The 144,179-nt window shown below is 42.5% G+C and overlaps 2 protein-coding genes across 7 annotated transcripts in view; one reads left to right on the top strand and one right to left on the bottom strand.

Annotated features, from left to right (window-relative positions):
• The first annotated feature begins 19,591 nt into the window (after window positions 1-19,591).
• Window positions 19,592-91,392, top strand: TMEM150C (transmembrane protein 150C). Of its 3 annotated transcripts, XM_035004669.1 has the most exons (9): window positions 19,941-19,988; window positions 68,729-69,125; window positions 75,912-76,001; window positions 76,826-76,879; window positions 76,999-77,031; window positions 77,677-77,744; window positions 84,296-84,423; window positions 87,895-88,072; window positions 90,331-91,392. In XM_035004669.1, exons 2-9 carry the CDS (start codon window positions 69,064-69,066, stop codon window positions 90,537-90,539), a joined length of 822 nt encoding a protein of 273 aa, XP_034860560.1. In that variant the 5' UTR covers window positions 19,941-19,988; window positions 68,729-69,063; the 3' UTR covers window positions 90,540-91,392. The 3 variants fall into 3 exon arrangements, with proteins under 3 accessions (XP_034860563.1, XP_034860562.1, XP_034860560.1); XM_035004672.1 differs by lacking the exons at window positions 19,941-19,988; window positions 68,729-69,125 and adding an exon at window positions 19,592-19,733; XM_035004671.1 differs by lacking the exon at window positions 68,729-69,125 and having other exon boundaries at window positions 19,926-19,988.
• A 13,539-nt stretch (window positions 91,393-104,931) lies between these two features.
• ENOPH1 (enolase-phosphatase 1) overlaps window positions 104,932-144,179 on the bottom strand; it is a 40,261-nt gene continuing 1,013 nt past the window's right edge. For 2 of the 4 annotated variants that reach the window (XM_035004677.1, XM_035004678.1), the window contains exons 2-6: window positions 118,119-118,220; window positions 116,328-116,530; window positions 113,620-113,752; window positions 111,713-111,836; window positions 105,727-106,037 (exon numbers count right to left, since the gene is read on the bottom strand). In XM_035004677.1, coding sequence (XP_034860568.1) covers window positions 105,898-106,037; window positions 111,713-111,836; window positions 113,620-113,752; window positions 116,328-116,530; window positions 118,119-118,220 — 702 coding nt within the window. In that variant the 3' untranslated portion in view covers window positions 105,727-105,897. Of the gene's footprint in view, window positions 106,038-111,712; window positions 111,837-113,619; window positions 113,753-116,327; window positions 116,531-116,850; window positions 116,900-118,118; window positions 118,221-131,096; window positions 131,165-144,179 lie in introns of all 4 variants that reach the window. The other 2 variants (XM_035004676.1, XM_035004679.1) reach the window with 2 other exon arrangements.

Consider the following 144,179-nt stretch of genomic DNA (forward strand, 5'->3'; position numbering starts at 1 on the left):
CATTCCATGGACAGTGAAGTTTAGAAGGTATTTATTTATTTATTTGAGAGAGAGAGCGAGAGAGCGAATGCAAGTGGGGGAGGGGCAGAGGGAGAGGGAGAGAATCTCAAGCAGACTCCACCCTGAACACAGAGCCTGATGCAGGGCTCAATCCCAAGACCCCAATATGATGACCCAAGTAGAAATCAAAAGTCAGACCCTTAACCAACTGAGCCACCCAGGTGCCCTAAAAGGTTCTTAACAAATACAATGAGCTAAGGCAATTATGTGATAGACTGAGATTCAATTTACAACCCTCCTATTATCCAATCAAGCTTATTGATTCTACCTCCTAATTATACTTGAAATCCATACCTTACTCTAGTCTAACCCTTCACTATTACCCCCAAACTAAACTCAAAAGCACCTTCCTGATCATGGTGTCCTAGTCAGGGTTAGGTCCTGCCGTTAGGTCTGACAAAGGGGATATGTCAGCCAACTTGTCTGCTTTCATAATGCCCCCTTGCCAACAAGTCTGTCCCCAGTGCCCCTTCTGAGTAAGCAGACAATGAGCTTCATGACTCTGTCCCCAACGACATATGGACCTGACTCAAGACTCACCTAACATATTCTCTTTCTTGGGAATTTGGAATTAGGACCCAGTGACTCGAATTAAATGTTAAGTGTTGGATCTGAAGGTCATGTAGAGTCTGGGGCTTGGTACCATCTGAGGGAAGCCACAGTGAACCATGTGAAAACAGAGCAATGGGATTAGTCTACTGGGAGAGGGAGAGGAATAGATGTGCCAAGGAAAGTGGAGATGAGAGATCCCATTACCCTAGAAAAGATGAGAGATACAGAGACAGAGAGGGAGAGAGAGAGATGAGAGACTATTAGCTACTCTGGTTCTTAAGGTTTTTTGGAGTTTTTTTTAAGATTTTAATTTTAAGCAATCTTTACACCCAACGTGAGGCTAGAACTCCCAACCCTGAGATCAAAAGTCGCACGCTCCACTGACTGAGCCAGCCAGGTGCCCCTACTTCCTAAGGTAGGAATAAGGAACTGCGATTCTTGCATCTTGAGGGGCCAGGATGCACTTCCTCCTTGTGTTCTATGATACTTCCCTGCATCTTTATAATGAGCTCTTCTGGATCGCAGCCACTTTGAAGTCATTCCTATTCTTTGCCCCAAACATGCCCTAATTAACCATCCCACAGCACCTATCCCATGCTCTATCTTGGTATTTACCATATTATAGTGTAGTTCTTTATTTGCCATTTCCCCTCCCTGTTGGGCTTTGAACTCCCTTGAGGACAAGAACGTTCCCCTGTTCATCTTCTGTATCCCCAGGCCTTAGGAGAGTCACGGGAGCATAGCAGATACTCAGTGAATGCTTAAAGAGTACTTTTAGGGACACCTGAGTGGCTCAGTGGGTTAAGCGTCTGCCTTCAGCTCAGGTCATGATCCTAGGGTCCTGGGATCAAGCCCCACATTGGGCTCCTGCTCAGCGGGGATCCTGTTTCTCCCTCTCCCTCTGCCCCCTGCTTGTGCTCTCTCTCTCTCTGACAAATAAATAAATAAAATCTTTTAAAAAATAAAGAGTACTTTTAGAGTTAGGGGTCAACCCTTTTACAACTTGTGTTGACTCTACCTTATTGTAACCATTTTTCTACTGGGTTTTGACAGCATAGACGTTATACACAAGCAATTGCTTCTGAGCTTTCTGGGAGTCTCAGAGTGTGTCCTAGGAGCTGGAAAATATCAGACTCCTGGCCAGTGGAGACCTTGAAAGGCCATCATTCTATGAAAATCTGAGATAGTTCCATAGTGGAGGATTTGCCACTCTCTTTTTTTAAAAAAATATTGTTTAACTTCACACGCACACACAATATTGTAGCAATACTAATGGAAAGCTAAACATTTTTTTTTATTTATCCATAAGGTCATCACTGTAATAAAATAACCTGTTTTCATATGTCCAAATCCCCTTCTAGTGCTTGTTTGTATGCATCTATATAACTTTCACAGGGTTATAGTGATCGTTTAGATGAATTTTTTTTCTTTTTCACTTAACAATTCACCATAACCCCAAGATCGTGACCTGAGCCAAAGGCAGATGCTTAACCGACTGAGCCACCCAGGCACCCCCTGCCATCTTCTTCCTTCCTTCCTTCCTTCCTTCCTTCCTTCCTTCCTTCCTTCCTTCCTTCCTTCCTTTCTTTCTTTCCTTCTTTCTTTCTTTCTTTCTTTCTTTCTTTCTTTCTTTCTTTCTTTCTTTCTTTCTTTCTTTCTTTCTTCCTTCTTTCTTTTTTAAAGACTTTTATTTATTTATTTGGCAGAGAGAGAGACAGTGAGAGAGGAAATACAAGCAGGGGCAGTGGGAGAGGGAAAAGCAGGCTTCCTGCTGAGCAGGGAGCCCCACGCTGGGCTCAATCCCAGGACCCTGGGATCATGACCCCAGCCGAAGGCAGACGCATAACGACTGAGCCACACAGGCGCCCTGCCATATTTCTTTCTAAAGAAGGTGCCCCTAGCAGTGCATGAGCATGCTTTGCAGTCTCTCCAGCCCCATGTCATTACTAAAAACATTCCAAGGAAAATACTTGCAGCTCTCCTAATCATAATAATGATCATTTATTGAATTCGTTTCATGTTCCAATGGTTCATGGATCTAATACAATTCCCGTGACAACAATATGGGCTGGTTGTTATTGTTCCATTTTACAGAATAGGAAATAGAATTTCCAAGATGTGAAGTAACTTGCCAGCCTCACACAACTGGAAAGTCATGGAGCCAGACTACGAATTCCTCCAGTTTAGATATGGAAACACATCTCCTGTGGATAACGCAATGCCGTGGCTAGGAGAATCCTTTCCAAACTGAAAGCCTCTTCTCACCAGGGATGCAACACAGTTAGGCTCTGTTCCCTATAAATGCGATGCCTGCTCTCCAGCAAGGGGCTTACAGGAAAGTCTGGTGTTAGGACCCAGTTTTAAGTCTTTTCAAAGTATCTTTTCTTTCCTCTTCAACCCACACCATTGGACTCTCTTCCCAACACTCATCCCCGCCTTTATGGGTTAAAGCAGTGTTGGTTCATCAGATGGTATTTGACTCATCATTTGGAAGCCTGTTCTCATACAGCTCTGTTACTAGAGTCCTCGTGTGGGCACTGTGGCAGAGGAGAGCCCATTCCTTAGCTTCTTATTACAGGTCAGTGTGATCTTTATAGAAGTAATACCTGTCCCTGCTTCTTTGACATCTCTATTTCCGGTTACTGCCATAATTGCATACACAAATATTTAAGTATCTATGACTTTACCTATGTACAAACACATCAACATTCTTATAAATACTTCCTAGGTAAGGAATTATTCACAATGAAACTGCATCTAAATAGGAGAAAGAAGTTGTCTTTGGTTGGGCTCCCAAGAAGGTATCCTTGAGACAGGGGTTCATGAGCAAGTGATATATTAAGCAAATATTCCCAGGGGGAAGCCAGTGAGGGACAGGGGGAAGCAAGATAGGGAAGCAAGAGGCGCTGAGCGAGGGTGCAATTTCAGGTGCCGGTTCTGCTTCTGCCTGATCCCCAGGGGGACTTGGGAATGTTCGTTACACCTCAGAGTTTGTCTCCATCAGAGCAAGGGACTTCGATGTTGGTACCCCTGAGCAGTGAATCACTGGCTTTGCACCATTTTGTGGGGATGTAAGCTCTGCGCACTTTTGGCTCTCTGGGCTGGGGCAAAGCTGACCCAGTAGCCCTTGGGAGTCCTCTGAAGAAGGTTACAGGTACTAGATGCTAGAAGAGTAGCAGGCAGAAGTGGCATGGAACCCAAAAAAGCCATCCCACTCAGAAGAAGTCCTACTGTCCAGTGGGTAAGAGGCAGTCTCTGGAATTATATCTGAATTTGCATTCCAATTGCACTATGCTAGATATATAGCCTGTCCTCACTAAGCCTTGGTTTTCTCCTTTGTAAAATGGGAATAATATCTTCTGGGGGAGGTGTAAAGGTTTAAGATATTTTATTTGAAGTATTATTTTGCTGACCACCATAGGCAGGTGCTTGATATGGTAGCTATTAGTTTCTGATTTGATATAAAGATAACTTTTAAAATGTAGTCAGCTCAGCTGGGTCATATACATGAAAAAATCTTTTCTCATATCATGAAATGTGCGTAAGTTATGTAGAAAAATCATATATTTTTCCTGTCACTTCACCTGTGTAGTGAGAGAGCCATCAGTCTGGAAATCAGAAATAAGCTTCTTTTAGGCATGCAAGCGGGAAGAACTTTATTCTTGCCCACTAATGCTTTCTATTTTTCACTTTTTACCATGAAAGTCTTTGAACATAAACAGAAAGAGAGAAGAGAGCGTAATGAACCCCTGGAGAGTAATGAACCCAGTTTCAACAATTATCAACTCATGACAAATCTTGTTTCATCTACACCCCACCATTTCCCTCCCTCCCATATCATTTGAAGTAAATACTCGACTTTGTATCATTTCACCCATGAATATTTCAACATGTATCTCTAAAAGCCAAGGACTCTTTTTTAACTTTAATCTTTGAATTTACATACAGTAAAACTTCCCCTTTGTGGTGTGGATAGTTCCATAAATTTTAACACATGGATAGATTCATGTAACCATCATTACAGTCAGGATACAGAATAGTCCCATCACCCCTAGAGGACTCTTTTAAAAAATATATCTGCAACCACAATAACATTATCACACCTTTAAAAAAATTGACAATAACAGAGGCACCCGGCTGGCTCAGTCAGTAGAGCATGTGACTCTTGATCTTGACAAAAGAATCATGTTTGTTTGGACCTATTGTCAGTTCAAGTCCCACACTGGGTGTAGAGCTTCTTAAAAAAAATTGACAATAACATATACACTTTTAAGTATAAATATGATCCTATTTCTCTATAATCATTAGATAACACACTCTAATTCATAATGTCCCTTTTGCAAAAGAAATGTTCATGTCTAAGCACTCATATGTGCCATACATAGAACATGTTCTAAGCATCCTTCACCCTTGTTTCTGACAAGAGGTCCAAACAAACATGACCCCTTTGCAACAACTCATTCATTTTCTTTTGTATACAACCTTCTTGCCCAATACAGATCTCTTTCTTTGATAGATATTTCATAACATCCTCAGTTCTCCCATTTAGTGGAATTATCTACCTTAACATGACTGTTTAGATGTATCGAAGAATGGGATTGTCTTAATCGGTTTTTTGTTGAATGAAACAGAGGTTTTTTTTTTTTTTTATGAAATAACTCAAACACTGCCTTTATTTCTTAAGAAAATAGTTTAGAATCTGAGATCCAGAAGGGAACTTAAAAGCCATTCACTTCAATTTTCCCATTTCATGATTGAGAAAAATCAACTCCGAGAAGTTTAAAAGCTTATCGAAGGTACAGAGCTGGTTAGGAAAAGAGCTAGCTCCAGAATGTGGTCTCCTGGTCTTGAGGGCTCTTTCCTTGATACCGTATTATTGGCCATCCTGTTTCCTTCATTTTGTTGTCACCTGAGTGTGGGTTCCATTACCAGTTGCATAACCATGTACTATGAATAGCAATTAGGAATACTTTTAGTGGGGCGCCTGGGTGGCTCAGTTGGTTAAGCATCTGCCTTTGGCTCAGGTCATGATCCCAGGGTGATGGGATCGAGCCCTACATTGGGCTCTCTGCTCAGCAGGAGCCTGCTTTTCCCTCTCCCTGCCGCTCCCCCTGCTTGTACTCTCTGTCAAATAAATTTTTTTTAAAAAAGGAATACTTTTAACTAAAAAAAAAAAAACTTGTTTATGAAATGTCCAGAAAAGGCAAACCTATAGAGACAGAAAGCAAATTAGTGGTTACTTAGAGTCGTACGAATGGGGACCAGCTGCAAAGCAGCACAAGTTGGAAATGTTCTAAAACTGGATTGTAGTGGCAATTGCACAACTCTGTAAATTTACTAAAAATGTATGCTTAACACGGGAGCATTTTATGGTGCCTAAATTAAATTGTACCACCATAAAGCTCTTTTTAAAAAAAAGTTACATACAGATATTTAATTACCTCTTATAATAAGAAGTCGGAAAGAAGGTGATTCCCAACTTGGTTCAGCCACTCCACAATGTCATCAGGCTTGTGTTTTTAGTTTACCATCCTGAGTGTGTTGGCATTTTGTGCTCATGTTCATCCTTTCATGATCCCAGTACAGCCTTTGCAACTCCACATACACAGCAAGAAGAAAAATGGCATCAGTGAGTTCTTAGTTCCTGCGGATCTCCTTTGAAGAGGAAGGTCCTCAATGGACTTCTGGTTTCTCATTGGCCAGAACCAGGGCACATGCCCCCTTTATGGAAAAAAAGACTGAAGATGTGAGTAAATAGCAACAGAGCATGGAGTTATCAAGATTGGCCTAGTGCTGGGGTGGGCCACATGGCCTTTCTGAACCAGAGAGGTTTTGTTGGCAAGAAAAAGGTGGGGAAGGTTGAGATAGATATCGGGTGAGCGGCCAAGAGCATCTCCCACACCAGGAGACTCAAAATGTGCTAAATGCGTTATTATTTGTTCAGAGTTTTTATAGCATAATGGTTAAGAGCACAGACTCTGGAGAGAGATTGCTGGGATTCAGTTCCAGCCCCACCCAGCTCACTGTGTGAACTTAGGTGAGTTCATTATCCACTTTGTGCCTGTTTACTTCCCTGTAAACTGGGGATGATGATGACACCCACTTCACACTGTTCTCATGTAAGAACTACATGAGATAACCCATGTAAAGTGCCTAGAACAATGCCTGGCATGTAGTAAGCACTAATGAGTGATTTTCTTATGTATGTGTGTGGTTATATAAAAATGTGTTATCTTGGCTTGTCTCATATTCCACAAATATCTATTGAATAATTAATATGTGCCAGGCAGTGAGCTAGACACTTGGGTAAAACTATGAACAAGATAGACTGTTTCACGACCTTGCTTAGATTCGGATGGGAAAAACCAACAGTAAGTAAGTTAATTAAAAAAAGTTAATAAATAAGTTAATAAATAAATAAGCATTACAGATTGTGGTAAGTGTTGTGAAGGAAAGAAACCAGGTGATGAGATAGAGCACAGAAGGAGCAACTGTCTTAAATGGAGCAAATGAGGAAGAATTCCATTCGATAAGGGGGGAGATTGCATTAATTAATATTTTCCTTCAAGTATTAAGCAAACACGTATATGTACAACAGAAAGATAGGTAGATAGAATGAGAAATTGGTTCCATTGCTCTAGTCTGTAAACTTTTGAGAATGGGGAGGGGGCAGGAGTCTCCCTAAACTCCCGTGAGGACAGTTTGGATGTAGCTCCATGGGACAGCAATGGTTGGTTGGGAAAAAGGCCAGAGTGGCCCAACCCCTTGCAGCTAAACCAAGGCCAAGCCAGACCTACTCTTTTGCTAACAAGGACAGTTGACAGTTGTTTGGCAACCTGTGATGCTTCCTCCCCTTTTGGTGTTAGAAGCTTTAATTACTCAACCAAGGCTGCTCTTGATGTGATTTTGTAATCAGGTTTCATCTGTGTAAATCTATTAATGGGGAAGGACAGGGGTTCCCACAGGGCCTTACCTCAGCTCCATACTGCATGTGTGACCCTACATCTGAAGTCATAGTCTGTGAGAACTAGATCATCTAAGGTCCAAGCCCTTAATTTACAGCCAAGACTCAGGGAATTAGGCTAGCCCAAGGTGACACGACCAGCTGATGGCATAAGAACCGACTTGGACTGTTCCCTGATTTGTATGTTCCCTGACAGGAGGTTGCTGGGTGGAGTTTAACTGAAGTGACTCGACTTGACTCCCTCAGGGGCTTCCTTCTTACACAGCACTTGGGGGTCTGTCATGCCTATTTATAATGAAGATGGCCTCTTGCAAAGTTGTGCTTTTGAATCCTGAACTTAAACTTGGTCTCCCTAACTCACAATTAGGAGGAGAGCTAACTGAGCCAGGGCAACACTGAAGACGCTGTAAAGCAAGGAGAGTTCTGTTACTTTCAAATACTATATCTGGAGTGACAGAAACTGTTAACAAAGGGCAGCCAAGGAGAGGTCGGGCCACCACCCCTGGGGGCCGGGGAGGCGGGGGAGGATCTGGCCAGCCTGCCTCTTGGAGGCTCAGAGGTCTGTGGGTTTGAAAGTGCTGCCTGAGGGGGGACCCGGCAACTGGCACTGGGGAGAGATAGGATCTGCGGAGGCCAGGGCCTGAGATCACCAGGCGGTAGTGTTGGATGCCTAGCTTTCAATTAATGGATTTGAAGGAGCAAAAGGTGAGAAAGATAATTAAGTGTGTCTATGCAGTGCCGAGCCGCGTATAAAGATTGGACAGACTCACGCAGTGGGAGCTGTGGTCTGAGACTCAGGGCCTGGTTCTCAGGGACCTGTTCAGAAATAAACAGTCCGAGATTTGTTATTAACTTTGTGGAGACAGGCCCCAGGAGAGTTTGGGATTCCAGGGTGGATCAGACGCTGTGCTAATAGGCCCTGCTCACCTTCTTTCACAGATCACTGTGGTTCAGATGAAGGTGGAGGCAGCCTTTAAGGAAAAAAAGGTCAGGAAGAGATGTGGGAGAAGGTAATAAATAGCTTGGAGATAAGATAGGGCTTTGTTAGCAACGGGGCAGTCCCAGCTTATTAAGGGGGGGGGGAAAGATGGGTTATTTTAAAAAATAATAACTTAGCTCAACTCATCTTTTTTGAGGCCAGTATTGTCTTGATACCAAAACCAAAGACATCACAAGGAAAGAGTTGTAAATGACGGTACTTTGCTAAAAGTTCTTACTCATTTCATATGTTTATTTTCCTGCAGGATAGTTCTGTTCCTTCAAACGCACTAATTTATCTTTGCATATATGCAACTATAAGGATCTAGAATCCATGTTTGTGTTAATGTGGCCTTAAACCCCATTTTCTTTAACAAATACTGATTCATCATTACCATCTACAAGGCATCGTACAGCTGACCATGAGAACATTCATCACATCACGTTGAAACCCTCTCATTATGAGTCGACTCCCCCACCACACAGTAGGTCCTTTAAGGCAGCATTTGTGTCTCACTCATGCTTGTGTCCCCAGCATTTTGCACAGGCCATTTGCATAGAAATAGGCATCCGATACATGTTTGGGGAATTGTATGTCAAAATCTGTACACAACTTTAATATAAGGCTGAACATGCAAGAATCTAGTAGAAGCATGGGGATGGGGAGATGAATTTGAGGTGGACTTAGGTGGTAGGTTGTGGGGAGGGACAATGTAATGGGAAATAAGGCTGGGGAGTGGAATAGAGTCAGACAGTAACAAGCCCCAAAAGGCCATGCTAAATGACTATAACCTAGTTTTGCATCCAGTGGAGAAATGGAAGGGTCTGGGGACAATGAAAGATCATTTTCATGTTAGTTTTTAGAAGAAAAAGTTTTGAAAAGCCCACATGTGTATCATTTAAGGGGCTTTCTAGTGCAAGTAACAGTAAATCTGATTCCAATGAACTTAAGAAAGGGAATTTGGTGGGTGTGTTGTCATCATCCTCAGACTGGCTTCTCTCCTGGTTGCAAGATTGCTGCCACCTGGGCTATTTGCTATTTCTCTCAACCTTTAAAGAAAAATCCAAAGTTTCATTCCGATTAGACCAATTTAGGTCTCACCCCCATGAACAAATTCTTTTTTTTTAAAGATTATATTTATTTATTTGACAGAGAGAACACAAGCAGGGCGATTGGCAGGCAGAGGGAGAGGGAGAAGCAGACTCCCCACTGAGCAAGGAACCTGATGTGGAGCTTGATCCCAGGACCCTGGGATCATGACCTGAGCTGAAGGCAGCCACTTAACCAACTGAGCCTCCCAGGCGCGCCCCCATGAACAAATTCTTGAGCCAGAGCCAGAGAAATAAGCTTAGGCCAATGGAGGCCACCCCCATAGCCAAGTGTGGATCAGTCCACCCAAACTGCATGGTGACTGGGGTGCCTGGGTGGCTCAGTCGTTAAGCGTCTGCCTTCGGCTCAGGTCATGATCCCAGGGTCCTGGGATCAAGCCCTGCATTGGGATCCCTGCTCCCCGGAAGCCTGCTTCTCCCTCTCCCACTACTGCTGCTTGTGTTCCCTCTCTCGCTGTGTCTCTCTCTGTCAAATAAAGAAATAAAATCTTTAAAAATAAATAAATTAATTAATTAATTAAAACTATTTTTATGTCAAAAACACCAAAACCAAAGTCAAAAAAGTGATAAACAGAAAAAAAATGTTAGATATATAACAGAAAAAGGATTATTACCTCTAATATATCAAGACTTCTTAAAAATTATGTAATAGACTGGGGTGCCAGGGTGGCTCAGTCGGTTGAGCTCCTGACTCTTGGTTTCAGCTCAGGTCATGATCTCATGGATCTTGTGTAAGGCTCTGCACTCAGCCCAGAATGTGTTTGTCCCTCTCCCTCCCCTGCTGCTTCTCCCCCGACACTCTCCCTCTCTCTTTCTCTCTCTCTCTCAAATAAATAAATCTTTAAAAAAAAATTATGTGACGAAAAATAGAAGTGAGGAAAATGAAAAGAAAGCATCAAATTGGCAACTTTAAAATATTTAAAAACAGGGGCTCCTAGGTGGAGCAGTCAAGCGTCCAACTCTTGGTTTTGGCTCAGGTCGAGATCTCGGAGTCCTGGGATGGAGCCCTGTGTCAGGCTCCATGCTCAGAGTGGAGTCTCCTTGGTGTTCTCTCTCACTCTCCCAATACCCCTCCCGCTCATACTCTCTCTCTCTAAAATGAAAGATTAAATCTTTAAAAAAATATTTAAGGGGCACCTGTATGGCTCAGTCAGTTAAGCGTCTGCCTTCAGCTCACGGCTCAGGTCATGATCCCAGGGCCCTGGGATGGAGCCCCATGTTGGGCTCTCTGCTCAGCGGTGAGCTTGCTTCTCTTTCTCCCTCTGCTGCTCCCCCTGTTTGTGTGCTCTCTCTCTGTCAAATAAATAAATAAAATCTTTAAAAAAGTATTTAAAAACAGTGATAACATTCAGTATTGGTGGAGTGTAGAGAAGCTGATATTCTCATACATTGATGGCAATGGTCTAAATTGTTACAATCTTTTTGGCAAGATACCTGGAAATAGTTACAAAAACTAAGATATATATACATTTTGAATCAGAAATCTCACATTTAGGGTTTTCTTTCAGAAATAAAAGCATATATATCCATATATATGGATATTATCCAAAAACATAAGCATATATATCCAACACATTATTTGGGTTTTTTTTTAATTTATTTAAGTAATCTCTATATCCAATGTGGGGCTCAAATTCACAACCCTGAGATCAAGAGTCACATGCTCTTCAGACTGAGTCAGCCAGGCACCCAACACATTGTTAATAGTGGCAAAAAAATGGAAAGAAACTAAATATTTATAAATAGGGCTTTGTATGTGTTAAATAAATTGTGATACATCCAAATTATGAAATACTAATATTTCATAAACTATTAAAAAATAACTCAGTGTTTGAGGCCAGTATTACCTTGATACCAAAACCAGACATCACAACAGAAGACATCATAAGAAAAGATAACTACAAACCAATATCTGTTATGAATATATACCAAAATCTTTGACAACATTCTAGCAAACTGAATCCAGCATGCATGACCAAGTGGGATCTAGCAAACTGAATCCATGCATCATGACCAAGTGGGATTTCTGTCAACAATGCAAGATTTAATACCCAAGAACTCAATTAATACAATACTTCATATTAATAGAACAAGGGACAAAAATTACATGATTATCTGAATAGAGAAGATTGAACTAAATCCAGTACCCCTTCATGACAAAAGCATTCAACAAACTAGGAATAGAAGGCAACATTCTCAACCTGATAGCAGCTATCTACAAAACCCACAGCCAACATCATGTTCAATGGTAAAAGACTGAATGCTTTCCCCCTAAGATCAGAGCACAATGAGGATGTCTGCTCTTGCCACTTCTATTCAGTTTCCACTGTAGGTCCAATCAGGGCAATTAGACATTAGGGTGGCTATAATTTTAAAACCAATTTCTTTTTTTTTTTTAAGATTTTATTTATGTATTTGATACAGAGAGAGAGAGAGCACAAGCAGGGAGAGCAGTAGAGGGAGAGGGAGAAGCAGGCTCCCCACTGAGCAGGGAGCCCGATGTGAGGCTCGATCCCAGGACACTGGGATCATGACCTGAGCCAAAGGCAGACGCTTAACGACTGAGCCACCCAGGCACCCCTTAAAACCAATTTCTAAAATAACACAATAACAATCATTGGAGGAGATGTGAAGAAATGGGGACCCTCTCAAATCACTGGTAGTAATGTAAAATGGTACAGTCACTTTGAAAAACAGACTGGCAGTTCCTCAAAAGGTTAAATATAGTCACCATGACCCAAAATTTCACTCCTAAGTGTATCCCCAAGAGAAATTTAAAAATATATCTACATTTTAAAAACTTATACACGAATGTTCATAGCAGCATTATTCATTCATAACAGTCAAAAGGTAGAAACAATCCAAAATGTCTATCCACAGATGAATGGATAAATAAAATATGGTATATCCATTCAATGGAATATTATTTGGCTAAAAGTGGGAACTAAGTACTGATAGATGTTACTTGGATGAACTTTGAAAGCATGCTAAGTGAAAGAATTCAGACACCAAACACCACATTTTATATAATTCCATTCATATGAAATATCCAGAATGGACAAATCCATGGAAACAGAAAGTAGATTAGTAGTGCTAAGGGGCTGGGAGAGGTGTGGGGGAAAGTAGGGAATGACTGATAATGGGTATGAGGTTTCTCTTTGAAGTGATGAAATGTTCTACAGTTGATTATGGTAATGGTTGTATAACCCTGTGAATATACTAAAAATCATTGAATTGTACACTTTAAATGAATGAATCATATGGTATTGTGAATGACATCTCAATAAAGTTGTGATTTTTTTTTAAAGCGAGTTAGCTTTATATCTATAGACTTGGAGAGATGACCATGGTACACTTTTAAGTGAGAAGAGAGTTCTGAAGTAATATATACTATGATTCCATTTTTCTGTTAAAAATATGAACATATGTTTGTATGAGCATGAAAAAATTGCCAAAGGATATATACTGGGCTGTTAACATTGGGAAGTAGGAAGGAAGGGTGTGAAGACAATGGGAGACTATTAATTTTTATTTTACACAAAAGTGGATTGTTTTCATTTTTTTAAATGGGCATATAGGACCATGTATCCAAAAAAAGTGAAATAAAGGAAGAAAATAAAAATTATTTTAAAGATCTTGCGGAACAGCAAGAAAGGGAATTGGAGGAGGGGAGAGAGTGGAGGCAGAAAGAAGAAATAAGGCAATCGGGCTTGCTGGAGGTGATGAGGGCTTGCCCAAAAGCAATACAAATTAAAAGGAGACAGATTCCTAAGACTTTGTGTAAGTAGAGCAAGAAATAGGACTTTGTTACCAGGTGAAGATGAGATCACTCAAAGAGAAAAGGAGTTATTGCTAATTCAAGATTCCAGGCGGTCTAAAAATAAGGAGATGGTCCTAGAATTTGGCTTTGAGTTGGAGGTGTTGGCTGGCTCATCAGACGGAGACCCATGATAGATGAGTGCTTTGGGGAGTCATCTGGAAAAAGATAATATTATACAGAGGGAGAGACCAAAGTATTAGAAAAGAGAAGACCAAGGGCACGGTATTGAAGACCACATTACCATCCTGGAATTCCTGTGAAGGAATATGTGAGGAAGTAGTCAGAGGAAAAAGGGGGGGGGCAATCCAGGGGATTGCAATGACATGCCAGGAAGGGAAGGAGTGGCCAGATTCAAAGAGGATAGGGTGGTGAAGCAGGAGACCACAAAGCAGTCAGTGGAACTGGGTGCCTGGAAAGTCATTCCTCGTGCATCCATAAGGGAACATTTTCAACAGAGTGGGTGTGGAATCCAGATTTTGGGGGGCTGAGAATTAATCAAAGACCAGACTAAAGAGGAAGTAGCAAGAGAACACTATGCTTTTGAGAAACTTCTTATCGAGGGGAAGGGAAGTAATGAAATAGGAATTTGACTGAGAAAGCAGTTTGTATGGAAGGTGTTTTTAGGATGGAGGAAATATGCCCGTGTTTATAGGCATTTGAGAGGGAAGGTTTAGACACGTTTAAGAGAGTCTTGGGAGAGGACAGAAATAAGAATAACAACTGGTATACCGAGTTAAGCTTGGAAATAGAACAAGGACTTTCATATTCTAAGAGCGGGGAGAGAGTGAGAGAGAATTATTAAAAATAAAAAGGTGGTGGGGTTTTTTGTTTGTTTGTTTTTGGTTTGGTGATTTTTTGTTTTTGTTTTTGTGTTTTTGTTTTTATTTTGTTTTGTTTTGTTTTGTTTTGGTGAAGAGAAATTGAGCCCCCATGCAGGGGTGATAATTAAAGTAGTTAACAAACAGTGCAGAGTGTTGCGCTGAAGCAGGAACGAGTAGGCCCCCAACTCTCTTCCATGTTAACCCTAGTTGCTGGTTCTGGCAAGGTCTGGGGTAGAGGCTGGGGCAGCTGAGAGGCAGGCAGCAGAGTGGGGCAACAAAACTATAGGGCTTGAAGCAATATCTCTTGGCTAGAACTTTAGAAGACTGAATGAGAATGATCTAAATTCCGGGGTACCTAGGTGGCTCAGTCGGTTGGGCATCTGACTCCTGATTTGGCCTCAGGTCATGATCTCAGGGTCGTGGGATGGAGCCCCAAGTCAGGCTCCGTGCTCAGTGGGGAGTCTGCTTGAGATTCTCTCCCTCTCCCCTTCCCTGTGCTTGCGCTCACTCGCGCTCTCTCTCTCTTTCTAAAATGAATAAATAAATCGTTAAAAAAAAAGAATGATGTAAATTCCTCAAAAACAGTCATTTGTAACAAAAGAATATCATGCTATAAAATGACTAATCTTTAGCTCTCTGATGCAGAATTTTTTTATCAGATAAATAATGGATGGCTTCCATAAACTTAATGCATGTTGGCAAAAGGTCTAAAAGAGAAGGGATTGATTGAAATAAAAACTGGTCACACTTTCTGGCTTATGCTCTCGCAGCAAACAACAGTCTCTTAGTTCAAATAGGGGAAATGGGGTCACAGTGAATTTCAAAATACAGAATCTGGTGTTTGTTCAAGGTTTCCCCTCTGAACACCAGTCATAGACCTCTTTGCAACTCTGCTCTCCCACTGGAGGAAGAGAACGAGACAATGACACCTAGCACTGAAGAGAATACAGACAAGTGCTTGGGGATTCCCACATCCCAGTTGCCAAGTACATAATATGGAAACCGTCACCAAGGTGATCATATCAACCTCAGTCACATGTCAGCCTCCACAGGAAGGCACCCCTGTGTGTGTTTGTTGACACGTTGGAAATCCTTCTCCTTTACCACTCCAGAGCACTGCAGAGCTGCTGGTCTGGTGAAGCAGACTCTGAAAAATTAATATGTCCTTGATCTAGGACATGCTCTATGTGGTTGTAGCCTTTCAAAACGTAGCATTTTCTGACTGAGAGATACCTTTTATCTAATCCTAGCCATTTAGAGATGAGGAAAATGTGGCAGCCCGCTCTTTAGTAGAAGGTTAAACCAACATTTAGATCCACTTGGAAGTTTTACTCCAGGATCTTCACTTCTTTCTGGTTGGTAAGCTTCAGTTATAATGTATATGCACGTGAAGGGATTTCTGGACACATATCACTTATTTGTGATTCAAATAGAAGCCAAAATGAGACATTCTCAGACATTTTGAGGTATAAGGTGTAGGGTGGAAGGCATTATTTCTGAATGTATCGCTGCTATGTTGACGGAGCAGGACTCATGGTATAGACAGAAAACAAAACAAAAACAAAACCCAAAACAAACAAAAGAAAACAGCCTTATTCTCCTCCATCGTGCCTGTGTGAACCTGCTCTGTGGGGCTACTTTGTTTCCTGCCCCTCAGAGGAATTAATGTGCGGGCCTTATGACTCTTGGGGTCACTCTCAAATAACCAAAAGGGTCTCTGGTTACTTTTAGTCAAAAATACAGTCTTAGATCAGTAATGAATGTGTCATTATAAAAAAAACTCCATACTTCCGTGGCAAAGGGGAGTAATAGTTGGCTTCTTCTGTGTTTCTCCCAGCCTGCAGCTTCTCCCCTCCTTCTCACTCATGAGGCTGCCCAATCTTCTAGGGTTGACGCGGGGAAGAGAGAGAGCCAAGGAGGCAGAAAGAAAGGCTTTGGGGGGCTCTAGCGGGCACAGCTTCTCTGGCCCTAGCAGATGTTTCCAACTGACACTTTCTCTCATGGGCAGTTTTATAGGTTTGCCAAAGCCACCCCTCACCCCTACCACCCTGCTGAGGAATCTGTCACCACCCATTTCCTTGGCATGAGCAAGGTCATTTTGCCTCTGACTGGTAGCCTCAGAGTCTTCCTCTGGGCCCCGAGCCATGTGGAAGCAAACCTCCGGCTTCTTTCTGCCAAGGTGTCTGCCTTTCCAGGCAAGCCTCTTCGGTAGGATCAAAGTCAAGCCCACACTGTCTGTCTCACTCTCTTTAGACTTGTCTTCCGTGGGAGTAAATTACTTCCCCTACCGTGGTCTCTACCCCGTGTTCAGGCCACTTTTGCCAACTCTGGCCCTTTAGATTTCTCAAGCATGAGGCAGACACAAGCCCATGGCATTCCCCAAACGGCAGGGGACGCATCCCGAGCTCTCGACTGGACCTAAGCTGAGAGAAAATCCCCCTCCAACCTGCCCCTGGGGGTGCCTAGGAGGGACGTCTTAGAACACCTTCAGTTCCTCTACAGAAACCCTTCTCTGATCCAAGCGGCCTCACCAGCCTCCACCTCAACCTTTGCACATCTTCCAGGTAAGTGAGATGTTAAGGGGACACCCCTGTGCGAGTCCCACATCACGGTCCTGTGCCTTGCTTGGAAGGTGAGAGGGGCTGATGACTAGTATCTGGGTCCTCTGTCAAAATGGAAATAAAATAATAGCTCCCATTTTAACAACCTGTTACCAAATATATTCTCTTTCTCTTTCCAATTGCCCCTATAAAGGTTCCTAAATAGGTAGATGTTGGAAAAGTTCAAATGCCATTTCAACACACTTTGCATAATTGTGCTGTTTATCAGAGATTACTTGAATTATCGGTGGTTGGAGAAGGGTTGGCAATAACTTTGTGATACAGAGATTTTTATTACAACGAGATATACTGCAACTCAATCCACAGCAAGGATCCCAGAATCCTGGGAGTGCTCTTTATAAGTTGTGCTTCCCGTCTGTTTTTCCAACTGAACAAGGGAAGTGATCTGAATCATAAACAACAACAAATTGGCTGCCGAAGAGAAAGGAAACGAGCAAAATATAGACTTTCTTTATAATCCTACGTGTTTTGTTATGGTTTCCATTAGATAACAAGGTCTCTTATATCAGAAGAACCATGGCCCCTACTCATATAGATGGACACCTGTGCTCTTCACTGGACATTGGTCAGCAGATTTGGTAGAGCAGCACGGTGTCCAAATCATGGTGCCTCATCGTGGTCCTGGAGAGTGATTATGTCTCTGAGTATTGATCTCCATCCTGCCCCACGACATCTATGGTTGGGATCTATTGCCAGGCCTTAAACCCTGTTCTTTCTGTACTTAGCCCTTTCCTCAAAGCCTGAAGTGTTTTTGGAACACTGTCAACAAATCATTTAAGACTACAGGACGACTCTATGTACATTTTTTAAAAAGACAACCAGTTCTAGGAAAGTATTTCGATCTTACACCCATACATGATTTAAAATATTGAAGGTTGTATTGAGTACACAGTGAACACATTTTAATGGGTGCGATTCCAAGAGCAATAAAAGAAAGATAAAAGAAAGATAAACTTATGTGTTTGGGGGTTTTTTTGAAGATTTTATTTATTTGACAGAGAGATAGAGCACAAGCAGGCAGAGTGGCAGGCAGAGGGAGAGGGAGAAGCAGGCTCTCTGCTGAGCACGGGGCCTGACGTGGGGCTCGATCCCAGGACCCCGGGATCATGACCTAAGCCAAAGGCAGACGCTCAACCGACTGAGCCACTCAGGCGCTCCGATAAACTTGTTTTGTTTGTTATCGGTTCTCTTGAAGCTTCACTAGAACTCTCATAACATTAACAGATCTAATGGATCTGCTTACAGCAACCAGCTCTCCTTCATGGCCACTATTTTAACATAATATTTTAGCTGTCAATATCACTGTCAGGAATACAATTTATTTCACACTTCAGGTTTATTTGGATGGACATTTTGGAGATGAAGGTGGCAGTGATTTAATGCTGCTGACAAATGGCGCTGAGCCTGCTATCCTTACAAATTCAAGTTGGTTTCTTAAGCAAAAGTGGGCCTGACTCTAAGTGAAAATGAAAATGTTCACATAAATTAAACATAGTACAGGGGTTCTCAATCTTTCCATGGAGAAAAGGACAAGTAAGGACATTCTATAAATTCAGGACCCTTTTTCCAAGAAAGGCAGTGACTTAGTCATGGGCAGGTCAGAATCCCACCTCTCCTCTTCCACCCCCCCCACCCCAGGTTCTGACTCGGGGATCTGAGGGGGAACCAAGCATTTGTCTTTTTCTTAAAGCCTTCACTGGTGATTCTGGTGTGCAGCAGTGTCGAGGGGATCACAAACTGGATGGATCCAGAACTTTTAAAAGAATGGACTGGAAGAAAGTCTAGCTAGAGGGTTCCTTCAGGTATTGCAGAGAGAAATGTATGGCATAGAGGGGGGTGGAGTGAGGAGGTCCTCACATCGGAGCTGGGGTTCATTCACGGATGGGACTCAAGCAAGTCTTAACCTTGAGGGACTCACAGATCACTTTGAGAGTGTGATGAAAGATAAAGTTACTCTCCTCAGAATCTCTGAAGAGATTCTAGATTAGAATTAAGTTTTTGTTATTTTAACTAGATAGATGACACTCGCATTCCTTCAGGTAAGGTCCCTGGTCTCAAGAAGCTCACCGTCTAGTAGCCAAGCGAAAACAGTGACAATAAATCAATATACACATAGGTAAGCAAGGGTTGCAAGAGTTGTGGGGAAGGGAGCGTTCTGGAATGTTTCAACGGATGAAAAGAGATGCGCGTGGTACGCAGGCCCCCCCAAAGGAACTGCGGTCGTCCTAAGGCGGGTTGATAAAGGAGGTGCTACTGTGGGAGCCCCACAAGGCTGCCTTTGGAGTAGAAGGCCACAGGGCGCGTGCGGTAAAAATGGCATCGCTCCAGGCTGCTGCCCCAGGTCACTGACGTGGTGCCACTGGTAGGCTGAGGTCGGGCGGGGGGGTAGAGTTATTAAAATGCGATGAGTACAGTTTTATCACAGACTCCGAGGAGACACGGGGAAGAGAGCAGGCTGGCGCTGGGAGGGCGGCCTTGGAGTCCGCTGCGCCCCGCCAGGGTCAGAAGTTGGCCCGGTGTTTGTTCTTCCCGAGCACAGAAAACCGCGGGAGAGCGCTGAGCGGCGGAGAACTACATTCGGCCAGTGGGCATGAAAATGACTTTGAGCTGCTCTGTGCAAAAACCCTAGGTGTGTGGACAGAAGGCAGCCAGCCAGAAGGTTACAACAGGTCAAGAATCAATAACCACCAGGCGGAGGATCCCAGATTCTGTCCTTCCTTTTGTTGGGCGAGGAGCGCCGGGCACACGCGTCCACAAAGGCTTTGGAAAGAAGCGGTTCGGCAGACCCCACGCGGCTCCAGTCCCGGGTAACTACTAGGGGCCCCGAGGGGTGCCGGCAGCTGGAGGCTCGGGGGGTGCCGGGGGGCTCGGCTCTCAGGGCCTCACGGCGGGGACCCCAGAATAAGTCGGGGGCGGGCCGCGGCGCGGCGGGCGGGGGCGGGCGGGCGAGCAGATCCCACCCCTTCCTGAAGGAAGCGCCCTCCTCGCCGCCGCTGCCGCCGCTGCCGCCGCCGCAGGTCACGGCCCCGCGAGGCGACCGCGGCCCCGCCGCACCGGAGCAGGTAGGCGCGGCGTCCGCGGCGCCCCCTCCTTCGCCCGGGCCGCCGGGCAGCCAGGGGGCGTCGGGCCCGGCTCCGCGCCCAGCCCGGAGGCGGAGACCGGAGGCGGCGGGCGCTGCGGCGGGACTCGGGGCGGCGGGGTCCTCCCGGCTGTATGCGTGGGGGGGGGACACGCTCCGCTCTGCCCCAGCCCCGGAGCGCCCCGGGCGCGGGTCCACCCGCCCGAGCCCCCGCGGGCGAGGCGCGGGGGTCCGACAGCGCCCCGGGGTCCCCGCCGGCTCTCCCCCGCGCGTGAGCGCCGAGCCGCCGCGCCTCGGTCCCCGCCGCCGCCGCCGCAGTGCTGTCCGCCGAGCCCCTGCGCCGCCCGCCGGCTGCGGCTCGGTCCGGTCCTTTGACAGGTGTCCCCACCCGCCGCCCCATCCGGATACCCCGGCCTTCTGTTGTCGGGAAGCGACCCCAAATTTGGCCTCCCGGACTCTCTGCCACTCGCTGTTCACTTTACCGTTAGCCAAGTCAGGCTGGCTCGGGAAAGGAGGGATCCGGGAAGGAGGCACTAACTTGCCTGGCCCTGTGCACCGCCCTCCACTCTAAATGCACAGTCTTGCTTTCCTCTCCTGGGGGCACGCTGAGAAAGACGTGGGGTTTTCTGTTTCTCCGCGGAGGCAGCGGTGTGGGGGGGCGAGGGGGGGCGGTTACCGAGGCCGTTTGGTCATCCATTGCAATGAAAGAGTGATTAGCTTTGGATTATGGAGAAAGACCTCGTTTAGTGGTTTTCTCCTCCTTTAATGGATCAAATAGAGAATGAGTGTTTTTCCCATTTGAAATTCATGTTCCCTTTCTCTCTACTCATCCCTCTTGTCCGTTCACCCCTACCTCCAGAGCACTTTATTATATCCCGAACACTTCGCTGATTTTGTCAGGTTTATTCCGGCCAGAATGTCTTTCACAGCTGAGCCAGGATTTTGACTGCAAATGTGAGAACATAGCCAGTTGGGGTGGAAGCCTTTCCTTCAGTGAACCCATTCTGACTTACTACATGCGAGGTCTTGTTTGGGAACCAGAAATACTAATGATATGTTAAAAAAAAAAAAAAAAAAAGGTACTGGATCCATTACAGTAACGAAGCCAAACGGTAATAATAGTTTCTGCTTCTTCATTTCTCTGCTTGAATCAAAGGCAAGTTTTTTTATAATGCAGGGCTGTAACACCATCCTGGGCTGCAGTTCGTCAAAAAGATAGGCGAATGTGAATATATAAACTCCGTGGTAGCAGTTAATAAGTTGACCTACTTAAAGTTTTCGAGAAAAAATTGTTAGGCTCATATATGTGACATTTGCAGATGAAAGAATTTTAGTCTCAGCTCTCATGCATTAAATCCCAAACTTCTTTTTCTATGTGTCCTAGAGACACCATGTTTCTAAGATTAGCTATAGCTGTCATCTCTTAAATAGAAATGTGAGTTTAATCTTCAAAGCATAGCATAGGAATTTTAATGGTGTGTCCTTCATTTATACATTATTTGGTAAATGTTTTGTGAGCTCCCCAAGTTGGAAGCTCAAAAACTGGACGTGGTAAATAAAAGGATAAAGAAATTTTGCTGACAATGATAACTACTTGGTAGATGTTACGACATTGAACAAACACATTAAAGGATTTGGAAAGTGCATGTTTATTAAATCTGCCATTAGCAGAAGGCAATCTGTTTGGATTATTTAAATTGCTGTTAAAGTGCCTTTATGGCAATTGCTTAATTCACATATTTCTCATCAAATGCCTTTTACAGATTGCTTTGTGGAGGAAATAGTTTGCTCTATGGAATAATTTTTTGTATGAACACAGTAATGCCTAATGTTTAGGCTTTGTTCTAGAACTACCACCATCATGCGTACAATGACCTTGCAGGGGTTTCTGTGCTTACTTTACCTGCTGTGTGATCATCAACAGGGACAGCACTTTGCTTTACACTCTTGTCTGTGCCCCTGCTTTGTTTCCCCTGTGACCTAAGCACACCTCTGCAGTACAATGGCTAGATTAGCAGGGCAGCCTGCAGTCATGAAAGAGGAAAAGCTAGCTGGCCCCTGCAATTTTAGCCATTTGCTTTCACTATAATCTGGCCACTAGGGATCATTTCAGTAACCAATTAAGCAAGACAGACACTGACGGGATAATGTATTACCTCTCAGTTTTCCCCTCCACCAGAAGAATATGTAGCACTCAGAATCCACACTACAGTGCTAATTAGGTTCTGTGAGGCTCAAATAAGATTTGTGCTAAAGTTCTCAAAAATGTGATACAAACACCCAAGTGTTACTGAATCTGGGTCTACACTCATGACAAGGCTAGGAACACAGTCCGGTGGGTAATAAATGTTTTCCTTATCCTAAGGTTAGCAACAGAAATGCATCCCTACTTATTTTAACTGCAGACTTTTCTTCCTGGATCTGATGGTGCCTTGTGTCCTGATGGTTTTTCATAGATTGTTCTAAGTACTTTCAAACTAGCTTATAAGTTAGTAGAACTTTAACAAGTTGTTGTTATCACCAAATATCATTTCCTGGCAGGGTTGGATTTTGAAAGATAGCTTGTGGCAATGGAAGGTCTTAATGCAAAGAGATTTTAGACAAACCAGTTGGAATGATAGTTTGAGATAATAATGCAATCTTTGGGCACTGGCCTTCAAATATCAACCTCACTGCAGTTTAAGTCAAGCCAGCGCTGTTGAGTTGGGTTTGGAACTCTTTTACCAAGTAAGAAATTAGCATTTTTCTTTTAGCATCTGTAAATGGCCTTTCTCTATATTAGTGCTGTCCAATAAAACTTTCTGTAGTTCCATAATTTGTCCAACGTGCTAGCCACAAGCCAAATGTGGCTTTTGAGCACTTGAAATGTGCCTGCTACAATGGAGAGATTCAATTTTAATTTTAATTAATTTAAATAGCCACATGGGACTAGTGGCTATCATGCTGGACAGTGCAGCTCTAAATTGTCTTTACCTGTTTCCTGGAGAGATAACATTTGATGGCAATTCTTTTTTTATTTTAGGATTTTATTTATTTATTTATTTATTTATTTATTTATTTATTTATTTATTTAGAGAGCTGGGGTGGGCAGTGGGGGAAGGAGAGAGAGAATACCAAGCAGACTCTGCACTAAGCATAGAGCCCGACTTGGGGCTCGATATCACAACCCTGAGATCATGACCTGAGCTGAAATCAAGAGTTGGACACTTAAGTGACTGAGCCACCCAGGTGCCCCTGATGGCAATTAGTCTTTAGAAGAAAGTGGAAATAGGCATTGATAGAACCAGGAATTAAGATTTCACTCTGTCATCCTGTTGTTACAAAAAAACACTAGCATTTACTCTAAAGCTGAAGTTCCATTCCACTCTAAAAATAAAGTTTCCCTTTTTAATTTATATATATTTGCTAGCCACGAAAATAAACATTGCCGAGAGTTGTTTAGATGCTTGGCCCCATGAGTCTGTGTTCTTGAGCTTCCTTGAATTTGGCTCTCTTGCACATTATAGAATCATTTATTCTTTTTTTTTTTAAAGATTTTTATTTATTTATTTATTTATTTATTTATTTATTTATTTATTTATTTGAGAGAGAGAATGAGATAGAGACAGAGAGAGCATGAGATGGGGGAGCAGAGGGGGGGAGGGAGAAGCAGACTTCCTGCTCAGCAGGGAGCCTGATGCGGGACTCCAGGATCATGACCTGAGCTGAAGGCAGTCGCTTAACCAACTGAGCCACTCAGGCGCCCCTAGAATCATTTATTCTTAAAGTCAGCTTCTGCACTTTAAAATTTTTCAGGGGGAGGGATATTTGAAGAGAGGTAGAAGGTGGGGGTGATGCACAATCATTCCCCCTTCCAATCCTCATTCCTCTCTAACAGTCACAGAAACCCTGTGAAAAATCCGACAAATGAGTACCCCTGCCTCAAGGAGTGGCTGAAGCCACTTGGGGATGCTTGCATAAATTTAAGAAATGTTCCATATAATCCTTTTTTTTTTTTTTTGAGATTTACACAATAACATGGTAAAGCCTCTAAGAGGAGATACATATACTTGTTTAACTTTTTTATTATGTTTCCAAAAATTTTTCATACAACCCTTACAGTATTTTTCAAACCATGTATCCTGAGTCATGGAATTGATTTAAAAGGTTAGGGTCAGTGTTTTTTTTGTTTGTTTGTTTGTTTGTTTGTTTGTTTAATGAAATGGAATATATAGTAGAATAGGAATTCTCCCTATGCATCCCTCTTAGTGGGGGCTGGTAGTGATTGATGAAATTTTTGGTTCTCCCATGTATGGCAAATACAAGGCTACAGGGAGGTTGGTGATTAAAAGCACTACATTAACAGGACCCTTGGGTTCACATCCTGACTCTGCACTGCCCAGTCCATAGATAGTGAGGACTTTATAATCAGGGTCATTATTTGTAGTATTATTATATAAGTGTATATATGTCTCTTAGATCATGATATAAAATACTGCCTCTGAAACTAGGCTTGGGACCCACTTTGGGGAAACACTGATCTAAGACCTGTGTAATCACTAATAATAACCCGCAAATCATTGAGTACTTCCCAAGGGCTCCCCACTGAGTGCTTTACATGGATTATTTTGTTTCTCCCGACAGTCCTGTGAGCCCTGCCACAATCCCACAGTACCTCCGTCCCAGGAAGTCAGAGGGGCAGGATCTGAGCTCCAGGCAGTCTGGTGCCAGATCCCACGAGTTCAGCCACCTCACCTTCCACATTGCAGTGTGACAGTGATACACAGAGGGACCCCTGCAGACCTGTGAGGCTCATGGTAGAGCCTTGCACAAGTGTAGAAACGAGCAGACCACAGCTGTTTTCTGTGTAAGATGAGTCCTGATGGGTTGAGAGAGGAGTCACTGCATTATATTTAGGCTAGGAGAGACCTCGCAGCTGCCAGCCTCTGGCCTCTGAAAGTGAAGCCCTGGGTCAGGAAGCCTGGGGACCAAAGAAACCCAAATGACCCTGAGACTGACTACAAATTGTACAGGCTTCCTTCCCTCCTAACCACTCGCTAACTTCTGCACACTGCTTTGTAGCAAATCATCACAAATGGTCTAAATAGATAAGGTCCATCCCATAAATCTCCCACTTTTTACTACATTCTAAATTGTCTTTCACAATCACTCTTTGCCTGTAAGTGCTTCATGATATGTATGTATTTTAATATGTAATTGACATATAACATTGTATTAGTTCCAGATGTACAACATAATGATTAGATATTTGCATATATTGCAAAAGGACTAAATCAGTCCAGTTAACATCCCTCACCACATATAGTTCCAAATTTTTTTCTTATGATGAGAACTATTGAGATCCACTCTCCTAGCAACCTTCAAATACACAATACAGTATTATTAACTATAGTCACCATGCTACATTATATCCCCAAGACTTTTTTATAACTGGAATTTTGTACCTTTTGATTTAATTTTTAATATAATAAATGGAAAACAATGTTTTTAAAGAATTTTATGTACAGGGGCGCCTGGATGGCTTAGTTGGTTAAACGTCTGGCTTCAGCTCAGGTCATGATCCCAGGACCCTGGGATCAAGTCCTGCATCAGGCTCCCTGCTCAGCGGGAAGCCTGCTTCTCCTTCTTCCTCTGTCTGAGGCTCCCCCTGCTTGTGCTCTCTCTCTCTGTCAAATAAATAAATAAAATCCTTAAAAAAAAAAAAAGAATTTTATGTACAAGGAGGGTCTTAAAATTGAGGCTGGAAATCTTTTTTTTTTTCCTCCCCTAGTGCAATCTAGAAAGTAAAACCAAATTCATTTTGGAAGTAGATTTCAGTTTTCCCTAAAGGTCAAACTAAATAAAAGTGATCACATGTCCATAGACTTCATCAGGTAGAATAGAAGAGGCAACAGCTTGTCATCATGGTTACTTTTCTTCTTTAAAAACTACAGTACGTCCTTGAGACATTCAGATTTCGTTCAAGGCTGCAGAGGCGTCCACCTCTGGAGACAGTGGTACAGACTTTACCTGAGGAGTACAAAGGAGTCCAGTGAAGTGTCTTTGGAAAAGTGTTGAAAGTCGTCTAATACTTTTAGGCAAGTGTAGACAAAGCTTAAGAAGCAATTGTGATTAACTATGGCAGTAGAGGAAATTAGCCTGTAGTTTAAATGGTGTTATTGAACTCTGCAGTAATCATAATGAATTATAATAGTTTTCAACTGAATGTAAACATAAATGTCTCCAAAAATAGCATAGCCTTCCTGGTCATCAAACATTTCATTTATTAACAAAGTAGACTTCTTCCTGTTTTTTTTTTACACTTATAATGACTTAGCTGCCAAATAAATATTTTAAATGGTAATAATTGGAAGTTTTAAAGCAGAATTAAAACTGTATATAGCCGAGGGGCACCTGGATGGCTCAGTTGGTAGAGCATGTAATGTTTCATCTGGGGGTTGTGAGTTCAAGCCCCATGTTGGGGGTAGAGATTACCTTAAAAAAAAAAAAAAAAAAGGGCTTCTGGGTGGCTCAGTTGGTTAAGTGTCCGGCTCTTGATCTCAGCTCAGGTCTTGATCTCAGGGTCATGAGTTCAAGCCCTGTGTTGGGCTCCACACTGGGTATGGAGCCCCCTTTAAAAACAAAAAACAGAGGCACCTGGGTGGCTCAGTCGTTAAGCGTCTGCCTTTGGCTCAGGTCATGATCTCGGGGTCTTGGGACGGAGACCCACGTTAGGCTTCCTGCTCAGTGGGGAGTCTGCTTCTCCCTCTCTTTCTGCTCCTCCCCCACCCCCACTCATGCTCTCTCTCTCAAATAAATAAATACAGTCTTTAAAAACAAAAAACAAAAGCAAAAGACAAACAAAAACAAAAAAAAAGAAAAAAACTGTACATAGCCAAAATGGACATTATAGTATTTAAACTGGTCTGATTAATAAAACAGTCTTTCAGATTATCTTTCATTCTATTGATTCATGAGTGAAAGGTGTTAAAATTAAGAAATATTGATACCATTATGAAGCATTTACAGAAATATTATTTTTTACTGCACTTGGAATGTTTGTAAATTAGAATTAGAATTCTGTAATGTAATTGTCCTGGAATTTCTAGTGGAAATATATCTCCTGGAATTCCTAAATTCTACTTTTCACTAAAACTTGAAATGTATTTACATAGAAACACTAGTAACTAAAATATACCTACATGCAGTGGCAGGCATATTAACTTACGGGTGACAGTTTTTCTTTCTTATAGTATTATGTTCCCACATGCCCTAGACTTACGTCATTTTGAAAAATTTTCCAGTCTTGTCAGTGACAGCACAGTGTTCACAAGAACAATATTTGTCACCCTGTAATTTTAACAGCTAATAGAATTGTTCCTGAATAAGCTGATTCTTTTTTCTGTGACATTTGATTGGTGTTTTTCCATTTTAATTTGAGCTTATATGTGACATAAAAATTGACGTATATGAAAAGGGGTGGATTGCCATTTGTATACCCAAATTTTGATTTTCTATGTATGCATGTAAAAATAAAGACAAAGTTTTTCCATTGACTGATTTGGGGAAAGGATACCGTTGTGATCAAATAGTGGCACATGGTGAGCTTTTAAGATCAGGCCACTGAAGGGTGCCTGGGTGGCTCAGTTGGTTAAGCGACTGCCTTCGGCTCAGGTCATGGTCCTGGAGTCCCAGGATCGAGTCCCACATTGGGCTCCCTGCTCGGCGGGGAGTCTGCTTCTCCCTCTGATCCTCTTCCCTCTCGTGCTCTCTGTCTCTCATTCTCTCTCTCTCAAATAAATAAATAAAATCTTAAAAAAAAAAAAAGATCAGGCCATTGAACAAAGTGAGTGTTTACTTACAGGGCCATAAATTTGGCAGTTCAGCAATGGTGTTCTTTATTAGCTATTGGACAATATTTGTGCCATCCTTAGCATGGTCCCTCGCCCAGAGTAACTTTTTTTTCTTCACTGTTACTTCCTCCTTATTCATAACACAGGTTTTAACTCATTTCATCACATGGGAAATGAAAGAGGATTGTTCTGGATGATAACTGCTGAGCGTTTCTAAGAGCTAGAAAAAGCCTTAGGAAGTTAGATAATTTATTTCTTAGAGTCTTTGCATGACCACAGTCATCACAGAAAGATGATGTGTAGACTCCATTCTACTTTTAGCCTATGAATATTTTACACCAGTTGACATATTGTCTATCCAGGCTGACTTCACAGGACTCTGATGTTGAACCTAGGCTCATTTCAGGTTCAAGTATCGCCTGGATTGCTTGCTTGTGGCACATTTACCTTGTCTTTCCAGTTAAATCATTGTTTCTTTGCCTGTAGAAATTATATTATGTAAATTTTTTGTATCACACGGGATTGTCTGGGGAGGGAGGTTGGCAAACTATTTTGTAAATAAAGTTTTATTGGAACACAGCCCTGTCCATTGGTTGCATATTCCCTGTGACTGCTTCTGCATTACCACCATAGGGTCAAGTAGTTCCAACAGCCCATCTGGCCCATGATGCTGAAAATCTCCACTCTCTGGTTCTGTATAGGATAAGTTTATCAATCCCCATTCATGTGATACTCTTCTTACGGCATCCTTGAAGAAAATGTGGGGGGAAATGGCCTATTACAAATTATATATAGTGAATTGTTCCCTGTAGGAGCAGATTTCACATCTGAATGACTAAATGAGTGACTATTATCTTCCCTCTTCCTATGGCACTATCCATTGGCTGTGAAAGAAGGTGTCCTCAGCATATGCTTAGGTGTCTTACAGACCTGGCTCACTAGCTGTGTAACCTTGAGTAAGTTACTTAATCCTTTTCCAGCTGTTATAGGTACTGTGGTACTTATTGGTGGGAGGCAATTCTCCGTGCGTCCCATGCATTTTGACCGGTCTTTACAGAGAGGCACTGGCTGCACTTTTGTCCTGGGCTGTCTTTTCAAGCATGTTTGTGTAGTAAACAGTCTTGGATGATAGAGGTAGTGTTGTCCTCAGAAGCAAGGGGCAGGCACGCTTCCATCTAGTATAACAGATGTGAGTTGCCCCAGGTCGGAGTCCCTCTCCAGGGACTGTGTGTGCAGGTGTCACATGGCCCTCTTTGTGACACCTGCAGGCATTGGAGCTGGAGGACTCTTACAGAAAATGCAAAAACTCTGGCTACTGCTACTGCCGAGAGTAAAAAAGTCCTTTTCCCTGTCCCAGGAGCCCTGGGTCTTCCGCCAGCCTCCATGGAACTGTGGCAGGATGACTTGTGCACATAGCATAAAATCCCAGAACTTCCAGTTCTCAGACACCTATTCCGTGGGGTTATTATGTAACTTGAATAAGGTAATGAATAGAAGACATTTAACACAGTGCCTGGCAGACAATAAGTGCCCAATAAATGTTAGCTATTAATTATTATCTAGCTGTTTATTAACTCTGATGTGTGAAGGGGAGTCGCAGTTTTGTGTGTCCAACTTATATCTTAAGATAGTGGTTTTTCAAATTGTAGGTCACCAGGGCTATGAAAACAGTGAAGTAGATTAATTTTTCTAATGAAACAGAAATTACAATATAATAGAATAATAAAGAAAATATCCAAGTGCAGAATTCATAGTAAGGAAAAATATTGATTTGTAAAACATTTCAATTATATACATATGTACATGTATATTTGATTGTGATATAAAGTATTTTTTTAAAAGATTTTATTTATTTATCTGACAGAGAGAGACACAGCAAGAGAGGGAACACAGGCAGGGGGAGTGGGAGAGGGAGAAGCAGGCTTCCCGATGAGCAGGGAGCCCGATGCGGGGCTCGATCCCAGGACCCTGGGACCATGACCTGAGCCGAAGGCAGACACTTACCTGAGCCACCCAGGTGGCCCTGGATTGTGATATAAAGTATTTTTGTTTACTGTCAGTCACGGTCAAAAAAGTTGGAAAGCCACTCCTGCCCTAATACATATATGGAACTATTCAGAAGAACTGTTGTTGATGAGAGCATAGAATTCCTGTCTTCATTCTCATTCTGGAAAAGGGGTATAAAGGGCCACTCTCACTCATCAAGGTGTGGCTGCTGAGAGGGAATGACCTGAAGTTCAGTTTGTTTACCCTCTGTGAACCATTTTGCCCATGATTAGCAGAAAATGAATATAGCCACAGGTTATTTTCAGAAGAAAGGGCTTTGTTGTTGTTAGCATTTGCCATAGAACTTTCTACGGTAATGTAAGTGTTCTGTTTCCGCACTGTGCAATACAGTAGCCAGTCTCTATTGAGCACTTGAATGTGCAACTGAGGAACTGAATTTTTAATTAAAATCTTAAAAATTTGGATTAATTTAAATTTCAATAGCCACAAGGGGGCTCTTGGACAGCACCATTTTATTTAGATTGAACACAAAGTTGTGCTTTCCTCCAGTACAATTAACTGTGTGGTTTGGCTTCGGGTACTGCCCCAAGGTGCAGCGCCCTTCCACTGGGTGGTTCAAACAACCACTGACCCTTGCCCATGACCGGCCTGGGAGGACACTGGGGTGAAGATGTGCTGGAGGAGCGGCTACCTTGGACAGCGCCACGGGCCAGGAGAAAATGTCAGGTTGCTGGGGGTAGAGATTCTCAACCCTGGCTGTGCAATAGAGTCCTCTGAAGAGCTGTAAAAATCCAGGCTGCGCTTCAGACCAAATCAGACATTTTTTAAATGTTCCCGGGGTGCTCTTTCATTTTGTCAGCTGGGCAGCATCACCGGCTGGCAAGACAGGCTTGCCCGTGGTCGGATGGGCAGGAGAATGGGCACACGAAAGACAGTGGACCCCTCTCTTATCTTAAACATAAAGACTCCAACTTATCTTTGGTATTGAGAGCTGATCTGTTTCCTACCTGGTTGCCCTTGCAGCAGAAGTCCCCTTGCTCAGTGGGCCAAAGTGCAAATTTGTGTATGACAAAATTGAGCTTCAAAGAAGGAAAAAAATAGGCTCTTACTGACCTGATTCACATGTGCAGTACTTTTCCATTTATATATCCAGCAAACGTTTATAGACGCCCTCCTGTGTGTTTGAGATAAGCCGTGCTTGCTCAATCTAGTAGGGGATACTGACACATAAATAGTTATCATATAGTAGAGTAAGCATAATATGAAGAGAAAAACCACTGGGTGCCCTGAGAGCACCCACGAGGGGGTAGCTATCCTGGATAGAAGAGGGGAGACATCAGGGGGTTTCTAAAAGACACTAACGCAAGTTGAGTCTCGTAGGATCAGAAGGAGTAGTCATATGAAGAAGGGGAAAATGAACAAAAGAACAGAAACAGCCTGGGAGGAGGCCCTGGCATACATTTTCTGTCCCTCTAAGACTGAACCCCGTAAGAGGGCTCCTTCCTAAGGGAGACCCTCACTGCAGTTTTAGCAAACCTCCTGGGATATCCTTATCCTAACTGGGCTTTATCATTTATTCACTCACTCATTTATTCATTCATTCAACAAGTGTGATTTATTGGAGCACCTGGGTGGCTCAGTCGTTAAGCGTCTGCCTTTGGCTCAGGTCGCGATCCCAGGGTCCTGGGATCAAGCCCCACATGGGGCTCCCTGCTCAGCGGGAAGCCTGCTTCTCCCTCTGCCACTCCCCCTACTTGTGTTTCCTCTCTTGCTGTGTCTCTGTCAAATAAATAAAATCTTAAAAAAAAAAGAAAACAAGTGTGATTTATTGAGGTGTTACTGTATGCAGACATCATCTAGGTGCCGGTAGATAGAGCAGTGAACAAAACAGACAGCATTCCTGCCCTCAGGGAGCTTTGTATTCTATTGGAGGAGACCAACTAGAAATAGATAAATAAGGAAATAGTATAGTGTGTGACAAATGTGTTATGGAGGAAAAGAAATCATGGTAAAGAATTTGGAAAAGGTGCTCTGAGAACTAGAAGTCTCATAGCATGCTATCTCTCTGCAAATTTAATAGCATTTCTTACCACTTTTCTGAAACTGGACCTGGGTCCTGCAGTCTTTCTCTTTCCTTTGTTCAAGCCTGGCCATCCACCAATGTCCATAACCCTGTGACCTCCTACTTCTTCGACCATCTAACTGTGTCAACAAGACCTCTCGCACCCACCTCCCTTACCCCCATATATCATATCTTGTGTTTTCATGCCTTCTTAACGTTTTCACTTCTGGTCCTCTGTTGATTCCCCCCATTCTTTTCCTCTGCACCCCAGGGAATCCATGGTTAATAAAGCCCTTGACCTTTTGGCTGACCGCTCTCTCGCTCTTCTGTATGGGACACTGCATTGAAAGGCGTGTGTCATCACCCACTTTAAGGCCAAATGTGGTAAATCACCTTCCACCCTTTCTCAGCACTGCTCTCTATCCAGCTCCCATCACTTCATTCATTTCTTGAGGAGCTGAGGACCTGGCTCCGCATCTCCTCTATCTCCCTTCCTCCCCAACTCTTGTCATAACCTTTGGCAATGGCACCATCCTGGATCATCTGACCGTAAATCTGGCCTCAAAATCCACTGGACCTTTGTAGTAAGTTCACCTCCAACTAAACCATAGCTGTTTGCTCCCAACCCTCCACCCAAATTCTTGTCCAATTGGTACTTTTTCACCTCAGAAATTTTAACCTTTAGTGTACCATTCTCTTAGCATCACTATGTATCCTTCCAGCTGCCCCATTCCCTACTCCCTCCACCTCTTTGACTTCATTGAGGTGTCCAGTCCCTTGACTTCCTTCAACTGCCCCAGCTCTTCCTTATATATGCAAATACAGGCATGTCCATCTTCATGTCCTTTCCTCAGAGGCTGTGGTATCCATTTTTCCCCATATTTAAGGCCAGCCTATTACCTGAGCCCCGAATGCCATCCCTTCTTGCTTCTTTCAGGACCTTTGCTCTGTTAATATTCCCCTCTCCTCTGTGGTACTATATTTCTGCCCTTTACCGGCCCCTCCCATTAGCCAAGCACTCGCAGGTTACTTCCATAAAAACAACTTTCTTACGTTAAGTAAGTTAAGATAGGTCACTCCAAGAACACTATATAGTAATCTGGAATATTCATAGAGATATATATATATATCTCACATGGAAAGATGATCACAAAAATAAGTTAAAAGGCATTAAGACAGATTTACTAACTGATTTTCTTTTTAAAATTTCTCTATTTTTTAATTTTTGTAGTAGAATACACATAATATAAAATTACTATCTTAACCAATTTTAAGTATACAGTCAGTGGTGTTAAGTTTATTCACAATGTTGTGCACCCAATCTCCAAAACTTTTTATCTTGCAAAATTGGAACTGTACCATTAAACAACTTCCCCTTTCCCCCTCCTTCCCCAGTCCCTGCAACCACCATTCTGCCTTCTCTGTGAATTTGACTAGTCTAGGTACCTCATGTAAGTGGGATCCCGCAGTATTTGTCTTTTTATGATTGGCTTATTTCACTTAGCATAATGTCCTGAAGGTTTCACCGTGTTGTAGGATGTGGTGGAATTTCCTTCCTTTCTTAAGGTTGAGTATTATTACCTTGTATGTATATACCCCATTTTAAAATGATTCCATTTTTGAAATTATTATTAGTATAAACACACACACACATAGAAAAGATTGCATATCAAAATGTTAACAGTGGTTCTTTCTCAGTTGTGGAATTCTGAATACTTTTCATCTTTTTCCTGATCTGTGCCTTCTAAAGTGTTTACAGTGAGCACACTTCCCTGCAGTAAAAGCCAGAGACCGGCCTTCAGTGGCTCTTCATCAGCTACAGTGGAGTCACGCCCATGACTGGCACCTGCCCTCCCCCCACCCCCCAGCTCATCTGTCACCACTCTGCTCTGAGCACCACAAACCCCTGCTTCCTGCATACACAGTGGTTGGATGCCTTGGAGCTCCTAGGCATGCCACTCACTGTAGCTGCATGGGAGGCCTCCACATCCCTGCAGACTCAGCCCAGGGTCATTTCCTCCTTGCTTGCCCACCCTCTGCCCTCAGTGCCGGGTCAGTTCCTCCCTGAGGAGCTCCCTAATTCCCCATACCAGTCTCTGGTGCTGCACTTCTTTCCTGATTAACTATGAGCTGCTTGGGGGCAGGGACTCTGCCTTTATCTGTTTATTCTCAGCAGTTGGCACAGAGCCTGGCAAACAAGCTGAGCAGCGTGGGGAGCCTCTGGTCACTCAGAGGGGCTGGATCACAGGATGCTGAGAAATGAGGCTGGAAAAGTAGAAGGAAGACTTGCCCTGAGGCCCTTTTTCCACTACCCACTGCTGCCCCTTGCATGAACAATGTAAACATTTAAAAATACTTTACATTTTACTAAAAATAAATTTGATTTTCTAAAAGATTTTATGTATTTATTGGAGAGAGAGAGATAGCAAGAGAGAGCAGGGAGGAGAGGGAGAAGCAGACTCCCCCCACTGAGCAGGGAGCCCGATTTGGGGCTCGATCCCAGGACCGTGGGATCATGACCTGAGCCGAAGGCAGACGCTTAACCAACTGAGCCACCCAGGCGCCCCTACATTTGATTTTAAAATCACTGAAAGACACTACATTTTTATCTTAATAATACTGGTGAACTCTAGCCACTGTCCTTGGTCACATTGACAGTGCCTGGTCTCCTATGGTGTTGGGCTCATAATGCATGTTTGGTAAATCCCTGTTAATCTCCTTGATAACCCTCCTAGCTCCCTATGATCAAACCTCTCTTCCTTCAGTTCAGCTGTTTTGACAAGCTGGAACAGGAGTTATTTAGAGGAATGGGAGGCCTTTATTATCACCCCCCACATGTCATAGGATAGTGACTAGCAGCCTACACTACGTGTATGACTGATCCTGATCAAGACCCTTTGGAGAAATAAAGAAGTAAAAAGATGTACTATGGCATGGCTTTGAGCACCCTGGTGAGTAGAGACAGCTAATGAATGCTTGCTTGCTGCCCTTGATCTTGCCAGCTACACTGGACTGGCAGCTAACATCATAATGTGAGTAACAGTTGTTCACACAGAGGAGCCATCATGGGCCACACAGAGTTGGTAAAACCCATTTCAGGGGTGCCTGGGTGGCTCAGTCGTTAAACATCTGCCTTCGGCTCAGGTCATGATCCCAGGGTCCTGGGATCGAGCCCCGCATCCGACTCACTGCTCTGCGGGAAGCCTGCTTCTCCCTCTCCCACTCCCCCTGCTTGTGTTCCCTCTCTCGCTGTGTCTCTCTCTGTCAAATAAAATCTTTAAAAACACACACACACACACACACATTTCATAGGCTGGTACAGTTAAGTAGTTTTGGATGGTTCCCGTCCATGTAAATGGAGGATTCTAGGCCTCCTTTAGGGGACATGAAAGGGGCAGAAGGGAAAATGAAAAATAGTTTTAATTACTGGGGAACTTAATCAGTTGGTGCCATCTTCAGCTTCTCAACCCACAGGGTATTATATTGGTTTTTCTTAAGGAAAGTGGCCCAGTGTGAGTGATTCACCCAAAGCACTTGAAATAATTTTAGCAAAAATTATTAACAATAGGACACTTAGTGTTTGAAATGATACATTTTTCAACTGTTGAACCAATGTGTTGTTCATTGGCCTGTTTGCATCAGAATCACAGTGGCTTCCTTTAACGTTTCCTTCTTACCAAGACCAGGTTCTGCTGAAAGCTTGGCCAGACTGGATAGCCCTGATGATGATACTGTTGTTTTGTTTCCTTTTATTTTTGCCCAATAGGCCACCAAAAGGAAGTTAGAGCATTATGCAGAATAAGCATTAGACTTGGAGATGTTAATAGTCTTCAAGTCTGAACCGCCCTCTCTACTGGCTGTGTGCTTGGATAAGTTACTTAATTTATGGAAGCTTCGAGTTTCTGTTGTTCATCAGTAAAATGTGGATGTAGTATTTGTCTGCCTTGCTGACTAGACTGCAAGCTTCTTCACAGTAGGGGTTGTGGCTCAGCCATCCTTAGAAGCTCAGTACATGGGACGAGGCCTGGCAGGTAGGAATTCTGCAAATATTTGTCGAGCAAATCAGATTCCTCTTACTCACCTCATAGGTTGTTTCGAAGAGCAGGTGGGACGTGCAGCAGTAGAATGTAGTGTTGAGAGCAAAGGCTCTGGAGTCAGCCCCCTGGGTCCTGGTCCTGGCCCCAGCATTCCCAGCATTCCCAGCAGCGTGACGTCGGGCAGCTTACTATCCTGTGTGCGTCTGTGAAAGCACATGCGGGGACCTACCTCCTAGGGTTGTTGAGTACTAGCTGGGCCTGGCAGTCAGAGGGTCAGGACTCTACACATACCAGCTCTTGGTATGACGTGTGAAAAGCTCTTCAAATTGTTGCTCAGGTAAAGGTGACATTTTTTCAGTGAGGTCTTGCCAAGTATTGGACACTCGGAAATACTTTCAGTAGTGTGTCTTTCCCTATCTTATCGAGTGGTGATACCACTCTGTTTCACATTCTCTAAAGCCCAGGTAGGCTTTCACGTGGGCCCTTTAATCAAGACACTCATGCTCACCCTGATATAAAATATAAGGTTCAGAGAAGGCCCAACCTTGGGCTGCCCAGGCCTAGACCTGCTGCCTGCCCTTTTCCCACTGTTTGCTGTACAGAAATAACTCTGGTCAAGTCCCAGGCATTACAGATTTGTAAGATCATGTTAAATAATAATGATTTCATATGTGACAACACTTAGTAGTTCCCACGCTGGTTTCCCTGCTTCCTGCCTCTTGGCCACTTGAGTCTCTCGTGTGCAGTGCTGTCTGCTCATCTTCCCAGCATCTTACTTTCATAAGGTCTCCCCGACCCAGGAACCCCCCTGAGAAAGTATCTTATTTATGGGACCAAACCCAAGTACTAGCGACATTCAAGGCCATGCGTAATTGGAACCCATTCTATCTATTGCTTTATCTATTTATTTTATCTATTCTTCTTCTTCCAGTTCCTCTCTAATGTAGACTTTTTCTGCCCACTCACCTGAACACAGGCTTGGCTTCTTACTCTCATTTTCCTGGTTCTCACACCAAAATGCCCTGCCGGGTCCGTGCTATTTATTTACATTTGCCCACTGCTTTAATAAGGGCCCACCTGCTTTGTCAGTCCTACCTCTTGTTGAACACTGATCAGCTTCGCCCTATATGTTTGCATTTCCTTATATTTAATTTAGAGCTTTGTTAGGTGCTATTTAAAAATTCTCATTGCAGACTCAGATTGTTCACTTGATGATATTATGAGCTTACCAGTTAGGCACTGAGGAAAACTGTGTGCGTCTGTGTTTTATATGTATAGGTAAAAAAAAAATTAATTAAAAACTAACATTTTCCTCTTGGCAGCTGTAATTCCACGCCGCTGCACATAAATAAAGCCCTATGGCCCAGACCAAATACGGTAAAACAAAAAATATTGTTGAGCAGGCTGGGCTACTATTGCTATTATGGGACTCATCAGTCACCACTTCCTGACCTTTATAATACGGGACACTGTGGCTGCTTTAGTATAGCAACGTTTCTTCACTATTAAGCCATGGATAGAGTACAGAATTAAGAGCCGGAACCCTGAAATCATTTAAGTACATAGTGGGAATTCAGTAAATATTGTGAACATATTAGTCTGTGGCTTACTTTTGGCTCCTCACTGATGGAGACTGATTTATACATGTCAGTTCACTTCTCTGTACTAATTTAGTACTTCTTCTACAATACCAAGATTTCATTCAACTTAAGATGTAATGAAATAAAATTGTATTGTTAAGAGTACAAACATATTACATGTATCATGAGCATCAACATCTCCTTTTCCTTTCTCCCTCCCTCTTTTCTTTTTCTTCTCATTCTCGTGGATGGCATCTGAAATGCAGAGAGAGCTTTGGGCTAGGAGCTGTGCGGATGTGTAGAGGAGTAAAACAGTACCCTCTCTCTCTCTAAGAAATCACAGCCTAGCATGGGAGACACACGTGTGAACAACTGTGTTCCACCTAGAATATGAGATTGAATTACATAAAAGTAAATGGTTACGGGGTGCCTGAGTGGCTTGGTCCGTTAAGGGTTCGACTCTTGATTTCAGCTTAGGTCATGATCTTAGGATCCTGGGATATAGCCCTGACTAGCCTTCACGCTCAGCGAGGAGTAGGCTTGAGGATTCTCTCCCTAGCCCTCTGCCCCTAACCCCCCTAAAATAAATAAATAAATCTTAAAAAAAAAAAAAAGGTAAATGGTTACATAAAGCAAACCAGGGAAAACAAAGAGAAAGAAAGGGAAGCTTGAAAAGTATATAATTTACAATAAATCATACTCAGTTTCTAGTATGTGCCAAGCTCTGTGCTAGGTAATAATTATGTGACTGTATCCTCCCAGCAAGGATAGGAGGTAGGTAGGTATATTAGTCCACTTTTCAAAAATAAACTGGAACACACTGCAAAAGAAGCAGAGCTGGGATTGAATTCTAAACCACTCTTTTACTATACCAACCTGTTTTTATGCCACTATAAAATAAAGTTTAATCAGTAAATTAAAAGGTTTCAAGGGGTACTTTTAAATAGCCACAAAGCTTTGCAGGGGCTCACATTCCCCTAGAAGGAATTAGCCAGGGTAAAAAGGAATAAAATGCAAAGAAATAACAGGCAGAAAAAAACACCTTTTTAAAGAAAATATCCTTCAGTTTTGAAGCCTCTAAAGTAATGAATGCTAATCTCTTCTTTATTAATAGCCAAAAGAACAGGCAGAGACATTGAATGACTTATTTTGTGAATCTCCAAATAAAACTAACTTCCTTCAGGATTATTAAATAGGTTTTAAAAAGGGGCTTAAACACAAATTCTTATATGTAGTTGTGTTTCAACCACAATGTGTTTCATTCCAGATGAATTATAGAAACCCTGTCAAATTCCAAATTAATCCCCTTGAGGGTTTTTTTGTTTTTAATTGAACTCTGGATATCTCTAAATTAATGTGGCAAGAGTGACTTTCTTCACGGTACTCTAATTAACCCTCCAGGAACATTTATTTAAGTTTTTGTGTGTCTCAGAGTTTTGTGGGTTTTTTTTTTTTTTAAGATTTTATTTATTTATTTGACAGACAGAGACACAGCGAGAGAGGGAACACTAGCAGGGGGAGTGGAAGAGGGAGAAGCAGACTCCCCACGGAGCAGGGAGCCCCATGTGGGGCTCGATCCCAGGACCCTGGGATCATGACCTGAGCCGAAGGCAGATGCTTAATGACTGAGCCACCCAGGCGCCCCTTTGTGGGGTTTTTTTCATGTGCATCTCTTATTATAGATAGTCTTAGATATTTTATGGTTTTTTAATGGTATTATAAATCTATTGTTTCCATTTTTTCTGTATAATTAAAAGCTGTTTGATGGGGCGCCTGGGTGGCTCAGTCGTTAAGCGTCTGCCTTTGGCTCAGGTCATGATCCCAGGGTCCTGGGATCGAGCCCCACATCAGGCTCCCTGCTCTGCCGGAAAGCCTGTTTCTCCCTCCCCCACTCCCCCTGCTTGTGTTCCCTCTCTCGCTGTGTCTCTCTCTGTCAAATAAATAAATAAAATCTTTAAAAAAAAAAAAAGCTGTTTGAATTTTCATCTTTTATCCAACCCTTTATGTGAACATTCATTAATTCCAATAATATTTTAATTCTCTGGTCCTATTATTGCAGAAAATAATTCTATTTCTCTATCTCTTATAACCAGACCCCTTACTTCTCTTTCTTGTCTTACTGAATTGGTAAAAACTGCCACAACAGTGTTAATAATCATGGTAATAGTGTTCATTCATGCTAGTTTTGCTTAACACCAGAGAATGATACTGGCTGATGGTTTGTGAGAGATACTCATAGAATCCTTTAAAAAAAGATTCTATTTATTTATTTGAGAGAGAGAGCAGAGCAAGAGAGAGAACACGAGTGGTGGGGAGGGGCAGAAGGAGAGGGAGAAGCAGACTCTTGATCCCAGGACCCGGGAATCATGACCTGAACCGAAGGCAGACGCTTAACCAACTGAGCCACCCAGGCGCCCCTCATAGAATCCTTCTATTCCTAATTTTCCTAGATATTTTGTAAGGGATGGGCACTGAGTTTTATCAGATGTCTTTTCAATATCCTATTGATAATATTGATTTATTAACATATTGCATTACATTGATAATAATAATTATATATATCCTGGGATAAACTCTCCTAGGTCATGGTTTATTTTTCTTTTAGTATACTGTTGACTTTATGTGATATTTTCCATCTGGGACTTTTTACTCCTGTTATCCATCAGGGTTATTCACACATATAAGCATGCATATTATATACATGTGCATTTGGGGGTCACATTGTACATACACTTTTTGTATTCTGAATTTTCTATTTATGTACTATAAACATTTTCCTATGGCATTAGAAATTCTTCAAAACATATTTTTTAATGGCTGTACAATGTATTATAGATATACTATAGCTTATTTCACCCTTCCTCTATTTTTCATTGCTTTAAGTTCTTCCTAATTTTTGCTGTTACAAATAATGCAGAGATGAACATCTCCACATATAAACCTTCACTCCTATCAACAGTTGTTTCCATAGTGTATCAGTTTCCAAGCACTATCACAATCTTAGTGGCTTAAAACAGCAGAAATTTATTCTCTCACTGTTCGAGGCCAAAACCCAAAACCAGGTGTCAGCGAGGCCATGCTCCCTTTGAAGGCTCTAGGAAGAGAATCTTTCCTTGCCTCTTCCGGCTTCTGGTGGCTCCTGGAGCCCCTTGGACTGTGGAGCAGCCCTCCGGTGTCTGCCTCTGTCTTTACATGGCCTCCTTTCCTGTGTGTGTCTCTGTGTCCTCTCCTTTCCTTATGAGAACACCAGTCATTGGACTTAGGGCCCACCCAAATCCATGATGATATCTTCTCATGGTACTTCATTACATCTACAAAGGTCCTATTTCCAGATAAGGTCGAGGGTTAGGACTTGGGACATGTCTTGAAGGGGACACAGTTCAACTCAGTATACTTTCGGTGAGTAGAAATACAAAGTGAAAGGATAGGAGCTTTCTTAAGCCTCTTCATACTTAGCACCATATTGTTTTCCAGAATGTGTAAGAGGGCCTGGCTCATTTATCATCCGTGGTATAGAGAGTACCCATTCGTCTACATCTTCACCTGCATTAAGTATTACCATTTAAATATATATATATATAGGGGCGCCTGGGTGGCTCAGTTGGTTAAGCGACTGCCTTCGGCTCAGGTCATGATCCTGGAGTCCCTGGATCGAGTCCCGCATCGGGCTCCCTGCTCGGCGGGGAGCCTGCTTCTGCCTCTGACCCTCCCCCCTCTCATGTGCTCTCTCTCTCATTCTCTCTGTCTCAAATAAATAAATAAAATCTTAAAAAAAAAAATTAAAAAATATATATATATATTTACCTCTCGGATAGGGTAAAAAAAGAAACTCATTATTTTTAAATTTCACTCCATTAATTGTTGGGAAAGTTGGCAATATTTTTATGTACTTATTATGGACATTCGTAAATCTCCTATAAAATCTTTGTTCAAGACTTTTGCCCATTTTTCTTTTGACACATTAGTTGTTTTCTTATTGATACTGTCATTATTTACGAAGAATATTAGCCCTTTGTCAGATTGCTTGTAAATATTTTCCCAGTTTGTCATTTACCTCTTAATTTTACAAAAGTTTAGCCGTATGTGGTCAAGGATATCAGTATTTCGCTTGTGATTTCTTCGTTTCTCAAGTTCAGAAAATGCTTCCCTATCCAGACATTACCTAAAATATTAACTAAGTTTCCCAGCCATGTTAGAGTTTCAAGTTTTATATTTTACTCTTTATCTATGTGTATGATATAAGGCTCTAAACAGATGGGGTTTCCCCCCATTTTAAAATTGGTTTTTCCCAGCACATTTATTCAATAATTCCTGTATTCCTCATTAATTCCTTTAAAGCAGTGGTTCTCGGGGCGCCTGGGTGGCTCAGTTGGTTAAGCGACTGCCTTCGGCTCAGGTCATGATCCTGGAGTCCCAGGATCGAGTCCCGCATCAGGCTCCCTGCTCGACAGGGAGCCTGCTTCTCCCTCTGACCCTCCCCCCTCTCATGTGCTCTCTGTCTCTCTCATTCTCTCTGTCTCAAATAAATAAATAAAATCTTTAAAAAAAAAAAATAAAGCAGTGGTTCTCAAGCAGAAGTGATTTTGCCTCTCAGGGACATCTGACAGTGTCGGGAGACCTTTTTGGTTGTCCTAACAGGGATAGGAGTGTTATGGGCAGCTAGGGGCTAGAGGTGGGGATGGTGCTGAGCATTGTACAATGCATCCCTCTCCCCCCACAAGAAAGAATTATCCAGCTTAAAATGTCAACAGCGCTGCTGTTGAGAAACCCCTCTTTTACAGTTTATTTTAGACTCGCAGGCCTTCACCGTATTAGATATTAGTTGTTTATAATACGGAAACCATAGCTGCTACTCACTCCAGAACCTACTAGGCAGAGTTTCCGCTGTGAGAAACAACTCAGTCCCAGGTTAGTGCCTTCGTTTCCTGGGGCCGTTCTTTCGTTTTTCCAAGGAGGAGGCCCTTTTTGATTACTCTTTTTGCATGCACAACGCATCTCCTGACTGGAGGTTTCATGGCCTCTCCGCATTCTGGTTTTCGTGTGTACTCTGCTGTCGATGGTGCGATCCGTTTTCCTGATGCCTCAGCATTCCCACTGGCAGGCAGCAGGCACCCTGCCGAGGCCACCAGCTCAGTGTGGTAGGCTGGCCCCTGCTCCACGTTCCTCTCGCTCCGGCCCTCCCCTGACCGTGACCTAGTGACATTCAGGCGCACCACGAAGCCCCCTGCCGCCCTTCGCGTGTGCCCTCCCCTCCAACCGCTAGTAGCGCCGCTGGCGGGCAAGGGCTCACTCCCTCTGCGCCCCCCTGCGCGGCGGCGCGGCGCCCGGGGCTCCCCACCCACGTGGTCCCCCGCCGGTCCTGCCGCCTCCCTCTTCTAGGACTTGTGCAAGTTGTCAGCCTCTTTCACTTTCATACGCCCCTTCGCGGTGTTGTTCCACGCTTGCACCAGATTCATCAGCCCCCCGCCCCGCAAAAAAAAAAAAAAAAAAAAAAAAAAAATCAGTAACAATTCCTCCTTACCTTTGGCGAGGAGGATGGGCTGCTCTAAGTAAGGACGGAAAACCCCACGGAGACGCCCTTGGATGCTCACGGCTGACGGCGTGGCTGTGGCGACGGGGCCCCACCTTTTTGGACTCACGTGCGCTGCCTCGTCTTGCCCGGGACAGCGCTGCCCCGAGCCCCCATCCGAAGGTGCGGGTCCTGTGCCAGCCCCCGTGGGACCTCCCAGGACCCCGCCTCCCAGCCTGAGCCTGGCAGCAGAGGGAAAGGCGTCTTGCGGCTCGGGGACTGTCATTTCCCGGGCTGTCCGGAGCCTGGGCTCCGTAGGGAAGAGCCCCTGCTGGTGTCTTGGTTAGGGCCCCGCGGAGTGTTAGTGTGCCCTAACCCCGTCTGCACAGTCCAGTGTGTCTTTGGGTGACACTCAAGAAGGGAGAGTACGGCTCCATTCCCATTCTGTGTCAGACGCCCCCCACCCCGCCCGCCATCGGAGAGTCCACCGTGGGGCCCTGTAGGGGTCCCTGCTCCCGGGGTTGGTGACCCCTTCTCTGCTGCATCCCTTGCAGCTGTCCCTTTCCGGCGCCATCCCCATCCATGCAAACTGGTGGCTCCATGTAAAAAACAGAAAGAAGGGGTGGGATGGGGGAGGGGAAGCGGCGCTTTGATCCTGCCCCCCCAACACACGAGGAGGTTTCTCAGCTCCTTTGAGGCTACGGATCTCCCGGTCAGTGCCTGGGCACTTTCAAGGGCTGCTACCTACTGACATGTTGAGAGTGTCCTTAGAGTTAAATTGTCACAAAACAAAGCATTTAAAAGACAAAGTTGAGGCCGAGATTGGTCTCCTACTTGTAGATCCTAGCCTCTCAGAAGTTGATTGGGACCCCCTAGAGAGGGAGTCCCCTCCCAGCCGGGGTCACTCTTGACCACCAGGAACTTGTCAGGTAGGCAACCAAAAATGGAGTAAAAATTTTGAGCTGCCTCAAGAGTACTCCAGAAGGTTTTGTGGAACAGAACAGAGGAGGAGGGTTAGCACACAGGCCCGGTGATCCTGTGGTGGGTGTTGGGCTGTCTGGAGATACCACTTCCCTCCCTCTTTCTGCTTATTCTCACCAACCAGAGATAAAAACTAAAGACCTAGGCTTTCAGGTGGCTAAAAGCCTAAAACAGGGGGAAAAAAAAAAAAAACAAAACAGAGGTGGTGGGGGTGGGGAAGAAACTGCCCCCTTAGGTAGCTACAAACCCAAAAGGGAAAAAAGAAAAAAAGGAACTTTAAACCTTTTGTACTGAGCCAATGGCAGGTCTAGCAAACACAGTGCTAGTCCTCATTACTTGGTAAAAAAATAGATAAATAAATAAACCAAGACCAGGGGAACCTGGGTGGCTCAGTTGGTTAAGCATCTGTCTTCGGCTCAGGGTCCTGGGATCGAGCCCCTTCTCCCTCTCGCTCTGCTGCTCCTCCTGCTTGTGCTCTCTCTCTCGCTCTGTCACTATATAAATAAAATCTTTAAAAAAACCAAAAAGCAGGAACAACAAAAAACCCTAAATATAGGGGGAAAAATAAATTTATAGGGGGAAAAATAAATTTAAAGTACTTAAATAAATTATGTGTATGTGTATGTGTGTGTATAACTAACTTAAAACAAGTTTCTATAATTTGATCCAACTGGAATCCAAAATTTAGATAGTTTTTATAGACTGAAGAATTTATTTTATTTATTTATTTATTTTAAGATATTATTTATTTAGGAAGAAAAAAGGAGAGAGGAGAGGAGCAGAGGGAGAGGGACAAGCAGTCTCTACACTGAGCCTAGACTGAGGAATTTCTATAACAGAAAGATTAAAAGGGTGCTGACTGGCTTTCATGCCTCTACAACCTATGTTCTTCATTAATTTTAACATTTGCTAAAATGCACCAATTTACAAACTTCTTAGGCTTAATACTGGGGCTCAACTTAGAGTTATACCTGGGCATCCCACTGATTTTTTTTTTTTAGATTTACTTATTTGAGAGAGAGAGAGAGAGCAGGAGGGAGAGGGAGAGAGAATCTGAAGCAGACTCCACACTGAGCACAGAGCCTGACACGGGGCTCGATCCCACAACTGTGAGTTCATGACCTGAGCTGAAACTAGGAGTTGGACACTGAACCGGCTGAGCCACCCAGGCGCCTCCATCCCACTGAATTTAAACATATGCCCTGATAATCTTTTTTTTTTTTTTTCTCCTTTTGGGTTTGTAGCTACCTAAGGGGACAGTTTCTTCCCCCCGCCTCCACCCCCGCTGCCCCATTTTAGGCTTTTAGCCACCTGAAAGCCTAGGTCTTTAGTTTTTATCTCTGGTAAGAATAAGCAGAAAGAGGGAGGGAAGTGGTATCTCCAGACAGCCCAACACCCACCACAGGATCACCAGGCCTGTGTGCTAACCCTCCTCCTCTGTTCTGTTCCACAAAACCTTCTCAAGTACTCTGTATCTCAAGGCAGCTCAAATATGCTCTAAATATAAAATAGAGGGGAAAATAAATATGCATCGCTTTAACTGTAGCCTTGCCTAAATCTCCCATAGTCCTAGTACTCACTGACCTAAAATATTCCATGTTAGACATAGATGCTCTGATATAATGAATAATAAATTAAAATTAACATAAGTCTTGGGCTCTTTACAAATTGGCTTGATAAATGGAACCCCATGGATCCCAGTTAAGATTGTTAATATGGCCCCAAATAAATTAAAATAGGACCTTCAAAGATTAAAACTTATTATATAAAACCTAATAAATAAAGGAGTGATTATCCCCACAGCTTCTCCATTTGACAGTCTAATTTTGCCTGTTCTTCAGCCTGAAAAATAACTAACGGTACCTCCTGATGGATTACTACAAGCTTAGTGCTGTGGTCCTATCCACCCAGGCCCCTGTACCCAATACCCAATATTGTTGAAATTACGGATTCTATTCAATCAACAATCGGTAAACATTTTGCTCTTATAGATTGGCTGACGTGTTCTATCCAGTGCCTGTTCAACAGTCTCAGCTGCGGTTTGCCTCCACCTCTGAAGTCCCCAGATACCTTTTCTCAGCTACCCATGGGGTGTTTTTATAGCTTCGCCATCAAACAGTCTTTCCGACCTTGCCGACATCCACCCTTCTCCAGGAATTTAAATCGGTAACATCCTTTTTCAAGAAGGCTCACTTGATACACATATTAATGACACTTAAGACTAATATCATTTAGTGCTTTTTGGGTTCTGGTAATATACTCCTCATTTACCAATTTTACTTAATTAAAGTCAACAGGGGAGGTACCTGGCTGGCTCAGTCAGAAGAGCATGTGACTCTTGATCTAGGGGTCGTGAGTTTGAGCTTCACATTGGGCATAGAGATTACTTAGATAAATAAACTGGAAAAACTTAAAAAAAAAATCAACAGGCACTCCTGTTGGTGTCTTCAGAAACTCCTTCACTGTAGAGGTTTTGGCAACCTCTTCTCATGCCTCCTGGAAATCTCTGGACCATTTATGATGGTCACTGGTTGCCCCTGGGCTTCTGATGAAAGAAAACTGCCCCTCTCCATCTCATGTTACACTCCATCGAAACCTCAAATGACTGGCTACCTATTGGGCTGTCCTGGAAATAGAGACTCTCACAGATCCTGAGCCTGGGACGCTCCATACCCAGCCGCACCTTATGCTTTGGATTAAAACAACACTCCACAAGCTTGCTATGTCAACTGAGGCCTCCTAAAGACAAGATGGAGCCAAACCTGGACCCTCTGGCATATTCCCCCTGCAGGAGGGGGTGACTTCCCCTGTTCTCAGTTTCTTGCCAAACACCAGGGTGCTAAAGGAGGTTACCACTCCCCCAGACCCCTTGGCTACCTGGAGAACCTCCTGGGATTAACTGAATGAATAGCAGTGGGGGTTCATGTCCTGTACGAATGGCCCTACTCCCCATCACACAGGCTGGAGGTCAGGAGAATGTTGTTGCTTTCTATCCCTCAGCCAGAATGTCCCTGATAAAGAATGGGACCCGAGAAACAACATACTTGGCCAAACATCAGGCTGTCATCTTAGCGCCAGATATCCTGGCCAGTTATGGCCCCGTCCTCACATTTATTATAAGCTGTTGGGCCATTGCCTAAAAATTATCTCCTTCAGGGAAAATATTTTAGAAATCTCTTGCCTCACAAATAGCCAAAATATAAATCGAAATCACACATGCCTCTGCATGTATTAAGGCCACAATACACGGCTTTGCCAGACACTCCTTGTTCCTTTCAGAGTTACAGACATTACTGGTAGTAACAAGACACACATTTTCACTTTTCAAAATACATAACGCTGGACTCTTGAAAGAAGGTAGTCAATAGAACTTTCATGATAGGTCCCAGGTAATTGGCTTAACTGAGAGACATATGGTCTTCTCAGACAACTCCTTTTCAAACACTAGTACAACAAATTAAAGTTCTCTTTCTTGCCCCAGGCCTTAACTTATTTTTTTTAATAAAGATTTTATTTATCCATTAGAGAGAGAGAGAGAACATGAGCGGGGGAAGGGGCAGAGGGAGAAGGAGAATCATGCTCCCCACTGAGCAGGAAGCCCGACATGGGGCTCAATCCCAGGATCCTGGGATCATGACCTGAGCCGAAGGCAGACATTTAACCCCCTTAATTTATTTTTATAAAAGTTCAATCTTATCCCCATCTCATAGGGCTGGAGGCCAGATGAGGGGCACATACTCTCCTGGGACTCATTAACCATAGATTGTCCCACCAGCCAGAAAGCTTGCTTCTCTGATAGGGGACCAATCTGAACCTAAACTCCCACCCAAAACTCAAACAAAACCTTGTCAGGTATGGCTGTTGAGTATTGGTCTGGTAACTGCTGGTCTGGGTGCTTTCACTTGTTTATAGTCTGGAGACTCACTCAAGTGGATACCCAATCCCACATCCCAGACAACATTGCCCTGGCCCAGAATCTCAGCTAGAGACGACATGGCCCCAGATGATGTTGCTCCAATCCAAGACCTCACCAAATTGGAGGTGACTTCACTTCTTACGCTAAAGTCTCCACCCCAGGAACCCCATGGCCCACCTCTCCTATGGCACAAAGTGGACACAGGCTATTTTGTGCTTTTCTGCCTGAGTTTGCTGTCTGCTTTAGCCCATGATTCTCATATACTCCTTACTCTCTGCTAAAACGTACACCCAACACTTCCATGCCCCAAAGGAAATTTGGTACAGGTTACTAAAACTGATGGAGATTCTTGCTTTCCTCAGGAGGCACCTGCCAGGTATCTGTCACCCCCACCCCCTGGGGAGAGGATCACCCACTCCCTGATGCCTTTTCCTTTTCCTACCCACCCCTCCCCCAGATATCCACCATAATCTCTTGCCTTGTGTCTCCAACCATGACCACAACCACTCTTTCCCCTTGGTTGAGCACAACACCTTTTTCTCACAGGTACATTATGCTCTAAATAATGACATCTTCAGGTACTACTGTGGCCCAAACTAAGAGACCCAGAACTTTATGTATGTTTCCATGTTGACTCCCCCACATGTTTCCCCACTCCACCCACACCCTGCAGAAGCAGCCAGCGTCAGCACCAGTGTGGAAGCCTTTCTCAAAATCAAATCATAACTGCCAACCAGCACCTTTCAGCAGCCCTTTCACATCCTTCCAAGGCTGCACAAAACATTGTCCCTGATGCAACAATCCATGAGTCTCTAACCCAAATGGTAACAGATTGGCCCTCGACTATTTACTAGCCAGGGAAGGAGGGCTTTGTCCATTCAGGGTACTTCCTGCTGTATGACATTATTAACTCTGGGCAGGTACAGGCCAGACTACAAGGAATGGGCCAAGAGGTAAAGATTTCTCATAAAGTAACCAACATCTTCCAACAGATTCCCTTAAAATCAGAGATGCCTGGTCTGTTTGTTGGCTATTGCCCACAGAGTACGGTGCCTGGTTGCACTGATTCTCATCAGATGCCCAATAGGACTTTTCTGAGCTGTCACCCTTACCAAAGTTTGCCTTCCAGTGGCTAAGCCAAGCTGTCCCACTCACCTTTAACATCTCCACAACCCAGATGCAAGTGTTAGCCATCCCAGTTAGTATTGTTAATGATGTTGAGGCACCATAGGATCGATTGCATTATAACTTTTAAAAACTTCATACTTTCCTGATGCCCCAGCATCCCTACTACCAGGCTATGAGTACCCTTGCCCAGGCAGCCAGGTGCATCAGTGTGATAAAGCTGGTCCCTGCCACGAGTATGCCTTCTCACCCTCCCCGGACTGTGACATAGTGACCTTCAAACGCACCAGTGAAATGCCTTCCCTTCTTTTATTAGTGTCCTCCCTTCTGACCCCCGATTAAGGCACTTGCACATGGGTTCTCCCTCTCCCCCAACTCCCCTCTCTTGGCTGGAGTGGGCCCTGAGTGGGATGTCATACCTCCCTCTTCGAGGACCTGTGAGTATAATCAGTTTCTTTCACTTCCGTACTTCTCTCCACGGTATTATTCTGGGTCCACACCTGACTGACCAAACCAAACCAAACCAAACAAAACAATAGAAAAAATCATTTTGGGTGGCTCAGTCGGTGAGCATCCGACTCTTGATTTTGGCTCAGGTCATGATCTCAGGGTTGTGAGATCGAGCACCACATTGGGTTCTGTGCTGGGCATGGAGCCTGCTTAGGATTCTCTCTCTCTCTCTGCCCCACCATGCCCCCATAAAAATTAAATAAAAAAATAAATAATTTTTTTTAAAACCCATTTTAAGTAATATAATTACTCCTTACACACATGTACCTGTGGCCTCCCTAGTCAAGTTGCTTTTCTTGCACAGAGCGTTAAATCATTCCAAACATAGCCTCCATATTGGGTTTTAAAAGATGCAGCCGGTTTCTGATGACGCAATAATTGACACATGGAAACAATTTTACTTTTGTAACTTAATGCAGGAATCTGTCTTGGGACTCTGCAGTTAATTTGTTGCTTTTTGTAAAAAAAACACATTTTTATTACTGAAGTTTATGATGTACCTTATGTATATCCTTTAAGTCTGTGATCTACTTTGACATATGTTAGGGCAGCCCCCTTATTGACTCCCATTCTAGATGAAGTTGGAATCTTACTGAAATTTTATGAAACCTACATAAGGCTGTGGTTGCTAAACTTTAGTGTGTATTAGAATCACTTGGGGAGCTTGGTAAGAAGACAGTTTTCTTGAAAACTTCCCCCTCCCTCTCTCGTGATTCTGTTAAGTCTGGGTTCAGCCCAAGAATCTGCATTTTAATAATCATCAAGGGATTGTAAGGCAGTCATCCCTAGACTCCATTTAGAGGCACACTGCTGTGAGCAATTTGCACAGAATTGACAGCTTCTTACAGTCTCTTCATTTATTTGGATCTTCTTTTTACCTTTTAGCAAAGTTCTTCCTTCAAATGTTACATCTTGCACACTGTGAATTTTTTTTCCTATTATATCTTGTAATTGTTATTGCTAGTACACAGAAAAGCTATTGATTTTTAGATGTTTGTTTTTTATCCAGCCACTTGGCTAACTTCTCTTGTTAAATCTAATAGTTTTTCAGTTAAACCCTTTGCATGGGTGAGGTGAGGGGGAGATTGGTAAATCAGCTCAGCACCAGGGAACACTTGATTTTGCCTCCTCCTTCATAACATTATACCTATCATATCTAATTTATGTGTCACTGCATTGCCCAGAGCTTCCAGAACGTTGCTAAATAAACACTCAAAGAGCCCCCCCCCCCCTTAATTTGTTCCTGACTTTAAGGGAATGCCTTATTATGGTTTCACGGTTAAGAATGGTGCTGGCTATTGGTTTTATTTTTATTATTTTTTTTTAGGATTTATTTATTTACTTTAGAGAGAGAGTGAGTATGAGGCCAGGGAAGGGCAGAGAAAGAGGGAGATAAGCAGACTCCCTGCAGAGCAGGGAGCCTGAGGCAGGGCTCGATCCCAGGGCCCCAAAATCATGACCTGAGCCGAAACCAAGAGTTGGATGCCCAACTGACTGAGCCACCCAGGCGCCCCGGTTCTGGCTATTGATTTTAGAAAGATCTCTTTGCATTTATGGAATTAAAATTTAAGGGAATAGCTTACTAAAAAAAGAAAAAGAAAAGGGAAATAGCTTACTGTTCCTGGTCTTCTTAATGCTGCTGCTGCTGGGACTTTTTTAAATGAGGAACGGTTGTAGAAACTGTAGGGAGGAAAAAGGCTTTGTTCTTACCCCCTCTTAAATTCTTCACCTGGGACCCTGTAAATTGGGATGACAAAAGGCAGATGAACAAAGGAAAACAAAGAAATTTATTAGCATGTGAACTCCCACTTATGCCGGATCGACTCAAAAGGGTGGGGAGAGCTTGTGGTCTGATACAGTGTCGTATGTCATTTATACCACAGTAAGAAAAACAAATTAGGGGTCCATATATCTAACTTCCCAGGGGAGAAGGGGCACTTCTGGAAAAGCAGACAACTTTTTGGGAAGACCTGTGGGCCCTTGGGAGAATAGACAGGAGACATGCCAGTGTGGGTGTGTGAGTCACTCCTGGTGGGGGATTTATGACAATTGATTGCTTTGGGGAGGCTCTTCTTATAGACAGATAAGGAATTTCAGGAACTCCAATGCCTTCACCCCAAAACAATTCTTATGTCAAAGAGGTATGCTTTAGGGTGGCACATCCTGCCTGATCCCCTTCAAATCTTACTTAGTGCCTTTCAGTGTCTTATTTAAGGAGTGAAATTGTTTTTCCTTTTTTTTTTTTTAAAGGATATTAATAAAATTTCTAACCCATCGGGGCTCCTGGGTGGCTCAGTTGGTTAAGCATCTAACTCTTGATTTCGGCTCAGGTCATGATCTCAGGGTCCTGGGATCGAGCCCCACATTGGGCTCCGCGCTCAACAGGGAGAGTGCTTGAGATTCTCTCCCTCCCCCTCTACTCCCCCCCTCTAAAAATAAATAAATAAATCTTTTTAAAAAATTTCTAACCCATCTTTACCCTTCTGAAATAACATACTCAGTTGTGGCGTATTTTTCTTATTCATTTATTCTGAATTTTATTTCCTACAGTTGCAGTCTCTAACTGTGAGATATTTTCATTCTAAAAAGTAGCTTGCCTGCCAAACTACAGTTGTCAAAACCAAGGTTTTAAAGATTAGGGTAAGGCACCGACTTCAGTTTTGAATATGAACTAAATTCAATAAAGAGAAAGTTCTAGGAGGCAAGCTCTTCCAAAACAAACCAAATTTGTTGATATTAAAACCCATGCAGAGGGGCACGTGGGTGGTTCAGTCAGTTCAGCATACGACTTGATTTCGGCTCAGGTCGTGATCTCGTGGGTGGTGGGATCGAGCCCTGAGTTGGGCTCCACACTCAGCTTGGGGAGTCTGCTTGAGGCTTCTCTCTCTCTCTCTCTCTGTCCCTCCCCCTGCCGTGCATGCTCTCTCTCTCTCTCTCTCCCCCTCTCTCTAAAATAAATAAATCTTTTAAAAAAATACTAAAACCTGTGGATAGGTAACTTTTTTCCTGATTCACATTCTCTAATTGATCAGAAAACATTTTTGTGGTTTCATAATTCACTGAGAAGACTGAATATGCTTTGAAATCTCCCTTGTTTTTGTTTTTGTTTTTTTACAAATTTGGCTAAATATTCCTTAAACTATGGTCATTTAAGAAATGCACAGTTTAACCGGTTTCAGAACATGCCTACTGGCATGTTTTGAAGAGGCTTCCTGATGATCGATCCATGTATAGAGAAGACAGAGCCAAGAGATCTTTCTGATCCACTCAATAGATGTACCTACAAGATCTAAAGACAGCAATAATTGTTGTCTTGGTTTTTGTTTTGTTTGTTTGTTTAAGGGCATAAGCTATGGATATGTAGGAAAAAAATCAAGAATTTGTAATTTTTGGTAAGGAATTATAAAACTTGATGAAGTTTTATATCAAAAATATTTATTCTGGGGCACCTGGATGGCTCAGTCGGTTAAGCGTCCAGCTCTTGGTTTCGGGTCAGGTCCTGATCTCAGGGTCCTGGAATTGAGCTGCACAGGGGGCCTCCCACTCAGTGGGAAGTCTGCTTGTCTCCTTTTCTCTCTGCCCCTCCCCCTGCTCACACACGTGTTTTCTCTCTCTCTCTAAAATAAATAAATCTTTAAATATATTTATTCAAATATTCAAATCGTTATTCAAAAATATGAGAGATGATATCTTTTTATTCAGAAATAAAATTAGTCTGTATATTTTTTGGAGATATATTCATCAGTTTTTGGTATCAGAAATACCCTACTTTCAAAAGAATTTGGGTAGCTTCCCATAGTTTTCCGTGTTAGAACATGAGTATAATATGAGTTAGAACTAGAGTATAATATATTTAGCTTTAAAATTGGCTTTTCCTTAAAAGTTTGAAACTGTTAAAGGATAATATTTAGAATTTGGCAAATTCGTGACTCTCCTGCAGATATAAAAATGAACATGTGTTACAGACTTTATTGTAGTCATTAATTAGTGAGGGAACCAGGCAGATGTTATAACCAGTTCAAAGAGAATTTTTAAAAAATTTATAGATCAACAGTGTTGAATTATAGATAAGCAGTACTGAAATGAATGAATAAGTGAGCGAGTGGAAGCAGAAGTGGGTTTTTCACAGGGGAATCAGTTGAACTCACACCAGGCAGAACAGAATCTGCATGTCCGTAGATAAGAATGATTTTATCTTGCTCTCGGTTACTTAGAATTTACAGTTGTAAACTACCTCATGTGCAGAACCCTCCCGGCCCTCTCAGACAAAATTAATGACTTCCTCCTCCGTTTGCCCATAGTACTTCATTCCTGCCAATTATATCACACTTGTTTCATTATAGTTAGCTAAGAGTACTTCCTCCTCCGTAGATTATAAGGTCTAGGGTTATTGTTGCTCTTTATATTTTCCAGCACCAGGCACAGTGTCTGGCGTGCAGGAGATCTGTGTCAGAGTATCACAAATTACTTTCATTTCCTCTGCTTCCATGAGCCCTTTTCACTCTCTCTTACCCTTTCTTTATCTTCCTGGATCTTGGCTTCTGGGTGTGACTAAATCATCAGCATGAGATCTTACCACCCACAAGCATTGTTTTCATTGGATTCACGGTTTCAGCCTCTTCATATCTATCAGACAGGGCTCAAAGAGAGAAGCAAAACCACAAATGGAGATAGATATAGATATATATATAGAGAGAGATATAATATATATATGATTGATTACAGGGATTTGAATTGAACACAAGTGTAGAACCGGTTAAACTGTGCAAAGCTATTGTCTTCCCTTCCATGCTTGAAATCCACTGGGTAGACACTGGGAAGGAAGAGATGCATGAGAAGGGGGGATGGGGGAAAGTGAAGGATGACTGAATCCCATGAGCACACAGTGGAACTCATGAGCATGAACTGGAACCCACGAGGACATACTGGGACCGAGTCCATTCTCCTGACTCCAACCGTGATGAAGTGGATGTCCCACCTGAGAAGCCGGTGCCTCCCTCATGGAACGAACACACTCCTGACCTAGCAGTTGGAGAAGCTGAGGGGGATCTGGGCAGAGGCGAGCAGCTGCAGACCCAGAGCTGCCCTGCAGCAGGAGGGAGCCCGCAGATGACCAGCCATGTGTGGGAGCTACAAAAGCACCTGCCCTGACCCTCCGACATAAAAGCAGAAGGGCTCTGTGCACCTAAAATCATTCCCAAATAAAGCTTGTTTGGTGGCTTTGTTTTGTTTTTTAATGGCTCCTGCTTCACTTTCACCTCTAAATCTCTCTCTCTCTCTTTTTTAAAGATTTTATTTATTTATTTGACAGAGAGAGACACAGCAAGAGAGGGAACACAAGCAGGGTGAGGGGCAGAGGGAGAAGCAGGCTTCCCGCCGAGCAGGGAGCCCGATGGGGGGCTTGATCCCAGGACCCTGGGATCATGACCTGAGCCGAAGGCAGACGCTCAACGACTGAGTCACCCAGGCGCCCCTCACCTCCAATTCTCATGTGAAAATATCTCTTGTAGCCCACTCTTAGCCAGAAACCTACAGGGAAGGTAATTCTGGAAAACTTAACAAAGCCAGCACAATATCCATGTGTCTGATTCCGAAATACCCGAGGTTTACTCTGTGAACCGAAAAATCTGAAATATGGGCAATATTTTGCCAAAAAAGCCACTGTGGGCTGGTGGTGAGGGAAAACCCTTCGTAGATTGGCTGGCAATGGAATTGGTTCCAGAAAGATGGGTTAAGAATTCCATGGGGGAAGGCTAAAACATCCCATGGGAGACAATCACGATTCACAACAGAAGACCCTCAGTCACCAGTAAAAGGCATAATTATTCTGAGTTCATTGTCTTTCCTGGGGTGAGATAGATTTGAGAAAGATTATCAGTAAGATTTCAAAGCAAAGCCATCTAAATTTAATTAATTAGAACATCATCCACGCATTATAGTTCATTGAGTTTTTTTAAGAAGTGGTGAGTGTAATAAAGGATAATAGAGTTTAGTAGAAATGTAGTGGGCAAGAGCGGGGACTCAACCACTTACTAGCTGTGTGACCCTGAGCAAGATGTTTAAACCTTTGTAAGCCTCTGTATACTCATTTGTAAAATGGCAATAGTAATGGTCTCTACCCCATAAGGTTCTTTCGAGGACTTGAGAATTCATATAAAGTGCTTAGCAGAATATCAGGTGCATAGTAAATTAGCTGCTGCCAATATCTTGTCATCATCGTTGTGGTCGCTATTATTTTATTATTGATCTAGGAAATGCTTTCCAGGCAGGTTGATTTCCAGAGTCTCAGTAATACCTTTGTCCACTCAAAGCGGCAGGCCAATTTAGCAGATGGGGCCGGCGTTGACTGTCCCAAGAAATTTGCTCTAGTTATTATTATTTTTTTAAAGATTTTATTTATTTATTTGACAGACACAGCAAGAGAGAGGGAACACAAGTAGGGGGGTGAGGCTACCCACGGAGCAGGGAACCCGATGCGGGGCTCGATCCCAGGGCCCTGGGATCATGACCTGAGCCAAAGGCAGATGCTTAACGACTGAGCCACCCAGGCGCCCCTCTAGTTATTTTTAATGCTTCCTTTAGTTGCTCTTCACCCCAACCCCAAAATGCATTCCTCCACTTCCCTGTAAAAGATCTCTTTCCTTTGTCTAAGAAATATAACAAAAACTGTTATATTTGCATTTGTAATTATTTCATTGTGTCTGTCTTCTCTAGACGCACTGGGGGCAGAATCCTTGCCTTCATGATTGTACCTAACCCACTCACTCCCTGGTGCGGTACCTGAGGCAGGGAGGCACTTACTTGCTTAATACTTGTGGAATGAATGTAAATACGTTTTTTCAGCTGGGTATACAAATAAGAAAGGAAGACATAATAAAGAAGACAATTACTTGGATATTTTTCTGAAGAAACTAGAGAAAGCTGCAAGTAACTGGTTTGCAATTTAAAAGAAATGGGCTATTCATTCACAGCTCTACCAGATGTTGGGTGAGGATGGTTTTAGAACCCAGGGTGCAATGGCTGGAGACACAGGCACCCTACCGGTCGGTGATGTGGGCAGCAATGGTCCTCCGCAGGGAGAAATGAGATGAGGTTAAAGCGACTGATGGCCTCCCCGAAGCAGAGGTTAGGGACTTGTGTTATGAGGCCACAGAGAAACAAGACTGATGTCCACCTCCACCATGGGTGTCCTCCTATAACCATAAACAGGAGCTGTAAGCCTTTGTCGGCCTGAGAAAGAGAGAACTGGGTATCTCTTGATCTTTGTTGAACAATTACAAACAAAGAATGGAATGTTATCCTTTAATTAAAGAGCTATTCTAACCTTCTTTATCCTGATTATCATTGAGTTTCCATAAATCTTTATCTCCTCTAAATCTGCAGTCTCATTTTCTTTCCCCTGCCCCCCATCTTAATTAGGTTTTCTGGTTTGTGGGCATTTTAACTGGAGAAAAATCACTGAAGTATAATTTGGAAACGATAGTCCCTTCTGGTTTTACTACTCGATTCCAGTATTGATTGGATCCCCAAAATATACTTTCATTTACATACCTCTTTTTTAGAACAAAATCTATGGATCCCATCAATGCAGTAACTTTTTCTCCTTTACTGAGCCCAAACTCACATTACTCCAAATGCGAAAATTCCCTCAGTGGAAATAAAGGGTTTCTATTTATTGAAAGATGTGTACTGCAGGTACTACCTCGGATGTTTCTAAGAAAGAAACGCATCAAGTATTCTTTCTGCTTTCGCCTCCTGACCCCCAAAGTATTTCTTGAATCCGTTTCTTTCATGACAGCTCCTGCTTCGGTCCAGGATGTGGGTGTTTCTCTCCAGGGACATTGCAGTAGCTCCCACGCCCCCCGCCCCCGATATTTCCATACCGCAACCCCACTGAAATCCTCTTCACTGGCAAAATAGGTTCCAAACTGAATCATGTTTCCGAGGCTTTGTTCAAGCTCTCCCTCCGCCCAGAATGCCCTTTGAAGCTTTGTTTGCTGGTGAATTCCTTCAGGACCATTTTAAATGTTACCTCCTCCTTTCATCTCTTCCCAGCTCCCTCAATTGGGATTATGCATGCCTTATTTGGGGCTGGGTAGAGCTTGCTGTATTACATTATATTTGCATTTGTAATTATTTCATTGTGTCTGTCTTCTCTAGACGCACTGGGGGCAGAATCCTTGCGTTCATGATTGTACCTAACCCACTCACTCCCTGGTGCGGTACCTGAGGCAGGGAGGCACTTACTTGCTTAATACTTGTGGAATGAATGTAAATACGTTTTTTCAGCTGGGTATACAAATAAGAAAGGAAGACATAATAAAGAAGACAATTACTTGGATATTTTTCTGAAGAAACTAGAGAAAGCTGCAAGTAACTGGTTTGCAATTTAAAAGAAATGGGCTATTCATTCACAGCTAGAGGATGAAATTCTGGGCTCCCAACACACACTTCTCTCTCTTTCGAAATGCATAGTGCCTACCTAAATGTACAATGAATGTCTTGGAGAAAGAAAAAAAAAATTTTTTTTTTGTTTTTTGCTGTCCTCAAGAAAATCAAAGAACAAAATGGGACTTCTGAGAAAAACTTAGCTTGTGCAACCTAATTTTGAATTACAGTCATGGTTTAAAATTTTGGTCTTTTTTTTTTTTTTGTGGTAAGATTTTATTTATTTGTTTGACAGAGAGACACAGCGAGAGCAGGAACACAAGCAGGGGGAGTGGGAGAGGGAGAAGCAGGCTTCCCGCCGAGCAGGGAGCCCGATGTGGGGCTCGATCCCAGGACCCCGGGATCATGACCCAGCCGAAGGCAGACGCTTAACAACTGAGCCACCCAGGCGCCCAAGATTTTATTTATTTTTTGACAGAGAGAGACACAGCGAGAGAGGAACCACATGCAGGAGGAGTGGGAGAGGGAGAAGCAGGCTTCCCACAGAGCAGGGAGCCCGATGCGGGGTTCGATCCCAGGACCCTGGGATCATGACCTGAGCCGAAGGCAGACGCTTAACGACTGAGCCACCCAGGTGCCCCTAGTTAAAGTGTTTTAATAAAGCAGGTCATTTTGATCCAACATGCTCTTTCTTCTCATTCTTTTACCATCATCTAGAATGCGTCAGGATCATGCAGCTGGCTATCCAGATGGCCTGTCGGGACAGTACCCGTTGTGATTCTATGCGTTAAGATGCCAAAATTTCTTTGTCCCCCAAATCAGTGTAAAGCATCTCTTTATCTTTGTAAATCTATCATTTAATACTCATCAGGAAATAAAATTGTGAGTGCTCGTGACCTCTAACTGATTGCCAGAATATGTTCTGTGGTGTTTTATTGGAGCTTATTCCCATCATGTCAGCCCTTTCAAGAACATTGAATGTTGTGGTCTCTCCACATTGTCTCGCATTGGTCAGGTGTGGATTTTGGTGTGGTAGCAAGGACAGGGCACACCCTGGCTAGCTCACCGTTCCCAACCAGAGAACTCCCAAAGAGAAGTGTGAATAGAACATGGGCATGTGCTTCCTGTGGCCTCCTTGCCTCTTTCTCTACCTCTCATGTCTTTATGGTTCTGGAGAATACTGTAAACACATAGTGAATTTACTCCTCCTAAAGCACTGCCTTCACCTTATTGCTCAATAAGGTGATGCCCGCCCCCCCCCCCCACCCCGCGGTTACCCAAGAATGTATTTCCCCTCAACCCCCTCCCCAAGCCAGGGTGGCGGGCTCCTTACAGCCTGGCTGCAGATGCCTCCCCAGCCTTGCCTCCCACCTCACATCTCTTCAACCAAATTCTCCTCACCATCAGCCCCGCTGCCCCACAGACTCTTCTCCACAAATATTTTCTACTCCCTTTTCAGGCAGTTTCTCTGCTAATAGCCTTCTGTTCCCTCTCAGTATGTTGCAATTATATTCATTCTCCAAGGCGCAGCTCAAATGTCACGTTCTCCACAGACCCTGTCCTCATCCCCATAGTCAATCACTCTTACTGTGTAGACATAGATCTTCGTTTTCAATGTATGCACAGCAGTCGTCAGCTTACTGCTTATGCCATAGTTATCTGTGGCCACGTTTATGTTCCCTTGAGCCAAGGTTCCTGCTTTTGTTTTACTCTTTTAATTCCTGTGTTTCCCATTTCCAAGCATAGCGTCTTTCATTCATTCTTCACCAGATATTCATTGAGCACCCTACTATGGGCCAGGCCTTGTTCTAGACTCTGGGGATAAAACAGGAAACGGAAGATAAAATTTCTTCCCTCACAGAGCTTACATTTAGTGAAAGAAGAAGGTCTGATTATAAAATAAATGGATAAAATATAGTACAATGTGCCGTGGAGAATAAGGGAAGAGACTGGTGCAGGGAGTTCAGGAGGTAAGGGGTAAGGGTGATTTAAAATCGGTTTTCAGGGAAGCCCTCCCCACGAAGGTACCATCTTGGTGAAGATTTGTGGGCGTGAGGGAACAGTCATGTGCATTTGTGGGGGGAAGCGCAGGGAGGGTGCCGGGAATATCCAAGGTCCTCATGGAGGCCAGAGTGGCCGGAGCCAGGAGGAGGTAGAGGACCAAGTCAGAGGGGAGTGCCCTCCGAGGTGGGGGCCTGGGTGTTTACCCTTAGCAGGGTGTTTGAGCTAAAGAATACCATGATCTGATCTGTGTTCTAAAAGGATCTCCCTGGCCGCTGTGGTGAGACTTAGCCAGGAGGACCATTTTTAGATCAGGTTTTCCTGGCACGTTGAATGTGGGTGTTGTTGGAGAAATTGAAGTGTCTAAGGTGACCCTGAGGCTTTTGGTCTGAGAAATAGGAAGGATGGAGCCACCCGCTAATGGAGAAGGAGAGACTACAGGTTTAGGGGAACGAGATCAAAACAACATCTGCATCTACTGACGTTTAAAGGTGCCCACAGTTCATTAAGTACAAGATTTCACGTGTACACTTAGGGGGAGCAAAACCTGGAGGATGGACGTTTAACTGTTAACAGTTAACTGTTTCGGGCATGGCATTGCTGGGGGCTTTCACTTCCCATTTCCTAACTTTTAATTCCACGTGCATGCAATCCCTAAGTCCAGGTGATTCGAGAGCAACAAGATATGTGAGACGTGGCCCGGGCCTTGGTGTGTGTAGGAAGAGGGCAGAGCGCAGAGCAGGTGAGGTAGGGTGATCGTACCTCAGAAGTCTGCCCACATCCCAGGCCTCGGCTCACAGCTTTGCACATTTCTTTCTTCACTCACCAGAAAGTTCAAACCTTGGAGGCCAATTCACAGTAACAATCAGGATAGAAATGTATTCACGGTGGGCTTAAAGTAACATTATTTGCTTAGGAAAATCCTTTCTTGTCAGTAACTCCATTCAGAAAACTGTATTATAGGGGTGCCCGGGTGGCTCAGTTGGTTAAGCGACTGCCTTCGGCTCAGGTCATGATCCTGGAGTCCTGGGATCGAGTCCCGGGATCGAGTCCCGCATCGGGCTCCCTGCTCGGCAGGGAGTCTGCTTCTCCCTCTGCCCCTCCTGCCCTGCTTGTGCTCTCTCTCTCTGGCTCTCACTCTCACTCTCGCTCTCTCTCAAATAAATAAATAAAATCTTTAAAAAATAAAAATTAAAAATTAAATTTAAAAAATTTTAAAAATAGAAACATTCCGGTCCTCTTAGCGGCACCCTTGCAAGTCCTTGTCGGGTTGTGTTGCAGCTCTACACACCTCACGTCCTTGGTTAACTGTGTAGCCCCCTTTATTGGTGACTTTCCTCATTTTGCTCCTAATCCCGAGACACACACTTATTTATACCCTGAAACCTTGTAATGCTTACGATTAACATGAAGTGACCCTGTCTGTGGGCATGAGGGGTTGGGGAAGACCGAGAAGGTTGATAATTTATGAGGTCTGCTCCAGGGGGTTTTCTGGACAGGGAGCTGTACGGAATGAGAAACTGTATTAGGTCACCTTGCACAAGGTGTGTGTGGCAGGCAGCCCGGCTGTGGAAGAACAGGCATCAGGCAGTTAACTACGTCTTACGAGGCCCTGGTTTCCATAGTTCTCATTCTGGGGATGTGGTGGTTCTGAGTGTTTGGGGGAGTTTGGGTTCTGAGTTGTTGATTCATTCTTCTGGCCGTGGGAAGGATGCAAGATGATGTACGACCTTCTTCAGCACCAGTCTGAACCCTCCAAAGCAACCTCTGCTCCCATCTCTTTCATGTGGTTTTTGTCTTTCCAAAGAAGTCATCAGTATAATTTCTAAGAGACTGTTGGGAGGATTTTTGTATGAGGTCATACCCTGCTTCACCGACAGAACATTAAAAGCCTAGCCTACATTCTCTTTCAGGTTTCTCACCGAATTCCTAAGTAGTCACCGTTAAGCTGGAATAAATCTGTAATTCTTCTTGTTTCTCTTGGATCACAAATGGGCAGGGCATCAGTGAGATTTAGGACAGCTACTTATAATAATAGACTTTTAATTATTGAGTGCTTGCCATATGCTTACCAAAGAACCTTATATGTATTAACTCCCTTAATCCTCGTGGCAGCCCTAGGAAATAGCTACTATTATGATCCCATTCTTTAGATGAGAAGACTGAGGCTTAGGGAGGTTAAGCGATTTGCACATCACCCCGCCACTAAGTGGCAAAGCCTGGACTTGAAACCAGAGAATCTGGATCCAGGACATGTGTTCACGGTTCTGGCTGTGGTCTGCATTCCCACTCTAATGGAGGGGGGACGAATTATCATTAGGGCCATCACCTTTGGTATAAGGCATCCACTGAGCAGCTGCTAGTCTGCTGGCCCAGGACATCCAAGTTCAGGGTTTGGGGTTCGATGGTCATGTGCAGTAGCCTAGCATTTCTAACCTTAGCATTCTACCGCTAGCCGTGTAAGATTCTGCCGGAGTCTCCTTCTCAGGGTCCCCATCTCTTGGACTTAGTGGACTTCTCTGTCCTTTGGGGATTTCTTGTTTGCTCTGGTTTGTTTCATGTTTGGTTGTTTCTCTTTACTGCACCAGGCTTGAGGTGCAAGAGGGAATCAGCATCCTGAGGAGTCATAGTTTGTCTTGGCACTTGGAGCTGGGACTCTGGGTCAGAAGAGGCCGCCGTGATGCTCTTTAAAAGCTGTAGGCTAGGGACTTTTAGGCACGAGGATTTCATTTTCAATTAGCTGCGGTCAGACTGCTTTACCGAGTTGTTTTGCGTTTGTGTTTTGCCTTAGGGATGGGAAGGCATATGAAGTAATTGCATATGGTGGAGGCTCTAGAAAAGGTTCTTTAGAGCTGCTGAATCAGGCCTGTCAAGAGTAAACACCTCATTGTCATCTATAAAATAAAATTAATAATGTTTACCTAGCCTTTTTCAGACCTCCCAGGATACCGTGAGTAATCATTTGATTCCGGGTCTATAAAATGCAGCTAGCTCTTTAGGGGGAGGTATGGGTGTGTATTTATAAAACCTTCGTAAAAATTATATATGAAAGAGTAGTCACTGCTAATAAGTAAGGAAGCCATTCCCTGGCCTTAATTCTTCCACCTCGTTAGAGAAACCACCTATTTGCTTGGAACATCTGATTCAGCAGGGCAGAATTCTGTGAAATTATTCTTGCCTAAGAATCCATGTACCTCTCAAGGAGCTCATGGACAGAGGGACTTTGTCATTTTTATATGGAATAATGTGAGGTATTGGATAAGATATTTGGCCTGTAAACAGAGCATGTGAATGCATTTAGAGTATCTGAATGTCAGCTAGAACAAAAGATTCAGCTGTTGTAACAAGAAACCCCAAAATAATGTGGCTTAAAAATGAAGTTTATTTTTTTTCTCACGTAAGAGTCCAGGGTGACGGTCCCATATCATCGGAGGAGGAGAGGTTCATGAGAGCCAGGCCGTGCTCAGCATAGCTTCTTTCTTCTGCTCATCACCATCTCAGCCCATGGGAAATGAGTGTTTGAGAGCTGTGTGCGCCGGGCCAGGAAGATCCCACTGGCAGGAATTTAGTCACATGGTGACTTCACAGCCCACAGGGGTTTGAGCAGTCAAAGACCTAGCTATTCTTCGAACAGGGAAGAATGGGTCTTCATAGACAGCTAACATTCCGGGCACAGTCGGTCCGGTCCCTCTGGCCACCAGATATCATTGAACACCCTGTTTCCAACAGGTAAAACACTCTCTCTTCATCCCAAGCGAGACAAGCAAAACCCATCCATTAATGTACCACCTGAAAGTTCTCGATCTCTGGGTAATGCACAGTCCTTCCCATCAAGCTTGGATGTGGTTCCTCATGGTCTGACAGCCTGTGAACTGAAAGGCACGTGATCGTCCCTCTACGTCATACTCACACTCAGCGTACAATGGTAGAGCAGGGGGTGGAAAACCACAGTTAAAATTGCCATCTGAAAAAGAGGAGAAGGAAATGCACCCAGCTGCCCCCCGCCCACAGCCATGCTGGAATCCCAGAGCAGGCAGTGGGAAGGCTCCCTGCCCTACAGAGGGAGGTTCCCCGATGGGACCCTGATTCTGCTCTTCGGGAGGACCCCCTCGTCCCTGGCTCTGTGTGTCCCTTGGCCCTGACCCTGGGGGGGCACATCCCTATCCTCGTTATCCGCATCTGAAGTGGGTGTTGGGATCTGCCCTCCTTGGTGGCTGTCCAGCTTTCGCGGCACATTGCCTGCTGGTGCAAATTTAGAGGTCTGCGAGTACAGCGGTCACACGGTTTTATGGGCTTGGCATCAGTACTTCACAAAACCCACAATTCCCTCGGAAACTCCACTGGCTTCGGATCTGTTAATTTCCAGGCAGTTCACATACCAGCAGTCTCTCCCCAAGTTCTTTCCAAGTCATGGCTCTCGGGCCTGCTTTATTTCTTTGCTTCCATGCTTTCCTCTCTCAAATTAATGGCAGCCGTACTGGGGCCTCGGAAACAAAAGACTTTGGAAGGAGGGCAACATGCTTTTCTCTCATCTCTAATCTCATGCTGTATGAGGTGTAGAAGCCACCGGCCTTTCCAACCCTTCAGGGCCCCAAATTTCCACACTCTTCCCAGTCTTTTGCATCTGTCTCTTTGCAAAGCTGTCTATCCTGCCCTAGGCCTGTCTCTTTCTTATAATTCATACTAAGAACGAGAACAGCTAATTCATACTAATATGCAGGTTCTTTTCAATCATTTCTCGTAAGGTTTTGAGTGCAATCGGAATGTGATCTGCTTTCCAAGTCAGACATATCAGGGGACAGTTTTGTTTTCTTTCTTTCTTTTTTTAACGAATCAAGAAACTTTGTTGACACAGACCAGATTTTTGTAAGACATTTTCCCTGTGTCGGTTTCTTTTAACTGTGGTAAAATATCATAACATAAAATTTACCATGTTAACCAATTGTGTGATTCAGTGGCATTCAGTACATTCCCACTGCTCTGCAACCATCACCACCACCCATCTCCAGAACTCTTTTCGTCTTGCAAAACTACAACTCTGTCCCCATTAAACATTAAGTCCCCATTCCCCCTTTCTCCCCAGCCCCTGGCAAGCCATTCTACTTTCTGTCTCTGTGAATTTGACTCCCCTAAAAGGCCCCTAAAACTGCAATCATACACTATGTGTCCTTCCATCACTGGCTTATTTCATTTAATAAGATGTCCTCAAGGGTCATCCGTTTTGTAGCATGGGTCGGAATTTCTCTCCTCTTTAAGGCTGAGTAATATTCCGTTGTATGTATATATGTCTCACATTTTGTTTATCCCTTTCCCCATCGATGGGCATTTAGGTTGCTTCCACCTTTTGGCTATTGTGAAAAATGCTGCTGGGAACATTTATGTGCAAATCTCTCTTCAAGTCTCTGCCTTCAATCCGTATGGCTTCATAGCCTGAAATGGAAGTACTGGATCATATGTTAACACCTGGTGTAATGTTTTCAGGACCCTCCACACTGTTTTTCACAGCAGCTGCACCATTTTCTGTTCCCAGCAGTGGTGCACAAGGGTTCCAATTTCTCTACGTCTTCGCCAACACTTGCTATTTTCTGCGGTTTTGTGTGTGTGTGTGTTTGATAATAGACATCCTCATGGGTGTCTTTTTTTGATGTGCTATTGTTTCTTTTCTTTTTTTTTAAGATTTTATTTATTTATTCATGAGAGACAGAGAGAGAGAGAGGCAGAGGGAGAAGCAGGCTCCCAAGGAGCAGAGAGCCCAATGTGGGACTCGATCCCAGGACCCTGGGATCATGACCTGAGCCGAAGGCAGACGCTTAACCATCTGACCCACCCAGGCGCCCTGTGCTATTGTTTCTTTTACTTTTTTTATATGGTGAAATATATATAACATAAATTTTGCCATTTTAACCATTTTTAAGTATACAATTCAGTGGCATTAATTACATTCACAAAGTAGTACAACCATCACCACTCTATTTCCAAAACTTTTTCTTTTCCTTTTTTTAAGATTTTATTTTTAAGTAATCTCTCCACCTGTCGTGGGGCTTGAACCCACAGCCCTGTGATCAAGAGTCACATGCTCCACTGACTGAGGCAGCCAGGTGCCCCCTCCAAAACTTTTTCATCATCCCATTGGTGAAGTGTTTAAGAGTCAATTTTAGACATTATGACAATTGATCCCTAAATGCTTCAGTATGTGTCTCTAGAAAACAGAGACCTTTTCCTCTGTAATACAATACTATTACTGTATGATACTCTACTATTGTGATATGAACACTAGTCACTCACATTCCCCTAGAGAGAACTTACAAACAGGGCCACCCTTCCTTGAAAAGGAGGCTGCTAATTATAGTGGAGTTGAGCATCCACTTGCCCAGTTAAAATGGAAGAAGGGAGAATGGATTCTGGTGCTTTACCAACCTACAGCAATAATGCACTAAAGACTTCACTGATTCACATTAAACAAATTTTGGTGGCTGGTGATACTGGGAGTTTGGTGCAGTGTCTCAGTGATGTTATCGAGGAGTCCGTTCTTTCCATCTTCTGCTCTGCCACCCCAGTATGTTGTCTTTGGATCATTTTTGTTGTCTCATGGTTACATGATGACTAACATGACACTAGGTATCATATTTTCACAACAGCATCCCCAGTGGGAAAGGAGAAGAGTGAAAGAAGCTTTCCATTACCAGGGATGCAAACCCTTCTCATTTGCTCTTCAGCAAGTAGAATTCCCCTTGACTCTCACTGGCCAGGTGCAAGAGGTCTGGAAAGATATGCATTGCAGGAATGACATAGCTGTGATTGGCTTAGACCAGTAATGACTTGCATCAGTCAGGGCTGAAAGCATCCCAGTCCTGATTAAAACTAGACAGTCACCTAAGAGGAGAAATGACTGGTGGGTTGGCAATAACTCTGCCACATGGGCAACATTTTTAAATATTGTTAAAGATATAAATGGACTCTGGGGAAATTCTTAGAAATTCTAAGAAGATATCAAATTGAAAACCTGGTAGGAGGGGCTTCTTTCTGGGATTATTCCATAAATGGTGTGGGGACAGTGTCTACCATCTGTTTCTGAGAGAAAGAGTTCTTTGGGCCACTAGCATGAGAGGATCCCTATAGTGATCTGTCAGTGGAATGATGGTAACTGCTTTTAGAAATCAAGAGAGCACTGGGGATAAACCAGTCACCATGGTTCTACTTAGAAATCATCATGTTCTTTTGGAGATGATAATATTTTACGGAAATCTTTTACTAATTAATATATTTTCTCTTGCCAGTACTCACGAAAATCATTTTGGGCCAAAATTGACCTCATTGATTGAAAAATATTGTTCACATCCAATTAAAGAACATCATATGTTTTAGGATGACACCAGGTCACCCAAATTATGCTTTCCCAAACTTAGGATTCAGCGAAAGCAAATTTTTACTGTCAGCATAATGAGCTGGTTGTACTGCAGATTTGTATCTGAGAGCCTATAAACATTTTAGCAAAACAAAACAAGTAGTCCTTGTTATTACCCCTTATTATTGTAAATGAATTACAAAATAACACAAGGCTTTCACATTTGCTCATGACACGACCGGAAAATAACTTAAGATTCCCAAAAGGTTAAAAAAAAAAATCAAGGATGCCCTTGGTTCATAGACACTGTGACAATCCCAATTATTAGTGGGTGACTCGTTAATCTTTCCTGTTCCATTCCAGCTGGCCCTGAGAGCAGAAAGAAAAAATTGCTTTGGCAGGGAGCTCATTTCCTGATAAATTACAGAATTAAAAAGACAAAAAACAAAAAACAGATAAAGATCCCGAACGTCACTTGCAGTGGAATATGGTTAACATTTATTGAAAAGCCATCAAATGCTAAGCAGTTATCAGTGCTTTCAATGTATTTCCAACCGTCATAAAAAAACTTCTGAGTAAGTACCATTATTATTCCCACTTGACTGACGAAGAAACTGAGGCAGAGAGAGATTAACAACCAGGCTCGCACAAGCAGTTGTGGCAGAGCTGAAACTCGAAGACATGGTCATCTGGCTCCAGAGTCCTTGAGCTATAGCTGCCTCCTCACTATGATCTTAGCTTGTGCAAAATCCTTCTGACTCATAACAGGCAAATCCTTTCCAGCCCCAGAAAATATTATCTTACCTTGGGGATATTTTATTATAAGTGGTTTCTCACCAATAAAGTTGTAAAATCTGTAAATGAAGATGATCCAGTGGGCTTTACTTTTCCATTTGTAGATTGGCGGAGTTTTACCATCGCTGATAGACTAGAAGGTTTGTCTTCAAGGATTATCATTGGTAACAGTATGCTGTATTCTTTGACCTCAGTAGCTTCATGAGGTTATACTGTAAGAACCATCTGTTTGGAAATTTGATGATAAAGGTATAAATAATTATATGACCTCAACTTTATCAAGACCCCTTTTTCGAGTCAGTTAAAGTAGTTGGAATCTTGGGTGCCCAGGTAAAGTGTGCTTAAAGTAACACTTTGTTGGGGCACCTGGGTGGCTCAGTTGGTTAAGGTTAAGCTTCTGCCTTTGGCTCAGGTCATGATCCCAGGGTCCTGGGATTGAGTCCCACATTGGGCTCCCTGCTCAGCAGGAAGCCTGCTTCTCCCTCTGCCTGCCGCTCCCCCTGCTTGTGTCCATTCTCTCTCTCTCTCTCTCTGACAAATAAATAAAATCTTTTTTTTTTTTAAAGTAACACGTTGTTTGCTTTCATGAGATTGTAAGTTTTCAAATGGCCAGGTCTTCTCTTGATGATTTACAGCTGGAGGACTTACAGAAGAACCGAAGTGTCACCAGCGGGAGCCACCACAAATGTTTGCGACAGGTCAGGTTCTCTCTGAGGAAGAAGGAAAGCTTCAGAGAAGCAGGGGACAGAGCAGCATTTTCAGCCTGTGACTCTGTGCTGACGAGTCTCCACGATGCAGTCTCACTCATGCCACAGATGGGGTGAAAGAGAGTGAAGCTCACTCAAACTTTGTAAATACTTATTGCAAGAAAAGGACACACAATAGACATGTGCAGAGTACAGAGAGCTCGTATTGGCTCTCTAGGAGGATTTGACCATCTGGATAACAGCTTTGCAAATCATTTGGATAAATGATACCATTTGGAGGAGAGCCTTCCAAATCAAATCTAAATGCCAGAACCCCTTCAAGAAGGTTTGTGCAATTTTGGCTCTTTTCCTCCTGTTGTCAGAAACTCATTAGGTGCCATTGTTCCAGATAGAGTTTACCATTTGGGACACAGGAACTATCCTAAGTTTCTTTACTCTGAGGTATTATTGGAAGATTAATATCAATGGAGTAAATATTACACAGACTAAAAAAAAAGTTTAATTCAGAATGCAAAGATAAAAGCATCTTAGGAGCATGGAGTGCTCCTTCCCCACGCCCCCACTTTTCCTTAAAAAGGCAAGGAAAAATGTCCTCTCTTAGCTGGTAGGTATGGTGTTGCTATAGCTCAGGGAAAGGGTAGAATGTGTCCTTGTTAGGAAATGTAAGTAAAGTTTGGGTGATACTTTCTAATGTGACTGGAAGCAATGGACCAGTTTATTTTGATGGTGTCTGGAAGGATAGAAGAAAGAGAACCATCTCCGTTTTAACTTTTAATTCTCAGATAACACTGAGGCAGTGAAGAGAGTTAATTTAATAGACCTATTCATTTATTCTTTGCAGAGGTACTTCCAGTCAAATATCTAAACTTATTAAGCCAGAACAGCTCAGAGAGGATTATGAAACCTCACCAAATCAAACGTTATTTCCTGCCGCCTCCAGAATCCTCCTCCAGTGCAGAGAGTAGAGAATGCATCAGTGTTGTTTCTTTACTGCAGGTTTCTTTGGTCACATTATAAGCTGCATATGGGCTAAAGAAGGACAAATAGATTATTTTGGACAAGAAGAGAAAAAAGTATATGTAACAGAGTCCTCTATTGCGGTTAATACAGTCCCACCAGGGAGGGAGAAAGAAGTAACAGGACCAAGATATGTCAGATGGGGCATTGATAGGTTAACAATACCAGAAACAATACCAAATAACTCAAAGATGGATAGGGAGGTGATGTAGGTAAGGGAGCCTTACACACACACACACACACACACACACACCCTTCGTTGTTCTGTTCTTAAGCTCATGCTTATCAGTTGCCAAAACAACCTGGCATGGTAGGGTGTATTATGACTAAAGTATATGTTCTCCATTACAAGACTCTTCCTTTACTATTTCAGAAAACTGACTTAGATCATCACATATTTCCTGATCCTTGTCAAAGTGATTTATAAACTGTCTAGGGTCTAACCCACTTCAATAAGACAATAGAGATCTATAGTTTAAAAAGACATAAACATGGGGTGCCTGGGTGGCTCAGTTGGTTAAGCATTGGACTCTTGATTTCAGCTCAGGTCATGATCCCAGGGTCCTGAGATTGAGCCTCGCGTCAGGCTCTGCACTGAGAGTGTTGCCTGCTTAAGATTCTCTCTCTCACTCTCCTTCTGCCCCTTTCCCCTCTCCCCAGCTTGCACTCTCAAATAGATAGATAGATGATAGATACATACATACATACATACATACATACATACATACATAGATATAACCAGGGGTGCCTGGCTGGCTCAATTAGTAGAGCATATGACTATTGATCTTGGGGTCATGAGTTCAAGCCCCACATTGGGCATAGAGCTTACTTAAAAAAAAAATTAAACTTTTGCCCTGCAAAAGACCCTGTTAAGTGCCAAGACAATTCAGTGGAGGAAAAGAGTCTTTTAAACAAATTGTTCTGGATATGCAAATGAATGAAGTTATCTTACACCACTGGCAAAAATTAACTGAAAATGGATCAAAGACCTAAAAGGGAAGAGCTAAAGCTCTAAAACACCTTGAATAAAACATAGGGGGGAGCCTCATTATGTTGGATTTGACAATGATTTCTTGGATAGAATACCAAAAGCACAGAAAACAAAAGAAAAAATAAAGTAGACTTCATCAAAATTAAAAACTTCGGTGCATCGACAGACACTATCAACAGAGTGAAAAGGCAACTCACATAATGGGAGAAAAATTTGTAAATCATATATCTGACAAGGGATTAATATCCAAAGATTAACTAATATATATATTAATATATAAAGAATTCCTGGGACGCCTAGGTGGCTCAGTCAGTTAAGCGTATGCCTTCAGCTCAGCTCATGATCCCAGGGTCCTGGGATCGAGTCCCACATCGGGCTCCTTGCTTGACAGGGAGCCTGCTTCTCCCTCTGCCTCTGCCCCTCCCCCTGCTTGTGCTCTCTCTCTCTCTCTCAAAATAAATAAATGAAATCTTTACAAAAAAAACCCCAAAAAACTCCTACCACTCAACAATAGAAAAACCAAACAGCCCAATTTAAAAATATGCAGAAGACATGAGTAGACATTTCTCCAAAGATACATAAATGGCCAATAAGCACATGAAAAGACACTCAACATCACTGATCATTAGGGAAATGCAAATCAAATGGCTACAGAAAATAACTAACATTGGTGAGGATGTGTAGAAATTACAGCCCTTCGTGCACTGCTGGCAGGAATGTAAAATGATACAACTACTCTGGAAAAAGGTTGACAGATTCTTTAAACATGCAGGGGTGCCTGGGTGACTCAGTCAGTTAAGCGTCGGCCTTCAGCTCAGGTCATGATCCCAGGGTCCTGGGATTGAGCCCTGCATCGGGCTCCCTGCTTGGCTGGGAGTCTGCTTCTCCCTCTCCCTCTGCCCCTCTCCCTGCTCGTGTGCTCTCTCTCTGTCAAATAGATAAATAAAATCTTTAAAAAAAAACCCCAAAAACTCAACATGCAATTATCATACAACCCAGTACTTGCAGTTGTGGGAATTTAGTCCGGAGAAATAAAAACTTACATTGACACCAACACCCATATGCTAATTTTCTATAGCTTCTTTATTTGCAATAACCAAAAACTTGAAACAACCCAGATGTCCTGTAATGGATGAATAAGTAATTTGTAGATGCATACCACAGAATGCTACCCAACAATAAAAGGTACCAAACTACTGATAAACACAAACCGTAGATGAATCTCCAGGGAATTACGTTGAGTAGAAAAAAGTCAATCCCAAAGGTTGCATACTATACGATTCCACTTGTATAACATTTTGAAATGATAAAATCATAGAAATGGAGACAGGATTCATGGTTGCCAGGGATTAGAAAGGAGGGTGTGGGGAAGGAAGGTGGGTGTGATTATAAAAGAGCAACAAAAGGAATTCTTAAGGTCCTGCAACTCATGCCATATTGGTTCCCCTTTTAGGAGCAACTGTATGTTCTATATCTGGACTGTGGTGGTGATCATACAAATCTACACATGTGGTAAAATTGCATAAAACTAAATACACACACACAGAAAGGAGTACATATAAAACTGGTGAAATCTAGATGAAGTCAAGGATTGTATCAATGTCAATATATGGTTGGACAGGATGTTATCATCGAGGAGATAGAAGGATATACAGGATCTCTGTGTATTATTTCTTACAACAGCATGTGAATTTGCCATTATCACCACCCCGGCAAGAACAGCGTGACCAACGTAAAATTCTGAAGAAGCTCCACAGTAGTTCCATTGGAAGCTAACGATACCATTATCCATAGACTTATTCTTTTTACCTCCCAAGGCATCCCTTGAGGTTAAGAAAGAGCAATTTCATCTATCGTTAGGCAAGCCTTACCTTATGGTTTTCCCAGAATTTGGTATTAGTTTGCCCTATGAGAATTAAACTAGTAGGGGCGCCTGGGTGGCTCAGTCGGTTAAGCATCTGCCTTCGGCTCAGGTCATGATCTCAGGGTCCTGGGATCGAGACCCACGTCAGGCTCCCTGCTCAGTGGGGAGTCTGCTTCTCCCTCTCCCACTCCCCTTGCTTGTGCTCTCTCTCTCTCTTCTCTCTCTCTCAAATAAATAAAAATTTTTTTAAATAAAAAGAATTAAACTAGTAAAAATAAAATAATTTAGAACAGTAGCCATTAGCCATATTAGATGCTTTGACAATAAGAAGAGCAATGCAGGGCGCCTGGGTGGCTCAGTTGGTTGAGCGACTGCCTTCGGCTCAGGTCATGATCCTGGAGTCCCGGGATCGAGTCCCGCATCGGGCTCCCTGCTCAGCAGGGAGTCTGCTTCTCCCTCTGACCCTTCCCTGTCTCATGCTCTCTCTCTCTATCTCATTCTCTCTCTCAAATAAATAAATAAAAAATCTTAAAAAAAAAAAAGAGCAATGCATACTGAAAGATATCAAAGGATCTCAGGGAGGATGTCTGCATTCTTCTAGAAAAGCAGGAGCCCAGAGAGGAAGATTGTATTAAGCTGTCCTGAGCCCTGCCTTGGAGGGCAAGTACCTCGGCCTCACACTGGCATTGATCTGCTTGGGACGGCTGCCACTTCCGGAGTATGGGTATTATGGGTGAGGTGCTCTACCTGCATCGTCATTAATTCTCAGCACAATCCTCCCAAATATGAAGTTATCAGCATACTTACTAAGGCTTAAGAGATGAAATAACAAGCCAGAGATCACACACGTGGTGAGTGACAGAGGTGGATTTCAGGCCTATGCACCACCATACCATTTCCATTCCACCATACTGCTCTTTAGAGGCAGCAAGCACATAAAACTGTTGTAGCTTGATGCTGTGCTCTTAGAATTAGCTCGTTAACTCTCTTCATTCTACTTTCCTGCTTCCACACTTTGATTGCCCAGATAGAGGTTCCAAAAGGGGAACCAGTGTGAGTATCTGTCCATTTGGCAGTTGTATTCCCCCCTGTACATGAACACGTCGGCACTGATTTGTTCACCACTCTATTGTAAAAATGCTTAAGAGGCATGGGTTGCCTGCAGGCTGATGATTCTCGTACGCTGGAGCATTCTGTTCCTGCAGACAGAGAAGATACCGTGCTTAGGTTAACCTCTAGGGTACTACTCCCGTGTGAGGGCACAGTCTTTGATGTCCTCCCTCTTTTAAAATTCAGTCTTCATGCAGCAAGTTGGGGAAATGGTGTTACAGATGTAAGTAACTGGCCCAGACCCAGAGAGTTGATTACTGGCAACGTTAAGGTTGAGAACTAGGTCTCTGAACTCTTCTTCCAGTGTAACTATTTCATCTGTGCTCATGCTGTCCGAGCATCCGATTTCGGGGGCAGATGTGGAATAATGGGTTTGCAGGCTCAATCCACATTCCAGTTTTCTGTACTCGTGCTACCTCTTTGGCTAATGATGAAATTATTATTTTTTTTTTAGCAAAACTGATAGCTTTATTATAAGCCCACGATTTCCGGACATAAATAAATGCACAGACACTGACCAGCCAGAGTGGATGTGCTTCAAAGGTTCATCATCCTCCTGTATGACACACACTGGGTAGGCGCTGCTGGTTCCTACGATAGCTTTTCTATATTGAATAGACTGTTACACATAAACAGTTGTATTCATGAGACTTCACCCCAGTTATTTCCACCACCTGGTGTGGTATGTGGCACAAGCAGGATGTCAATCCTTGTGCATTGGATTGGATCGGAGTAGACTGGATTAAATTGATTGAAAGTGGTTCTAATGTCTTTTTTTTTTTTAAAGATTTCATTTATTCATTTGACAGAGAGAGACACAGGGAGAGAGGGAACACAAGCAGGGGGAGCGGGAGAGGGAGAAGCAGGCTTCCCGCGGAGCAGGGAGCCCGATGTGGGGCTCGATCCCAGGACCCTGGGATCATGACCTGAGCCGAAGGCAGACGCTTAACCATCTGAGCCACCCAGGCGCCCCAGTTCTAATGTCTTTCAACTCTTAGCTACTGTCATTTATTTAACATCCCTACCCAGACAGCTGTTTAGACCATACCACGACTGGTCACAGATACATTATTAGGTTCGGGTGTGTGTCCCCTCACCTGAAAGATCTCCTTTATCAGGCAGGTGATTTCTGGTAACCAAGACCTTCCTGACACCTTACCCGTCGCCAGCCTCCAGGGAGGGCCATGTTAGTTTTCTGATTCCAGGACTTGGGAGGTCCAGGGAGTGTCAGCGTGCAAAAGCAGGTATCACGGAGGTGCTCAGATATGTAGCAGTGCTGGTTCAAACTCGTAAGCAACTGGTGGTTCACTGGAAAACTCAAAATAATGAGCAGTGATAGCTTCTTAGAGATACCTATTAATTACATTATTCTTCTGTTTGGCAGGTCACCTGTGGAGGTCAATTTCTCATAGACACCCCTGCAGCTTCTCTTTTTCACTTCCATTTATCTGGGGAATCTTTTTATTCATTTATTTTCGCTTTCAAATATAACATCCAAAATGCCTCACATCTATTCTTGTTCCCCACTGTGTTCACTGGAGTTAATTTAAAATTATTCACAACGCATTGTTTTCCTGAAATTCATCTTTAGAGTCTTTGGAGATAGTTGCTCAATAACATGTCATGAGAAAAGTTCAGATTTGCAAAGCATTTGTCATTTCCTCCTGCATTGCTAATTTATTTAGTAAGCATTTGTTTCTAGCATTCTTATCTGCCAAGCTGTAGACATATGTACGTGCCAGATCCATAGAGCCATAAATCCAAAACTGTTAATAATCACACTAAAAGTAGGTTGGAATAAGCTTTGGTACCTAGCTCTTCTGAAAGTCCTAACCCAAACCCTTTTGTCCTTGCTTAAAAATATTGATGCTCATATAAGGATAACTGTGTTTATGAGAAGTTTCCCATTTAGTTCTCAACTAAGGCTCTGGAATATTTAAGTTAATGCTGGACAACTATCATCCTTGTTAACTGTTCATGGGACTTCCACGAGTGTAAGTGGCAGTAATAGATTGATTTGGATCCTGGTTTCATAAAACACACTACTTTTCAGTTAAACTCCCTTTCCGCCCTGAAAGAGTAAGGTGAATTTTTGCCTTAGTTATTAATGCCTGTTGATTTTATTTCAGTGATACAGGCATGGATGGGAAGAAGTGCAGCGTATGGATGTTTTTACCTCTTGTATTTACTTTGTTTACTTCAGCTGGATTATGGATAGTGTGAGTATTCTCTTATTTAATTATTTAAGGACTCGGTGCAGTGTAGATCAAAATGTAGTTTTGATAGTATATGGCATAGCTATATAAGTGTATTTATAAATACTTTAAAATAATGTTTACTAATTCGACCTTGCTAAAGTCCCCATTTGTCTTCCCTTCTATTACCCAAAGTAAAGAGCAAGAGTGAGTAATAAATTATGCAAAGCAGGTAGTGAAGAATACTGGTTTTATTTTGTGTTCCCGTGTTCTTTCGGTAATGAACGTTCTATAAACTGGTGATAGGGATTCATTATTTTCAAGATTTGCTCATTATTCTCACATGCTTAAGATTCCATTCACAGTCCAGTGCATAGTCCGGTATGACTGGGTTTGGTATCAGCTTATCACAAAATGCTCCCACACTTGCTTATTTCAAGTACTATTTCACTTCCAGCAAATTATTTTAGTTCCTTGCTGTTCACTGAGAGAGGTGGGTACACTCCTGAGAAATTAGAAAATTTGAATTCTAATTTTAGTTTCCTCAAAGTTGTAAGGTCTTATTTCTTTGTTTTCCCAGTTTCCAGATTATAATGATTACCATCAATTTGGAGGGTAATTAATACTATTTCTTGAATTTTCAAGAAATAGTATTAATAATCACATTTGAATTGTAAAGAGCCTTATAAGTGATCTGTAGGTAAACATTATAGCAAAAGAGTTTTTTCCCAGCTGGGAAAAACAATGAATATGATCTAATGTGACTAATCTAGTAAAACTGGGAAACAAATGAGTCTTTTAAAAAAATTTTCTTTGTTTTATAAACTTTACTTGTTCTTTCTTCGTAGATACTTTATAGCTGTGGAAGATGACAAAATTTTCCCATTAAATTCAGCTGAAAGGTAAAGCCAATCTCTGGGTAATTCGTTGTTTATCAATAGACTTAATAAAACTTTTGCCACTGGTGAGGTTAAACTGTGCACAAATGACTGTACTTTAACTTGTGCTTTTTCTTTTCCAGGAAACCGGGCGTGAAGCACGCACCCTATATAAGGTAACTCGATAGCTCTTCTGATCTGTTGGATCCTAGGAGAAGTTGGGAGATGACTTAATTTGGGCTACTGGGTGGCTAATAAACAAAAATTTATGTCTCACAGCTCCTCGGGAGGCTGGAGGTCCAAGATCAGGGCGCCAGCAGTCAGGTCTTGATGAGGGCCCTCTTCTGGGTTGTAGATGGCCATCCTCTGATTGTGCCCTCCCACGGCAGAAAGGGGACGAGACAGCTCTCTGGGATCTCTTTTATAAGGGCACTAATCCCACTCAGAAGGGCTCGACCGTCATGACCTGAGCATCTCCCAAAGCCCCACCTCCTCATAGCATCACATTGGGGGTTAGGATCTCGACATACGAATTTTGAAGGGACACAGACCATTGAAGGTGGCAGATTTTAAGATAGTAGTAATAGGGCGCCTGGGTGGCTCAGTTGGTTAAGCGACTGCCTTCGGCTCAGGTCATGATCCCAGGGTTCTGGGATCGAGTCCCACATCGGGCTCCCTGCTCGGCGGGGAGCCTGCTTCTCCCTCTGACCCTCCCCCCTCTCATGTGCTCTCTGTCTCTCTCATTCTCTCTGTCTCAAATAAATAAATAAAATCTTTAAAAAAAAAAGATAGTAGTAATAAAACATGTCATTATTTTCAAGTATTGCAGGTGACGAGCCTCCTGCAAGCTGTGTGTTTAGTCAAGTCATGAACATGGCAGCATTCCTAGGTAAGAAGAGTGAAAGAATGCTTGATGTGCTTTGTACCTTTCTTTTTTATTTTAAATCCTCCCAAGCCCACATCAAAAGCACGGTGGGCTTAGCTGATAATTTGGTATCGTATCATGTCAATATGCTGAAGCTGGCTTTTCGTTTTGAGGGTCTTTTTTCTCGTACTTTCATGTTCACCTTGCTTACCTTACATCTTCTCTTCCCCTTATCATCTTTATCATTTCAGTGTATTCTTGACTGTATTTCTATTGCCACGTGAAATACTGTATTTCACGTGCCATAAAATTCCTGCATGACAATGTAGTAATCGTGCAATACATTTGTGTTAAAAAGAATGCCTTATTTATTTCTTCACTGGCAAGGATGACAAATGCCTGGGCTTTGTGATAAATATTGATGTGTGGAGACACTGTCTTTAGATCTAAAGGTCAGCATTGACATGGGTGATGCTGTCTCCTGTATATATATACACATACCAAGATCGCAAGTGGAAATGTAGGTTAAAAAAAAAAAAGAAGAAACCTTTGGTACTCAGGTCTGGTCCCTGTTCCGTCCTTTTCCTTCAGGGCCCAAGACCATCATTTCATATCCTGTCCGCTTTGTTCTGTGAGTGTTTCCTTCTGAGGATTGAGGGAACCAGCCATTCTCTCTGTCCTTTCCCACGTCCCCCTTGTATACCATCTCCCCAAGGCCAGTCTCCTCGGTGTCTTTCAAAGGGTCAGCTAATATCATCGTTGGCATGCTGTAGGGGATGGGCCGGTGATAGCTAAATTTTTCAACAACTGCTTTCTGGAAATGGTTCTTTTGGATGGTGAGAATTTCAGCCTTGGTGGCATCTGTCCCCCAAAGAGGTGACCTATTATTTCATCTATGTAGAACTCCACCCCCAAAAAGTTCTCATTTTTAAGATGTTATTTTTTTAACGTTTGCTGTAGGAAAAGGAAAGACCTATAGAACTCACTGGAAAATCAAGGGAGATGGTTGGTCCAACACGCAACATAGGCACAATCTTGGTATAGAAGGCTCAAAACATGAGAAACGTGGAGAACGTTCCCAGGGAGGCCCAGGAGGCCTCTCTTGAACCCGTGAAGTTCAATGAGAAGCACACTGGGGACTTGTCTGCAGTTACTAAAGTTCCTCCCTGGAGCTAACTCTATGTGGGTCAAAACCTTTCACCACCCAGGCGTCCCCAAAACATAGCCCATTTTGCCTGAGCAGGAGATGTCTGGAAGGCATGGACTGCCACGCCACCACTAAGGAGGAGGTCAGATACAACCCTAATGCCGAAGTTGCTGAGTCTTTGAAGAACTCTCCTCGTCGTGTCCTTGGTAGGCAGGATTTTCATGTCCTAGCTATTCCCCAGTTCTGGAAAAGGCAGTACTTACTGCAGCTGATGCACACCTGGGCACCAGTGTCAGTCCTGGCCAGTCAGGTTCTGTCTTCCCTGCCATCAGCCTCAGCTATCATGAGCTTTAATTCTCACCTTTTTTTCCCTACTCTTGACACCAAGGCATAAATGACTGCTAAGGAGCTATTTGCATTTAAGAGAACACCACCACCACCACCCCCCAGCTCCCCCCCTCCGCCCCGAGAGAGAATCTTGAATTGCAGGGTCAGGGACCTTTCCCAGTCAGCCTGCAGTCACACCAAGTAGGCCTGCAGGTTGGTACCTACTCATATGATCTTCCCCACGGGGTGCAATAATAGCAATAATTAATAGCAGTCATTTATATTCCAGGCATAATGCTAAGTGCTTTGCAAATACCACCTCATCTAATCACGAGACACAGGAGACTGCCCTTATTAAAAAGCTGTCACAAGCTGTTTGTCCTCCACTTGGGCTTTGAAGACACCAATGAACATGTTGGAAGCCACATATTGCTTCCTTCACATTCTTAAGACAAATTGATATTTCTCCATAGTCTTTAGTGTGTAATCTTCAAAATGCCAATTTGCACAGCTCACAAATGTATCCAGATATAAAGCTTATGATTAACTAATTATAAAAGCATTTCCAAAAACAAAGTAATGAAAACAAGCTCCCCTCCTCCAGATGACATTCGTCATCATCTTATTCTCTGGTCCTCCCCTGTTCCAGCAAGAAGCACTTAAGCCTTTACTAGTGCTTGCTCTGAGGTATTGCAGTATCCAGTGTTTATTCTTTATTATCTTCCAGCATTTTCGGTGCCATCTGGTAGACACGAAACTGATGAAGATTAGTGTTCAGTGGGAGGAAACCAACAATTATTTATTTATCAACTCTGGGAGTGAAGAAGAATCCATTTACTAATGATTCTTGCTCCAAGTGGAGGAGGCTTTCATCTCCTCAGGCCAGTCCCTGTTAGACCTCGGACTATTACTTTAGATGGCATTATTGACTTTAAGGAACAACGTGGACTGCCTAGAAATCACTGCTTTTTGGCAGAAATCTAGATTCTAATTTACAATCTACAAGTGCGTCAGTGTAGCATTTATTAAAATCAGTTAGCAACGATCTTCTGTCTTTTTGATGTACTAATCAAAGATCGAACTCAATTATTTTCTTTACCCAATTAGTTATGCACTTTGTCCCAAATCCACACTTTTATTTCCCCCGGGGCGGCGGGGAAAGAGACCTAAGACAAATTTCTTGAAAGGAATATTCTTTTCTGCCCTGAACAGGTTGTGAGGATAAAGCTGATAGGCTGAATGATCTCAGTCACTTAATAGCAGCTGCTCCCCCTCCTTCAGCCAAAACACACTGATTGCTGGGTTCTACTGCAGTCATAAATAGGAATTATTGATGCACAAACAATAAAACTAAACAAATGAACAAAGAATTTGGCCAGGCACCAATTTAGAACTGCAATGAAGAGCTGCTGTTTTGAGTTTGAACTTTAAAAGCCTGACCAGAGGCGCCTGGCTGGCTCAGTCGGGAAAGCGTGCGACTCTTGATCTCAGGGTTGTGAGTTCAAGCCTCACATGGGGTGTGGAGCCACTTTAAAAATAAATAGATAAAAATAAAGGCCCAGTCAGCCTCACAATAAAAAATTTAGTAAAGAAAATAGGCAATTATTCTACTCTTTGTGTTCTTTTAATATAGATAAATAGGGGATACTTACATAGCAAAGGACTATTCCAAATACCATAAACAACAGAAGGGTGGGTTTTAAAAATCTTTTCTAAAACTGTTAATAAAATCTAAAAATTTTTTTAAAGATTTTATTTATTTATTTGACAGAGAAAGAGAGAGAGCAAGCAGGGGGAGCGGGAGAGGGAGAAGCAGACTCCCTGATGAGCAGGGAGCCCCATGCAGGGCTCGGTCACAGCACCCTGGGATCATGACCTGAGCCGAAAGCAGACACTTAACCTACTGAGCCACCCAGGTGCCCCTAAAATCTAAAATTTTTAATGAAACTAAAAGACATATCTTCTGATCAGAACATTAATGTAGTAAAAAATTGTTCAGTATATATAAAGACAGCTTTGAAATCACCCCACTGCCCAGAAGTCTTTCTCAAGCATGTATAATTAAATCATTACTTGGTTGAAAAGGACTTAATAACCGATAATCTGAATCTTGCCTCCATTAAACCTGTTAATAAAACTGTTAAAGGACCAGAAGCTTGTAATTTCCACCACCTTAAAATTTCAACTAGAATCTTTTTTTTTTTTTTTTTTTTTAATGTAGCCTCTATGACCAACGTGGGGCTTGAACTCACAACCCTGAGATCAGGAGTCACACGCTCTACTGACTGAGCCAGCCAGTTGCCCATAGAATCTATTTTTGAAGGAAAATCTGCCTAGTCTGAGCTGATTAACAATGGCGTTAATAGGTAAAGAGGGCAGAGTGTGGTGTTTGGAATGCTGTTCTGGAAGTTAGGAGTGTTGGGTTGAATTCATGTCTCCAAGTAGGTTTCTGTTTCCTGCTTAATTTCATCATCTGTTCATGATAAAATGATTTATCATCATATTACAAGTGGGAAGGCTAGCAGGGCTGAGACCAGAAGATGATACATGTCCTGTGTTTACCAGGGAGAAATGAGTAACACAGAATATGGCCACTGACGCTCTTGCTCTGGGCGCAAGGGAACAAACCGACCTGACAGGTCAACAAGGAGGGCCATCTGTGTCTGCCTCAGCAGTGCTTTAGGGCTTAAGCCGAAGTTCTAGTACGATCCTATTCCCCCAAATTAAATGACATCCAGAGCTGCTAGAGTAATACTTTCCACTAGTCATTTTAATTTAAGTGTTTTTAAAGATTTTTATTTATTTATTTGACAGAGAGAGATTGAGTACAAGCAGGAGGAGTGGCCGAGGGAGAAGCAGGCTCCCCACTGAGCAGGGAGCCCGAAGCGGGGGCTCCATCCCAGGACCCTGGGATCATGACCTGAGCCGAAGGCAGACGCTTAACCGCCTAAGCCACCCAGGCGCCCTCACTAGTCATTTTTAAAAGAAATGAAATGTGCTGTCTTGGTATGTGGTCATTGTGTCCTAATATCCATACACAGTTAATAGCAACTGTCTCCTGTGGTGCCCTGTGTTGAGGATTCTGGTCTTAACCTAGTGACCTCTTTATCTGATGATCACTTAGGGCTTATGTGGAATTTCTCCTCTCCGCTTCCTCCTCCTATTCCCATTTTAAAAAGTAGGAAGAAGTTGTGCTGATTTTTTCATCCTCTAGGATACTTGTTGTCATTATTAATAGACTCTGATATATTATAATTTCTAACTAGGTCCCTCAAACCATTAGGTTTGAACTCTTTCAACTCAAGTATCATTTATAAATTCTATGACCTCTAGTGGGAGTTAGATGAAGCATAAATATACTAAAAGCTAAATCAGAGCTGAACAATTTGAGATTTTATAAATTACAGTTTACTACTATTTTGTTTCTAAAATCCAAATCTTAACCAAGTTGTATACACCACTCTTTGATCAGAGGTACTTGGAACTGAAAATCAACTTGCTGAGCTTAACTTTGTAACTTCACATTATGACATTCAGCAAATATAGGAAATGCAAATTTATGGAAGGGTTTTCTTTATTAATGACTACTAATAAGGGCCTATAATGAAGATAAAAACCTTTAAGAAGGGGCGCCTGGGTGGCCCAGTCGTTAAGCGTCTGCCTTCGGCTCAGGTCATGATCCCACATGAGTGGGATGTGGGATCCCACATCGAGTCCCACATCAGGCTCCCTGCTCGGCGGGAAGCCTGCTTCTCCATCTCCCACTCCCCCTGCTTGTGTTCGCTTTCTCACTGTCTCTCTCTCTCTGTCAAGATAAATCAATAAAATCTTAAAAAAAAAAAAAAAAACCTTTAGCAAATAATTACCTACTTAATTGCTGTATAAATAGGATAATTCTTGAATTTCTAATTGTCTTCCCTGTTAAACCTTAATGTCAAAATAAATGGTCTTAGGAAGTAGAAAGTGCATTTCCTTATATGTAGATATAACTTATATTAACTGCAAGCACTCTTTTTCACTTATTTGTAGACTAACCTCTCCCAGCTTTTTGCATAAATATGAAAATACCCCTGCACTAAGCAATTACTAAAAGGGGATCCTTATATTCATGGCTTGGGTATGGACCATCCTCAAGGTTACTATTAGAAGTCAGGTTTGAGGTATGCCTGGCTGGCTCAGTTGGAAGAGCATGTGATTCTTGATCTCAGGGTTGTGAGTTCGAACCCCACATGGGGTATAGAGATTACTTAAATAAATAAAACCTTAAAAAAAAGAAGTCAGGTTTAAATCTAGGTAAATTCCTTCATTCTTTCTGATTCTCCCATAACAATTTGCTTCAAAAGATGGAGTGGGCTTTCAAAGTGAGTAACATCATAGAAGTATTGAGCTTTCATCATATAATCAGCGTGATTTTTAGTACATACCAAGCCCCCAGATCTATGTTAAAATTCAGATTTCATAATTTGATTACTGTAACTGCTCTAATTTAGATCGACTATCCTTATCCTTTGACAGTGGACACCTCCAGATAGAATTAGAGGGAAGTGGGAATAAACCAGTAATCAAGGGATTTGTACACTTGCCTTGTCTTCTTCCTATCCCCAGGAATGATTTCTGGCACAGAGACCAGCAGGTGTGCCTGAAGGTGGACCCATCTTCTTCCCTGTGTCTTCCTGCCATGTCTGCTCTAACACTGTGAAACTAAAGGGGGGGGGTGAATTAGTGAACTCTTGAGCCATGGATTGTCTTTATTCCTGTCTTAATTGTTGTGTGAGGCCTCTGCGATGTTCTCCTAAGCCAGTGTGTCCTGGGCTGACCTTGTTTTTGAAAACTCTGTGAACAACCCTTGCACCACTCAAATAACATACAGCACTGCTGTTTCAACTCCTCTCTGCCTCCCCCAGGGTAGGCATAATAAACATCCAAATAATCATAAGCATCACGTGGAAAATTTCTTTTAGAAATTATCTGCCATTTCAGAGACTTAAAAGTGCACCATGGCGCAAAGTTTAACCTCGCACACTGGGGCTTTAGAACTCTGCCTCAGAATCTAGCTGCATGATTTAGATTTTTAAATGTTAACATTTTGTTTTATCCCCAGCTCTCGTGGTAGCTGTTCTGCGCTTCATACAGCTGAAACCCAAGGTTTTAAATCCATGGCTGAATATTAGTGGATTGGTGGCGCTGTGTCTGGCCTCCTTTGGAATGACCTTACTTGGTAATTTTCAGGTACTTCATTTGGCCTTTTTCACCTCCTTCTCCCCCTTCGCCTAGAGGATGGTCATAGCCACTGATTCTGCACAAATCTTTTAAATAATGCTAGTGGTGGTTCCTATTAAGCACAGGTCCTCCAGCAGTCAGTCCTTCTGGTCTTCGGCCCCGTCTGCTGATGTTCGCATTGCACGTGTGAGGGTGCTCACTCTGCACTGGAAGTACGGCACAGCTATGGGGAAAAGTAGCCTCTACAATCGCTGTGTATCTTCTAGAGAGGATTTCAAAGTGCTTTACACTTTTTCTCATAAAAAATTGTCTCCTGATGTAACTTTCTAGAAAACTAATATGATCATGGCCTTTCTAAAATTAAACACCGAAGGGGCCCCTGGGTGACTCAGTTGTTAAGCGTCTGCCTTCGGCTCAGGTCATGATCCCAGGGTCCTGGGATCGAGCCCCACATGGGGCTCCCTGCTCGGCGGGAAGCCTGCTTCTCCCTCTCCCACTCCCCCTGCTTGTGTTCCCTCTCTCGCTGTGTCTCGCTCTGTCAAATAAATAAATAAAATCTTAAAAAAAATTAAATTAAACACTGAATATCCTTTTTGGATGAAAGCTTGCATTTCATAAGAGCAAGCTCACGTGGGACTCAAGTTTGCAAACACAGAATTTCTCTAGAACACCTAGGACTTGTATAAAGGTCTACTAACACTAACTCTTCTGCCCAGATATTTAGAAGCCAGAGATCACAACATTTAAGAATCATTTCCCTAGGGGCGCCTGGGTGGCTCAGTCGTTAAGCGTCTGCCTTCGGCTCAGGTCATGATCCCAGGGTCCTGGGATCGAGCCCCGCATCGGGCTCTCTGTTCAAAAGGGAGCCTGCTTCTCCCTCTCCCACTCCCCCTGCTTGTGTTCCCTCTCTCACTGTCAAATAAATAAATAAAATCTTTAAAAAAAAAAAAAAAGAATCATTTCCCTAGGAGTGGCTCAGTTGGTTGAGCATCTGGCTCTCAATCTCAGCTCAGGTGTTGATCTCAGGGTCATGAATTCCGGCCCCGTGCTGGGCTCCACGCTGGGCATGGAGCCTACTTAAAAAAAAAAAAATTCCCTTGCCAAGACCATCATCCACCTCTGGACTCGAACGACTCCATTTGTAAGACAGACGAGGAGCCCCCCTGCACTGGAACAGTGGTTGTCTGATTGCCCATGGCTCGTTCCCTTCCCAGTGTCCTCCAACCTCTGCTTTATATCCTGGTGAGAAACTTCCTCCATCCGACACCTCTCCCCATCTGTGGAGTGAAATCCAAATGGCAGAGGCATTTAAAAATATAGGGCAGTGGATTTTCTAAAACTGTCTCTCGTTCCACCCCTCAGTCCTGGTAATTCATTACACCAGGAAAACTCATTCCCCAGGACTTCGCCTGGCACAGAGGAGCAACGGAATAGTTACTTTTGAATCGATGGGTCGTTTGACAGATTGGCAGTCCCACTCGTTCTTTTACTACTCTAGGGCCCATCCCCTATCAAGCCAGACTTACTGAGTGGCTGCTGCCTGCTTGTGCTGTAGGGGCTGTTTATAAACCTATTAACCTATTAACTCTATAAAAACCAGGGCCTGGATGGAAGTTACTGGGTAGACCTTTTGGTCTTTCCTAAAGTCCAGAGATTGGGTTGTTTTGGTGAACCACAAATACTCAAAACCATGAATGATGACACGACATACGAAGAACACTTTCTGGAACATCTACAGAGAATACAAAGGAAACAACAAATTAGTTGCCTGTGAAGAAACCAAGTAGCTAGCGTATGGGATGGGAGACAGACTTTTCCATCTGCACTCTATAATTTTTTAAAGTTTGAACCATGTAATTATATCATCTATTTTTTAAATTAAGTTTAAAATAATAAATGAATGGACTGTGTATATAACATGGAAAACCAATTGCCTAGAAGTAAAATTGTATTTGAGGAATTGTTATTTAAAGTAAGATTTGGGGTGCCTGGGTGGCTCAGTGGGTTAAGCATCTGCCTTCAGCTCAGGTCATGATCTCAGGGTCCCGGGATGGAGTCCTGAATCGGGATCCTTGCTCGGCGGGGAGTCTGCTTCTCCCTCTGCCCTCACCCGCCCCTCCTGCTCTCGCTCTCTCTCTCTCTGACAAATAAATAAAATCTTCAAAAATAAATGAATAAATAAATAAATAAATACAGGTGTCCTCCGCATTAAAAAAATATGTAAATAAAGATTTGAAAATATGTCTTTTGAGCTAAGAGAGAAAAAAAGTGGCTTCTTCCAAAGAGGAAAAAATACTACAGCCAAAAACAATAGAAAAAATTGTAAAAGGAAAGCAATATTGATTTGATGCAACCATTATTCTCACAGCAATGTCAAACAATAAAACATCTGAAGACAATGGCAATTCAAAAAAATATTTTATTATGTTGTAAGAGCCGTCTCTTCAACTATAGATTTTATTTTCTTATATGTGTAATTAAAAATATATATAATTGCTAAAGATGTTTTAAGGGACCAGTATATTATTTTTTTTAAAAGATTATTTATTTGAGACAGAGAGAGAGCGAGTGAGCATAAGCAGGGGGCAGAGGGAGAGGAAGAAGCAGACTCCCCGCTGAGCAGGGAGCCTGACAGGGGGCTCAATCCCAGGATCCTGAGATCATGACCTGAGCGGAAGGCAGACATTCAACCGACTGAGCCACCCAGGCGCCCCGTGACCACTATATCAAAAAAAAAAAAAGTGACCAGTATATTTTTGACATCAGTAGGCAATGATTTGGAGTTACGTCTTTAACCCTCAAATGAAATAACCCAAATGGGTCTCCTGTAACCTATTAACTCTATAAAAGCCTTGACCAGGAATCTTCAAACACTAATGTCGTTTAATGGATCTACAAATATGGAAAAAGCTTTTAGGTGACAATTTTCTTATTATAAAAGGAAAATTCAACAAAATCCCATTAACAATGAATTGGTCACATTACACAGTCCAGTTTTGTAGGAGTAAGTGTTGTTAGCTGTCTATGTCAGTAAAATCTTGACCCGCTTAGAGTATATCCTCTTTGATCACTAAATACACAGGCAGATCCCGGGTCTCATTTCTTACTCTGGAAAACAAAGTTTGGGGTGTATGTTTGTAGAAACTGACATTTCTCTTTTTGGTGTAACTGTTTTTCTTTTGCTTTTCTACACTTTTCTGGAAAATAAATTCAAGGATAGATTACCCCTGCCTGAGTGGGTTATTCTAAACAAATATTTTGAGGTCTAGGGGTACTATTTCCTTTTTTCCCCCCTCAGACTTCAGACCATTTGAGAACAGACACAAAGAGCCAGTGAAGATGAAGGACTCCACTCTTTCCAAAATCTATCATCCCATTATTGAGACATCACTTTACCTATTTTTTTCTCCCTCAGGTGTTCCATTGGCCATCATGTCTTTTCTAAATGGGCCTCCTTGTCATTATCTGTTCATCCCTTAGCTCACGAATGATGAAGAAATCCACAATGTCGGAACTTCCTTGACCTTTGGATTTGGCACGTTGACCTGCTGGATCCAGGCTGCACTGACGCTCAAAGTCAACATCAAGAATGAAGGACGGAAAGTTGGAATTCCACGAGTTATTCTCTCAGCATCCATCACTCTCTGTGTGGTCCTCTGTATCCTTTGAATGTGAAAAGAAGGTGCTTTGACAGTGAGAGTAAAACCCAGATACGTAGATGAGAAAATCGCCATTTTCAATTGGTTAGGATATTGGTCAGATTATCTCAGAATCTTAGACAAAAGACAACAGTAATGGATATAAAAACAAAAACTCTCAGGCCTCTTTTTTATGCCAAAGAGGAGATGGAGAACTAAAAATAAAACAAGCTCTGCCTTCTCAAAATTGTTTCTATCTGTAGGTGGTGTTCCTTATCATTAATGATGTAAAAGTTTCCCCTGATGAAAAGCATAACGAAGATGCATAACGAAAATGGGGATTGTTTTTCCCTTACATCTTAAAAAAAAAGTTAATTTGTGACTTTATTAATGGCCCTGTTATTTCGTTTAATTTGCAGAGGAGAACGTGGCAGGCCTCCTGTGTCACACCTTGGACTTCAACTTATCCACTCAGTAACAAGCAGAGAAACCAGGAAAAGCTTAACCCCAAACACATCCCAGGAGACTAGCCCGGGAGGGAGCACGGTGACCCCACCTACCGGTAGCGTGGCCCAATAGAAGCCGGCCAGTTCCAGTGCGACCAGTCAGATCAGCCACTCGTTCTGTGGGGCAGAGTGATCTGAAGTGCTCACTCCAATAGGTTCTCCTCAGAAACCAGAGAGGAAGGGAATAAGGTTTCTAGGTGGTAGAATGTATAGCTAACCCCATTACATCTTCGGGCACGTAATCGCCAACATTTATTAGGCTCTTATCATGTGCTAGGCGTTATTCTAAGCACTTTAAATGGATCAACTCTTTTAATCCTCCTTTAACAAGAATAGTAAGGACAGAGATAATTTACCCAAGATCACACTCTGTATGCAGCGATCTTGACTTAAACTCAGGCACAGTTTGAACTCTTCACCACCACACCCTTTCGCCTTAGGGAAAGTGGCTTTAAAATATGAAAACGTTTGTGGTTCAGAGATGTCCTGTAGTTACTGGAGTCTTTGGAGTCTTTATTTCTTCTTTCCTAATTGCCAACCATGTGACTGGTTTTTTGAAGTTCTGCAGCACCTTAGAGAACAATTAAGGACTGGAGAATCAAGCCAAAACTCGTGCTTATGGCTAGCCACTTGATAAAAGATTTTATGAGTAAAAAGGTCAGAATTCTGGTATGAGATTTGAAGATTTATCCCTTCCCCACTAACTTAAGTAATAATATTGCTTTGCCATTATTTCGAGCCCTCAGTCAGAAGAGTATGTACAGACTTTACTTTGCGTTTTCAGCTTATACCAAACAACCCTGACCTGTGTTGTTCCTGAACATTTGGAACCCTGCCTTGGTTCCCAGGTGAACAGATCCAGGCCTTCTCAGGACAGCAGAGTCTGGCTGAAGTAGTTTCACCGTATTCTTTTGCCCTCTGAAAATTTCCCAAGATTTTCAGTGTAAGTTCTGAAGACAGAGCTAATTCCAAGGGAGCATTTCTGATTTTTCTTAAAAAACGTATTTAGACCTTGGCCTCTTGGCTTCTTACTAAAGCATGCTTTGAAACGCTCTCCTTCCCAGCTCCGACCGCCTGTATACTGGTGTGTGTGCGTGTACGTTCCATAGAGATTCAGGCATAGGAGTCTCATTTGTTGTTTTAATAGTGAAAACTAGCAGAAAAGGAGGAGGGGCTGCTTACACGGTATTAGCACCGTAGAGACAAAGCTTCGATGTAGGTGATTAGTGATTGGATATGTTCAAAATTGTTTCTGCAGATAGAAAGGTGACTATGAATCCAGTCACTTGCGGTGATTTTTTAAAGAGAGATTTCTTTTTCTGGCCAACTAATTTTGGGGGGAATTTTAATCCTTTTGCTAATCTCACAGATTATTAGGCAGCGGTACAGCTGCATGCCGAGCCCGGGAGTCCGAGTCCTTGTATTTGAATTCCGGCTCTACCAGTTAACACCTCGGTGACCTCAGGCAAGTTACTTAACCATCTGGACTCAGTTTCCCTACTTTTAAATGAACTGATGATAATAGGATTGCTGTGAGGATTAAGTTAGATTTTCCACGCAAGCACCTAGACGGATGTCTGGCACAAAGGAAGAGCTCAGTAATGGACTTCAGATTATTCATGCAAGTCGTGTGTTCAGCAAGCTGTCAAGCTAAGTTCTGCTGGTGGGGGGGGGCGGGGAGTGAGCCTTTTCTTGTAGCCTGTCCCTGTCCAGAAAAAAGCCCAGTTTTAATGAGGCTGATGGGGGTACTTTCCTTGACTGCTGCTCCCCAGATTTCATCCTCATGGCCCAAGGCATCCACATGTACGCAGCCAGGGTCCAGTGGGGTCTGGTCATGTGCTTCCTGTCTTATTTTGGCACCTTGGCTGTGGAGTTCCGGCATTACCGTTACGAGATTGTTTGCTCCGAGTACCAGGAGAATTTCCTAAGCTTCTCAGAAAGCCTGTCCGAAGCTTCTGAATATCAAACCGACCAGGTGTAACCTATCAGCTTTTCCTTGCCTGTGAGGTGGGTGTGCTGGGAGAAGGAGCCAGGATGCACCCACAGGACTTGGTCCATAACCTCATCACACATTTTACACACACACACACACACACACACGTTCATGGCCACATTTGCCAAATGAGCTTTTCAGGGCAAGTTACTTCTTTAACAAAAAAGCACAAGCCCTTATGTGTCGAAATACATGCTGTTACACGGAAAATATATGCACGACAGAGCAAGAAGCTTGTGCACGATCACTTCTCTTTTCCCCTCTCTCCCCCAGTACTCCCTGCTCTTCTCATTCTCTTCATGTACTTCAGACATTGTGATCACCCTACCACAGAGTAGGGCGGGCCAAATGTAACATGGGAATAATGCCAACTCCCAAAGTTGCCTTCAGATCCAAAGGGCTTGGAACCAGCTCAGGAGGAAGTTCTGAATCTGGCACTAATACTCTTGAATGGACTGAGTATCATCAAGAACTTCCCCATAAAAACTCCCTTCATCACTGTTCAGTGGTCAGCTGTTTGGAGTCAATGAGAGGAATATGCTACAAGCCCATCACCATGATTTGGACTTTACCGTGACTGAGAAATATTTCCAAATGTGAATATTCGTAGGGACGTGGTCTGCCAGGCATGGAACAAGATGGGGGCAGTGAGGGTATGGTTTCGTTTTTGCTTCCATAGTATGCTATGTATGGCTTTTGTTTTATATTTCATAGTTTGCCTTCTTTTTTTCTTTAAGTAACACCATGGGTCTCTCAAGACCTCATGGACAAAGAAGATGTAGGCCAAATGCAAGAGCTGAGCTTGTTTTGGGTTCAACCATGATAAAAGCAAAAAAAAAAAGGTGACCTGCAGGCTTCATTTGCTGCTTTTATGTTCAAAGCTAAGAAAATGTTCACAGAAAAGCACAAAGAAATATTTGTGGAGGTAATAAGAAGAGCTCCTGCTGGACATTTACAAAAGGAGTCTTAGAGCATCTTGTTTTAAGTCCAGATCAAGGGAGAGCTACTTAATATGTATCTATAGCTCAAATTTAGTATTTGGTCGGGGGGGGGTGTTTAAGGGCTTTTTCATACTTGGAATTTGTAGAAACCAACTAAACAAATCACCCTTCCCCCAAAGCAACTGGCATGGCTGATCCCTTACTGCCCAACATACACGTTTCACCCACGAAGAGTTTAGAACGCAAACAATAGGCCTAGGCTTTTGAGGCTGTGCTTCATAAAGAGCAGAATTCCGAGTTCAAAATGCCCTGGAGTGGGCCACGTTGACAGAGCCTCCATGAGTGCACTGTTTCAAGAAGTCCCCAAATGTACTTCACAGGAGCCTGGGATCTCATGGGATATAATGTGAAAAACATTGTTTTTTAATTCAACCCAAACTCAGATTCTTGAGGAAGGGGTCCATCCATGACTTTTCATCTCTGTATTTCTCTCTGCCTCCCAGCACAGTGCCTGGCACGTAGAGGTGCTCAACAAATGTTGTTAAATAGAGTTACTGGTAATTTAAGCGTAGGAGAAAGGAGTATCAGAGAAAGATTCAAAGATGAGAGAACAGGTGACCGTTTCAAGCAAGACAGGAATGGAAAGAATCCTAGAGAAGGATCAGGTCGGGGTGAGAACACCTATGAGTGATAGGTGAAATGTGAGGAAAAGAATTAAGCAGAGAGCATTCTCCTAGGAAAAGGCATCATACTGTAAATAGTCCAAGGTGACATTTATTATTTTTGAATACTGCTTTTGGGTTTGTTTTTTCATTTTTATATTTTAAAAATTTTATCAGAAAACAAAGATTTATGAAGTTTTCTTTTACTCTACACAATCCAAATTAAACAGCTTTTGGTGATGCACTGTACACTTTCTTAAGAGTATATCTAAATAGCACAGTTTAGCAGAATCAAGCAATGACTGGCATTATTCATTGGGATCTGACCACTAAATAAAATTCTTTTATGCAGAATTATGATTTGTCTCTTACACTAACATTTCTTCTGTGATACTGATACTAAAGTCCATCAGACATTCTGTTGAAAATATACTTCAGTGGGGCGCCCGGGTGGCTCAGTCAGTTAAGCGTCAGCCTTCGGCTCAGGTTATGATCCCGGGGTCCTGGGATCGAGTCCCGTGTCAGGCTCCCTGCTCAGCGGGGAGTCTGCTTCTCCCTCCCCTTCTGCCCCTCCCCACCCTCGTGCTCTCTCGCTTTCAAATAAATAAATAAAATCTTAAAAAAAAAACCAAACCAGAAAATATACCTCAGTGTTATATTGGTAGCATATTTCTAGCGTGTTTTCCAATACCCACAGCCAATTCTCTGATTCTCTGGACACCAACTGGATGTCCTACAATTCAGTTCAATGCTAACACTACCCAGAGTTACTGTCAGTCCCACAAGACTGCCCTCACTCACTTCAGATGCTAGTCCCAAGTACTGGGTCCCAGGTTACCCACACTTCTTTCCAACTTGGTTATTCAATTGGTAGGGAAGGGGGGGGTCCCACAACTCCCTTCTCTTTTAAGTTAGATAATTTGCTAGAATGGCTCCAGGAACTCCAGAAAACACTACTTCCATGCGCCTGCTTATTATAAAGGATATAACTCAAGAACAACCAAATGAAAGAGTCAGACAGGGCAAGGAAGGGGAGGGATGCAGAGGTATGCCATCCTCCCAACAATTCCATGTGTTCACCAACCCAGAAGCTCTCTGAATCTCTCTGTGCAAGAGTTTACAGAGCTCAATTTCCAGCACCCTCCCCCACATCTGCTTCTGGAGATTGGTCAAGAGGTCTAATCCCTTGGTCTTTCTGGTGACCAGCTCAATCCTGAGGCTATCTGGGAGCCCCCTCCCTAAGTGACCTCATTAGCATAAAATTGGGCTTATTATGAATAACACAAGTCAATTCTACCACTAGGGAAATTTGAAGAGTTTTAGCAGCTCTGTGGCAGGAACCTAGGAGAAAGACCAAATATATTTTTGTTCTGGCCACATATATAAATCAAGATCAAGATTATAGTACTTCCTAGGAGTTAAGAACCACAGGATTCTTCTCAGAGGCCAAAACCAGGGACTCTGTGTTTGGAATGAGTATGCCTGGAGGATCTAATGCAGACGGCCCAGAGAACAAAGTTTGAAATGAACTAAACTTCGTTTTGGTAGTCCAACTAGGTCTCTTGAAGAAAAGTTCTCCTCCTAGTTAGGAGAGCAGTATCTCTAAAACAACGTTAACATTTTAAAGGTTCCATCGTTTTCTACTGAATGGAGAACTGACTGTGGGTGAAGTTTGACCACCTGTTACTGGGTCTTCTTTGCCCTGGTGTGGGAAAGTGAAACTTTCATATCCTAGACTTGGTCATCTGCTGGTTATAATGGAGACTGGAACATCAGTTCATTTTTGCTTAGGCATTGTGTCATTTGGGATACGTTGGGTTTTGCTGTCCCAAAATAAAAGGAATAAAACTTAAGTTCACTTCTCATACGAGAGGTCTATCCAGGGTTGGTAAGGGGACCGTGCTCGGTGCTATGACTCGGACCCTGGCTGACAGAGGCTTCATCCCCACATATGCTTCGCCGCCGTTGCCGACAGAGCACTGGTTCTCGACGATTCTACTAGAAGTGACAAACATCACGTAGCTTACATTTCATTGGTTAGGACACATTGCACAGTCTTATCTGAGAGCCACGCTCCCACCATGCAGCCAGATGGGAGGAACATTTTTGTGAACAGCCTATGACTGCCACAGGGTTCACATTAAGTTTTTAAGACTTCTTTGGTCACTGTCATTCCTTTGAAGCAGGAGTAATGAAGAATCAGTGAAGAACCATCATCCTAAAGAAATTGGGGAAAGGTGTGATCTATGGAGTTGAGATAGAGCACCAAATCACCATATGAAGAACCATGCAAATAATAAATGAGAGAAATGCAATTCCACGGAACATCTTGACCACATCTACATTGTTTCCCCAGAGCAATGGGGATCAACAGTTTGGGGGAAGAGAAGCATTCTGCATATGAAAGAAGCTGGATTTCACAATCCTCAGCTTCCCATCAGTTCAGATTCCCTATTATGAGGGCTCCAACAAATAGCAAATACCCAAATATGAAGTCCAAAGAAGGGAGCGTGCGTGACAAGGCTAGGTCCCTCACTGGAAAAGCAAAGGTCTTTTCATCAGCGTAAAATATGCTTTTATTTCTCCTATCGTAGAAAAAAAAGTCCCCAGGCACCTGGCTGGCTCAGTCAGTAGAGCATGAGACTCTTGATCTCAGGGTCATGAGTTCAAGCCCCATGGTGGATGTAGAGATTACTTTGAAAAGATTTTTTAAAAGTCCCTATTTGCTGTCTCCAGTCCCTCTCTAATTCTCTCTTGAACCCAGCCTAATCAATGGAGCTCTCACTTCTGCCACTTCGTGGAACTGCTTTACTCATTCTCCAGAGACATCGTGATAATATATACGATGGTTAGTTCTTTTACAACCTTATCTAGACCCATAAGCACTACTTAGCAATTTGATCAATCCCTCCCCCTTCTCTGCTTAAAACGTTTTCTTCACTTTCCAGAGATCATTCCCTCTTAATTCATTTCCTGCTTCACTGTCCATGCTTCTGCATCCTTTGCTGGGCCTTCTCCCTGACATCTTCACATTGGAGTGTCCCATGCCTTCGTCCTTGGAACTCTTCCTTTCCTATCTACATCCACTCTGCTGGTGACTTCATCCAGTCTTCTTCTTTTAAATGCTGCCACATGCAGACCTCTCCCAATTCACCGGCTCAGACTTTTCTCCTGGATATTCAACTAACTTGTGACCTCTCCACTTGTCATGTCAAGTACAGTAAGTCCTAATCTTTAGACTCAATCCTCCCAGAGTCTTCCCATCTAAGTTAAGGACAACTCATCTTTCAGTTGCTCAGACTGAAACCTTAAAGTAATCTTAAAGTATCTCCTCTTCCTCTCACACCCCACATCTGCCAGCAAATCCAGTCTGCCCTATCTTCAAATTATTCTAGAATCCATCCACTGCTACCCCCTGGTCCAGGTAACTTCCATCTCTCATGGACTTAGGTAATAGCCTACAAAAACTGGTCTCTCGCTTCCATCATTCGCTCCCTTCAGACTGTCCTCAACACAGCAAAATGCTCTTGTTAAAAGCTAAATGAGATCATCAACACTCCCCTACTTAAAACCCTCCAATGGCTTCTCTTGTACTTAGGCTAAAAACCCCAAGCACTAAAATGCCCTGCAAAGGCCAAGAAGACCTGTCTCTCCACCTTTCATTCTCTTTATTCCATTGTCTCTGCCCCTTTAGGTTCCTCCAGTAGCCAGCATGCTCTGACCTCAGGACTTTTGCACTTGCTGAAACCTCCACCCTGGACGATCTTCCCCCAGACATTTACATCTCACCTTCTTTACCTCCTCCAAAGTTACCTTCTTACCGAGGCCTACCTGACCTCTAAAACTCAACCCCCTCAAGCGGAACGCAGCACGACTGCTCTTTCCAGCTTTATTTTGCTCAACAGCATTTTGTAAACATGGTCCTGTGATTAGTTAAAATTCTAACATGCATAACACTGTCTTACACGTTTTACTTAGTTCATTATCTCATTCTCTCTACCCCAAAAATGCAAGCTCCATGAGGGCAGGGATTTTTTTCTTTTTTTAGGGCAGAGATTTTTGCCTGCTCTGTACCTGAGGCAGAGGAAGGCTTGGACTCGGTTCCCATCAACCCTAACCACCCAAACCCAGCATTCCCACAGAGCTCTGCCCTTTGAGTAGTACATCTTCTACCATAGCTAAAACTCTCTGCCCCTTGAATAGTATTATCTTGCAGGAATGCGAAGGGAGGATGCTCACTGAAAGGAGGGACTACAAAGACTGATGAAGACTGGACCAAACCAGTCTGTGCCAAGATGGACCCCAGTGCTGAACTTCCTCCACCTACTTCCTCATTATAAATACTAAAAATCATGCCCAGAGTGGAGAGGTGACATGTTAAGAGAGACGGGCGATACATGTAGAAGCATGTTCTGTCCTCTGTGCCCGCATGGCCAACCTCCTGTCTCTCCCTACCCCAACATGCTTAGATGTCCCCCCTCTCCCACCTCAACCCCCCTGAAAACTCTCCCTGGCCTTTGGTCTGAGAGTCAGCCTGCAGGACACTTCCCCATTATGCTGTATCCCTTGTGCATAAGCCCTCACAAAAGCCTTGCCTGGAATTCCCTTTTGGCCTCCTGTCAATTTCCATTGCTTAGAGAGCCCAAGGACCCACGTCTGTCACATACCTGGCAACTAAACAGTGCCCGGCACAGAGTTTAGTGGTTCATAAATACTTTCACAGTAAAGGACTGGTAGCTGCCCGCTTTTCCTTTTTTCTCTCTTTTTTAAAGATTTAATCTCTTATATATGAGCTGCTTGGGGCACCTGGGTGGCTCAGCTGGTTAAGCATCTAACTCTTGATTTCGAATCAGGTCATGATTGCAGGGCTGGGAGATGGAGCCCCGCATCGGCTCTGCACTGGGCATAGTGCCTGAGGATTCTCTCCCTCTCCCTCTGCCACCCCCTGCTCGCACAGTCTCTCTCTCTCTCTCAAAAAAAATGTGAGCTGCTCAACATTCAAGTTATTTAGGAAACAATGGTAATATAGTGAGATTTCAGAGGATGCAATCGTTCTCCTGCTTCCCATAGCAAACAGCTTTGTGTCTTGAAGTTCTACATTATAAAAAGGGTCATTTCTTATAATGTCTGCTGTAACTAGTACATGTTAAAGACCCACGTTCTAAATAGGGCCTGAAATAATCCTCTACAAACTCTGTCAGTACCAGACTTCCTCTCGTGTAGCTTCAAAAATAAAATAGTAGGGATGACTGGGTCCTTACCTCATGAAAACTGCATTTTTTCATGTTTTTATGGTAAGAAGCTGAGCTGACCCTGTAGGCTATATTCAGATTTTTAAATTTAACTCATCAAAAACTCTCCCTACAAATGCTGTTTGGGTCAGGACAAAGAAAAAGCTGTAAGCTGTTGCATGAGTATTTCCAGAGAAAGCAGCACGAAGGGATTTATTTAACAGTCAGTATTAGAATAATATCTAATACCACTAGACTTCTGTAAGCCAAATTTAGCTTCGTAGCCAGGGACAGTTAAGAGGAGCTGGAGGAAAAGGGCTTGGACCCAACACAGGAACAAAGTCGGGTGAGGGAGTAACAGTACCCCAGAGACAGACTGGGTGACTCACCTTTTGCATTGCCCTGGTAGTAGACAGTGGTCTCAAATTACAGGGGACTTCCAGATCATATCTCTAATTCTGTTAGGGATGGGAAGGAAGGAACAAACTGGTGGAGGCACGAGGAAAAAGATAATGGGCATCACTTGTTGCTTCTGTCAGGAGGGTGAAGGGAAAGGAAAAATCAGACACTCTGTGGTTCCAGGCCTGGGCATTTGGGAAGATGGGGACACTTGCAACGTCGAGCAGAACAAGAGATGCCGCTGTCTGGAGGGAGGGAGGGAGGGGTGAAGAATGCCATAATCTTGACGCTCCTAACTGCTGCTTTGGCATAGCCCTTTCACAGCCCAGCTATACTGGAAGGGGGGAAGAAGTGTGTCCGCTGCTCAGCACCATTTAACCCACCAGTGACTGTTCCAATTACTGTGGCTGCCCAACCAATCACCGGAAAACGCAGCGGCATAAAATCACCATTACTATGCTCGCAGAGGCTGGGGGTCAGAAATTCAGACAAGGCATGGCAGAGACAGCCGTTTCTGCTCCTCGAGGTCTGGGTCTCAGCGGGCAGACTTGAGGGCTGGCTGTCAGTTGGGGGCCCTAGTTCCTCTCGTCCTGGTCTCTCCACCTGAGTGAATTTGGGCTCCTTCACAGCATGGAAGCTGGCTTCCCCAGAGCAAGTACCCCGACCCCAGCTCCTGCAGAAAGGATATGGATGCTATAGCCTTTTTATAACCTAGCCTGGAGAGTCAAAGTCCTAGTGTGAAAAGAGCAGGTGGGAGGACAGCAGTGAAAACGGAGGAGTAAGGAACACCGAAGTCCTTCCCTCCAAAACACCAACATACACACTGGCAAAACCTGCCAAAATCAACTCTTTCAGCATTCTGGAAACTAAGTAAAAGCTCGCAGCAACCAGGGGGATGCTTAATCAAGAAAATCTAGCTGACTCTCAGTAAAAACAGAGAGCTTTGTGGTGTTTTAGCTCATACTGGTCCCACGCCAGGCCCCCAGCTCAGTGGTGGCCTTGAAAGTAACAGCCTGTATTTCTGGTGCAGGAAAGAGTATCAGAAGGACAACAATGGGCCTCATTCACTAGGAATTATGCTTTTGAACTATGTATCAATCAGCCTGGGCTGCTATAACAAAATACCACAGACAAGGGGTTTTAAACAACAGAAGTTTGTTTTCTCACCCTTCTGGAAGGCTGAGAAGTCCAGGGGTTCTGGCTGATTTGATTTTTGGTGAGGGCTCCCTGGTGTGTCTCTTTTTCCTCTTATACAGGTATCAGTCTGATTGGATTAGGACCCCACCCTTATATAACCTCACTTAACTTTACCTCCTAAAAGCCCAAATCTCCAAATAGTTATATGGGAGGTGAGGGCTTCCCAACATACAAATTTGAGAGAGGTGGCAGTGGGGGGCACGAGAAACCCAATTCAGCCCATAGCAACCTGTTCGGTGGCTCCTTGGAGGACTGGCTCAAAGGGTTCACCTTTATCTTAGGTAACTAAGAATTCTGTCAGTGCCAAGGGAGCTACCGACGGGCATGTGTCGAAACCATTTAAAGGCAAACGTGTTAGTCACAGCTACCTGGAGCAATGGGTTACAGTTGGGGCAACAATCGAGGAACGGAAAAGCTTGAGAGGAAAGAGGAGAGAATGAGATCCTCTGGCAAGTAAGGGCTTTGGAAAGCTCTGACATTTCCCGGGTGTTATGCGTTGAACTGTCACCTCCCAAAAATATATTGAAGTCCTAATCCCCAATACTTCTGAATGTGACCTTAACTGGAAATAGGCTCACTGCAGATGTAATTAGTTAAGATGAGGTCGAGCTGGAGTAGGGTGGGCCCCTAATCCAACAGTACCCCAGTGCTTGTGAGCCAGCCACGTGAAGATGGAGAGGAAGAGGGCGAATGGCTCACGAAGATGGGAGGTGGAGCTACAGCAATGTGTCTATGAGCCAAGTAACGCTAAGGCTTGTCGGCTGTCATGAGGAGCTCAGAGGCATGGCAGGCTCTCCTTCAGTGCTTCCAGAAGGAACCGACCCTGCCAACACCCTGATTTCAGACTTCCGGCATCCAGAACTGAGATAATAGATTTGTTCTTTAAGCCACCCTATTAATTGTTCTTTGAAGCCCTAGGAAACTAATACAAATAGGTCAGTTTTAAAAGAAGATATATTTGTTTGTAACTCCTTTTTTTCCTCCTGATTTAAAAGACACGACACAGGGCGCCTGGATGGCTCAGTTGGTTAAGCGACTGCCTTCGGCTCAGGTCACGATCCTGGAGTCCCAGAATGAAGTCCCGCATCCGGCTCCTGCTTCTCCCTCTGACCCTCGGCCCTCTCCTGTGCTCTCTCTCTCAAATAAATAAATCTTAAAAAAAAAAAAAAAAAAAAGACACAACACAGAGCAGTAATTCTAAATCTGGTGATGGGCGCACAATGTACAAAGATGTCACTTGGACCACGACATAAGCAGGGGGAGAGGAAAGCTGGCTGGGAGTAAGCTGGATGTGTATCTTATTACCAGACAAAACTGAAGGGACAAATGGTTCAACAATAATAGATGGAGCACTCAGTATTCTGCACCTCAATAATGGACTAAACAACTAGAGAGAAGATGAATGAGGCAACAGAAGACTGAAGCAACACTATCCACCAACCAGACCTTAACAAACACCTCCAGACCTCTACCCAACAGCAGCCAAATATGCATTTTTCTTCAGTGCACAAAGAACATTCTCCAGTACAGACCATATGCCAGGCCACAAAACAAATCTTGATACATTTTAAAAGATCATACAAAGTATGTTCACGAAGTAAATGGCATGAAATGAGAAATCAATGAACAGAAGGAAATTTAGAAAGTTGACAAATATGTGGCACCTAAACAACACCCTCTTAAACAACCAATGGTCTAAAAAGAAATCACAAGGGAAATCAGAAAATACTTTGAGACGATGCAAACAAAACGCAACATACCAAACCTACAGGATGCCGTGAGAGCAGGGCTGGGAGGTAAATTTAAAGCTATGACTACATTGAAAAAGAAGAAAGATCTCAAGGCAATAACCTAACTTTCCCCCTGAAGGAACTAGATGAACTAAATGCAAAACAAGCAGAAGGAAAGAGAGAAGAGAGTGGAGATAAATAAAAATACAGAATCCATGAAACTACAAGTTGGTTCTTTGAAAACAAAATGGATACAAACAAAACTGATAAACCTTTCGCCGCACCTTCCCTCCTCAACTTTTGTTCCTAGCACTGAAGACACTGCACTTGTCTCATCCAAGGGCCACGGCCATTCACAACTTACTTGAATTCCTGGCGGCATCAGACACACCCAAGCACCCCCTTTCTTTACTGGGCTCTCCTGCCCACTCTCTTGGTTTTCGTCCCTTGGTGCCAAACCATTTCTAGCTCCTTTGCTGGCTCTCTCCTTCTGTTCTCTACTGTTGGAAACTAAGAGCTCTGTCCAGGTTCTCTATCAACAAACTTTTCTTATTTGGCCACAGCTCATGGCTTTGTTGTTGTTGTTCACTGTTTATTGACTGCCTCCCCCAAGAACGTATATGCACCTGGAGAGTAGGATAGGACTTTGACCCCTTACAGCAAATTCATTACAGATGCCCTTAAATAGAACAAATGTTAACAGTTTGTACATTTTGCCCCCAGGATTTCTCCCAGCTGCCCCGATTTCTTTTATGCATGTGCACACACAGACACACAAGACATGTTACATGGTTTGTTTGGTTTTTTTAAAAACACATACCTCAACATCGATATTTGAATGAATGACTTGGGCTAAATCTAAATGACTTGGGCAAAGAAGGTGAATTCTACTCCTGCTGGTTACTCCAATGTGTTAGCAAAAACTGAAAATGATTCTTAAATATTAGGTTAAAGATAATAACGTGCCATCTGGGGCTCAAGTAGTGGGATAATAAATTTGGCACATATTATATTCAACTCTGTACTCTGATGGGAATTTTTTTTTTTAAGATTTTATTTATTTATTTGACAGAGACACAGCGAGAGAGGGAACGCAAGCTGGGAGAGTGGGAGAGGGAGAAGCAGGCTTCCCGCTGAGCAGGGAGCCCAACGCGGGGCTTGATCCCAGGATCCTGGGATCATGATCTGAGCCGAAGGCAGATGCTTAACGACTGAGCCACCCAGGCGTCCCCTGATGGGAATTTTAAACCTGAAAACAAGTCCTTTTTCATACCGCAGTTGGAAAAACTGGCTATCCAAAAATGGGTTTTTGTTATTTTTATGTGACTTAGGGAATAAAGGGGAAGAGGAATATTAATGGGTGGATTTTATTCAGGATTATTGCCATTTTTTCCAAACCGCTCTGACTCTTGCAACATCATGCTACAGGCTTTTAAGGATAATGAACTTTACTCATTTTTCTCTCCTAAGGCCACCTCTTAGCTACATCTGCTGTATCTGGTGGCCTCACACTTGGTAAGGTCTCTGGAGAAACAGCACCATCTGCTGGGCAAAGACTGCTGTGCACCCATCTCAGCAAATCGCCAGCTGCTCTCAATCTTTACCTTTCCTTGTGCAACTCCAAACTGGACATCAGTTCAGGTTAGCAACTAAGGCTTGTCTTCCAGAAGGCCAAACAGGAAGCCCTCCTACTCCAGAAATGCTGATAAGATCAGAGAAACCCCTTTGTCTGAGGCTCCCCTTCTAAGAAATCAATTTGGGTTTTGGGGGCGCTTGGTTGGTTCAGTTGGTAGGGCTCACGACTCTTGATGTTGGGGGTTGTGAGTTTGAGCCCCATATTGACTGCAGAAATTACTTAAAAATAAAACCTTTAAGGCACCTGGGTGGCTCATTTGGTTAAGCATCTGCCTTCGCTCAGGTCATGATCCCAGGGTCAGGCTCCCTGCTCAGCGGGGAACCTGCTTGTCCTTCTCCCTCTCCCTCTGCCCCTCCCCACCCCCACCCCCCGTGTGTCTGTTGTGTGTTGTGTGTGTGTGTGTGCGCACGCAGCTCTCTCTCATAAATAAAATTAAAAAAAAAAAAAATCTTTCAAAAAAAAGAAAAACTTTAAGAAATCAACTTGGGTTTTGATCCAAGATTGGAAATCAGTGCCATTGTAAGAAAGCACAACTGAGGTAGATTAACAAACAGGAATAAAAAAGGCCACAGTTTTAAGAAGCCTTTCTTCCCTATATTCTCTGCAAACAAAATGCTGAGAAAATTTAATGCCTTTGATCTCTTTTTGGAAATTCCAGAGGGTGAGATTTTTTTCCTCCTTCCCTTACTAAGAACCATGCATTTTTCTCCATTTACCACCTAGCTCACTACTTGCTTTCTAGGCATTTTTCCTTCCTCTTGACCAATCTATACCTCAAGTTCTTCCTAAGATCCTTTTCTATAACATTTAATTGTGAATGAGTTTCTTAGGGTCTAAGAAATATTCAACTTCTTTTTCCCTTCCTTTCACCTCCCACTTTGACAAACTGAAATTTGATATTGGAACGTTTTCTTTATTCCTGAATCTATTCTCAATTACTTAAAATAAATTAGTCTTGGGATGCCCGGTCTGTCTCTTGATTTTGGCTCAGGTCTGATCTCAGGATCGTGAGATCAAGCCCCCATTGGGCTCGGAGCTCAGGGGATAGATTCTCTCTCTCCCTCTCCCTTTGCCCCTCCCCCCCCCTTTCCCTCTCAATAAGTAAATAAATGTTTTTCTGTTACCCTTTTCATCATGGACAGGAAATGCCTCTTGCTGTAGACTGAATTTCTGTGTCCCCCTCGAAATCCATATGTCGAAATCTAACCCCCAAGGTGATGGTATTTGGAGGTGGGGCCTTTGGTGGAACCCTCATAAATGGGATTAGTGCTATATATATGTATATGTGTGTGTGTATACACACACACACACACACACATACATACATATATATATATATATTTTTAAATGTGATCTCTATGCCCAACATGGGGCTCAAACCCAGGACCCCAAGATCAAGAGTCGCATGCTCTACCAACTGAGCCAGTCAAGCGCCCCGGATTAGTGCCCTTATAAAAGTAGCCCAAAGAACGCTCCTTCGCCCCTTCCACTATGTGAGGTTATAGAAAGAAGACTTTGGTCTGTGAGGAAATGGGCTCTCACCAGACAGTGAATTTGCCAGCACCATGATCTCAGACTTCCCAGCCTCCAGAACCATGAGAACTAAAATTTTGTTGTTTATAAGCCACCCAGGTGTCTGGGATTTTGTGAGAGCGGCCCAAACAGACTATAACAACACCTCTACCTCAATTCTCTTTGGGCCACATACTGAGCACCCTCCTTTTTCTTTAATTCCTTCCTCCCTTTTCTTTTTTCTTTTTTTTTAAGTAGGCTCCAGCGTGGAGCCCAATGTGGGGCTCAATCTCACAACCTTGAGTGAGATCATGGCGTGAGCTGAAACCAAGAGTCGGAAGCTTAGTTGACTGAGCCACCCAGGCACCCCTAATTCCTTTCTAATCTAGGCTCTGGTGCATAATTTTCTCTCATTTCTTCCTTACTTTTCCTATTATTCCTTTGTTGGCATTAAGAGACACCTTTCCTATCATCTTCTCATTAGCTTTTTCAAAAATCGTAAGAAGTTCATCACTTTATTGCCATTTATGGCTTTATCATTTACAAATCACTACCATTTCCAAGATTTACTTACACTCATTTCCCTTTTACTATCCTTCTACATTTTCATAGTCCTCAGACTTCTTAATTAGTTACTAGGAGATAAAAATTATCAACATAAAGTCTTTTATATTTCTTGTCCTCTCAAATTTGCAAAACTTTTTTGTATTCAAGGCATCCCCAAAATTATTCCTCCAGGATTCATTACAGCTTTTCTTGATTAAGGAAACATGCCTCCTTCAAACATTATTTTATGTATCTCAAATGTAAGATTCTCAAAAATCGAAGAAACCCCACTCATAACAGGAATGCTTACTATCCATATGAAATAATAACCAATGAGATCATATATGTATATATAACTCAAATAATAGTCAATAATTTTCCACTGGCATTGCATTAAAACACACACATACACACACAAGATTAAGGCAAAAACTAAAATAAAGTTCTTATCTCCTCAGTCTCTCTTCAGTTTGTCTTTTGCTTATGGCAATAGGTGGTATGGCTCAGGAACCTACATAAAACTGAGTGGAGAAGAAAATGTTTTTATTAATCACAACATGAAACTGACATGACATCCCATTAGGACTGAACCAGGATAAATAACGCTGTTATAAAATTTACACTCTTCACATCCATTTCAGAGGCAAATATTACATTATTGGGGCTCTTCTAGAAGGGTCTTATGGAATGATTTCAGTAAACCTTTTGTTTTTAGTAAATAGCAACCTATATTCTCAAACTGCTAAAAAGTAGTTAGAAAGGCAACTATAAAATCCATAATGATACCAACTGGCAGGATTAGGACTACTCTGTTAGACAGTAAGTTTTAGATGTTGTATCAATGCACCGTTTTCACTGGTAAGGCAACCGCTTGCTGGGGGTGCCACAGTGATTAGCTCAAGTTTCTTCAGTAAGAGATGCTTGCTTCATCAAGATTCAAATGAGTTTCCTCTCCCCATTTTGCTCTTTCGGAGCAGAAACAAATGGCTCTGTCTTTTGTACGAGGGAGGCTAATATTTTGAAACTCAGCTGTCACAATCTTCTAACTCATAATTTAAAAGGGGAATGAATTATTATTGGGAATAAGTCTGTGAAATACTTCCAGTTTTTAAAATAACAAGGCTTCTGAATAACTTCTCGGACCTACCTTCCCATGTCGGTAACATGACTTGATAAACATAACACGTGTAATCTGCACTGTGGTAATTCTTCTATCAGCTACATTGCGCCCTCCGTAAGGGTTAGAGCTGTGGTTTCAAACAATTTCTACATCGAAAGCATCTTTAAATAAGTTTCCCTTTCACTGAACGGAGATTTTTTTTTTCCACTTATGTGCCCGTGGAAGGCAATTTAAACATACACATATATACACCTGCATACCTATGTGTGTGTATATATGGCTTTTGAAGTCAGTTACTTTCACCATTAGAATAAAACTAGACTACAGGGAGAAGTCTGCGAGGCCAGGCTGGTGCTCCTTACACCTCCTGCTCTACGCTGAGGAGGGCAGGTACAGTTCGCTGAAGGACGTGATGAGGCTGTAGTAAGTCTTCTCATCGTCTGTCAGCCCCGCGTTGCCGGGTCTCACCACCACAGCGACGTGCACATCCGCTTCCTCGGCAGCGCTGGCCTCTATGAGAATCAAAGTACATGTCAGAACCATCAACAGGTGACGTCTGAGATTTGCTTCAAAGTAATCAGGGGCATGTGGGGGAGGAAGAAACAAGTCGGGCTCCTATTTGATCATTGTTGAAACTAGAAGATGGGCATACTGGGGGGGGGGTGTCTGAGCACATTACTCTTTCTTTTATGTAACTGTAATACTTCCATAATAAAAAATATTTAAAAATACATGACTGTACCTGGCAGACTAGAATGGGCTAGACGTCCCTGTCCTGGTGTATAGTGAAGAACGTATCCTAGACGTCTGCACTTTTATTAAGTAGTTATGAATGCAGAAGCAAAGAGCCATGTTCTGGCCATGACTTTCCTCCATTTCCTCTCATCAGTCCCACAGAAAACTGAGTGTTTCCCAAAAGTCAGGCTGTCAGTAATAATACCAGTCAGGGAGAGATGGGACAAAGGGAAGCCCAAGATCCAATCAGGCCAAAATTCTGGCTGTCACATCAGGAGCCCAAATATGTCCTACTCCCTGGCCAGCCTGCCCATCTTCTTTGCCTGGCAAATTTCTACTCTTCAAAATTCAGCTCAAATATCTTACCTTCCAGAATGACTGCCATGTGGATTAGAGCATCCCATGTACTCCTTTAGCGCTTTGTGTTTAGCTCTATCACCACTCTATGAACGGACACGTTATTACCTGTTGTCTCTCTTCTCATTAGACTGTGAGCGCCTTAAGATCAGTGACTGCATGGGGCGCCTGGGTGGCTCAGTTGGTTAAGCGACTGCCTTCGGCTCAGGTCATGATCCTAGAGTCCCGCATCAGGCTCCCTGCTCAGCGGGGAGTCTGCTTCTCCCGTCACCCTCCCCCTTCTCATAATATAGCTTCAAAGTAATCAGGGGCATGTGGGGGAGGAAGTAATAATAAAATAAATTTTATTTATTTGAGAGAGAGAATGAGATAGAGAATGAGATATTCTCTCTCTCAAATAAATAAAATCTTTAAAAAAATAAATAAATAAAATTTAAAAAAATTAAAAAAAAAAAAGATCAGTGACTGCATGGTGGGTAAAAGAAAAATAGGACTAGTACAGTAAAACTAGGTAAGCCAGGTAGAGCAGGGGATATCTCTACTATGCCTTGGGCTACATTCCTCTCTCCACTCTGCGTCCATGTGAAAGGTAACAGCTAATGCCTTATATTAGTTTAGCACATACAATGTACCAGGTACTCTTCTAGGAACAGACATATATGAACAAAACAAAGCTCCTGCCTTCGTGGAGCTCCCATTCTCATCTAAATCTTCACAACAAGGTACTACTGAGGTAGTTAGTATTACCATCCCCATTTTAGAGACATGGAAAGTGAGAGCTAGTGAGCGATAGAGCTAAAGTTTGGGAAAGTGTGAGCCCGACTCTCTGGTCTGTGCTCTAGAACAAGGGCGAGCAAATGATGACCTGACACGTGCTTTTGTAAATAAAGTTTTATGAGAACACAGTCATGCCCATTCATCTGTGTATTGTCTATGGCTGCTTTTCCACTACCAGGACAGAGTTTAAGAGTTGTGACAGAGACTGTAGGGCCTGCAGAGCCTAAAATACACTACCTGGCCCTCTGCAGAACGAGCTTGCCAACCCTGCTCTAGAGCAATACTATTCCAAATGTGACCTGTGGACCTGTAGCAGGGGAAGCACCTGTAAGCTTATTAGAAATGCAGAATCTCTGGGGCGCCTGGGTGGCTCAGTCCGTTAAGCATCCGACTCTTGATTTCGGCTCGGGTCATGATCTCAGGGTCGTAGGATCAAGCCCTGCATCAGGCTCCGCACTCAACGGGGAGTCAGCTGGAGATTCTCTTTCTCCCTCTGCCCCTCCCCCAACTCGCTCACTCTCTAAATGAATAAAATCTTTTTAAAAAATAAAATAAAATAAAAGAAAAGAAAAGAAATGCAGAATCTCAACTCCCGAACATGGAACTACTGAATTAGGATCTGCAATTTAACACATGACTTCTCAGCACAGAAGGTAAGTTTTGATCAGAAGTTTCGAGGAAAAAAAACTGCCAAGAGAGGAGGCATCCTGGGCAGACATAAAATACACGTATAAATATCGGAAGAATGGAGCGAAGGTGTGGGAGACGGGACATGGGTCAGGTGGGGCATATTTGAACAGACGGAGCAAAACTGGCAAAGAATCTGAACCATGTTCCATGCAGTTTATATCTGGTGTAATAAGAAACCTCAGTGGTTTCCTAACCTTTGGAAAACAGTCACACCATCCGAACGGGTTAAAGGGCAGTAGTGCTGAAAGAGATGAGAAGTTCCCAGAGAGAGTAAGTGGGGCAGAGCTCTCTCTTCCGTCGACCCACCTCAAGTGTCTAGCTTCTCTTCCTGTGAAAGGGCTGTCAGCTTCCCAGAGCAAACAAAGTGCTAAACCATCCCCTCTTCATGTGGAAATCCCTTCCTCCAGGTAAACTCTGCAGGGGTCATTCTACTCATCCCTAGTCCTCAGCCTGACTGCCTCAAGCACAGCTCTCCTCTTGGCTAGCAACCCACGATTCCAATTGAGTTTAGCCATCATGATGCACGTGGGACCTGATACTAGCTAGTGGCTGTTGCACATTCACCCTCTTACCCAGACCACCACCAGGCAAGTGTTGTCCCGAAGCATCTATTTGCCTTGCTGGCATAAAACTGACTTAAAACCCTGGACCGCCCTCTTTTCCTCCAAGAGGAGAAGTCTTTTGGGTCTCTCTTTCATACTTGGATGTTATCTGGGATATCAACTTAGTCTTCCATTCTGCCTTGGCAATGGAGTCTGGGCATGTGGTACCAAAAACACAGGATCAGAAATAAAAGAAAAGAACAAGGCAAGCAGCCAGCTGCCTGGCCCCATCCCAACTACACATGAGCCCAGTTCTGGCCCCACTGCCTAAATGGGTGTGGAATTGGCAAATGATGAGGGACAAGAACAAAACCTCCGTGCAGAGACCTTGGAGAAAGCCAATTTTGTTTTGAGGCCAATTTGGGGATTATCTCTATTCGCTAAAGTTAAGAATAGTTTCTGGGACTGCAGCCCAAGGAAATGGCTTAAAAGAGAAAGACATAAAATTACAGATGTACTATGATAACAACTAGAAAAGAAAATGTGGTTAAAGACAAGAATATGAAGAACCTGTAGGTGATTTTACTAGAGCAGGGATTATAATTATTAATGGTAGCCAAAAAGTGAGGAATGGGGAGAAGATCTGGGGATCACAACACATTCAATCCCAGAATACTCGGGACAGGTTGACTACATGGGGAGCTCCAGCCACAAAGCAGTTCTCTAATTCTAAGCCTGCAGAAACTTACCATCCGAAGTGCTAGGAGATTAAACAGAGGGCAAACCATGGATCTGCCTCTCCAACAGCCCCTTTCATATGAATGATGACAGAAAAGCAATTCACAGATTAAAGCAGCTAACCTCAGGAGAGCAAGGCCTATCTCCTTTCCATAAGGAACAAAACAAAGTAAAAGGTCTTCAAATTATCCTTCCACACAGGGACTGCTGTGTTTCACACCCTGAACCTATGGAGACAGTAAAGCAACCTCCTCACCCCACTACTCTAAGCCCCCAAAAGCCATTCACAAGGGAGGGTATATCATAGCTTTGAATTGGCTAAAGTTTCTACAGAGAAATAAGATAGGCAAATATTTACAGTCCAGGGTAGAGGCCAGGTGAAATGGCTTTGTCAAGGCTAATGCTCACTGATGGTACATTTATGGCCTGGCTACCTAGTTACACAGGGAACCCTGAAGCAGTGTGTCTGTGCCGTCTGTCTGTCTGTTCCTCTCCTTCAGTGTGGTCCGAAAGTAAATGTAAAGTTCTCCAGGATGCAGAAAACCGAGACAACAGTTTTGTAGAAACCCTTGGACTCTGAAGCTGACCCAAGCCAGGACATCTAAGACATGCAATCTGCTGAGTTTTCAAAACTCAAGATAACAAATGGCTATGATCTGGTACCATGTACCTGGATCAAAGCTTTCAGTCTAAATTCACCAAAGCCTGAAATTTAACAATTACTGAATGTCTACTGTATGTCAGGCAAAATTAAGTCTTTCTTTCTCTAGAAAACATGGTAACTTTTTGAAGGCATTACATGATCTATGCTGCTTAAGATTTTTTTTTTTTTAAACCACTTATCAAATCAGTACTTGCTTATATACCCCTAACTCTTGCCTGACACAATAGACCAAAAGCTCAAAGGTCAGCAGCAGAGAAAAAATACAGTTCATACACACTACCTCTGGTAAGATAGCTTTGTCAGCAGCTTGGATTTGCCTGTGGGCCCTATCTCTATAAGTCCCAGGGGGTAGGGGTGATTCTAGTTCCATGACAAGATAGGAAAGACCAGAGAGAGGGAGACGGCCTACAGACTCCAAGGGGCTCAGGAGTCACAAGGAGCCAACCAGGCAAGAGAGCACCCAGCCCTTGGCCTCTTTCCCTAAATGCTCTTCCCCATCCTGCTGACCCAGACAGAATGTCAGGGCGGCTGCACGGTACACAAAGTCCTGCCCTGGGGTAGATGGGAGGTGAAACTTACAATCCAAGGTGAGCAGAAGGAACACAAATATAAAGAACTGCCCTCAAATACAGGTGCAATTATAAACACACCAAAAGTAGGCACCCTGGGAGATGCACAAACTCTAAGGACAATGAGCACGCAATCCAAAGCTGGAGCCAGGTGGGGGAGTGTGGGAAAGCCTTACCCAGCAAAGGCTTCCAGAGGAGAACCAGAGCCCAACCTTTGGCCAGCACCCACTACCGCTTCACCTGCTGCTGCTTGTTTTCTCATTCACTACAGCTTCCTGCTGTAATTCTCTAGAGAGTCTCCATTCTCACACAGGAGCTGGAGTGTGAGTTTTACATTTGGTCAGAAGTACTCTTGAACTCACTTAAATTACCAATACAGTACAGTATATACTGTTGCCTGCATTCACTCCTTAAAGTAGTAACATACCATATATAATAAAGAGGGCCATGGTGGGTAAAAAAAGATGCCTGTCTTTAAACAGGTGAATCATGAGCAATAAGGTCAGAGGTTCAGAGCATGAGGGGACCTGAGATCACCTGAGGGAAGGTAGAGAGGAGGCTCCTACTCACTGTGGGGCAGTGCTCATCAACTGGAACAACAAAGAGGCAAAAGTGAGTTCTCCTTCCCTATAGCTTTTTGTTTCTTTTTTTGTTTTTAGCTCATGTCACTGCTGTTAAATTCACATGATCAGGTCCATTATGTGTACAACATACACTTTATGTCCCTAACTAACCATGTACCTACCCTCATACCCTTGCCTGCATGCTCCTTCCCACAATGACACCCCTTAAACTGTCCTTTGTTATTTACCATTTCGTGTGTGTGTGTGTGTGTGTGTGTGTGTGTGTGTGTGTGTACGTACAGAAGGATGGGTGGGGAACCATGGATAAAAGTTACAGTGAGAAGATCTAGTCTTTCCAGTGCCACTTGCCCACACACAACCCCCAAGGATGGGGAAATGGAGAGAAACATGGATCAGTTGGTTCATGGCTTCTTTTTATAAACCTGTTTCATTTATAAACCACACAAATTTTCTTTACAGAGGCCATGTGTTTACAAGGCCAGGCTCAGCACCTGCCCTGGAGTTTACAATGTAAGGAGTCACATTACTCACCTAGTGTAACGTCTGTTAGAAACAAGATGTTGTTGGTTGAGCACCCAATGCTGCTTGCAATCTTTCGGTAACTCTCACTCTCCACTTTGTGTCCAATCTTGGTATCAAAGTGCCCATCAACAAGCTGCACACAGGGAAAGAAAAGACTAATGTTATAAATACACTTGCAACCCGACCCTTTGTCTCTCCTCCATTTGCTCTGAAATACGTTAACAATCATAATGATTTCGTCCCCTCAATAAATAATCCCTGAAAGTCTACTTAATAGAGAACTTTATGCAGGCTACAGAAAATAAAGTAGATTTTATAGAAATAAACATTTGGAAGAAAACTACCAATTCAATGTATATAAAATCATGTTACAATTTACTTGGTTTTCTTTGATTAGCATTAATTTTATATCCAAAATTTTTTAAAATATACATGCCCATGTTCCTTTGAAGAACTATTTGATAGATATTTGGGAAAGTACTTGAATGAAATAATATCAAAACTGTTAAAAAAAAATATACATGCCCGACTTTCTATCCTTAAAGCCCTACTTGCACTCAAATTACTTATTGGACTGGGTTTCACTCGTGATGACAGGTCCTAAACATTGTCCTTTTGATCCCAGAATGAACAGATTTCTCTAGCCTGCCTCATTATTAAGCTGCTACTTAACTTTCTCTGCTGCTGACCTTTGAGCTTTTGGTCTATTGTGTTAGGCAAGAGTTAAGAGGTATATAAGCAAGTACATTTTTATCCTTGAAATTCAGTAAGTAACTATTGTGTATTATCTATCACCTTACTGTCTGTTCCATCAGAGAGAATAAAAGAGTAGCTTACATCTGTATTCAGAGGAGATACACGTATTAAAGGTTTTATTCCTGATTTAATATTTGATTTAAACTAAGATAAAACACAGGGAAGTACTAAAATGAGAATACAACATCTCCAAAGCCAAAGTGTTCTCTGTGCACAGTAGAGGCTCAATAAATATTTATTTAAAAGATAGTTGGCTGAGTGACCTACTGCATATCACTAAGTTCAGCCTGTATTCGGTGAGTTGGCATTTCTTTTTAAAGTCCTAAATGCGGGGCGCCTGGGTGGCTCAGTCGTTGGGCGTCTGCCTTCCACTCAGGTCATGGTCCCAGGGTCCTGGGATCGAGCCCCGCATCGGGCTCCCTGCTCGGCGGGAAGCCTGCTTCTCCCTCTCCCCCTCCCCCTGCTTGTGTCGTCTCTCTGTCAAATAAATAAATAAAATCTTAAGGAATTTTCTCTTCTACAAGAAAGGTAACAGGTGGCCTTAACATATCACCATTTAATAACACACCCAGTTCTCTTACAGAAGAATGAGGTTTCTGCTAAAACAAAATCTGCTCTCTCTCCAAAGTGCCAGAAACAAATGAATGTACCTTGCACTCTGTTGCGCTAAAGAAGTGTACGTGTGCATGTGTTTGGAGGGGGCACGGGCCACTATTGTACTGTTGCTCACCAGCTACTCGAAACAACCAAAAGAAGTGGGCCATTGGTTTCGTCGGAGTGGACATGAGCATGACAGCATGAGCATGTACATATATGTATACACATACATATATATATTCCTGCCCCCCCCATCCCGGACCTGCCAATGCAGCTGTGCTAGGAAGCACGGCCCAGGGAACTACACTTTGAACAAACTCCCCTGGTGATCGTTACTCACAACAGCTTAAGAACCTCCGATGCCAAGACTGGTACGACAGAAACATTTCACCCTTCCCTCGAATGCATTCCCTAGTTTATCCACTTCTCTTTATCACCCGCTTAGCATATATACATGTGGTGCTCTGAATGTTGACTTAGCTTACACCTATAGGATATTCCTTTAAGATTCATTCTTTCATGCTTTCACAGCATCAGAAAAACAGAGTAATCGGGTAACCTACCTCAAGAATATCTCCCTCTGTAGAATGCCCAAATAATAGCTTCTGGGCCTCTACACTCCCTGAAGAATAGATATACACCTTCATTCCAGCCTCTCTCCATTTCCGGACTGCTGGAACTACATCTTCGAAGAACCTAGAGGAAAGACCATCAAGTTCAAATGCAGGAATATGGTATCTAGCCTGATGAAAACCAGTCAAAATAGCTGTAACAAGTTTCTTTTATTTGAGCCCAAAGGGTCACCATGAGAAACACCTCCAAGAGACTGCAAACTCCTGCTGACCTAACAAGCTTGTCACTGGGACTCCAGAACCACAGCAGATTAGAAGCAGCAATGTAGGTGGAGAGAGCAGTTTTGGACAGGCAGCCACACTACCGACAGTAAAAAGTGATTACAAATAAGGGATGAAATAAAGTGCTTTTTTAAATTCCCAAGGAACTCAAAAAAAGTAACAATTATGTAATCTTCGATGTAATTATGACAAGAAGAGGTTACATGATGTCCAGTGTGCCTTCAGAAAGCATGGAAATGCCTTTAAAAAGATTTGCTCCCAAACAATTACAAGAAAAACATCTGAGGGTTCAAAGCCACTCATACGTGACTAGCTAGAAAATGGAACTCCATTTCTTAAGAACTAAGAAAACCTAAAGTTTTAAAATATAGAAAAAAATTACCTAATAAAACAGTTAAGAGACTCGTACTATCTCACATCAGCTAATCGGCCAACAGTGTCTAGCTTTTCTGATTCCTGACATGAAGTCCTGCTTCCCAGTTCTACACCGCCTTCCATATTCGGTGGTGGAATTATCGCAGAAATAGGTGAAAAGCGAAGCACAAGGAACTTGGAATGTGGAACCAGTCATCTTTAAAAGATTAACTGGAAAATGTCAGGGAAGTCTCCTACTGGATAAAACAGCTTAATGGATTACGCTAATTGAAGGAAAGAGATCAACTAATTTGAAACCAGCACACATAATTGTGGGTTACTTTGTGCGTTATTTGCAATCATAGAAACAGGATTTTTCCACATTGAATCTGCAGATTGTTACCGTTCCAATTCAGGGCTTAGAAGTCTAAGGTAACTTATTTCAAGTCCCTGGTTTTATAATTACGGAAACCAGTCCAAGACAAGGAAGGACTAACTATAACTAGTTTGAGCGTCCTCTCTCGGCTCCACTCTTTAGTGTTTTATATAGTGAACTAGCGGATATTCCCAGATGATTGGCCTATCCTGATATTCTAATGCATCCTTTAAAAAGTGGAAGCCCGGGCGCCTGGGTGGCTCAGTTGGTTAAACGACTGCCTTCGGCTCAGGTCATGATCCTGGAGTCCCGGGATCGAGTCCCGCGTCGGGCTCCCTGCTCAGCAGGGAGTCTGCGTCTCCCTCTGACCCTCCCCCCTCTCATGTGCTCTCTCTCATTCTCTCTCTCTCAAATAAATAAATAAAATCTTTAAAAAAAAAAAAAAAAGTGGAACCCCCCTGGGGTGCCTGGGTGGCTCAGTCAGTTAAGCATCTGACTTCGGCTCAGGTGATGATCTTAGGGTCCTGGGATTGAGCCCAGCAGTCAGGCTCCTCGCTCAGCGGGGAGTCGGCTTCTCCTCCCCCTTTGCCCTGCACGCGCTCTCTCTCTCTCTAAGAAATAAATAAAATCTTAAAAAAATATATGAAAAAGTGGAAGCCCCTTGTAAAGTACATAAATAAAGGAATGGCATTTCATTCGACAGAAGAACAAAAGAAATACAGCAACTAGAAGTAGTCTTGGATCTTAGGGTGTACGTCAGGCAATGACTCAAAATCCTTAGTGGCAGGGTCTTATTAAGAATTTCTTAGCAGGGCGCCTGGCTGGCTCAGTCAGTAGAGCATGCGACGCTTGATCTCAGGGTTGTAAATTTGAGCCCCACATTGGGTGTAGATTACTTAAAAATAGAATCTTTAAAAAAAAAAAAAAAAAATTCCTCAGCAATGCAAGACTCACGAGTCTTCCTTCGGCAGGAAGGCTCTCAGGAACACCACAGCCCAGACTCAGATGGTCTGTGGAAGTTGTTGTATCAGCACAGGACAGAGCAGTACTGCTGACACTCTGAGTAACCCCAAAATATGTAACTAATCTCAAAGCATTCTTCCTTCTCTAGCAGAGCAGAAAGCAGGTAACCTAACAGCTCTGAGAAGCAGCCCAACAGGACTGTCTGCTAAAGATCAAATATGACTGAGCTCAAAGAAGTCACCATTTTCTGGGAAGCTGTTTTAAACTGGGATAAAAGTCCTCAACCATCCCACAAGCCAGGCATGCTGCTCTGGGGAACTTAGCTGGGTGGAATGCTTTATCCCGGCTTTGAAAAAACAAAACAAACACTTGCTCGTTAAGATAAAAAGAATTGGGGCACCTGAGTGGCTCAGTTGGTTTAAGTGTCTGCCTTCAGCTCAGGTCATGATTCTGGAGTCCTGGGATCGAGCCTCACATCGGGCTCCCTGCTCAGCGGGGAGCCTGCTTCTCCCTCTCCCCCTGCCTACCCCTCGTTCTCTCTCATGCTCTCTCTCAAATAGATAAATAAATTCTTTAAAAATATAAAATAAAATAAAAAGAATGTTGATTTTATCTATTTGACTAATCACACAACTAACACTAATCACACAGAGAGAGGACCAGTGGAAAATGTACTGGGTTTCGGGGCTGGTGAAATGTTTGAGCTCCTTGAGCAGCTACATACTCGGCTTTCATGCGCCCAGCTGCGAATGCCGCCCTCCACATGTGGCCCTGCAGCTGTTTCAGCGCCGTGGTCTTCCGGTCCAGAGACATCTGCCAGCACACGTTATCCACCACGGCCTGGATCATCTGCTGCAGGTCATCTCCTCCATTCCCAGATGAGGCAGGGATGGGAACAGCCCCATCCAGGTGGGCATCCTCTTCAGCCTTTAAGTCATAAACAACATGAAGTTTGTTTCTTATTTTAATTTTAAAAAAGATCACTTAAAATGAGACACAAAAACCCAGCGGACCAACTTTCTCCAACTATCATTGGCACCCAGCACTGTTACAAATTCAAGTATCTTACACTCTGGGGCTGATATGAATGATTCCTAAAGGAAAGTGGATTATAATTAATAAATTCGCATCACCTTTCCTATATTGCTAAAGCTGAAATTTAAATGGAGAGACACGGTGTACATGAGGAGAGAGACAGCATATAATGATAAAATGATATAGTGGGACCAGTGTGTCGATTCACTTACAGGGATCAACAAACCAGGACTTCAGTTAAATCTGATCATTTTCTCGGCACTATAATGAACCGAGGAAGAAACAAAGAAAATGTCAACAAAATCTGTTTATGCCTGGAATTCAACAAAAACAAGCTAGCAAAGCAATGCCTGGGGTTGGTTCTTTTTCAGTATCTTGCAGTTTTCCTCATCTTGCCCCCAAAACCTAACAGCTACTTAAAACAATGACTCTGTGATGAAGCATATGTCCAATTTCTAAAGACCAATGATATACATACTATAGAGGGGGAATATATAATTTCAACAAGAGTTGAGACAACAGAAAGCTAAGGGAGGGGAGTGTTTCAGACTAACCCGGAGTTATCTAGAACATTTAACAAACCCAAATACCCCATGGCCCAAAGGCTTTATTTCCGATCCCAACTCCCAACCATTAAAACATTTCTAGAGCGTTCCACATCGTCCGATGTAGAAAACAAACTAGAAAATAACTGTCAGAGTTCGCCCTGCACAGTGTGAAAGATCTTTGCCACTGAAGCAATGTGAAGAAGAAAACGAATAGGAGTTCTACAGCACAGAATGCGGAAGGAAAAACGGACTGTAAACCGGGCAGAGAACAGAGTAGAATAGCACAGGAGACAAAGATGGGCCTAGTTGTGAGCGGGGTGCGAGGTCTACGGGGCTGTGTGGAGGTGAGGCCCCAGGAGCGCTGTACAGGGGGCAGAAGAGATTAGAGAATCACTGGGAGACATTAATGAAAAATGTGGTAAGATGGCACCAAAATCTCTTGCACACTACCCAGAAAAAGCTTAGTTTTAAAAATACATGACGGGGCACCTGTGTGGCTCAGTCGTTAAGCGTCTGCCTTCGGCTCAGGTCATGACCCCAGTGTGCTGGGATCGAGCGGGCATCAGGCTCCCTGCTCAGTGGGGATCTGCTTCTCCCTCCCCAACTCCCCGTGTGTGTTCCCTCTCTCGCTGTCTCAATGTCAAATAAATAAATAAAATCTTAAAAAAATAATATAATAAACTTAAAAAAATACATGACATTTTTATGCGATAAAAACAACTCCAGTGAGAGGCAACTATAGAGACAATAAACTGCCATGATCTGGCCATTTAATTATGTTCTGTGAATTCCTAAGCAAGTCACTGCAAAGTCCAAGCACCGTGAATCCAGAGCGCTTATTTTGCAGTACGTTCAGAGCACATCTGTCTCTGGGCATCCTCAATTCTCAGACACTTGGGAATGTGGAAGCAATGGAAGAGCAATGTCCCAACCTGTTTCCTCAAAAGATTGACATCCTGCTGGCACTCCTCTTCTTCCCAATGTGTCTGAAGATACTCTTTAACATTTTCTCTGATGTAAGGAAATAAAATGTCCTGGATAAACAAGTTAAAAAACAAACAAGAATTAGCTTGTCATTTGCATGAGATCAAGTTCTTCAACAATCTCACCTCTGCTAACTGTAGCAAGTAAGCCACTGAAACCTACATGGAAAATATGAAAATTTCTGTTGTGGCTATAGAAACAAAGACCAAGAAACAAATGAACTAGGTCAAGAGTCAGCCAACTATGGCCCACGGGCCAAAGCCAGACTGACATCTCCTGTTTTTGTAAATGAAGATTTTTTGTTTTTGTTTTTTAAGTAAGCTCTACACCCAATGTAGGGCTTGAACTCACAACCCAGAGATCAAGAGTCACACGCTCTACCAACTGAGCCAGCCAGGTACTCCCTGTAAATGAAGTTTTACTGGAAATGGCCACACTCATTTGATTATAGCGTCAGAGGCTACTTCTGGGCCACAGTGGTAGAGTATTTGTAACCAAGATCATATGGTCCGCAAAGTCTAAACATTTACTGTTCAGCTCTTTACAGAGAGTCCGCTGACTCCTAAACTAGATTGCTAGACCACAGGTCCGTGAGGGCAGGGATCAAGTTTATCTTGCTCACGGCTATATCCCTGATACACACACAGTACTTGGGACTTGCACACAACTCAAATATCTGTTGAAAGAGTGGTGTCCATGCATGACAAATGCTTAAAAATTTTTTTTGATCACCGTGATTCTTGGTAATCAGACTCCCTATAGAACACCCTATATGAGAGTGATGGGCAAGACAATTCAAAGATAAATACCTGTCAATAATCCATACATTGGCAAGGTGATTTCTCTTAGGTCAAAATTTGTATTTACTTACAATTGAGCATATGTATCTTTTCAAATCAAATGAGGCACATTCAATAATTTTTTTAGCGTCTACAAGTGGGGCATGCAAAAGGGAATTGAAAAGACAAAATATATCAGAGTCCCTTTTCTCAATAAGCTTAAGAATTTAGTGGGGAGACAGGAGGATGGCAGGCAAACCAAGACTTGCAACACGGTGCAATGGGTGAGACAAGCAGAGTAGGAGCAGAATGCTGTACAAATCCAGAGAATGATGACTCTGCAACAGTCTCAGCAATTACCTGTCTAAAAAAGCCAGAAAATGAATATATGCTAGGAGTGTAGACCCCAAGTATACAACTCAGAGGAAGTCTTCCATTTTAAGGAAAATTCTATAATCAAGTTGAACTCAAGAAGTCTGTTTATTTATAAACTCATTCACTCATTTAATTATTCAAATATTTACTGAACGCCCTTTATAATTTCCAGTTAGAAGATAAATAAGTCACAGGGATATAAAGTATAGCATAGGGCATACAGTCAAGAACACTGTAATAACTTCGTATAGTTATGGATGGTAATTAAGTTTATTGTGGTGATCATTTCCTAATGTATATAAATGTCCAATAACTATGCTGGCACACATGAAACTAATATAATACTGTGTGTCAACTATATTTCAACAAAAAAAGATAAATAAATAAATAGTAGGGCTGAAGCATTTACCTCTCTTCATAACATGTTATTCAAGTTTCACCTGCCCTAGTAAAAATAAAGAAGTCATTCAATTTTGCTTGTTCTCATGTGGCATTCCAGTAAGTAATGGATCATTCAGCAGACTCAAAAGCATACAGTGTAATCAAGCAAACTGTTCAGCGTACTTGACAGAACAGCCTTGTTCGAGCTCAATAAAAACTCATTCCTGATCTCAAAGAAGGAAAATGAAGAGCTGAGATTGACAGCTTGCTGTTTGTGCAAGATTCCTTTTACCATACTGCTATACTTCTGCTTTTCTTTAAAGACTGGGTTTTCCCATTGTGCCCTTCTTTATCCTTCCTTTCATCTACTTCTCTCTCCCCCTCTCATGCACTGAGGTAGACTGCAAGCTGGCCTCCCCACTCAAGAATGCTCTTGGAGAAGATAGAGTAAACCTGAAGGTTTTGTGCACACACATCCAATCCTCTCCTAGATATGTACCATAGATAAACTCTAATAGATGTGCACAAAGAGGAAAGTAAAAAAATGTTTATTGCAATACTGCAATACTACTAAAATACTACATTTTACAACAAAATCAATGGAAGCAACCTAAATCTTCATCAGCTAGAAAATAAGCTCGGGTATATTCATTCATACTCTAAAACAATATATAGCAGTTAGGGGCGCTTGGGTGGCTCAGTCTTTAAGCGTCTGCCTTCGGCTCAGGTCATGGTCCCAGGGTCCTGGGATGAAGCCCCGCATCGCATCGGGCTCCCTCCCTGCTCAGCAGGAAGCCTGCTTCACCCTCTCCCACTCCCCCTGCTTGTGTTCCTGCTCTCGCTATCTCTGCCAAATAAATAAAATCTTTAAAATATATATATATACATATATATAGCAGTTAAAAATCAGAGCACTTAAATTATAAACATGAATATAAACTCTAACATATAAATAAAACTCTAACACAAAATGAGAGGTACTCAAGAGTCTCAGTTCTATCTGTAATGTTTTATTTCTTTAAGATCTGAAACAAAATAGTATAAAATCTAATAAGCTTTGTGGGAGGTGCATGGTAATTATATTAATCCTTATTCTTCCTTATTTAAAATGTTTCACAATTAAAAAACAAGTCAACTTTGATCCCTCATCCTCTACCTGCTTCTTTCGCACTTGATCATCCTCCTCTAATGTCCTGTCTCCATTATTCCCCAATTCTCAAACTGGAAACATTCCTGGGGGAAAACTGTTGGTTAGATTCAGGGCCTCCCAATAACTGAATAGCTGAAGTACTCAAAAGGTATAAAAACGGATGCAATGCTATAGTACTTTGTGCTTCACAAAGCCCAATTTCCTAATCCAGCTTTACTGGTCTCAAGAACAATTTATGAAGGGCCTGTGATTCCCGGGAGCCCAAGTGCTTAACTTCTGTGGGAGAAGAAATGACTCTGGGCAGCATGCCAGGCCGGGGTCTTACCTCTCTGCCTTTTATTGCTATGTTCAACTTATCCTCTCTGAGCCTCAGTTTTCTCATCTGCTAAATGGGAATGATAATACCGAGCAAGGTCACTGTAGTAATTAGAGATACATAGATAAATAGATAGATAGGTAGATAGATAGATAGGACCTAGACCTTATCACTTACATTCTCCATCACAGAAAACATTTAAACTGGGCAAGGATCACCTTTGACCCAAATTTAGTGACAAATAATAGCAGAGAAGTTCCCAGAGGATAAATCAAAGCACAATGAACTCACATTCAACTTTTACTGAGGACACACTGAGTGCCAGATTCTTCTGATAACAGAGTTATGAACCACAGCCTCTCTCCTCAGAGGACTCACAGAAATAAAGGGTGCAAGGTTTCAAACAATTCTGAACTTTTAGGAAAAGCTTTAAAAGTTAGAGATTACTTCAGAATTCCTGATCATCTAATTTGCCCCTTTCCTCTAGATATAAAACTCCCCTGTGCACTGAGTAAACACACAAGCTAGGCCACGAAGGCAGAACTTAGTATATAACACATGGAATATCAAGACTACCTGGGGTAGACATATTAGCAGACTTCTATTTTAGTGCAGTGTTACTGCATCATATAAAGGTACATGGGCAAATAACTAAATTATGAAGATTTTATCCTATTCTTTCAACATACTTTTTGAGCAACCTATTTTATAAAATAAATGAAATGCCTTCAAGTTGCTTATTTTTTAAAAAGCCAGTAATTACATGAATTACATGTGTTACAATATCATATAAGAATGCTCTAAAAAAAAGAGTTGGTAAAGCTAGTGCTTATTGCCCAACACTGCCCACTGAACATTTTCAGGCTTTAAAAGTAATTCCAGAAATAAGTGTGATGACAAATGTTTTAACTTCAGTCATAATCCATTTATGGGTAATTTCAGAATACTACAGTATGAAAAAAATGCTGCAATAAACCCAGGGTTCTATAAACATGTGAAATATGTTTAGTCCACCAGGCACCTAAGGGGCTGTTGTGGTTTAGTAGTACACATAACAAAAGGCCATAGAACTAAATAAGAGTATTTGTCTCTCAGGGGACTATGATTAAGTTCCACTATAACTGCTGGAGGGGATACTATGCAAGCAGCAATTTATATTACTCCATGCAGCTCAACGGTAGCTTTCTGAAAGAGCTCCATTAAGGCTCCTTCAGGGCCACAACATTTCTGAACATCTAATTAAACAAGTTGCCTCATTAATGTTTAGAAGTCCAAATATGGATTTGCTTTATGGTCAAGTGGTTGTTTCAATAAAAAGGTCACAGAATCAATAAGAATTAGTCGCTATAATGTTTACTCAAGTCTCCTTTGAGGAAAATGGATAATAAAAAGGTAATGGGTAATACTTAAGAGTATAGCTATTTAAAGGAACTATTTTAAAAGCCTTCCAATGAACCACACAGTGCAACAAATGATTTAAAGTATTTGAGAACTTAAACTTTTTCAGCCAGGGGTGTCTGGCTGGCTCAGTCAGTAGAGCACGCGACTCTCAATCTCAGGGTTGTGAGTTCAAGCCCCACACTGGGCATGGAGCCTACTTAAAATAAAAATAAGGAGCACCTGGGTGGCTCAGTTGGTTAAGCATCTGCCTTCGGCTCAGGTCATGATCCCGGGGTCCTGGGATTGAGCCCCACGTCAGGCTCCCTGCTCAGCAGGGAGTCTGCTTCTCTGTCTCTGCTGCTCCCCCTGCTTATGCTCTCACTCTCACTCTCTGGCAAATAAATAAAATCTTTAAAAATAAAATATTTTTTTAAAATAAAAATAAATCTTTTTCAGCCAGAAAATTAAACAACACAAAGGCAATACTGGTGGACTACTATTTTTCTATTCATCTCAGAAGATAAAAAGCAAAGGAAAATTAAGTGGGTTGATGGGTCTTAGAAACAAATCATTCTCGGGGTGCCTGGGTGGCTCAGTCAGTTAAGCAGCTGCCTTCGGCTCAGGTCATGATCCTAGGGTCCTGGGATCAAGCCCCACATCGGGCTCCCTGCTCAGCGGGGAACCTGCTTCTCCCTCTCCCTCTGCCTGCCACTCTGCCTACTTGTGCTCTCTCTCTGTCAAGTAAATAAAATCTTTAAAAAAAAAAAAAAAGAAAGAAATCACATTATCTAAATAAATAAAACAGGTTTCAAATATACAGTATAATTCCATTCTGGGGAATATCTAATGCACAAAACAAAATCAAGGGGAACATGGCCATTTACACAGGTTTTTTGGTTTTTTGCTTATCTATTTTCTGCAATGACAGTGTATAATCTCTTTTTTAATTGAGATATAATTGACATATAGTAGTTTCAGATGTACAACATAGTGATTTGATAGATGCATATAATATTGTGGAATGAGGGGCGCCTGGGTGGCTCAGGCAGTTAAACGTCTACCTTTGGCTCAGGTCATAATCTTAGGGTCCTGGGATCAAGTCCAACATCGGGCTCCCTGCTTAGCAGGAGCCTGCTTCTCGCTCTCCTCCCTATTTGTGCTCTCTCTCGCTATCTCTGTCACTATCTGTCTCTCTCTCAAATAAATAAAATCTTTTAAAAAAAATATTGTGGAATGATCACCGTTATAAGCCTAGTTAACATCCATCACCACACAAATTTTTTCTTGTAATGAGAACTTTTAAGATCTATTTTCTTAGCAACTTTCAAATATTCAATAAAAATATCATTAACTATAGTCACCATGCTGTACATTACATCCCAGAACTTACTTATTTTATAACTGGAAGTTTGTCCTGCTTGAACACTTCCAACGATGGGAACGTACCACTTCATGGAAGTGATCCCTGCCATCTGTTAGACAGCTTCAGCAGTTGTGGAATTAAAATTGCTCCTTAGATATCCTTCCTGAAGACCATACTAGGAATTACCAAAAGTTCGGTGCTCTCACTGCTACATGGGCCACAGAGGCTCAGAGATTATAATTTTGGTGTCACTATCTTCAATGGGTTAAGCAGGGACGTACCCATTCCCCTTTGAAAGCAGAAGCCTTTAGGAATGAACATACATTAGATTTCATCATCTATATTCAAAATGAATTAATAAATGCATTGCCAGATAGGAAAAAAGTGTCTTCTAAATCCCATTAAGGTGATTAAACTAATTAAAGAAAGATAAACAATAATCTAATTAATTGCAATGAATCATATCACACAAGGAAAGGTTACCGTTTCCTTGAAAGGAAACGTAAAGGGGCTAGTAGCTGTGATAAGGTTTTAGAAGAGGCACAGGGACAGAATACCAGTATCTCTGGAGTTTCAGAGAAGGAAACCTGATTGGCCTGAAGTCCTAGCCCCTAGCAGTGGAAGGGAAAGGGAAGGAATTGACAATTTTTTTTTTTTTTATTTTTTTAGAGAGCGGGGAAGGAGGGACAGAGAGAGGGGAAAAGAATATATATATACACATATATATATATTCTTTAAGATTTTATTTATTTATTTATTTGACAAAGAGACACAGTGAGAGAGGGAACACAAGCAGCAGGCAGAGGGAGAGGGAGAGGGAGAAGCAGGCCTCCCACCGAGCAGGGAGCCCGATGGAGGGCTCGATCCCAGGACCCTGGGATCATGACCTGAGCCAAAGGCAGACGCCCAACGACTGAGCCACCCAGGTGCCTCCGGGGAGGAAAGAATCTTAGGCAGGCTCCATGCCCAGCTTGGAGCCCAATGCGGGGCTCAACCTCATAACCCTGAAATCATGACCTGAGCTGAAATCAAGAATCAGAGGCTTAACCGACTAAGCCACCCAGGCACCCTGATAATTACCTTTTTGAATCCACCTGCCATCCCTGCAAGGTAATCCCTCTAAACACATGAAGAAGCTGAGGTTCTAAAAGGTTTCACTGCTGGTACAAAGTAAAGGCAGGACTCAAATCCAGGCCTATCAAATCCCAATGTCTAAGCCTATCCAGCTCTGCAGATGGATGACTGGGGAGCCCTACTCAATGGGATTACCCAAGTCCCTGGATCCTGATAGTCTCTACAGAAATTTCTAATAAAGCTTTGGTTTCTCAAATACATTTGCACTAAGAAAATGAGAGATTTCGGTTCACCTTGTAGTTCTGTAGCATTTCTAATAAATAGTAGTAATAATACAAGTAGTTGTAATAATAGTGGGAGTAACTGCCAACATTTACTGAGCCCTTACTATTCCAGGCACATCTCTATCTAGTCAATCTTTAGTGACTTCATCTAATCTCAAGATTTTAAATACCATCTATTGCTGATGATCCTCAAATCCATAGCTTTAGCATGGACCTTCTCCCTCAACTACCAAGCACTCCAAATTTATGCAACGAATTGATTAATGAATGGTCTTAATGATCTCATTTCAATTCTCATAATAACCTTATGAAACAAGTGCTATTATTCCATTTTACATAAGCACATAAAGGTTAAGTACAAATTAATAGACTATGGTACCAGTTTATCAATCAGATTTTTTTTTTTAGTTTGAAGAGCCAGATCCCAGAGCTTCATCATCCTGCTTCAGGGATCTAATGAGCTTAAATGAACCTACAATGACTTAGACCCACATAAGGCCCAGTCCAGGAGTCAGCCAGCCTCTTGGAGCATGGACCGGTGAACTGCCGAACACTGGCCTGACTGTGGCTCTTCTCCAAAGTCCCACCCAGGACACACTGCCGTGATTACCATTAGTGTCCAAACTACGTGTCTTAGTCTCTCTTTACTCAGGGAAGGGTGTCAGCTCCACACTTTTTAGACTTAAGAAAAGGAACTTGTTAAAAGGCGCGTAAGGAATCATTGAAAACAAAATCAAGTTAATGAACCCCTCATGTACACACCCAGAGGACAAAGAACCCTTTTTGGTATTAAAGACTTCTGTCTTTGGAAAGAAATCCGTGTTTCTGAAATGGAGTCCCCTGGGAAGAGGGCCCGGGAGGCCCCACGAGGGCCTCTGAGGACAGGGCGACTGACTATCCAAACATTCTTTTTTTTTTTTTTTTTTTAAATATTTATTTATTTTTAATGAGAGAGAGAGCACATGAGAGGGGGGAGGGTCAGAGGGAGAAGCAGACTCCCTGCCGAGCAGGGAGCCCGATTGCGGGACTCGATCCCGGGCCTCCAGGATCATGACCTGAGCCGAAGGCAGTCGCTTAACCAACTGAGCCACCCAGGCGCCCCCTTTAGAGCGGTGATGGAGAACCAGATACAACAGGCTCACAGGGGGTTGGCTTCTTCGGACTCCTACCTCCACCAAAACCAATTTTGAAAATTAAAAGAGTTAATAAACACGAAAATCAAAAGCATTACATAAAAATATGCTTTTACTATAAAAAGAATGCCTTTTTTTCCTTTAGTGAAGGGGGAACATGAGGTAAGCTGTAAGAATGGAAAATTTTAAGAATCATCAGACAAGGAAGGACTTCTCAGAGCTAAATACAGTATGTCCTTAAAAAGTTTATCTGAGCAAAAACAAAATAAAAACAACAACAAAAAACAAGCTTATCTGAGCAAGACAGAGGCCTACCTACATTTATTTAAAAAGTGAGGGTTACATATTATAATTGGTGCCTTTTGGGGAGTAGATTGGACTACATTTCTTTTAATAATCTCAATTACTGCATGCATAGGAAAAAATCAGAAGGAATATTCACCAAATTTTTAATGGTCATCTCTGGGTGGCAGGAGCAAAAGATGACATTTACTCTCTATATTATATTCTTCTGTAATGTTTGCAATTTATAACAAGCATGAATTATTTTGAGGAAAAATCTGGGGGGAAAAAACACTTTCCCTATCCACAAAATAACAGATACAAGTTTCCATAGCATGATATATTTAGCTTTTTAACTTAATTGTGAATAAAATTTCTATCTTTCATGATTTTTTTTTTAAGTAAACTCCACCCCCAACATGGGGCTCTAACTCACAACCCCGAGATCAAGAGTTGCATGCTCTTCCAACCAAGCCAGCCAAGGTATCCCTCTTTCGTAGTTTTTAATGTCCATTTTTAGCTAATTTCTTCCTTTGGACCTCTAGGTTTTAGAAATGTTGGCTCAATGAAAATTCTAATGTCACTCTGGAAACACTTAAGCTAAGTTGCACTTCAAATAAGATAAAGCAGCACCTTGAGGAAATCTGAAATAGCAACGATAGCTGAGGCTAGGAGAAACTTAATCCCAGCCCTGCCCATGCCCATTCTGGAATGCATCATATCACCATCACCAAACATTGGCTGAATCCCTTATGTGCCTTATGTGGTTCTGAATTTCTATGTTTTAGGTTGTATTGGGTCCCAATCAATTCATATGTACAAAGTTAAGCTATATACTTGTAAATCATTACCCTAATAACCTACCAAGCTTTCCATCTTATAAGGAAATTAAACAGTTGCTACTAAAATTTTAAAAGGGGTGCCTGTGTGTACAGTTGGTTAAGCATCTGCCTTCGGCTCAGGTCATGATCTCAGAGTCCTGGGATCGAGTCCCGTGTCAGGCTCCCCGCTCAGTGGGGAGCCTGCTTCTCCCTCTCCTTCTCCCTCTGCCCGCCCCACCCCCACCCATGCACAGGCACGCACATGCTCTCTCTCAAATAAATAAACAAAGCCTTAAAAAAATAAATAAATAGGGGCACCTGGGTGGCTCAGTCAGTTAAGCATCTGCCTTCGGCTCAGGTCACGATCCCAGGGTCTTGGGATCAAGTCCCATGTTAGGCTCCCTGCTCGGCGGGAGCCTGCTTCTCCCTCTCCCGCTCCCCGCTCGTGCTCTCTCTCGCAAATAAAGTCTTTGAAAAAAAAAAAAAAAATATATATATATATATATATATTTTAAAGGCTTCAGGCTCTGTCCACAAGGAGCTCTCAGTATTGTGGAAGGCAGGAAAAAAATGCAACCCCAAAGGCAGTAAGTGCTGCAGTGGCAAACACACGGCCCTGCAAAAAGGGGAGAGGACTCGAAAATTCCTGCTTAAACAAAGTCCTCTGAGAGCAGAAGCAAGTTTCACCTCTATATGCCCACAGCCTAGCCCAATCAATATTTTTTACGGTAATGAGTACATGGAACCAACCTGCACTTGGAGGGGAAAAAAAGTATTACATTCCAGGCTGGAGGAACAAGGAGGCATGAAAGAGCATGACCTGGACAGGCATGTTCAGCTCTAAGAAGTGCAACAGAATACAGGGATAGGGAATTGGAAAACCCTGTTCACTGAAGTTCAGGAGTTGAAACTTTATCTCTTAGCCAACAGGAAACCACAAAGGAGTTCCACGGTGCAAAGACAACCTATTTATGTACCTGTCCTCCTTACCAGGTTCCAGGAGGGTGATGGCTGGGTCTTAAGGATTTGGGATCCCTAGCAGAGACCGGCACATGATAGGTATTCAAACAGATGTGACAGAAGGGAAGGAAAGATCATGCAAGTGCCATGACACAAAAGGTTCTAGAATAAGAGACCAGAAATATAGGCTGGTGGTGCTTTCCATCCACTTGATATACTCAGACCCAATATAATGATTCTCCAAAGGCTCTTCCCTTTGTTTCTGGCTGAATCAACAAAATTCTGCTCACATACCACCATGGGTCTATCTCCCTTTGGGAGACAGTATTAAGCAACGGGGAAGGTTTGGGGGAATGTGAAGCAAATCACCAATAGCAACTTATCAAGACAGTCCTGCCATTTCAATGCTTCCACAGATTCTTTGAGATTAGACATGTTCTGGGTCTCATTCTTACCATATTTTTGACTAGGGTCATAAGGAGCAGAGGTGGAGGTATCGTGGTGGGAAAAAATGTGGAGCAGGTGGGTTTCACTAAATGTTAGTTCCCCGTTTTCCTTACTGACCCTTCACAAGCACTTTCTGTATTAGTCTGGTACTTCTTGCATTATAATCAGTGTTTCCACAGAGCTTTATAATTTTCAGAGGCTTTTGCATTCACTTCATTCAATCTTCATCACCACTTCATAAGCACAACAGATCCTATAACCTCATCCTTGCAGGTGAAAAAGCCTAATAAGTTCATAGAGTGAATGAAGACCGGGAACATGACTCAATTGCAGGTGTCAATAATAAACAGCACAGGTAGAAGGAAGTTTTGCTGTCCCTTGAGGGTTGTCTTCTAGCAGTTTCCTATTGAGGGCAGAATGAGCATAATATACCTCTCAGTGCTGAAAACATTAGACGCAATACTTATCAAATGGATGTTTAACCGAGTTGGGATATACTATCAGACAGCACAAGCTCTCTTCCTAAAAGACCATAAAATTAACATAGCAGTTTTCATGAGAAAGAAATGTCAACTTCAATATTTCTCAATTATTATCCCCTAAAATATACTGAACTATAAAAGAATTATAAAATTACAACCATCGTTAAACAATCAAGAATACATTATTCATTTCTAAAAGTGTTTTAAAATAAATTGTATCTCAAAAAATATTAAACCAACCCCAGGAAAAGTATATAAGCAGATATATATAAAAATATATAATATACATTCATATTTACATAATATATATAGAATTTATATACAAAAATATTAATAATATATTTAAAAATCTGTCAAATCTTGGGCGCCTGGGTGGCTCAGTTGGTTAAGCGACTGCCTTCGGCTCAGGTCATGATTCTGGAGTCCCGGGATCGAGTCCCGCATCGGGCTCCCTGCTCGGCAGGGAGTCTGCTTCTCCCTCTGACTCTCCTCCCTCTCATGCTCTCTGTATCTCATTCTCTCTGTCTCAAATAAATAAAATCTTTAAAAAATAAATAAATAAATAAAAAATAAAAATAAAAATCTGTCATATCTTAAAGAAAATATTATAAGTCTTAAAGAAAATATTATAGATTGCATCCAACACCATTACTGACAAATTTCAAAACAAAAGTGGAACCATTATAAATTCTAATTCCTATGTAGCCTAGAACCTATAAAGGCATCTATTAGAAATGTTTATGCTAATTAAACATGGTAGAAGGGAAAATTCCCCCACTCTCAGATAGCCATATCCTAAATCCCAAAGCCTGTGAATGTTACTTTATATGGCAAAAGTACTGTGGGCATGATTAAATTAAGAATCAAGATGGGAAGATTATCCTTGAATGATGTGGTTGGGCCTGATATAATTACAAGGATCCTTAAAGGTAAAGAGAAGTAGGAAACTCAGAGAGTGAGAGACTGGCCTGAAGATGCTATGCTGCTGGCTCTGAAGACAGAGGAAAGGCCCATGAACCAGGAAATGTGGGCAGCCTCTAGAAGTGGGAAAGGCAGGGAAATTTTTCTAGAATTTTCTAAAATTTTCAGAAGGGACACAACCCCCCCAACACCTTGATTTTAACTCAGAGAGATCCATTTCAGAGTTGACCCTCCAGAAGTGTAACACGGTAAGTCTGTATTGTCTTAAACCACTAAGTCTGTGGTAATTTTGTTACAGCAACCATGGGAAACTAATACAACAGGTTTAGCAAAGCACTATTTACCTGCCCATCTGCCAGGATACTATCCCAAAAGCTTATTACGCAGGTCCCTATCGTACATACACATTCAATTAAATAAACATTCAAGTGTACTATCTAGTTGGTCCTGTAAGTACACATAACTCCTTGCTAACATTCTTTTTGTCCCTGAAGAACGAACAGTGCTTCTGCTTTCTTTACACTTCAGTTCTGGAAGATGATTTGCTAAAGCTGGGAAGTGGCCACTCGTATAATGCTTTGTTGTCTACCAGGCTTACTGCATTACCTTGTTCTCTCCATAACCAACTAACTTAACCTCTAAGAGGTCGTGGTTCTGTTAATGTTGATGGAGATCTCCTCTAATTCATCTATACTCTCTTGCTTGGTCTACTTTATCATATGAAATGAACCATTAGAAAAAAGCAGGGCTAACAGGCCTACATATAGGTATGACTTACAAATGTGTATGAAGCCTCAATACTTGAAGTGTGGTACGGGGAGCAGCAAGGCAGCAGCATCTGGGCACCTGTGAAAAGTTCAAGTCCCATTCCAGATCTCCTGAATCAGAAACTACATTTTAGCAAGATCCCTAAATGATTTGTATATACACTCAAGTCTGAGAAGCACAGCTATAAAGAGCCTTTGGCTAGGGGACCCACCATGCCCCCACTTAAAATATTTTAGGGGCAAAAATCCCAATCAGATTCATATTTTCAGTGAACGGGATCTTCTTAATTATTACCAAGATTTTATTCTCAAGCACAAAGTTTTCCTAAGGCATAGATGAAAAACATGTCCCCTGCCCACTATTCCCTAACAAGATTTATTGGAATGGTAGATGAAATATTGACGTAAACATATTCATTCATTTTACAAAGTTTTTTTTTTAAGGGCTAAGCACCCATTAAATGTCCATAATAGCCTTATGAGGTAGATATCCCCATAATACAGCTGAGGAAATATGTACCTACCCTCAGAGACATTAACTTGCCATAAAACACATAGAGAGGAGCCAGGATGCTAATCCAGACCGGTATAGCGTCCAAGCCCATACATGTAACTACTACTCTATACTGTCAGTCCTCATTATTGGTGCATTCCATACTTGCAAATTCTCCTACTCACTAAAACTTATTTGTAACCGCAAAATACTTGCTGCAGTTTGCTCATCATTCAGAAATAAGTACATGTGCATGTGGCAAAAATCTGTAAACACTTCATTGTACACATTCCCAGCACAAAGTGACAATATGCCTTATTTCACCTCTTGTAGTTTAAACAAACATCCTTTTCAGAGTCTATGTAGTGCCATATTTTTTGCATTTTGTGCCTTCTGTTGATGATTTTGCACTTCAAAATGGCCCCCAAGCAAAATGCTGAAGTGCTGCCTAGTGGTCCTGAGCACAAGAAACTGCTGGGCCTTAGGGAGAAAATACATGTGTTTAGATAGGCTTCGTTAAAGCAGAGTTACAGTACCACTGGCTGTGAGCTCAATGTTAATCAATCAACAATATATATTAAATAAGGGAAACAGAAACACACATAAGACAAGGTTACATATTGATCAGTTCACAGAAATGTTGTGACCAGAGGCTCACAGGAACCAAGCCCTGTATTTTCTTTAGGGGCAAGGAGTCATTTCTTGCTAATATGGGGTTCTCAGTGACCCTGTAGAACAGAACCACCTCAACTGTTGTTGCATGTACATGTTACATGCACATGTCAACACATAACAACAGGAAAGCCACCAAATTCAAGAGTATTTTCAAAAAAAAGAGGATAATTTTCTCCAAACCCAGAAACAATAGTTGAAGGTTCCTGACAGGATAACCAGTGACGGTGTTATTTCATAGGCTAACAGACTAAACACACCGGAATAATACAAGGTACAAAGTTAGAAAATGAATATTACAACACCACGGACAAAATTCAAGTGGTGACTCCATGGGGCATGCAAGATGATTCAATGGGGTAAGGGAAGAGAGTATAACGTTTGTTCACATTTATTATTCTAATCTCATCTTCAAATTTCAATGTAACATAATAATAATAGTATGTATACACAATTTATAAATTCTTTTTAAGATTTTATTTATTTGAGGGGCGCCTGGGTGGCTCAGCCGTTAAGCGTCTGCCTTCAGCTCAGGTCATGATCCCAGGGTCCTGGGATCGAGCCCCGCATCAGGCTCCTGCTCGGCGGGAAGCCTGCTTCTCCCTCTCCCTCTGCCTGCCGCTCTGCCTACTTGTTCTCTCTCTCTGTCAAATAAATAAATAAAATCTTTAAAAAAAACAACAACAGATTTTATTTGACAGAGAGATAGCGAGAGCAGGAACACAAGCAGAGGGAATGGGAGAGGGAGAAGCAGACTTCCTGCTGAGCAGGGAGCCCCATGTGGGCTCAATCCCAGGACCCTGGGATCATGACCTGAGTCGAAGGCAGATACTTAACGACTAAGTCACCCAGGCACCCTATAAATACTTTTTAAAAAATATTTATTTACGAGAGAGAGAGAGAGAGAGAGAGAGAAGAGGGGCAGAGGGAGAGAATCCCAACCGACTCCCTGCTGAGCTCAGAGCCTGATGTGGGGCTTGATCCCATGACTCTGAGATCATGACCTGAGCCAAAATCAGGAGTCAGACACTCAACTGACTTAACCACATTGAGGCAAACATATTTACATTTGGCGCCCCCACAATTTATAAATTCTATTGCCTGCTCCAATTCTGTTGATGGTGTACATGACCAAAAAGTGCTGGGAGATCAGCACTGTACAAGGATCAGAATTAGCACGTGAAAAGAAAACCAACTCCAGAAGCATATGTCCTGCAGTGAGGGGCAGGGCTGGAGGCTGAGGATTCAAATGCACAGGGAACACTGGGTGTTATATGCAACTGAAAGCGGGGCTCAAGAGCTGCTGTGCTCCCAACCAGTTAGGATGACCTCATATAGGACCTCCCTCCAGGCATCAATTCATGAGAAATTAATTAGCTGGTTGCAACATTCACTGCATGATCCTAGCTAGGAGCCCCTCCTGTTCCAGAAATTTGACAACTCTATGACTCAGAGAAAATAAGATATAACAGCTGGTAAATAAAACCATTGTTTTTTATTGTCTGACACAGAAGGGCTGAGGCACGTCGCGAAAGAGCAGCAAGCTGTCCAGAGACCACTTCCCAGACTGAGAGGGTTCTAGGGGATCCCATGAGATATCCCAGACTGTTCGTGTTATATAGTTAAGGGGCATCATATACACATTTAACTGTAAGTGCTCAGACCAAAAAAAAAGGAGGAAAGGAAAAAATAACCATAGTCAGTGCTGGCAATCTGTGTTATTGCACTCAATGCGGTGTTCTGTTCCCCAGTGGAATAGTTTAAGTTCCCCAGTGTCTCTTACAGTGTGAGTGGCACAGTATGAGGCTAATGTTTGACACAACGTATTTTTTCATTTATATCACCAAATCCCAAACCAACTACTTCCTCTGATGTCCCAGGGAAGAAGCAGGGATATGTTTCCAACCTAAAGGAAAAATTAATGCATGGCTTACTGAAAAATGGAAATCAGTCTCCAAAGAGGAATACTTCCTAAGAGTCTTTCTAGGGCAATTTCTGACATATTCAATTTTCAAAGTATACACTGACTAGAGAACCAAATCTCCAAATAAAGACTCAACTATAGTTACTGTGGCTCAAGGCTTCACTACTAAACCTATCAGCAAGAGGTAGTATAAACTGAAATTTGGGAGCGCCTGGGTGGCTCAGTCGGTTAAGCGCCTGGCTTCAGCTCAGGTCATGATCCCAGGGTCCTGGGACCGAGCCCCACACTGGGCTCCCTGCTCGACGGGAGGCCTGCTTCTCCCTCTCCCACTCCCCTGGTTGTGTTCCCTCTCTCGCTGTGTCTCTCTCTGTCAAATAAATAAATAAAATCTTTAAAAATATATATATATATATAAACTGAAATTTGTTACCATATCCTTTTAAGGTACTTTAGGTTGATTCAAGTTTTCTCATATCAACTGGGTCATTTAACATATACAGAAGCCAAGCAAAGACAGAGAACAAGCACTGTGGTTTCCACTTTAGAGGTCAAGTGTAATAATGTAAAGAGTAAGAGCTTCTCAGGCAGGCAATTTGGGTTCAAATTCCAGTCATACTGTTCAATTTTTAAGAATCTTAGTTTCCTATGAGTAAAACGTGGACAATGCACACACACCTCACAGAGTTTGAGAATGAGTCAAGTATACAAGTCACATATATATATATAGTACTCGATGCTTGTTTCCACAGGAAGTAGGGCTATATGTTCCACACACCTGATGTGACTTATAAGGTCCAAAGTAGAACAAACATCTCCCAATTCCCACCTCCATGCTCAGAGATTCAAGAAGGATATGATTTAGTATCTCTTTAAAGGTGTTTTTTAAAAAAGATTAATCCTTGACATACTCTGCTAAAAGTTTTTTGTTCAAGTAAATTTGTGAAATGTCACTCTCTTGAAGACTCATTAAGCATATGTGTGCATGTATGTGTATGATATAAAGGCTCTGAGAAGTTGTGCAATAAAGAAACCAGTTGAATATGTATATCCTAACATCTCCCAAAAGTGCACTTAATAATGGAATCCTTTTTTGCAAAATTACTATATATATCCACATAGACTTAACGTTCTTCTGAATATACTTGTGGAAACATCAGTTTTGAAAAACTAATCTGTAACAAATTAATAATAGCTTATTAGATTATAACAGATTAATAATTAATGTGAATAAAATAAAAATAGATTACAGGACAAAGCACAAGAAACCATCCTTTAAACAAAACCCCTGAAATGAACACTGGGTGTTATATGCAACTGATGAATCACTAAACTCTACCCTGAAACTAGTAATACCCTAACTTGAATTTAAATTAAAAAAAATAAATTTTAAAAAATAAACAAAACCGAATCTCGAGGAGCAAGATGGCGGAGGAGTAGGAGACCTAAATTTCGTCTGGTCCCAGGAATTCAGCTAGATAGGGATCAAACCATTCTAAACACCTACAAACTCAACAGGAGATTGAAGAAAAGAATAGTAGCAACTCTCTGAACAGAAAAGCGACCACTGTCTGGAAGGTAGGACATGCGGAGAAGTGAATCCGAGGCGATATTCGGAGGATAGACGGCGGGGGGAGGGGGCCTCTGTCAGCTGCTTCTGGCAAGTGATAGAGCCATGGAGCACAAAATTGGAAAGTTTAGAAGTCTGCTCCGCTGAGGGACGTCGCTCCAGTGGCTAAGCGGGGGGTGGAACCATCATGGGACAATGTGGTCTCAGGACCCTCGGGATCACAGAAAGACCGGGGGTGCCTCAGCGTGGCAGAGCTCCCACGTATCAGAGCGGGGAAGCCGGCTGCAGAGACTGAGCCGAGGTGCGGGCTCTCAGCTCGGGGTTGCCATAAACCGTGATCGGTGGCACAGTCCGGCCACTGTTTCTCCAGGAGGGACCCAACAAGTGGCAGATCCGGGGAGACTCCCTTTCCTCCTCCGGGAGGAGTGGCGCGGGAGCGCACCGCAGGGATCTGCTGGGTTTGGAGACTCCACACGGGGTCGTGTGCCAGAGATAGAAATGCGTGGTAACAGGCCGGGTGAGCACAAAGTGTGGCCGGAGACCGGGGAGACGGGAGTGACTGACTGCTTTTCTCTGGAGGCACACTGAGGAGTCGGGCCCCGAGTTCTAGGCTCCTCCGGGGCGGAGATTGGGAAGCCACCATTTTCACTCTCGTCCTCCAAAGCTCTACGGACAGCTTGCAGGGAACAAAAGCTCAGGAGAGCAAACCAAGCAGATTACTTAGCCCAGACCGGGCAAGGGCGGGGCAATTCCGCCTCCCGCAAAGACATTTGGGAACCACAGCAACAGGCCCCTCCCCCAGAAGATCAGCAAGAACAGCCAGCCAAGACCAAGTTTACGGATCAATGAGAACGGCAGAACTCCAGTGCTAGGGGAATACTGCACATAGAATTCATGGTTTTTTCCCCCTGATTCTTTAGTCTTTCAAAGTTAATTTTTTTAATTATCTTTATTTTTTCTTTTTCTATTTTTTTTGAATTTTTCTTTTTCCCGTTTTCAACCAACATCTTATCAATCCCTTTTTTAAAAATCTTTTTTGTTTTTCATTTTTAGAGTCATATTCTAACCCTTCATAGTACTTGACCTTTATTTTTGGTATGTATATATAAGTTGTTCTGTCTTTAAAATTTTGGGATACAGTTGCTTCTAACAGACCAAAATATACCCTAAGTCTCTAGTGTATGGCTTTGTTCTAGTCTCCTGCCTGATCACATTCTCTCCTTTTTCTTTTTTTTTAATTTCTCTTCTTTCTTTCTTCAACCAACCTCTTATATTATCAATTCCTTTTATAAGCTCTTATAATTTTCATCTTTACAATCATATTTCATCCCTTCATCGTATTTACCCTTATTTTTGAACATATATATTTTTTTTCTTTAAAATTTTGGGAGGCAGTTTCTTCTAACAGACCAAAATAAGCCCAAAATTTAATGTGTGGCACTGATCGATTCACCAGCCTGATCATATTTGATCATATTTTTTTTATCTTTTTCTTTTTTTTTCTTTTTTCTTTCTTTCCCTTTCTTTCCCCCCGGTTTCAGGTCTCTTCTGATTTGTTTAGTGTATATTTTTCTGGGGTTATTGTTACCCTGTTAGCATTTTGTTCTCTCATTCATTTATTCTCCTCTGGGCAAAATGACAATACGGAAAAAATCACCTCAAAAAAAAAAGAACAAGAGGCAGTACCAACTGCCAGGGACTTAATCAATACGGACATTAGTAAGATGTACAAACTAGAGTTTAGAATGACAATCATAAAGATACTAGCTGGGCTTGAAAAAAGCATGAAAGATACTAGAGAAACCCTTTCTGGAGAAATAAAAGAACTAAAATCTAACCAAGTCGAAATCAAAAAAGCTATTAATGAGGTGCACTCAAAAATGGAGGCTCTAACTGCTAGGATAAATGTGGCAGAAGAGAGAATTTGTGATATAGAAGACCAAACGATGGAGAATAAAGAAGCTGAAAAAAAGAGATAAACAACTACTGGATCACGAGGGCAGAATTTTGAGAGATAAGTGATACCATAAGATGAAACAATATTAGAATAATTGGGATCCCAGAAGAAGAAAGAGAGGGGCAGAAGGTATATTGGAACAAATTATAGCAGAGAACTTCCCTAATTTGGGAAAGGAAACAGGCATCAAAATCCAGGAGGCACAGAGAACCCCCCTCAAAATCAATAAAAATAGGTCAACACCCCGACATCTAATAGTAAAACCCACGAGTCTCAGAGACAAAGAGAAAATCCTGAAAGCAGCTCGGGACAAGAGATCTGTAACCTACAACGGTAGAAACATTAGACTAGAAACAGACCTATCCACAGAGACCTGGCCGGCCAGAAAGGACTGGCATGATATAGTCAGAGCACTAAATGAGAAAAATATGCAACCAAGAATACTATATCCAGCTAGGCTGTCACTGAAAATAGGAGAGATAAAAAGCTTCCAGGACAAACAAAAACTAAAGGAATTTGCAGACACAAAACCAGGCCTACAAGAAATATTGAAAGGGGTCCTCTAAGCAAAGAGAGAGCCTAAAAGCAACAAAGACCAGAAAGGAACACAGACAATATACAATAACAGTGATCTTACAGGCAATACAATGGCACTAAATTCATATCTTTCAATAGTTATCCTGAATGTAAATGGGCTAAATGCCCCAATCAAAAGACACAGGGTATCAGACTGGATAAAAAAAACAAGACCCATTGATATGCTGCCTGCAAGAGACTCATTTTAGACCCAAAGACATCCCCAGATTGAAGTGAAGGGGTGGAAAACCATTTACCATGCTAATGGACACCAAAAAAAAAGCTGGGGTGGCAATCCTTATATCAGACAAATTAGATTTTAAACGAAAGATTGTAATAAGAGATGAGGAAGGACACTATATCCTACTTAAAGGGTCTATCCAACAAGAAGATCTAACAATTGTAAATATCTATGCCCCTAACGTGGGAGCAGCCAACTATATAAGCCAATTAATAACAAAAAGAAACACATCGACAACAATACAATAATAGTAGGGGACTTTAACACCCCCCTCACTGAAATGGACAGATCATCTAAGCAAAAGATCAGCAAGGAAATAAAGACTTTAAATGACACATTGGACCAAACAGACTTCACAGATATGTTCAGAACATTCCATCCCAAAGCAACAGAATACACATTCTTCTCTAGTGCCCATAGAACATTCTCCAGAATAGATCACATCCTAGGTCACAAATCAGGTCTCAACCGGTACCAAAAGACTGGGATCATTCCCTGCATATTTTCAGACCAAAATGCTTTGAAACTAGAACTCAATCACAAGAAGAAAGTCAGAAAGAACTCAAATACATAGAGGCTAAAGAGCATCCTACTAAAGAATGAATGGGTCAACCAGGAAATTAAAGAAGAATTAAAAAAATTCATGGAAACAAATGAAAATGAAAACACAACTGTTCAAAATCTTTGGGATGCAGCAAAGGCGGTCCTAAGAGGAAAGTATATAGCAATACAAGCCTTTCTCAAGAAACAAGAAAGGTCTCAAACACACAACCTAACCCTACACCTAAAGGAGCTAGAGAACGAACAACAAATAAAGCCTAACCCCAGCAGGAGAAGAGAAATAATAAAGATCAAAGCAGAAATCAATGAAATAGAAACCAAAAGAACAGCAGAACAGATCAATGAAACGAGGAGCTGGTTCTTTGAAAGAATTAACAAGATTGATAAACCCCCGGCCAGACATCAAAAGAAAAGAGAAATGACCCAAATAAATAAAATCATGAATGAAAGAGGAGAGATCACAACCAACAGCAAAGAAATACAAACTATTATAAGAACATATGAGCAACAATATGCCAGCAAATTAGATAATCCGGAAGAAATGGATGCATTCCTAGAGATGTATCAACCACCAAAACTGAACCAGGAAGCAAGAGAAAACCTGAACAGACCTATAACCACTAAGGAAATTGAAGCAGTAATCTAAAATCTCCCAACAAACAAGAGCCCAGGGCCAGATGGCTTCCCAGGGGAATTCTACCAAACATTTAAAGAAGAATTAATCCCTATTCTTCTGAAACTGTTCCAAAAAATAGAAATGGAAGGAAAACTTCCAAACTCATTTTAGGAGGCCACCATTACCTTGATTCCAAAATCAGACAAAGACCCCATCAAAAAGGAGAATTACAGACCAATATCCCTGATGAACATGGATGCAAAAATTCTCACCAAAATACTAGCCAACAGGATCCAACAGTACATTAAAAGGATTATTCACCACCACCAAGTGGGATTTATTCCTGAGCTGCAAGATTGGTTCAACATCTGCAAATCAATCAATGTGATACGTTAATAAAAGAAAGAAGAACCATATGATCCTCTCAATAGATGCAGAAAAAGCATTTGACAAAGTACAGCATCCTTTCTTGATTAAAACTCTTCAGAGTGTAGTAGGATAGAGGGGAAGCCATCTATGAAAAACCCACAGCTGATATCACTCTCAATGGGGAAAAACTGAGAGCTTTCCCCCTAAGGTCAGGAACATAGCAGGGTTGTCCACTATCATCACTACTATTCAACATAGTACTAGAAGTCCTAGCCACAGCAATCAGACAACAAAAAGAAATGAAAGGCATCTGAATCGGCAAAGAAGAAGTCAAACTCTCACTCTTTGCAGATGATATGATACTTTATGTGGAAAACCCAAAAGACTCCACCCCAAAACTGCTAGAACTCATACAGGAATTTAGTAAAGTGGCAGGATATAAAATCAATGCACAGAAATGAGTGGCATTTCTATACACCACCAACAAGACAGAAGAAAGAAAATTAAGGAGTCGATCCCATTTACAGTTGCACCAAAACCATAAGATACTTAGGAATCAATCTAACCAGAGGCAAAGAATCTGTACTCAGAAAACTGTAAAATACTCATGAAAGAAATTGAGGAACACACAAAGAAATGGAAAAACGTTCCATGCTCATGAGCAATCTACACATTTAATGCAATCCCTATCAAAATACCATCAACTTTTTTCAAAGAAATGGAACAAATAATCCTAAAATTTGTATGGAACCAGAAAAGACCTTGAATAACAGGGGAATGTTGAAAAAGCAAAGCAAAGCTGGTGACATCACAATTCCGGACTTCAAGCTCTAATACAAAGCCATAATCATCAAGACAGTATGGTACTGACACAAAAACAGACACATAAATCAATGGAACAGAATAGAGAACCCAGAAATGGACCCTCAACTCTATGGTCAACTAATCTTCAACAAAGCAGGAAAGAATGTCCAATGGAAAAAAGACAGTCTCTTCAACAAATGGAAAATTTGGAAAATTGGGACAGCCACATGCAGAAGAATGAAACGACCATTTTCTTACACCACACACAAAGATAGACTCAAAACGGATGAAAGCCCTATATGTGAGACAGGAGTCCATCAAAATCCTAGAGGAGAACACAGGCAGCAACCTCTTCGAACTCAGCCACAGCAACTTCTTCCTAGAAACATCGCTGAAGGCAAGGGAAGAGCAAAAATGAACTATTGGGACTTCATCAAGATAAAAAGCTTTTGCACAGCAAAGGAAACAGTCAACAAAACCAAAAGACAACTGACAGAATGGGAGAAGATATTTGCAAATGACTATCAGATAAAGGGCTAGTATCCAAAATCTATAAAGAACTTATTAAACTCAACACCCAAAGAACAAAGAATCCAATCAAGAAATGGGCAGAAGACATGAACAGACATTTTTCCAAAGAAGACATCCAAATGGCCAACAGACACATGAAAAAGTGCTCAACATTGCTCGTCATCAGGAAAATCCAAATCAAAACCTCAATGAGATACCACCTCACACCAGTAAGAATGGCTAAAATTAACAAGTCAGGAAATGACAGATGTTGGCGGGGATACGGAGAAAGGGGAACCTGCCTACACTATTGGTGGGAATGCAAGTTGGTGCAGCCACTCTGGAAAACAGTATGGAGGTTCCTCAAAAAGTTGAAAATAGTTACCGTACGACCCAGGAATTGCACTACTGGGTATTTACCCCAAAGATACAAATGTAGGATCCGAAGGGGTACATGCACCCCAGTTTATAGCAGCAATGTCCACAATAGCCAAACTATGGAAAGAGCCAAGATGTCCATCAACAGATGAATGGATAAAGAAGATGTGGTATATATATACAATGGAATATTATGCAGCCATCAAAAAAAAAATAAAATCTTGCCATTTGCAATGATGTGGATGGAACTAGAGGGTATTATGCTAAGCAAAATAAGTCAATCAGAGAAAGACATATATCATATGATCTCACTGATATGAGGAATTCTTAATCTCAGGAAACAAACTGAGGGTTGCTGGAGTGGTGGGGGGTGGGAGGGATGGGGTGGCTGGGTGATAGACACTGGGGAGGGTTATGTGCTATGGTGAGCGATGTGAACTGTGTAGGACTGTTGAATCACAGACCTGTACCTCTGAAACAAATAATACATTACATGTTAAAAAAAAAAAAAAGATAGTAGGAAGGGAAAAATGAAGGCGGTGAAATCAGAGGGGGAGACAAACCATGAGAGACTATGGACTCTGAGAAACAAACTGAGGGTTCTAGAGGGGAGGGGTTGGGGGGATGGGTGAGCCTGGTGAGGGGTATTAAAGAGGGCACGTACTGAATGGAGCACTGGGTGTTATACACAAACAATGAATCATGGAACACTACATCAAAAACTAAGGATGTAATGTATGGTGATTAACATAATTAAATTTGAAAAATAAATGGGGGCGCCTGGGTGGCTCAGTCATTAAGCATCTGCCTTCGGCTCAGGTCATGATCCCAGGGTCCTGGGATCGAGCCCCGCATCGGGCTCCCTGCTCCGCGGGAAGCGTGCTTCTCCTTCTCCCACTCCCCCTGCTTGTGTTCCCTCTCTCGCTCTCTCTCTCTCTGTCAAATAAATAAATAAAATCTTTAAAAAAAAAAAAGAAAAAGAAAAAGAAATGAACAAAACCCCCCAAAATCATTTTTTGCAGGCTGCCTTGACTTTACCTATAGATCAGTGTCAAACTCAAAAAAAAAAAATCTATTTAGGCCATGAAGACATTTTAACTCTCAGAAAGATGTCAGGATAAATCTACCATAACGAAGATTTCAAGAAGTGGCTAATGTCATCTGGCAAAAGAAAGGATTGGCTGGGGAGTGGAGAGGTGGGAGAGGGACCTATGTTTTGTTACAAAACTGATTTGCATGAGGTATCCTAGTCCCTAATCAACTTTCCAAAATGGTACATGATCTTATGCCGCATCACTACCTCTCCTGTCATTATTCCTGGTGGAGTAAATAAGCTGTGAACTATAACCCACAAAGATGAGGGATCCTTTTCTCTCTGAAAACTCTGAGAAAGCGGTTATTCTGTCAGTCATTAAGAAAAAATAAGTCAACTCCATTACCAGCATTTGGTCAATCCTGACTATTTCTGCAGAGGCCTCTGGTGTGATTAAAAACAGAAAAAAATGTCAAACTAGATTTCTTAAGAACTTGTGCTAAGATGGTACTGTGATTCTTTTAAAAAATTTGTAAGTGGTTGTTATATTGGAGTCCTAAAAGTGTACACTGATTTTACATTATAAGCCACATCAAAAAAATCATTCTTCACAGGCAATTTTAAAAATAAAACTAAAAAAAATTTTAAACTCAGACTGCTCAATTTGTTGGAAGATGGGTTTTCCCTACATTGTAAACAATATCTATTATTTGCAATATCTATTGTTTAACTATCCTAGTTAATGCTTTCATCTTAAAACTCTATAAGTCGAGTAAAGCGTAGACTAGGCCCGAGGAATTCTTTTTAAAGTTATATTAATATTTAATATCTACTGATAGAATACAGGTATTTTTTTAAAAGCCCTGCTATAATGCAGAGCTATAAGTTTACGAATTAGGTGTAGACAATTGTTTGGTTAATAGTGACAGAGGCTAGGATAGAGGCTATGGGTAAGAGGTTCAAGTTTCCATGGTTTTCAGAGGAAAATGAACGGAATCTAGACATGTTTGTTCTATAGCTTAATAAATCAGCACAGCGTTCCGCAGTGTCTAGCCCAATAACATGAAGAGTGCAGTTCGGCACACTAATAGCAGGAGTGGGAGGGGGCGAAAAGTAACCACCACGGCCCAAGATACCAGGGCTAACTGAAAAGTCATCTTGACACTTCAGTCTACGTTTTGCGGGACTAGAAGCCTCCAGGACCACTCCATCGCGGCTGCCGCCTAGATGGGCCCAACCCAGAGCCAAACAGGCGCTCACCTGCGGGGCGACGGGGCGCATACCTGGCCGGCGGGGGGCGCCCATGTCCCCTCTCCCCACCCGGGCGGATCTGCCCTCCTCCGCCCTTTTTCGCCACCATCTCCACCCCTTTCCCATCCATCTGCATTGAACC

Source organism: Mirounga leonina, unplaced genomic scaffold, assembly GCF_011800145.1.
Source record: "Mirounga leonina isolate KUSES-001 unplaced genomic scaffold, KU_Mleo_1.0 Mir_129, whole genome shotgun sequence".
Classification (NCBI taxonomy): Eukaryota; Metazoa; Chordata; class Mammalia; order Carnivora; family Phocidae; genus Mirounga; species Mirounga leonina.

Excerpts from the sequence above, each read along its gene's own strand:
- TMEM150C (XM_035004669.1), top strand. The coding sequence starts at position 69,064 with ATGATACCATTTGGAGGAGAGCCTTCCAAATCAAATCTAAATGCCAGA. Across the intron at positions 69,126-75,911 it reads GCCAGAACCCCTTCAAGAAG|TGATACAGGCATGGATGGGA; the intron begins GTTTGTGCAATT and ends ATTTTATTTCAG. Across the intron at positions 84,424-87,894 it reads CCTTACTTGGTAATTTTCAG|CTCACGAATGATGAAGAAAT; the intron begins GTACTTCATTTG and ends TTCATCCCTTAG.